At 41.4% G+C, this 144,179-nt stretch overlaps 2 protein-coding genes across 3 annotated transcripts; both read left to right on the top strand.

The window, feature by feature from the left end:
• The first annotated feature begins 60,361 nt into the window (after positions 1–60,361).
• On the top strand, positions 60,362–80,707 carry Exoc1l (exocyst complex component 1 like). The gene is made up of 3 exons (XM_038317999.1): positions 60,362–60,482; positions 70,476–70,606; positions 80,441–80,707. Exons 1-3 carry the CDS (start codon positions 60,362–60,364, stop codon positions 80,705–80,707), a joined length of 519 nt encoding a protein of 172 aa, XP_038173927.1.
• A 10,992-nt stretch (positions 80,708–91,699) lies between these two features.
• Positions 91,700–133,965, top strand: Exoc1 (exocyst complex component 1). Of its 2 annotated transcripts, XM_038328011.1 has the most exons (19): positions 91,700–91,833; positions 92,856–92,989; positions 95,880–96,010; positions 99,799–99,958; positions 104,139–104,326; positions 105,276–105,503; positions 105,669–105,801; positions 107,016–107,125; positions 111,033–111,182; positions 117,354–117,459; positions 121,250–121,294; positions 122,682–122,845; positions 123,385–123,492; positions 125,078–125,154; positions 126,058–126,286; positions 127,620–127,803; positions 129,840–130,039; positions 131,342–131,536; positions 133,298–133,965. In XM_038328011.1, exons 2-19 carry the CDS (start codon positions 92,866–92,868, stop codon positions 133,448–133,450), a joined length of 2,685 nt encoding a protein of 894 aa, XP_038183939.1. In that variant the 5' UTR covers positions 91,700–91,833; positions 92,856–92,865; the 3' UTR covers positions 133,451–133,965. The 2 variants fall into 2 exon arrangements, with proteins under 2 accessions (XP_038183939.1, XP_038183947.1); XM_038328019.2 differs by lacking the exon at positions 121,250–121,294.
• The last annotated feature ends 10,214 nt before the right edge of the window (positions 133,966–144,179 follow it).

Genomic DNA, 144,179 nt, shown 5'->3' with positions numbered 1-144,179 from the left:
ACATCTCAGTGGGATTTATTATGCTAGGTTGGCTGTTCATTGAGTTCCCGAAATGCTGCCAGTCTCTGCTTCTCCAGCCCTGGGAATACATGAATACATGAATACATGCCTAGCTTTCCACATGGGTCACTATAATCAAACTCAGGTCCTATGCAAGCACTTTACCAACTGAGCCATCTCCCCAACCTCAAGGTTCTGGTTTTCAATTAAGATGGAGAAAGTGTGATGATAAATTTCACTTGACAAGTTGATCGAATCTATTATCTCCTAGAAGTCTCTGAGTGGGTCTTTAAGGGCACTCCTAAAGAACTCTGAAGAGGTGATGTGGTTTGGCCATTCAATAGGCTGGGGGCCTGGACTGAATGAAGAAAGGAAAGGAGAATGGTCTGAGTACCCCCATTCTAGGCTCTGAACTTCCTGGTCTTCCCAGATGTAAGGGGTCAAAGCTGTACGCCCTTGACCCTGTGAATTCTGCCATACCTTATCCACCATTATGGAAGCAAGCCACACTAAACCCTTCCTTACTTCCTTAAATTCCTTTGTTGAGTATTTTTGTCTTAGCAGCAAAAAAGTAGCTACTACAGAAGGCTCAAACAAGAACTGGAGGACATGGAGAAGCCTACCCCACCCCACAGCAGATTAAAACACCACAGTGTGGAACTAACAGTGCCAAGAAGCATCCTCAGGGAAGCCAAAAGGCCTGAGTGAGAAGAAGCTCTGAAGAAGCTGAGTGGATGTGTTTCTCAACACAAGTAAGTAGCACCTTGAGGATATCTGGACAAGGAGGGAGAGCCTAGAGAATAAATCAATTGGTCACCAAGAATTACCCACAGTTCAGACACGAATGTGAGTAGAGCTGCTTTGTCACCAAAGTCCTGAGCATGGCCACACGAGCCCCACACAGTGTCAGGAGTTCTTCATCCTTCCTAAGAATATGAATCCACACCCCTTCATGGTTCCTTGAAAAACTATGCTTTACTAAGTCTATAGGACTTGTCTAAATCTATTTGGGGCTGCTATAGCAGAATACCCAGAACTAAGTAATTTGTAACAAAAATAAGTTTATTTTTTTATAGCTCTAGAGCCATGAAGTCCAATATCAAGGTGAGGGCTTTTGTGCTGTATGTCTCATGGCAGAGGGCATCACATGGCAAGAACGAGGAGAGTTCATAGGGTCGTGTGCTCCTTCCTCTTCTTCTACAGCCATTCATCTCATCATCTCATCATGCCCACCCTAGCCATGCTCTGTCTAAACATCACTCAAAAATCCTCATTAATTTAAGGGTTGAATTTCCACATGAAGTTTGGTTCAAACCAAAGCAAGTCCATTTGAATTCAGGTCAGGTCTCCGCTAGCCTCTAGCTAGAGACTGTCAGAATACTTAGCTTGTCTTTCAAACTCAGATTTCTCTGTGATCATGTCATAGAAATTGATGAAATGTTCAATTTACCTTTGAGCTTTTAATCAAATTTCATATGACATATCTTCATTTGACATTGCAAAAAGAAATCTGCCTTCTCTGACTATTTACTCAGGCACTTGGTCACGTGAGGGCTCATTCTCAAGGAACAAACCCCAGAAAACGAGAATTGTTGAATGCGTTCTTGATTTTTAAGGTAAATAGCTAATTATTCCTAAATAAAATGGAGTTTGGCCGCATCTGACACATGTCCCTGTTCAAGCATGAGGCTGTACTCTTAGCAGACTTGGGACTTTGATTTCAGACTATGCCATGGGCTCAGTTGGGAAGCGTATAAATAATCAAAGCGGGAGGCTGGAAAACGGCGAGCTGGCACAATCTCCTTCATCAGATCCAGCTGCGAACACTGGAGCTGATGAAAAATGCATGCAGGGTTTCTTTTTAGGCATTAACACACCACTACTTTAAATGTTGGTTCTGACTGAGAAATTCCTCTGAGCAGGTACTTTTTTTTTACCCCCGTAACCCTTAGCACATTTCCAGGGCCTCTGGAGACTAAACAAATTGCTAACTTAAAAATTCATTGAAGTATCTGCTCCCTTTCCAAGACTTAAAATCCGCTCTATATCATTTGCTCTTCTGAATCCTGAGATTGTAGTCGTCGAAGCTGCATCTTGCCCATTTTAAATCTACTAGATATAGCTTAAAAGAAGTACTTTTTTTTTACCACACTCAGAAGTATTAAATGGGAAGTGAAAACATCCCTAGCCAGCAGATTCATTTCCCCCATATAAGCAACATCCATAGTGATGACAAGGGTGACCCCAAAAGGCCTGTTCTTAGAAAGGAAGTATGGAGTCTTTCTATTCTGCACGTAGGCTAGCAAATAGACAATATGGTCCAGCCCCCGGAGTCACTGTTAGAAGTCCATGAGCAAAAGAAATTCAATTCCGTGTAGCTATGCAAAAACCAACATTTTCCTGAGATGGTTAGAACTGGCCTAAGTCCCATGCAACTCTGGCTCTCTAGAGTGGGTACACCAGAAAAGGGAAAAGGTGGATATTCAGAATCTAGAACATAGACCAAGCCAGAGCTAAAAGCGGCCACTGAAAAAGGCATATAAGAAATAAAAAAAAAAAAATGGGTAAATGATATTCTTTGATTTTAAATAAACCCATGGAGATTTGGTCATAATTAAGAACTAGATTTTCTTTCTTTGTTTGCTTGAGGCTAAATTCCCAGCTGAATTCAGTTCTAAGCTCCTCTCTAAAATATAGTGCATAGAATAATAGAGCAGAGATGGGTTTAGTAGAGGAAGGAATTAGAAATCTAATTAAAGAAAGAAAAAACCCACAGATTACTAATGGATAATATTCTGTAATATTCTGCTCCTAAGAAATGCAATGCTTTTCTTGTTTTATTTTTTTCAGTGCTAGGGATAGAGTACAGGGCTCTACGGTGTCTAAGTAAAAGCTCTACCGCTGAGCCACACCCTTAGCTCCTACCTCTTTTTTAGATGCAGTAAAAGGTAAGTGGAGGCCAAGAGAATGATGTGATCAGACAGTCTATAGCCCTTGAGAGTGGCCCATGGCTATAAATCATTCCAGATTACATGAGAAATGACGCCACTCCAAAGAGGCAGTCTGATTTCACTTTGGCTTAACTTCGATATTATTATAGCTGATGAGAAATGTGTCACTCGGGAGAGTAACAGCCCAACCGGAAATGGAGACTTAGAAAAGTTAGCAGTAAATACCAGCGACATCAGTCACCGCAGAATCACTTCTGTCTAGAGTGTCTTGAGCTGCAGGAGTTAGATGTATCCCACTGTCCTCACAGCCAGGAGGAAAGAGCCCTTGAAACCATTCACAAAAGCAACTCTCTGTGAATTCAGACTCTCAAGCACCCTAGTGCTGGAACGACTCATTAGGTGATAAAAATGAATATTTTAGTGACTTGAAAGAAACATCCCATTAAAATTAATAAACCAAGAAGCAGACTTATCTACCATTCTCTCATAAGTTAATATGAGCCTGTCCTTTTCTCTTCCTGGGGAAGCATTCAGTGGGGTACTGGCACAGAACCTTCTAGAACTGCACATGGAAAACCAGTTCCAGACAATAGGGAGTCCACTACCAAGTGACTCAGCTAAGTTATTAGCTAGCTGACCCCTTTGGATACCCTGTCAATTGCGTTACCAAGGAAGAAGAAGATGATGATGACTATGTGATTTTCTTCTTCGCATCCTGTGGATTTAGCACTAGACAATTATTTGAACTAACTTTGCAAGGTAACTCTGCCAATCAAAACCCAATAGTAAACTCATTAGACATTATAAGAACAGACCACACATCTATCTTGTTTTCTGTGGACACCAATATGCAATATCTTGCATATTTTAGGAAATTAAGAAGTTTAAAAAGAGAAGCAGATAATTAATATTTGTGTTTATTTATTTTATTTAAATACGTGCATGAGTGTTCTGCCTGAATGTGTATATATGTGCATCACATGCATGCCTGGTGCTAATGGAGGTCAGAAGAAGGCATGGGATTCCCTAGAACTGGAGTTATGGTCGGTGGTGAGCCACCATGTGGGTATTGGGAATTGAATCTGGGTCCTCTGGAAGAGCCACAGATGCTCTTAACGACTGGGCGTTTCTCTAACCCTTCAGGAAGTATTTTTAAATGAATAAAGTTTTAAGAAAGGAAAGGAAATGATTTAAAACCATTATCTCTCCAGGAAATTAAACTACTGATGAGAAGTGGCGAGCTTTTATAAGACTATTATGTCAAGTGGTTTCGTTCCTTTTGGAGAAATTCATAAAAGTTTTTGGAGAAGAGAGAACTAAGCGCATAGATCAGGCGGGTAATTGGACTGGTCATCATAGTGCAAAGCTTTCACAAGGCAAGCTGTTCTTGTTTGTATCAGCCAACTTTAACTGCAGCAAAACAGTTGGCATAAACAACTTATAAGACAAAAGGTGTGCTTTAGTTCACAGTCTGGGAGATCTCAGCCCCTAGTCTGAGGCAGCACATCCTAGAGGGAGAATGTGGAGGGCATGGAGGGCAACGTTCTTTTTCTTATGGTCAGGGTGTGAAAAAGAGGAGGAAGAGGGGAAGATCTCACAAGCGCATGCTCTCGGCCATGAGCCAGTCTCCCCGTGGTTCCCACGTCTTAAAGGTTTCACCACCTTCAACAGCATCAAGGTGGAAACTAATCCTTTAACTCGAGTCACTAGAGCACATGGCAGATCCAAGCTACCACACAGCTTTAATGTAAGTATAGGTTGAGATTATCCTAAAATAATTCCCGTGTGTTTATTATCCTACTTGAAGAGACACCTCGAAGACCACAGTATTTCTCTGTTCCAGGACGGGGAGTACATGTCTGCAAACTGATGTTTCTGCAGTTACTGTGCTGGAGAGTGAGAAGAGAGAAACCCACAGCTGGTCCTTCTATGCGCAAACCCAGAGTGTATCATCAAGGACGTGCAGGCCATAGGCACGGTGACTCAGTAAACTGTTCACGTACAGGGTGTATGTTGCTGGGTCGTGTGTGTGTGTGTGTGTGTGGTGTAGTATAGGGTAATATTCATATTCTGTGAACACTTTACACCGCTGGGGAAAGAGATGTAACACAGTTACGTTCTCCACACTTGCTCTTCTTTACAAAGCCACCTCTCTCTCATCTCGCCTACTCCCCCTCACACTCCTCTCTCTGCACATTCAGCTACGTCCTCCTGCCAGCACACACACACATACACACACATACACACACACACATACACATACACACACATACACACACACATACACACACACACCTCTCTTCTCTCCTACTCTTCTCTCACACATCTCTCTCTGCACATTCAGCTATGTCTTCCTACCAGCACACACACACATACACACACACACACATACACACACGCACACACACACACGCACACACATGCACACACACATACACACACGCACGCACACACACACGCACACTTCTCTCCCATTTCTCTCCGAATTCCCCCCTACATCTCTCCTGCTTCTTCTCACAGCCAAAACCTCTGGACAAATATGAAACACACCTGTCAGAGTCTTGAAGTTCTTCTTAAATAAACAATAAGAAGCAAAACCAAATTGATCCCACATTTTCTCTCATGTAAGGGAGGTCATGCTGACTGACCAGTCAGTGAACAAAGCAAGCACATAGCCCTGAGTGGTCACGGCTCCCAGACAGAAAACAACATTGAAATTAAGGACTTAAACAATTAGTTGAAAGTCCATAGCTGATGCCAGGCGGTGGTGGCGCACGCCTTTAATCCCAGCACTCGGGAGGCAGAGGCAGGCGGATCTCTGTGAGTTCGAGACCAGCCTGGTCTACAAGAGCTAGTTCCAGGACAGGCTCCAAAGCCACAGAGAAACCCTGTCTTGAAAAAACCAAAAAAAAAAAAAAAAAAGAAAGTCCATAGCTGAGAAAGTTATGTATGACTACTATAGTTGCTTCATGCTCTGACCTTGAATCAGAAATAAACACCTGGGAAATTGACCTTGTGTGTTTGTCTTTAGAGACAACCAGATATTCATCTCCAGGGGCAACCAGTTTGCTTTGAATTTGTACTGAAGTGTCTCGAAAAACCAAAAAAAAAAAAAAAAAAAAAAACTAACTGTCTTAGTGACTGAGAATACTATCACTTTCCTGCAGTCTGAGTAATGAAAAATATCCTAATATTGTTTCTATTCACCAGAGTTTTACAATTAAGCAAAACAATCATCTTCCTGACCATCCACAGCTATATGTGTGCCCAGTAGATGGAATATTTTTATGAGATAAACACACAAGCAGTGGGGAAAATACCCATAGCTGTTTTCAGTGACACATGAGAAAAGTTACAGACAGAGATAGTCATTCACAGTCAATGGCCCAATGTTCTTTTTCCAGGTGGGGCTCCCCAGCAGAGAATCACTCATTTGGTAGGCTGGCTGAACACTAGTTGTCACCTGCTGTATACTCCCATGGCTTCTGTCATCTACCCTCCATCCTTTCTCACCCAACTTTGAAATTTCTTCTTCTCCTCTCGTTCCTCTCCTCCTCTTCTTTCCTCATTAAGTCCAGGTTGTGTTGCCCACCTCATCTTGGGAGTGGGACTGCCCTGATGTGTGATAAATCTTTTTTTTTTTTATATTTATTTATTATGTATACAATATTCTGTCTGTGTGTATGCCTGCAGATGGTTGTGAGCCACCATGTGGTTGCTGGGAACCGAACTCAGGACCTTTGGAAGAGCAGGCAATGCTCTTAACTGCTGAGCCATCTCTCCAGCCCCGATAAATCTTATCATCATTAAAGAAAACTGACTCTCCTCTCTCCCAGCATCTATCAAATGCTAGTATCTCTTCTGCTAGTGGTGGGATGGGGTGTGTGTGTGTGTGTGTGTGTGTGTGTGTGTGTGTGTGAGAGAGAGAGAGAGAGAGAGAGAGAGAGAGAGAGAGAGATATTTTGTGTCTGCCTCCCTCATGCATGCTGGGTCTTTTGTCTGGCTAGGTCAGTTTATTTAGTGGTGTGCTGAAGTAACATCTAAGCTGTTCACATGTTATAATGTCAGAGTGTAGAACCCCAAACATCTGAGCTATCCCCATGTTGTTATAAGTCGATGTAAAGAGTCCCAGAAAAAAAAATAAACTCTAATGAAGCCGTTATGCTTGTGAAACAGACCAGTTACAGAGGACAAATACCAATGATTTTACTACATGAGATAGCTGGGGAGTCAGATACAAAGAGACAGAAATCAGAGCAGGCCAGCTAGCTGGGAGGAGTGAGGAAGAGTGGTTGTTTAATAGGTACAGACCTCCATGGAAGTAGTAGACATCTTTTCTAGATAGACAGGGATGGGGGCTGTGCAACATGCATGTACTTAATTACACACTTAAAACAAGGTTAGAGTGATCAGTCACATGTGAATTCGCTAAAGTAATGAACCACTCACTCACCCTACTCTATGGAGCTATTCTTTGGGTGAGCCTGGAACCCAGATGTATCATCCTCTGTCTGCCCATGTGGCGCCATATTACAACATTCTAAGAGGCCATCTTCCCTGGTGACCCTTCAGCAGACAGAATGGCCTTCCTTTCAGACCTAACTGGCACTAAGAACCCAAGTGTCTTTTGTTGAAGGCCATTATTGTCATTGTCTGAGGTGTGCTGTGTGCTTCCAGATTCCTTCATGCAAGCCACTGTTTTGGAATAAAATTCAAGACTCTGATCTAGATTTCTTATTCATCTCCTCCTTCTTCAAGTCCATGCCTAACCTCAGTGTTCTCCTTCCACTCTACATACAAAGAAATGGGACGGGACACATAGCTCCCATAGAAACACGCACACACAGAGAGAGAGAGAAAGCAGAAGAGAGAGATGAGAGTAGAGGCAGAGCGAGAGGACGAGAGAGAGATAGAGAAGGAGAGTAGAGAGGAGAGAGAGAAAGGAGAGAGAGAGAGAAAGAGAGAGAAAGGAGAGAGAGAGAAAGGAGAGAGAGAGAAAAAAAGGAGAGAGAAAGGAGAGAGAGAAAGGAGAGAGAGAAAGGAGAGAGAGAAAGGAGAAAGAGAAAGGAGAGAGAGAGAAAGGAGAGAGAGAAAGGAGAGAGAGAGAAAAAAAGGAGAGAGAAAGGAGAGAGAGAAAGGAGAGAGAGAAAGGAGAGAGAAAGGAGAGAAAGAGAGAGAAAGGAGAGAGAGAGGAAAGGACAGGATGAGGAAAAGGAGAGAGAGAAAGGAGAGAGAGAGAGAGAAAGGAGAGAGAGAGAAAGGAGAGAGAGAAAGGAGAGAGAGAAAGGAGAGAGAGAGAGAGAGATATTCTGATTTAACTTATGTGCATAATGTCCAAAACAATTTTGGTTTTTGTTCATTTTTTTAACTCTCCAAGACATTCTACTTGATAGTCAAGGCAGGGAATCTCTGGCAGTGCTAACTTCTTTATTTCATTCTTAAACATCAGAGGCCCCTCACACTTCTTCCTGTCTCAGTCACTGGTTAGTTTGCTCCTCCCTTCTGAAGCTTAAGTTTATACTGTTGTCTGTAAAACACACCACAGCGCCTGGCACAGAGAAATGATCCTATTATATGTAACAAGATGTGTCCTCCCCACTCAGAAATGAGTCTCAGATGCTCATCTGAGACTAGGAGAGGTTAAGACATGACTCCTAAACAGCACATCCAGGGCATAGTGGATGTGGGGATTTGAATCTGACTCTCTGCAGACTTTCACTATAGTATATATACTGCTTCCCAGCTCCCATAAACCGCTTGCATGAAATGAAGTATCACTACCCAACACATTGAAAAGAAAAGCAGACTGTAGACTACACGGAGACTGTGGATCAATGAGCAACACACATCCCAGGTCGTTCCAGTTCTTAGGGGCTTTTAGAGACAAGTTTTCACACATACACACACACACACACACACACACACACACACACACACACACACACACAACTGGTAGGTCAGATTAACAAAAGGCAACGATGCTGCTGAGACTTAATAGCTGCTCTCAGAGGGACATTCACTTTAAGGGACTCAGCATGCTCTTTTCCAGAAATCCAGAATTGAAACAAAACCAAACAAATCTGAAACAGTTTCAGTTATCAAATTTCTAAGCAAACACTAAAACAAGCAGGAAAGAGAACCAGGGAAACTAGAATGCCTCTCCTAACTTTCTCAAGGACAGCTTGTGGCCAGCCACTCAGTTTTAGGTACAACCTGTAAATCAGGTGCTCAACATACAGAAGGAGGATTTCAAGTATTCCTGTGGCTACACTCATGCTCTGTGTGATTTCACACACACACACACACACACACACAGGAAAACATAGCTGAAACCACTCAGTGGCCTGGCTAGCACAGAGCACCTGTCACACGAGACACACCTACATGAAACTACTCTTCAAAACACAGAGAGCTGTTGACGCTTGCTGGTGTCCTCTAATGAACTTCCCTCACTGCTCAAGAGAGGAGCTCGGCTGCCAAGTCCCAGGTGACATGGGAGTGCCAACTGCTTTCTTCTCGGTACCCAGCCCAACCTTTCATTATGGAAAACTTTTAAGTACATACGATAGCAAGTAAACATTTCTGCCTGTTCTTGAACCAGACAGTAAGGACAGAGTATACAAGACTGTCCTGAAAACAGTGAGTCAGGCCACGGAGAGGCGTGTCCCCGTATTCCAGTCCCATACTCTGTGTGGGTTGGGCCACTCCATACTAAGTCTTGGCACAGATGAATAAAGACACCTCTTGTGTTAGCCTGAAAGTCTAGAAATCTCACCGTGGCCTGCTTGTTACCGCAAGCTTGTCATATAACATGTTGGAGCTTTATGGGGAAATGTTCATGGAATTACCCAGTTGGAATCACCTAGCAGGCAAGAAGCATCTGTTAGTGGTGGTTTGGGTCTGTGCCATGGGGTGAGTCCCAGCTGTATTATTCATTGGTCTTAAGACCTTGAACATCTCCTAGTATGCTTTCCATTAATTTCTGTTGGGGAGCTATCAAAAGGGGTATCATAAGAATTGAATGAAAATGGGCTGGAGAGATGGCTCAGCGATTAAGAGCATTGCCTGCTCTTCCAAAGGTCCTGAGTTCAATTCCCGGCAACCACATGGTGGCTCACAACTATCTGTTATGAGGTCTGGTGCCCTCTTCTGGCCTGCAGGAATACACGCAGACAGAATATTGTATACATAATAAATAAATAAATATTTTTTAAAAAAAGAATTGAATGAAAAAATACAGGTAAAACCCGCAATTTCAGCATGACCGGGTTTTTGTATTTTGGGGGGTTTTTTAAAATTTTTATTCATTTTACATAACAACCTCCCTCCCCTCCTCCTACTCCCCTTCCCCACTTCCTCCCAACCTATACCCCATCCACTCCTCAGAAAGGGTAAGGCCTTCCATGGGAAGACAGCAAAGCCTGGCAGATTAAGATTGAGGCAGGATCAAGGGCTCCCTCTCCCCACATCCCGTCCCCACGCATCAAGGCTGAGCAAGGCATCCTACCATAGAAAGTGTGCTCTGAAAAGACCATGGCCAGTTTTTATTTTAAAGTGTTCAATAAATCACAGTGTGTCACACTGTGAGTCACGCCCATTAGTTCCCGTAACCTTCTCCCACTCCCAGCTCTACTGATGGCCTCCTACTCAGAAGCTTGTCCCTTAGGGCCCCTCTGTGGCTCGTGACCACCTCACTGAGACACTCTGTCCTAACATTCTGAGACTGTGGGTGGCAATGTGAGTCGTACAATCAAATCTGCTGTGACATAGAGAACCATGACATTTCACAGGTTTGATCTTCCAAACCCAATATGTAAGGGCTTGTTGGGGCAGGATATAAAACTTTCAAAAAATTAATTGTTTAGTTTATGTCTTACCTAACTCATAGATATCTATGGGATTTTTTTTTCTAAAAATGTATGTGACTTTTTCTTTAAGACATGCAATAGGCCGGGCGGGCGGTGGTGGTGCACGCCTTTAATCCCAGCACTCGGGAGGCAGAGGCAGGCAGATCTCTGTGAGTTCGAGACCAGCCTGGTCTACAAGAGCTAGTTCCAGGACAGGCTCCAAAGCCACAGAGAAACCCTGTCTCGAAAAACCAAAAAAAAAAAAAAAAAAAAAAAAAAAAAAAAAAAAAAAAAAAGACATGCAATAAAATACAGAGAGGGAAACAGAAAGCTTAGCACCGTCATTTTGCCAAATTGTGTCCCAGGCAACCTTGGGATGGATACATAGATCCAGGTAAATCAGGTTATAAATTTCCTGCTGCTGATGGGGAAAAGGAGTGAATGACCAGTTATAGCATCCAGATGTGCCAGCCTGTGTCTTGTATGGCAGGCACTTTTACAAGCATTTTATCTGTATCAGCTCACTTGCTGGTCACTGTTAACTCTCTCCCCTCACTAATTAGTCCTGCTGTTGGTGGTGCTTAGATGAATAAGAAAGTAGGGTGACAAAGGGCTAAACAAGTAGCCCAGCCTAGTCAGTTGGAAGCACCAAAATTTGGGCCCTGATCACCTGAGCATGGGTTCACAGCCCATGCTCTTAAGGACCAAGCAGCACTGTTTTGATAAACAAGTTTGCACAGAAGAACTGCAGGCCAGAGCCATGAATGTGGCCCATTTCCTAACACTTGAGTTTTTACAAAGACAAGCTATTTTGACAGAACACACACCATCCAGATATTGAAGTGTTCAGATCGGTTCCTTTTGTCTTTAAGTGGTAGATGTGTGTGTGTGTGTGTGTGTGTGTGTGTGTGTGTGTGTGTGTGTGTGTATGGCATATGGATGGCAGCGTCTTTTTGTTTGCGTGCATTGAGTGAGAATATTAAAACAATAATAATCACCAGAGAATTCCAACATCATTTCATAAAACAAATGAATAGAAAGGACATAATCCCCCAAAGTAAAGGATGCTATTTCTGAATGAGAATAAATGTAGCCTTGTGGAAAATGGATACTGTTCATAGCGATCTCATTTGGCCCCTGCTAGGTGATGATCATCTAGACACACCAGTGACAGAAGGGCTACCGCATGGAGGTCACCAACCACCTCCCCTTCTGTTTGCTCTGTGACCTCAGAACAGCCAAACTCTAGCAGTCACCTGACACTCCAGTCTTCTCCTGCTGGATCCCAGGAAGTTCTAAAAATTAATCTTCCAAGAACCAGATGATGTAATCTGACCACGGGACTTGGAAAATTATAAAGGGGATGTGAGTAGGAACCTGTAAGCTGCACAGTGGTGTTTACAGAGCTAACAAATGTGAATGCCTCACTGCAGTGCCCGAGACACCCACAGCGATGCTCTCAGCCCACGTTTAAGCAGACTGGCTGGTGACTGCCTTTAAAAGAATGTGGTATGGCCATGTGATGGTGGCTCATGCCATTAATCCCAATACTTGGGAGGCAGAGGCAGGCAGATCTCTGTGAGTTAGAGGCCAGCCTGGTCTACAAAGCAAATTCCAGGACAGGCTCCAAAGCTACACAGAGAAACTCTGTCTCGAAAAACCAAACCAAACCAAACCAAACAAACAAAACCAATGTGGTATGGGACTGGACTTGGTGGCACACACCTTCCATTTGAGCACTTGGGAGGCAGAAACAGATGGATATCTGTGAGTTCAATGCCACCCAGGGCTACAGGGTGAGAACATATTCCTGATGCTGAACCACGAATGACATTTTTCTCTTCTCATTTGTAAAGAATGCCATACTGATTGTAAATATGTGCTAAATACATTTTAGATGCTTTCAGAGTCTGAATCAAACCACCTCATGTGTTGTCTTAATACCTACGAGTCCTCCATTTCCATTAGAACACAATTATCTTGTTGAGAAAAAAAGGTCACTGGGTTAATGGGTGTCACCTTTCATTTTTGTCCATAAATAATAAATCAAATATAATATTTAAAATGAAAACCCCATCCTATATATGACCTTGTTCCTGGTGCCTTTTTCATAGGACCTTAGAAGAGTGGCCCCCACAATGATCCTAGCGGTTGTAGGTTTATCCGGTTCCTGGCTCGGTGAGAGCACACGGCTATTAGGTTGACGTTCATTGACACTACAGCCGTCCAGAACTATCTTCTGACATTTTCAAATCAGATTAGTGTACACCCGGCTCTAAGTTCGAGGAGCCTGCCACAGGATGATTCATACACAGAAAACCTCGCATGCTTTATCCAATAAGTATTGACAAACATATCCACTTCAAATCTTCTAAATCAAATCTAGATTCCAGAGCACCCCTTTGCTTCCAGGGCAGCTGCTCCTCAACAGCCCTTGTGAGCAGACGGAAGATGGGACCCCTGACCTCACCACTACTAACCATCTCCAGGTAACGTTCTGCTTGGCCCTGGTTTCCCTAATGATGGAACAGAATTTCCTGGCAGCTAAATAGCTCAACAGGGCTCTCAGCCCAAAAGCATCTAATCAATGCTTTCACTTCAGTCTTCCCAGGGGATCAACTAAGCCATCACTCCAGAGCTGGCACATCAAGATTTATAAGACAGAATAAGAACGCATGGCCTGAATGACGACAGAAAGCCATTTGTCATGAGTAATAAGCAACAACAAAATCCCCGGCTCACAGGAGCATCCATTAGATCAGTGTGAACCTCCAGACTAAGACGGAGGGCCCCGTGGGACTTACAAGATATATTTTTAAATAAAAAGAGGAATCTAATGTACCACTGAGCCGGCTATAAAAAAAAATTGCTAAACGCTTCTCTAATCACTTTCGCAAATGATGCGAACGAGCCCTGCTTTCTGCTTGATGCACTGCCATTGTCACATGCTCGCCTGGCACACAGCCCCTGCCCAGTCACTGAGCCGCAGCAGCCTCTCAGCCCAGCCAGGGAACAGGAATTCTTAACCTGGTATCATAGACAGCAACAAACCAGTCACTGGTTTCCTAAGTAACACAGCTTTTATATTCCCTTGACTTTTAAAAAAAATGATTGTTACTAAATTAATAGATAGCAAACACATGGCAATTGTTTTTTAAGGGACATATGTTTGCCGCCAATGCCAAGCAATTATTTTTGTATAATCAACAACAGTAACAATTATGCTGTTGATTCCATTTTTTTTCTTAGTTGCCAGTCTGACTAGCAGTTTTCCTTTAGTCCCTGAGAACATCTGTGGGTTGTGACAGAGTGTTAACTAATGAAGGCTGTCCTATCTGTCAGCCCACAGCAGGGAAGCTAACATCATTTATCCTCTAGGCAGGATTTACACAGTACTCATTCCTAACGCCAGCATCTTCGGCTATGAAATGTATCTAAGTTTCACCAGAAGGTTTTCATAAGATATGAAAGTTTTATGTGCCACTGGGAACGTCCTTCTTTACTTGTGACCAGGTGTTTTACATCCGTTTCATGAGGACTGAAGTAGATTAACTGGCATGTAGCAAGAGGCAGATTTTTTTTGACAGAAGTGCGTGCATTTCTCCGAGACTGATTTCAGTTCTGACATTATTCATGTAATAAAATTCTGGGAAACTGTAGAATTATAATCATATATCACTTCAAACAGATGGCTAGAAGTTTTTAAATCGTTGGAATAACTATACATATTCGGGAGTACAGCATATTTTGATATAAGTACACCATGTACAAACCCAGGTATCTGGCATATCCATCCCTTGTTTCTATTCTTTATGTTGGGAACATTCCAAATCCTTTGTTCTAGACACTTTGAAGTATGTAATGAATTATTGTTAAGTATAGTCACCATACCATACTGTAGAGCATTAGATCTTATTTCTCCTAAGCAAATAACTTTTAAAAAACAAAGACAAAACCAAAAAACAACTTTGATTTTTACAAGAGTTAACAAATAATGATTAGTGTTTTGGACTTTTCACGTAGCCCATGAGCCTCAGTAATTCGTGCAAAGTACTATATAAAACCAGACCCACGAGTTGAGGGGTCCTTTAGAATACAGCACGAGTCAAAACCAAAGCATGGTCTGTGAACACAGGTACAGCTGCACCCTCCACAACCCTTTATCACTAAGGGAGCTTGGTCCGATGTCAGTCTGAAGGGACACGCTGACACGGACCCACAGCACTCAGCTGGTGTTCGGGTTTCTTTCTCACACGTGCAAATGCAGCGACTCCCTGGATAACCAACAACGCGAACCATCACTACTACCAGTTCCGTTCTCTCCGGCTAGTTAGACCCGTCCGTGGTCTAACTAGCAGCTTCCTTCAGTCCTTGAGAAGATCTTGTGGGCTATGACCGCTTGCCACCTGATTAAGGTTGTGCTGTCAGCACAGAGCAGCTCCCATATCATTTATTCTGTAGACACCTGTGCACTGTGCTGGCCCAGGCAATTCAGAACTTACTTCAGCACTGAGCTTTTCTATCGGCCTGGAAGCTCTTGTGTAAACAGAACTAACTCCCTGGGCTACCCTGGAGCCCCTTTGCTCTTGCTAGAAAGGCTTTGCTCGGCTGTCCTCAGAGACTCAGTCAGCCTGACCCTGCAGCAGAAGCTGGAACTCACAGAGGACCGCAATATGGCTCTACGGAAACCTTGGGAAAAGCCTCAGCTCACAATTCCCCGTGAGTCACGGGCTAGCCAACGCTTATCCAATGCCTGCTCAAACTTTTTAGTTTGATCCATCACAAAATTTTGACCTATTCATAATGTCTTATGATTAAACAATGAGAATGTTGATTCTTTTAATTGCTAGAAATATATGATTTTCCCCTTTTCCCATTCTCAATGAATATCAATTCATTGTCAATGAAGTGTATGTCCTCTTTGGCATTCCTCATGACCAATGACTTAGTCCAGGGTCTGACCATCAGTCACTCAAATGTTTTCCAAGTCCATTTTGTCTCTCTTCTACCATTATGGTCACCATACCACCTCCAGTCATTGATCCAAACGGTCCACCAGTCAGTGGGTTCCTGCTGTGAAATCCTCAGTGAGTTCCACTACCTACAGAATTAAGTCCAGATTTTATTGTGGTATCGAATACCAAATCTCACCTCAATTGACATTTCATTTGTTGTTTATTTTTGATGTTACAATTTATTTATTTTCATTAAAAATAGATACTTTCATACGGTTTATTCTGATTATGGTTTTCTCACCCCTAGCTCTTCCTAGATCCTCCTCACCTCCCCAACCATCTAAATCCACACATTTTTTTTCTCACTCTTAATAGAATACAAGCAGACATCTAAAATAATAATGATGATAATTTTAAAATAAAAATAAACAAGTCAGAACAGGATGAAACAACAACAACAAAATAAATAATAATAATAATAATAATAATAATAATAATAATAATAATAGAGCCAAAGGAAAAGCACAAAAACACAGACTCAAAGACACAAGGATTCACACACAGAGAAAAACCATAAAAACAAAATTGGGAACAGTAATATATAAGCACAGAGAAAAACCATAAAAACAAAATTGGGAACAGTAATATATAAGCAAAAGATCTATAAGGTAAAACGAAAAAATGCCCAGATGAAGGCAAAAAAAAAACCCACAAAACCTTTCTGAATACCACTGAGTTCATTTTATGTTGGCCGTCTACTGCTGGATGCAGGGCCTGCCCTAAAGTGTGGTTTCAATACCCAATGAGACTCAGCTGAAGACTACTTAATTTTCCTCTGTGACCAGTTACCAATTAGAGATAGTTTCTGGGTTAGGGACTGGGGCTTGTGTCCCCTTTCTCTCTCAACACTTGGTCCCCATCTGTCCCAGACTTATTCATGCCCTGTGCATGCTGCCACCGTCTCTGGGCCCATATGTGCATGAGTCCTGTGGTGTTGAGCAAGGTGTCCTCTATCCTCAGTGGCTCTTAACCATCTTTTCTCCTCCCACTTCTGCAGAGCTCCCAGTGCCCTGAGGAGAGGGATTTGATGACGACTCCCATTTGGGACTGAGAGTTCCAAGGCCTCTCACTCTCAGCACATTGCCCAATTATGGTTTGTCAACTCTCACTTTTGTGCCACCTCTGCACCCACTCCTCTTGTAGGCGTCCACCCTTGTAGACGGCAGGGTTTGTAGCCGGGTTGGTGTTTCCCTTTCTACTCCGGTACTGTGCAGAGTGTCTTCCACGAACCCTCGTCAGTCGGGCTCTAGGTAGGCACCACTCAACTTCTCCATATTCAGTGGTTGCATAGGTGTCATCTTCAGTAATAGGGCTTTACTGTAGCACACCACGCCCATCTGTGCTCTATGCACTACCATACAACGTGTGAACCGGGCAAGGGGCTGGAGATCGAAACACACAAAGACACACAGACAGAGACATGGGTCATCCTTGAAACAGGAGTGCCCTCTTTATTGTGTACCAGAGCTGCTTATATAGAGATCTTTAACTGATAGCCACGCCCCAGCCAAACCCACCAGAAACCACTCCCCTGCCATCAGGAACTCCTGAGGGTCTCCTGCTCAGAGCAGCTGCAGGCTGTCTCAGAGCAGAGGAAAACAAGTTGTTTACAAGAAATTCAGGATCTGGGGGTTCACAGCTCCCAACCCTTTACTAGCAGTTTTTGGAGAACAACCAATAGCCTTTGCACTAGCCTTAGTTGTTTGGGGGTTTCTATGGGGCCCCTTGGGTCAACAACTTGTTTAAATGTAATCCATTCTTGGCGTTAGGGATTTCATTTGGTGGCAAGAGATGTCCAGCTGGGGCTTTATCTCACCCATTATTTGATTGCCCCATTCTTTATATTTATTTCGTATGTGTATACATTTTAAGAAGCTTCTACTGCATTTCAAGACCAACCTTGGCAAATACTTTCTCCCACATTCCAAGGCCTCAATAATAAGGACTTCTGGATTCAAGGACCTCCAAATTCAGTCTGGCCTTGGCTCAATATAGAAATGAGTTAAGTTTGATTACAAGCTACTCTCTTAGCCTAAAACTTATTCTTTTGACATAAAATCTTTTGCAAGTATAGACCTCCTTTAAAGAATTAAAAAGAGATTTTTGGAGCAGTAACTATTTTGGTACATTTCTTCAAAAGGTGGGGAGTGGCTGGGGATTGGATCCAAGGCCTTACACACACTAGGCCAGCGTTCTAACATTAAGCAATAACCCTAGTCCAGCTTTCTCTGCATATTCATATGACCTTATCTCCAAAGCTACTGGTTCATATATAATTTATTTAACTAGTTGATCATGCAAACAACAATTATTTGTAAAGCTTACTGTGTGTCCTGTATGTTGGCTCTGCACTAGTAAAGAAAAGCATGTTTTTTCTAAGAAGTCCAGTTACTGAAAAACTTAATACTTGAGGGAGGGATAAAAAGCACACACTCTACCATTGAGTTACACTTCCATATCGACGGCATAATGTCTAAAATTTTAAAATAAAAATTATAAGGAAGGTGACTTTAGCAATGAAAAATGCTTACTGTCCTCCCAGAGGACCTAAATTCAGTTCCCAGTACCCACATCAGGCAGCTCACAACATCTGTGACTTCAGCTCCAGAAGAACAGACATCAGCATTTGACCTCTCAGGGTACCCACAAACAGGTGCACATGAACATACATACACACACATGCTCATACACACACAGATACACACATGCACACACACATAGACAAGCACATAAATTAAAAATAAACCTTTAAAAATGAAAAAAGAGACTGAGAAGTTGAGACAGTATTTGTCCCTATAAAGTCACCTTCAAACTCATATAAGATGTCAGAGTTGAAATTTTTGTTCATGCTTGTTACCAGATATGACCTTTGAATGTCCCTCAAGGATCAGGTAGCATTCAAGTGGAGTATGTTCTTATCTTAGAACCATGCTTTCAGCTTCAAACCGGGAGCTGAGAAATTAAAAACATTTCTCTTGAAGGAAGGAGACTAGTAAAAGTCATTGGTGATGACAAAAGCTCATACCTGTCAATTTCTTACATAAAGAAAATCACTTCTGCTAAGAAGCAGTTACTGCTGTGCTCTGTGCAGATCCTGTGGGAGCATCAGGGTATGGAATGGCACAGGCCCCCAGTCCCACTCAGCGTGAACAAAAGGAGGTATCACAAAAGGAGAGAAATGATCTCCTAGGTGAGTCCTGATATTTCACAAATGCAGGCCAAACTTTAAACCATCAGTGGTCCATTCATGGTATAAGACAAGGTCTTTAGTTTTTCCAGGAAATAAATATGATGCTGGTGTGTGTGTGTGTGTGTGTGTGTGTGTGTGTGTGTGTGTCTGTTTGTCTGTCTGTCTGTGTGTTTGTCTCTGTGTGTGTGTGTCTGTCTGTCTGCCTACCCGTGGTGTGATTATATATCTTTTGGGACAGTTTTCTAAGTGTCACTTCCTCTGTTTGGAGGTATTTAGTCAGAGGATGCTGGTTGGTTCATTCCTGGGTTATGAGATGGAACCAGGAATCAATTCCTTAAAGACTCTCCAAATTATTTTGATGAGACCATTCTTGACAAACACCATATTTGATGGTTGGAAAGGATTATCATTGATTTTATTTTTCTTATTTAACTTTTATTTTGGGGGAAGGCTGGAAGAAAACAAATGTTCTACTGGAATACAAGGTGGCCTGTGCATTTAGGTAATCAGTTTTAAGCATATCAGATTATCAGTTAGTAATTATATTACCTAGGACAGTTTTGTCTTAGTTAGGGTTTCTGTTCCTGTGAAGAAACTCCATGACCACAGCAACTCTTATAAAAAAAAAACATTTAATTGAGGTGGCTGCTTACAGTTCAGAGATTCAGTCCATTATCATCATGGCAGGGAGCATGGCAGCATGCAGACAGATATGATGCTGGAGAGAGCTGAAAGTCCTACATCTTGCAGGCAATAGAAAGTGGACTGTGATCCTGGATTGTATCTTGAGCATAGATGAACCCAAAGTCTGCCCTCCCGGTGGTACATTTCCTCCAACAAGGCCACACCTACTCCAACAAGGCCACACCTACTCCAACAAGGCCACACCCACTCCGACAAGGCCACACCTACTCCGACAAGGCCACTCCTACTCCAACAAGGCCACACCTACTCCAACAAGGCCACACCTACTCCAACATCGTATGGAGTAGTGTAATTCTCATCGCCACAGCCCCAAATAAACAGGCAGAGTTCAGAGAATGGGCGAGAATGGTGGAGTCTGTGTTACACAGCAAGGATACCTCCATTCCTGTGCCATCAGCTATGCTAGCACTTGATCTGGGTAAACTAATAAACAAAGCTGGGAAATCAGCCTCCATGTTGAAGTCTTCATCTATAACGTGGGAATAACGCTGCACTTGCAGACTTTCCTGGGATAGTGGGAGGTGATACAAACCATCTAACAATGCTTGGTGGTCTCTAAAACAAATAGATTTTCTGGGAGCTAGGAATCTCCTGCAGTTTTGTTTTGTTTTTTGTTTTTATCCAAATTCAACACATCTGATACTGGTAAGGAAAGTCAGAAGCTGACAAACTCCACCAAAATAACTATCGAAGCCTGGAAGTCAGTCTGCCATTGTTCCATGGGTAAAGGTAGAAAGCACCAGACTTCTGAGCCAGAAACAAAGGACTGGACCAGCCATGGGGCTGGGAGTGGAATAGCGTGGCTGCAGTGGTTCCATATCCCACAGGGCCAAGTGGAAGGCCGGGGGATCACATGCTAGGGCAGTCTCAAGACACCTGAGCTCAGGGAGTCTGTTGCTTCTACAGCAAGCAGTGAGGAAGGGCAAGGATGCTTGCTGAAAGGAGCCCAGCCACGGTGGAAAGAATCGCAATGCGCTGTCACTGCTGCCTTATCAAGGGCCAATGGCCCGTGTAAAAGAATGGTCAGTGCCCCCAGGAGTGCGGCACATGTAGCCGGAGGTATAGGGGCAGAAGGGGCCCATAGAAGACGCAGGAGTATAATTCAAAGGCGTCATAATTCAAATAAGCAGGATTTTAAGATGTTATACACCTCCTTTCAAAGAAGAAAACGTAAGATGGAAATCTTACCGTGTTATCTCAAAGCCTTTGCAAAGAAAGTCACAGGGTAGTAATGTGAAGATCTAGCTTCTCGTGGTCAACTTTTTAAAAAAGTTAATGGGCACACTGAGTATCAGGGCCCATTATAGCATTTTTAGCCAAAATGTGTTTAAGTTTATTCTCCTCCCACCCCACCCCGTCATCTCCCCATCCCCGTATCCTCTTCCATCAATCTCCTTTCCAATTTCACATCAATATGACCCTTTGCCCCAACCCGACGACACTTTTTAACTCCTTCACCCTCTAGTTTTGTTCTAATTTTTAAGCTTTGCCCACATTTACACAGATGTATGAAGTCAGCATCTGCGAACGAGAGAACATGCAGCCTTTGTCTTTCAGTTCGAGTCACCCCACGTAATACAGTATTTCCAGATCCACCCATTTTCCTGCAAATTTCATAAATCATTTTTCTTTACAACTGAGTAAGACTCTATTTGGGGTCTGTTCCATGTTTTTCCTGATCCATTCATCTGTGGATGAGCATCTGCACTGATTGCATTGCCTTGTTATTGGGAATACAGAAGCAATAAGCAAGGGTATTGCAAGTGCTTTGTGGTAAGATATGGAGCCCTTTGGGTATCTATAGACATCAATTTAAAATCATTATTTAAACTTCATAGGACTGAAGAATTATTTTTAAATTGCAGAGGTAACTGCTGCCTTAGAGAAATACCCTCAAGATTATGGTTGGTTTTTATGAACTATGAATAAAAAAATACTCAAAGGGACCAACCACTATGGAGTCAAGTGAACGGGGCCAAGAGTAAGGGATGGTGGAAAAGGAGAGAGAGACAGAGAGAGAGAGAGAGAGAGAGAGAGAGAGAGAGAGAGAGACAGAGACAGAGACAGAGAGAGAGATACAGAGAGAGAGACAGAGTCAGAGAGAGAGAGAGAGAGAGAGAGAGTAGGAGGCTGACCCTCCTAATACATGGGTGATAAGATTCCAGTGGGAGAATCCGGTTTTTGGGACTCAGTTGGCCTAAAAGCATCACGCAGGAGGATTATTCGCCATCCTGCCATCCTTCACATTGTGAAAGTGTGGAAGAGGGCCAGTCCCTCTCAGCCAGGTTTTGAAGTGCACCGTATGGGAGCCAGATGTCCATTAACGCTAATTGGCTCACCGGCCTCCTCTACATCTCCCTGACACAAGGATGGCAGAGCTGCCCCTTCCTTCTGCAGCATTAAGATTTAAGAATACCATCATCTATACAATAAGCCATAAAATATTCACGTGAACCTGTGCTCTACTTTATATTGCAACTCCTGAATGATTCTTCAATGGCCGACTTAGCAATCTGAATAAACACCAAATACCCAATGTATTTATCATATTTAAACATTTAATATATGATTCTGGAACATTTGAAGCACTTCTGAATGGAACTTCCTTAAATGATTTTCTTACTGAACCTCTAGATAAAGTTATACCAACATATCTCAGAAAGAAGTTGGAGTATTTTTCAAGATATAAAAATTTAATACCTTCATTTCAGAAATTAAATACCTACAAAATTATACATATGTCTATATAGAAAAGTTTATAATATACTCTAAGAGCCTATGAACATCATTAATTATTTATAAACATATTGATTTATTTTCAGCTTTTAGTCTCAACTTAAGAGGGTAAATTTGATTGAACATTAATGTCAATCTTCATTGGGTAAAATGTTGCTTAAAGAAAACAATTCCCCACTGAAATTTATAAGTAGCCATAGTTATAAGTGAGACAATACTATTGAACTTTTTCAAAGAATGAATCACACACAAAAGGAATCTTAGACAATTCTGGGTTGTACAGAGCATAACCCACTCTGGCCAGTGTAAGAAAGAAAAGTTTTATTACAGGTAGAAGGTAGATTCCAGAATCTTTGAAAAGGTTTAGAATCCTTTTCCATTAAGCTTCTAGCAACAACTCTGGAGAAGACACTGGACAAACATTAGAAATATATGGTCCATTTAAGAAGCAGGGTCCCCACATCTGAGCAAAAAGTCACGTGGTTGTTGCCCAAATCAGGAACACTGATGTCCATTCCCCCTTTCCCCCCCAAAAAAAAACCCATCATGAAAAGGACCAACCTTTAGGATCTAAATTCCTGTCTACAGTCTAAAAGAAAGAATGGCCAGAAAATTTGCTCCTTAGTTCTATTCTTTATGAAAATGGAAGGCTTATACTTAGGAAGAAAAATAAAATGTTAGTGTCTGTTCAAGCCAAATTACAAGTAACAATGCAGCCTCTTACCATGAAGTTTGAAGTGCTTTGCCTGGTGTATTTTGTGTGTTTTCCTTGCTGTAGACAATGCATAGGCTGTTCCAGCACTCATCCAATGTTCAAGAGCTGATTTGCTACTTTGCTCATATGATCTTCTTGCTATTTTCAGTTCTACTCTCCTTCAGGTGGATCTGAAAAACTCATCATTAAATTACTGATTTTACAACACAAATTCCAAACTGACATAGGTAAACGGAAGTTTCTGTCCTACCTGGTCCCACAGCCATTCAGCCCCAGAGAAACACACAGAGGCTTATATTAATTATAAACTGTTTGGCCTGTTAGCTCAGGCTTATTACTGACTAGTTCTTACAATTTAAATTATCCCACAATTCTTGTCTCTGTTTAGCCATGTGGCTTGGTACCTTTTCTCAGTAAAGCATTTTCATCTTGCTTCCTTTGCATCTGGATGGGGAGTGCATCTCTGCCTTTCCTTTTCTCAGAATTCTCTTAGTCTGGTTGCCCCACCTATATTTCCTGCCTGACTACTGGGCAATCAGTGCTTTATTAAACCTATACAAGTGACAAATCTTTACAGTGTACAAAAGCATTTTCCCACAGTAGACATATTTTGTTTGGTCAATATTAAATTTGTGTCGTGTGTGTGTGTGTATTTTGTTTGTTTGTTTGGTTTGGTTTGGTTTTGATATGGGATTCCCATCTGTATGCTGTGAATATGTTTTATTACCATTGTTTAATAAATAATCTGCTTTGGCCTATGGCAGAGCAGAATATAGGTAGGTGGGAAAATTAAACTGAATGCAGGGTAAAAGAAAGCAGAGTCAGGCAGACCACCATGTAGCTGCTAAAGGAAGAAGATGTCAAAACTTTAAGCCACAGTCTCATGGCTACACAGAGATTAATAGAAATGTGATAATTTAAGATTTAAGAGCTAGGTAGGAATACATTTGAGCCATTGGTTAAACAGTATTGTAATTAAGATAGTTTCTGTGTAATTATTTGGGTCTGGGTGGCCAGGAAATGAAAAAGCGGTCTCTGTTTACACGGTTTGCTCCTTTGAGGTGGAATCTCACAGGAAAGGTAGCCAAGGCTTGCCTTAAGCATACTGTGTGGTACAGGCTGGAACTCATGGTTATCTTTCTGCCTCAGCCTCCTGTGAGCTGAGGTCATATGTTTACAACACAATTGCCAGTTACTAACATGGCTTTGTCTCTGAAGTACCAGTTAACTCTATTCTCCGTCTGTTGCTTCTCCTCTTAGAGAACTGCCATGAACAGGGAATGTTTTTGTCCCATGTACTCTTGATACACCACAGTCTGGCAAAGTTGGAGCTGTGTTTTATCTGACAAACTGCAAAATGACACATTCTTCTCTACAAATATTTGAATCTTTTGTTTTGTTTTTGTTTGTTTTTGAAACAGGGTTTCTCTGCGTAGCCATGGCTGATCTGGAACTCACTCTGTAGACCAGGCTGACCTGGAACTCACAGAGATACACCTGCCTCTGCCTCCTGAGTGCCAGAATTAAAGGCATGTGTCATTACCACCTGGCACTGAAATAGCTGAATCTTGGAAGAAAGAAAGAAAGAAGAAAGAAAGAAAGAAAGAAAGAAAGAAAGAAAGAAAGAAAGAAAGAAAGAAAGAAAAAAGAAAGAAAAGAAAGAAAAATGTAGAAAGTGGCAGAAAGACGTTATGTTGCTTGGGTCTTCCACTAATTCTGATAACCAAAATAAGAATGGCTCTTATGTGTTCTCCAAATGTTTTCTCTCTGTCTCTCTCTGCCCCCCCCCCGCCCCCACCTCAGACACACATGGTGAATGCCAGGAGTACAGTCTTCTGTATACAGAACCATGAGAATTTGTCATGATACTAATAAAGCAAACCCCACACACCTGGAAAAGGAAGGAGACATCACATACAGCAAGGAGACAGTGCTTTCAGCATCCATGAGCTTTCACAGGGCTAGGCTGCCAACCTTAGTAAAGATGCTGGTAAACAATCCTTCCAAATCTAGCTTTCCCAGTGTATATTTGTTTATACATTTGATGGGACAAAATACCCAACAAAAGCAATTTAAGGAAGGAAGGCTTTCTTAGCTCACAGTTTAAGGACACAATCAACATGGTGGGGAAGTAAAGCTGGCCGGAGCTTAAAGCAGCTGGTCACCCTGCATTTACAGCAGTCAGGAAACAGAGAGATGCATACTAATGCTCTCTTTCCCTCTTTCTTTGTATTTAGCCCTAACTACAGCTATGTAGAGCAGTGCCACCCACAGTGAAGGTGGGGCCCTCGCTTCAGTGAACCTATCTGGATAATCCCTCGCAGATGAGCCCAGAGACTTGTCTTCAACGTGGTTCTAGACCTTGTCGAGTTGACAATCAGTGTTAACTCTCGTGTCCGGCAAACAGGACCAACCAGAAGCCAGGGAAATGCAAACTCCGGGGTCCCAGGAGTCATTCCACCGAGGCCTAGGAATGTGACGCTCAAATATGGCTTTTTTTGCTTTCTTTTTTAAAGTACTGTGTTGCAATAGGCATTAATATTGCATCTGACTGCTATTTTTGAGAATGAACTGTGATATGGCTACTAAATCTTTAAAATGTTTGCATTTTTAAAAGTCTTAAAAGAACAGCTCAGAACCTCTAACTTTTATCATATACAAAGATAACTCTACCTTCAGGCTTCAGCAAGATGACCAGTTAGAAAATACTGGCAACCTCACCAAAATAAATAGAGAACACCTAAAATAGGCAAAAATGAAGCAGAAATCCTGGTAAACATGGGAGCTCGGAGTGGCCACACACGGAATAGAAAAAAAGTCTTACTCTGGTACCACATCCCTCCAGGTGGGATGAGCCCAGGATCAGGATGAACTTCTTGTAGGGAGGGGTAAGCAAGAGGGCCCTGGAAGACTTCATCACTACTAGACTTCTGTAGCCTTAGATATGGAAAGGTCTAGAAGGCTTCATGAGCTCTCAGTCCAACTGAGGGATCTCCCCAGAATCTACATGTTGACCTCAAGCTGGAAAAGAAGTGCATGCTATGCCCTGCTTATGCTATGCTGCTACTGCCGCGGGGACCCGTGTCATAGCTGAGTGCAGATTGCTCCAGGGGCAGGTACCCTTGGCATGACTCCATCTCTGAGGCTCAGCTACCATGGAGCCATGTCCACCCAAGTAGCACATCATCTCTGGGTGAGTTGCTTCTATTACCTATGCTTTAGGATCAAGTTGATGCAAAGCCACTTCACCCCTGACCCATTCCAGCCCCTAGTGTAGCCTTTTGTGAGGGCCAAGCCGATGTGGTGCCCTGTGTCCAAGGGAGTAGCCATACCCTGAAACCACAGCTAAGACAGAACTTTGTCTGTTGGAGACCTGAGGCCTTGTGTCATCTCCTACCCTCCTTCCGCCCAGACGCAGGTGCATGAACACCTCTCTCTGGAAGTGTCAAGCCTCTAGAGTAATTCTACCTCCTAGCACAACTGCCATAGTATTACCTTTTCCAAGGAATCCCAAGGCTTTAGGGAGCCAAATAGATGCTCTTTCTGGGGCTAAACAGACAAGCTGCCTTCAACCCCATGAATCAGAACCTGGCGGAACTTTGCTACCTCCTTCTCCCTGGTAGCCACAGTCTTGTCCGCCTGGGAAAAGACTACAGTCCAAACTGTCAACGCACCCAGCCTCTCCGGAGCCTTTGCTGAGCCGCTCTGGGGCCCCTGGAGTCCCAGCTATAACATTCCCCAGCCAGCCTGAGAGGCCTGCCATTTCCGCAGTTGGTCCGACAGGACATGGGCTTCCACATGACAGTATCCAGAATCTCAGCTCTGTGGAACCTTGTTCTCTGAGCCCAAAGTGCCCTTGTGTCCCGTTGTTTCTGGGTTCTGCAGCTGCCTTCTGTCCGCTGGGAGCTAGGCATCCTTTGTTTCCCAGAACCACGCCCATAGTTTGCCTCTCCTGTTAGGATCAGAACCACAGCTATGTGCCAGGCTCCTGGGATTCGGTTATGGGGTGGTGCCTCAAAAAAGACTTGGCTCACTGGGAGAACTACATTCATGCCTGCCTTGGAGAGCGAAACTATGCTTTGATTCTCTGGTAGTCCAGTAGTTTTTCAGTACTCCTGCATCCTGGCTCCGAGGATACTCTGATCGCCTTTTTTCCTGGTTACCATACCATTGCAGCTTCCTCTGGGCTTTGAAAGACACCATAGCAAGATGAACATGCGTTCATCTGTGACTTCCCACTGTGAGGAAGAGAGGAAGAAGATCCTTAGAGCCCTGCTCCTAAGAATCTATGGTGCCACTATCACTGTCATAGATCCCTGCAACCCAGACCAAAGCAGCTGCTAACTTTGAAGACACAGAGACTGTCACTGTACTCCCTGAATCCTAGCCACTATGCTCTGCCCTGTTAGCACCCTCAAGTCCATCTGCAGGTAAGAGACTGCCTCGGTGCAAGGCACTCTGGGACTGGCAAGATGGATCAACAGGTAAAAAAATGTACTTGCCACACTGACCTGAGTCTGACCTGATGACCTGAGTCCAATCTCCAAAACCCACAGTAGAAAGACAAAGCTGATCTACACACACACACACACACACACACGAGAGAGAGAGAGAGAGAGAGAGAGAGAGAGAGAGAGAGAAAATAATTTTAAAAGAAATAATTAAAAATTCAAAAACCTGAAAGCCACCCTGCAAACTCTGTAAGAGAAGCCTGCATACCACGTTCACAGAGGTCAGCACAGGGACACATGGAAAATACACATAAAAGGGAAGGAAACGCCGAAGGAACACAGAAGTTCTCCAGTTTCTAACCCCAAAACAAAACTCTATAAATTTCCTAAAAAGAAATTCAAAACAACGATTTTTAAAGAAATTTTAAAGAAACGAGAAGCTAGAGAGTATAAACAAGTAATTCAATAAAATTAGGAAGAAAATTCATGGCCTGAGTAAGGCTTAAAGAAGCCAGGCATGGTGGCCCACGTTTGTCAGTCTCAGCATTTGGGAAGCTGAGGCGGAAAGTGACCACAAGTTTAAGGCCAGCTCAAGCGACATAGTGAGTATCAAGTCAGCTGGGACTACACAGCATGGTGACACCATTTAAAAAAATTAAAATTAAGAAAAAAATTTAAAGGGCTGAGGCTATGGCTTCGTGATGGACGGATTTGCTAGACATGAAGGGTTTTGAACTCTAAGACCCATGTGAAACTCTAGGCAGGGATGCGCATGCGCCCGTGGCTCCAGAGATGGAATGGAGGGGCTCAGATGAGGATCGCAGGGCTTGCTAGTTGCCGGCCTTTGTCCAGTTTCAGTGAGAGATACCAAAAAGGAATAAGGCAGGAAGTAGTAGAACAGGTCTCCAAATGTCCTCTTCTGATCTCTGCACACATGTATGAGTGTACACACACACACACACGCCCATGCACCACACACGTATATGCATACACATGCATGCACTCACACATGTCTGTATGTTCATGTACATACACAAACATATGCACGTTTGCAAGCATGCACATATGCACAATCACAAAACAAGGAAAGTGATATTTTGAAAAGATAAGGTAGCATAACAAATACCCAAATGGGAACCTTAAAAGTGGAGAATTCAATCTGTTAAATAAAAGTACTACTCGGAGCCCCAACCGCTAACTAGACCATGTATAAATAGAAAATCTGTGGATTTTACAGAGAGAACCTTTGAACTAACTCAGAGGGAAGACAATGAAGAAAGAATGCAAAGAGCCTACAGACTGTGGGACACGATTAAGCAAATAAATATTTATACTATGAATTATAAGGAAAGGGAGTTTGAGAAAGAAAAAGCGACAAACGAGCATTTAAGGAAATAATTGCTGAGATCACAGATATCTCAGGCGAGATGAGCATCCAGATCCGTGAAGTTCAAAGGTTTACAGAGAGATTAACAGAAAGGGCCATTGTACTTAAGATGGCGAAAGGCAAAGGCAAAAGGAGAATTTAAAACAACAAAGGAATCAATTCACCTAACCAGGAATACTCAAAGAATCCATGAATTTCTTAGCAGAATCATTACAGACCAGGAGTGAATGGGAGATTATGTTCAAAATAGAGGGAAGGAAGGAGGGAGGGAGGGAGGGAGGGAGGGAGGGAGGGAGGGAGGGAGGGAGGGAGGGAGGGAGGGAGGGAGGGAAAGAAATAGTCTTTCACAGACAGCATAAGCTGCCCCACCAACAGGAGAATCCCTTGGGCAGAAATAAAAGTAATTACTACTGAAAATACATAGGAAAGTACAAAACTCATTAGCAGAAGAAAATACATGGTCAAATATTGAATGCCCCAGGATTGTAATGATGGCTCATAAATCACACACACACACACACACACACACACACACACACACATACATCTTATAAAAATTACAACTCAAAAGAGTTGGAGGTAACGGTTATAACAAACTCTTATAGAATTTGAAACAAATATATATATATATAGTTTTGTATATAACTATATATGTAGTTTTTATATGACAGAAGTTATTAGATGAAGAGAGTAGCTTATAGATTTGTTCATGTAAGTCCCACATAACCATAAAATGAAAAAAAAATGACAGGTGATACATCAATGACAAAGAGGACGAAATTGAAACCTGTCACTATGGAAAATCCCCAGACCCCAAAGACAAGTAAGGAGGAAATGAAAAGAACGGCAACAGAGCTCCCAAAGGCGAGGATCCAGGCAAGTCCTTCCTTAACCACAGTAAGTCCTTGCCTGCCGATGGTGACTCTGGACTGAAATGGGCTAAACCCACTAATCCAGAAAACATGGACCAGTGAAAGACACTGGGCAAAAAGAACCAATTGTGTGCTGCTTGTAAGGGACCTGGCTGATCTTAAGGATGTACACAGGCTGTTTGTGAGAGGAAGATGGCAGCCACAGGGTAGCAGGGTGGTTCTACGGTATCTGATCCTATGGACATAAAGTAAAAACTGCTGCAGAAACAAAGATAATACATGTAGGGCCCGGGTCTACCCTTGTTCCTGGGGTTCATCTTGAGGACAGTTTCTGGTCAGCCAGCTAAAACATTGTTTGTTCCTGTGCTCACTCTACCCCGCCTGGTGATTAGCTGTAGGGCATTGTTGACTCCATCTTTGGTGTGGTAATTTCCCACCTGCCTGGGCAGAAATTCTGGTGCGGCAGCGAGGTATATAAGGATTTCCCCAAGGTTAAATCAATAGCATTTGGCTGATCTCCTTTCGAATGACCCAGGTCTCTTTGTGTGTTCTTTCAATCTCCAGGCTCTTGCCCGACTCGCGTATGGTACAGTGGTGCGCGAACTGTACCGAGGGGGTAACACAGAATCAGGTGTTACAAATAGACAACATCAAAGATGTCAATTCATCAATAGAACACAGTAATAAAAAGCAACGACTCTCACATCATAGCCAAACTCTACCAAATACGTAAAGGAGAGTTAACCAAAACTTCTTAAATCCTAGAAATGGTTCTTCCAAGTATATTTGGAAGAATTGAGCCAGTCATCACTTTGATACCCAAGTCAGGTAAAGACACCAAATAGGAAAGAGAGGTAGGTAGAGAGATTTCATGTTCAGTACAATATTAGCAAACTGGATTCAACACAACATCAGGACAGTCGTACATCGAGAGTGGCATCTATCCTTAACTGCAAACATTCACTAGTTCTTTTCAGTAAGAGGGGCTAAAAGTGAACCCCCTGTTCACAACAGGGGCTGACAGAGGCCAGATTTGGGGTTCTAAATACCGTTCTCTAATGATAAGAATCATATTTATTATAGTATTGGTGGTTCTTGAGCTCTGGGCATGGAAAATATAAGGTGAGACTAGACTATGAGAGAAAGGCAGTGTTAGGGGACAGTTTCTAAAACCAGAGAAATGGGAACATTTCAGTGGCCGGGGCTGAAATAATTTGAGCTATACAATAAACAGTAACAGATGTGAATTGTGACTTAAACAATATAGTATCTCTCTACACAAATAGTCCTGAGTTTGTGTGTATAGTGAAAGGAAAGAAAGAGACAAGAGTGGGGGGTGCCTCCTCCTCACAAACGACTTGAATAGTAAGTAGAGAAAGAATGCAGAAAAGAAACCACCACAGATGACCACACCCAAGAGTCACCAGCAAGCAGTAAAATCGGTGCGGAAGGCTTTCCCCTGGCCTCAGAGAATCTCACTAACTCTGATCAATACTGTGGCGGTTCCAACAGGAGTCTGCAAATTCTTAAACACACTCCCCTCAGGAGTGGAGCTTGCTGTCTCTGAATGGGACCTAAGCACTCCAGGCAGCTGGACTTAATGAACTTAAAGGTATAGACAGATACATGTTATGTAATGGTTGTAAGAGTATTTAACTGAGACCATGGTTACTTCTGTTACTCTGTTCAAGTTGTAAGCTCATTGGTAAGGTCAGGACTGCTTGTACTCAGAGAAGAATTTCCGCTCATAGCAAGAAATTAACTGAGGGTTGACCACCACCAAAGGTAAAACGATGTCGGTAGACTCAACGTAATTGTGTGAGCAGAGAAAAAAAAACTTCTTTTGAGATATGCCTGGTGCTAAAAGAATGATGGATACTTGTAATATAACACTTTATTCCTCAGAATACTCTGAAATGTTTTTTATCTTAAAATGTTAAAAAAAAATCAATACCGCTTCTTACTCTATTGCCAGCTTATAAAACATATAACCCCTCTTTTAACGGCTAAAAACAACAAATAAAAATTCAGTTTCCCTAAGCACATTAAATTTTTAACAGAAACAGAAAAGGTTCAAATGATCACTTAGGAACAGAAATCCATGTCTACAGAATGGCTCAGCGGGGCTCACTCAACGATTCGTAGGTAGGTTAAAAATTACAGAAAACATCTTAACAGCCTAATCACAACCATTTAGTTCCTTAGTCAATTTTTTTCTCTCAAACACATACCTCAAACAACTAGGAACTGGAATAGGAAATAAGAATTCAAGGATTAATCTCTCATGTTTTCTTTCCCTTTAAAAAAATTTAAGTAGACCAGGCTAGCCTAGAACTCACAGAGATCTGCCTGCCTCTGAATGTTGGGATTAAAAGTGTGCACCACCATGCCTGGCAAGGATTAGTATTTCTTTAATCAATGTTTGAAATTAATGAAAGAAATGAATTGTTTCACCAGATCAAAAGAAAATGTATAGTTTCCTCATTTTGTTTATAAATCTTAAAAAAAATGAAGCAAGGATCAAATAGAATCCATGAACACAGAAGGAAAATAATATGGTATAATGCTGTATTTTGTGATAGATTGTTCTTGCTCACACTAGCAGAGAAGCAAAGTAGGGCATAACTGGACTTCCTGTATCCAAGAAAATAAGCATTTTTTTTTCTTTCCCTCTCTGAGGTTCCCCTGACGCCTTTGCTTGGGTTGAGTGCATGGCAACCTCTCCAGCATTTCAACATCTCTGCTCTGTGAAGCAAAGAATGTTTACCTTGACTGCTCCTCTCTTGTCCCCATAGCCACAGTTTCTGTAACGAGCTGGGAAGGATTTCTAGCTGGGGACCACGATGTGTTGTGTGTGTGTGATATTGACTTTCAACTCTGTACATAAGCTTTGTTGAAATAACTGGAGGAAATAGATGGTGCTCTAAACACTAAACACTGGCAGCACCCAGTATGGGATTGGCCAGTCATAGTGGAGTTTGACTATCACCTAGACAACGGAACCGTTACAGTGTGCCGAGAGGGGTGTCACTGGCGTTAATGGGTGTGAGGCACTGAGTACAGCTTGACCTCGGGTCAACTAAGCTTACCAAACACTCTTCAGAAACCTCCAAGAATGAGCCAGGATGTTCAGAAAACTCCCCGTTTCCCTGCAACTGTAGACAATGCATTTTAAACACACGCTCCTCTTTCTAGGCAAACATACTGAGGATAAAAGTTTAATTTATAAAGGGGCACAGAGATCTATTTAAAATGGTGGAACAGAACAAATTGGTGCCCTCTGCAGCATGAAAGTTACATGAACACAGTCTCTTCTGTTGAGCCAGTCAGGGCAAATATTAGTATCTGGGGATCTCAGTTGGCCATGGCTAAGTTGAAAGTCGCAGAAATGAAGCTGTGGGTAAAGGCACAGTGACTACTGAGTTTCTTATAATTTAGGGAATTCAGTATGAAGAGTGGTGTACTGACTGAGGGTCACACCGCGACAGAAAATACAGCTGTAGCTCATGATAGTGGGCTTTCACGAACTGTCATTTTATTTCAGGCCTTAGTCATAAATGAGAAAGAAAATGACCTCTAAACTGCATCATGAAATCAGTTTACTCCACCCATCAGACACGCGATGATAAGAATTCTACATCCAATGCTGGGCAGATGGCTCAATGGCTAAAGAGTCTGTTGTGTAAGGGTCAGGATCTGAGTTCACATCCTCAAACCACCTGTATAAAGTTGAATTTGGAGGCAAGCTCCCTGCAGTCCCAGGGCTGTGTGGGGAGATGGGGGTGGGGAGAGGTGCATCCTCAGGAAGCTCCTGGTCCAGATAGCCTGGTATGTGACCCCGTCTCAAACAAGGTGGAAGGTGAAGACCAACCAAGTTCGTCCTCTGATCACATGTGTCTCACGGTGGTGGTGGGGGAGGTGAGAGAATTTTAAAAAATCTGAGTAAGATCAAGACACTCCTAGACCTAATCTAGTGAACTGTTTGCTCTGATTAACTGCAACACTCACCATAATCATACATCATACATATGCTTGCAAAAGCCATTTCTAGTTTGGGGCTTCCTGACACAGGAAGCAATCTGATTAATTGTGTGTGTGTGTGTGTGTGTGTTTATATGAAATGGTTGAGATCAGTCATGTACTGAGAAAATGCCTGAGTTGAGAGAGCATATGATCCTAAAGCCAGGTACTTCACTCCACTGTGTTGTGTCTACACAGAAATGAATGTTTCCTGTCATGGCTAGAGCTGTCCCCCTGGGGTCTAATGATTCTGCTCACAGGAATCCCAGGAAAGAGCTTAACTTACCGTGTTTAACGTACTCCACCAAGCAGAAGAAAATCATTTAATTGTGTCAAATAATTGAGAAGGGTGAACAGTTCTATTTGGTGTCAAGACAGTCTATATGTAATAGGAAATTAACTCTATTAGACGTAATAGTTTACAGAATTAACTTTTTATCTATGCTAGAAGTCATATATAAATTATAATAATCTAATTATTTTCAATATGGAGTATATAAAAATTTTAAGCTACTAGACAAAACATACACCAACACAAAGTGTCCAGAAGATTCTTCTTCACAGGACAGAGGATCTATTCTAAAATGTTGAGGTTTACCATTCCCCATCTTGGGAATGAAATCTTTTAATCTCTTAAATTTTCTTCTTTATAACTTCCCAATAATATCAAAGTTTTATACATTAAACCAATATTGCTTTTATATTTCAAATTTAAAATAAAGCAATATATTTTATTATTAAAATAATGTTTCATATTTTAAAAATGAAAATCTGAAATTCTGCCAAACACAATTCTTGTTTTATTTTGATGCATTTTAGACCTCAATCTCTCTATTTTTCTCTCTGTCCTTCTCTTCTCTTTCAATAACTTACTCCTACTCTGTATTTCTTTCGAAAAAATGCTTGCTAGCATGTGTAAACACATAGTTATAGACACAGATATACATACATAGGTGTACACACGCGACCATTGTAAAATATTAGTTTAAGATGTATTACAATCATTTATGCTGTGAATATTGATTCATGAAAGAGTCTTCAAGACATTCTGCAGGACACAGCAGATACTGAATGAACTACCTTTGAAATTTCCTGCATATTTGTTTAATTATGCAAAGATGTGTTGCATTCTTTCATGTTGCATTTTTTAATTATGTGAAGCTGTGTTACTTACCTGTCTAAAACACCTGATTGGTCTAATAAAGAGCTGAAGAGCCAATAGCAAGGCAGGAGAGAGATAGGCAGGGCTGCTAGACAGAGATAATAAATAGGAGGAGAAATCTAGGCTTGAAAAAGGAGGAGGAGGGGGCTGGAGAGATGGCTCAGTGGTTAAGAGCATTGCCTGCTCTTCCAAAGGTCCTGAGTTCAATTCCCAGCAACCACATGGTGGCTCACAACCATCTGTAATGAGGTCTGGCGCCCTCTTCTGGCCCTCAGGCACACATGCAGTCAAATATTGTATACATAATAAATAAATAAATATTTTTTTAAAAAAAGAAGAAGAAAAGAAAAAGGAGGAGGAGCGAGAAAAGAAAAAGGAGAGGAGGAGACCAAGGGCCAGGCACCCAGTCACACAGCCAGCCACGGAGTAAGAAAGAAAAAAAAGACATATAGAATCAAGAAAGAAAAAAAGCCAAGAGACAAAATGCAATTACAGAGACATGGGATAATTTAAGATAGAAAAGCTGGCTAGGAACAAGCCAAGCTAAGTACAGGCATTTGTAAGTAAGACTAAGACTCCTAGCATTTATTTGGGAGCTGGGTGACAGGCCCCCAAAGAGTTATTAAAAAAAAAAGCAACTCCATATAACAGAATGTAATTGACAACTCTGAAATGGCAGAGTCTATTTGGTAGGCTTATTTGGTCCCTCCATGACATAGGACGCATGACAATCCATCAATCCAGCCAGTCCCTTCTCAGCACCCATCTTTCATGTCACCTCCCGTAAGACGCTGATGCTTCCCCCATGTTTTGGTTCAACACCCCACTATGAACCCCAGTCACAGTCCATTCCACGGCCCCCCAGCACAGCACTCAGTGAGTGTTGAACGGACGACTCTCCTTGCTGAAGTGCAAGCTGTGTGAAGACGGGTACCAAATTTACAATTCGACACCTGTGGGGTTCCTACCTCTACTGGGACATCATCTACAGTACCCAACAGAGGTAGGAACCCAACAGATATCAAAATCTAAATTTTCCCCTTTCCAAAATTGTAAGAACTAGATGCACTTGCCTGAATGTACAAATTTGAACAATCACCCAATGGTACTCATGGGGAAAATTTTAAAAGTGGAGGAGGGGAGGAGATGGAAATTAAAATTAAGTAAAATAAAAAAAAAACTAAAAAAAAAGTGGAATTTCAAAGAAAATATAATAGTGATCCCACAGCTTTTGATCCTTAGGTCAAGGAATGCTGTATGCACACTTTAACTTTTGATACGTCCTGCCAAATCACCCCAAAAACCTCAATGGGAGTTAGTACTCCCATATTGCTGGGTAGAAGGGTCTATTCCCTTACTTAAAAAACTGACATCATTTTTCTTCTGTTTACCATGCCCCAAGGTGATATAATTACTCACTTGCTTACCACTTTAAAAATTAAAGAGTTTATTTTTCTAAAAATCAGGTCACTATTAATTAGGATGCAAATCAAAATATTTACCATTCCATATTTCAAAAAATTGCTCATGTTAGATAACTTACTAGTTGATTGGCTAGTGGTACTCAAATCAAACAGTGCCCATTGCCATGCCCGATTCCTTTCAATGTACCCAAAGGAAAAAGAATATAAATATAAATATAAAATCAATAGTGAATACGTAGAAATATATACACAATAAAGGGTTATACAGACAAAACATACCAGATCACAAACAACCATAAAGATAAGCCTACTTCTTGTGGAATACTATTTTAACTGTGGAAAGGTATGTTTCATTTGTTTCTCCTGCTTTTGTTAGTGATGCAAAGACAGGTTACATTTGCTTGATTAAATAAAATTAGCCTGTTATCAGGAGGCTGAGTCAGCAACTAGCTGACAGGAAGTGGTAGGGTGGAACTAAATGTAGCTAGGGTTCTTAAGAAGGGCTGAGCAGAAGGATGCCCTGTTTAGGGGGAGATGCGAGCTAGGAGCGGATGTTAGCAACTTGGTACTCAGTATCTCTGAGGAAGCAGAATTTCACCTCCACCTTTGAATCCCGAGTTCTATAAAGGGATAGAGAACTCTAAAGGAAGATGAAGCTTCCTTTAGAGGTGGTGATAAAGCCGGTGCCTGAGAATTCCTGCCTGCCTGAGGGCTGTGGAGCTGACCCACTGCTGGTAGCTGCCGAGTTACAATTCCTGACTGGGAATGAAGCAGTTGCTTATGGTGAAGTCTCTGTATTGACTGTAAAACAACACCTACCTGAGTCAAACACACACACACTAGTGTACAGACTAGGAGCCTGGGGGAAACTCTATGGCAAGGACTTAAAACTCGCCATAAATGAAACCAACTGCCAAGTGTCTCTCCCAGCCATTTTCTGTTACTGTTTTTTTTTTAATATTTATTTATTTATTTATTATGTATACAATATTCTGTCTGTATGTCTGCAGGCCAGAAGAGGGCACCAGACCTCATTACAGATGGTTGTGAGCCACCGTGTGGTTGCCGGGAATTGAACTCAGGACCTTTGGAAGAGCAGGCAATGCTCTTAACCACTGAGCCATCTCTCCAGCTCCCCCTGTTACTGTTTTTAAAGCATCATATGCTGGATCTTTTACAGAGGAAAGAGGTTGCTTTATCTCTCAGGACTTGGGGCTTAAGAATGCACTGCTGGCATCCTTTCAGCTTTGTTTGACAGTGATGGGAAGGCATAAGGGGCTCAGGGAGCTGAAGTCAGGCTCTCTTGTAACAGCCCATTCTCAAAGGGACTGACGGAGACGCACTCGGCACACGAGGCAGCAACACCGAGGGCTGGTGCCTCCAAGTTCCTCTCACCCCATTTCTCATGGGATATATAATGGGTCATGGTCCCCTCACTGCCCCATAGAACACCAGGGCTTACTATTTCTACCTAGCTGTGGTGGACACCCGTTATTTAGATAACCATCCCCCTCCCTCCCCACTTCCCTTCCCAGCTTCTGCTAATCACTATTATACCTTCCACCAGACTTGAAAAACCTACATGCAAGAGAGAACATGACCATTTTGTCTATGCCTAACTTCTTCCACTTAATATTTTATAGCTCCATTTATTTCATTTTTCAAATGGTATGTGTCGCTTTTTAATGTCTTTACATCTTCTCTACCCACTCATCTCATAACTGGCTCTCATTTGCTCCACAAATGTGGAGGTGTTTCTTTGAGGTGCTGATATCATTTCCTTTGAATACAGACATTCAGAAGTAGATTGTGGAGAGCTTGAGGGGCCGCCATACTGTTCTCTGAGGTGGCCACTCTGGCCTTCCCTCCCATCAGTGAGGAACCACATTCTCCCAGGTGTGTGAGTTTTGACCTTTGGCTCATTACTATTCTGACTGGAAGTGTGGTATCTCAAAGCTTTGACTCCCACTTCTCTGGTGGCTAATGAAGGAGACCCTTCTTTCTCCAGGTTGCTGGTCATCTGAATTTCCTCTTTCAAAAAGAATCTGTTTATACTCCCTGCCCACTTTTTAATTGGGTTGCTTGGTTTCCAGTATTGAGTCAAAAGTTTCTTCCATATTTGAGATATTAATTCTGTCAGATGAGTAGTTCAAAACATCTCCCTTTCTGTAAAACGTTTGAGGTAGAAACGTCAATTGTCATAATTTGACCACCACATATGGTATAGATGTAGGGAATTATCACATGGGATTCTATGCATTTCTGTAACTAAAATAGTAATTTTCAGGGGCTGGAGAGATGTCTCCGAGGTTAGGAGCACTTGCTGTTCTTGCAGACAATCTGAGTTGGGTTCCTAGAACCCATAGCTCTTCACAAGCATCCGTGACTCCATCTCTACGAGATCCAGTGCCCTCTTCTGGCCTCCATGAGCACTAGGCATGCACATATTGCATGTGCATACAAGCAGGCCAAGCATTCGTACAGATAAATATTTTAAAATAATATTTAAAAGATATATTCATATTATTGAAATTATCATAACTTTTAAAGCACCGGTTGAAATGTGTTAAAAGTACTTTGGGGGATGGGAAGGTTGTCAAGGAGGTGGCTCAGTCAGTACTCTGTCCGTTGTCCAAGCATGAGGACCTGACTTCGGGTCCCAGAAGCCACAGAAGAAGCCAGGTGTGGCAGTTGCCATCTACAATTCTAGACCTGGAGGTAATGGATTTAGATGGGATCCCTAAAGCTCAGCCAGCTTAGCTCAGCCAATGAGTTTCAGGTTTCATGAGAGAGCAATCTAGGAAAGACACCTGACATAGACCCTTAGCCTCCATACATGTACAGATATGAATGGATACTTGCGTGCACATGCACACACATCCATCCTAGTAGACGCACATGCCACTCAACCTCTCTCTCTCTCTCTCTCCTTCCTTCTCTCTCGCTTTCTCTCTCTCCTCCTTCTCCTCCTCCTCCCCCTCTTTCTCCTCCCTCTCCTTCTATCCCTCCCTCCTTCCCTCTCCCCACCTCTCTCTGACACACACACACACACACACACACACACACACACACACAGTATTTTCACTTGGTTTCTCCTCCTATTTTTTTTCAGACAAAGCCTTACTATATAACCCAGGTTGGCCTCAGACTCACTATGTAGCCCTGGCTGGTCACAATTCTTCATCCTTCTGCCTCTACCTCCTGACTGCTGGGATGACAAGCATTGCCATCGTGACCTACTTCTTCTTCCCCCCTTTTTGCCCGTAGCTACTCAAAAAGTTAAGATTCTATGTACAGCTCACGTTTGTGGCTTCCATCATGTCTGTATGAGTCAGTTATGGTCCAGACCAATGAGATCAGTCTTAGATCATGAATAAACTATCAGGATGTCCTAAGCATCCTTCAGAAAGGAACAATAAAGTGAACATTCACAGGTACCAGAAAAAAAAACTAAGTGGGCTTGACTTGGACCAGAGTTGGTGAGGGGAATTTCCTATGGGTAGATGTGAGGAGAGCCACAGACCAAAGGGATTAAATCAGGTTACCTAGGTCTGCCACTCCCTGTCATTAATCTGGCATAATGACAATAACCCTAGCATAATGTCCCCAACCACTCTGACTCTATGCACTGCAGCAAGATAAAATCCTGAGTTAAAGGGAAAGTGAGAGGAGCATCTCCTCATCCAGGCACGAGCAGTAGAATGAAGGTACTGCCCCAGTTGGGTTTCTGCTGCAAACACCATGACTGAAAGCAACCTGGGGAGGAGAAGGATTATTACATTTTATGTGTCATCACTTTGGGAAGCCATGGTGGGAACTGAAGCAGAGGTCACTGAGGAACACAACTGTAGGGTGGAGCTGTGGGCAGGCCTGCTTTTCATCCCACCCGGCTCCTGCATGGTTAGCTTTACACCCGAAATAACAACACACAAATTGTATTCTTTTAAACACTGCCTGGCCCATTATTTCTAGCCTCTTATTGTCTAATTCTCACATCTCTTGCTTTAACCCATATCTAATAATCTGTGTAGCACCACGAAGTGGTGCCTTACCGGGAAGTTTCTAGCATACGTCCATCTTGGGCTGGAGCTTCATCGCCTCTCTGGCTCTCTGAGGAGAGGCATGGCAGTCTGACTAACTTAGGAGAGGCGTGGCATCTGTCTGAGCCATCTACCTCACTTCCTTCTTCCTGTTCTGTCTACTCCACCCACCTAAGGGCTGGCCAAGGCAGTTTCTTTATTAACAAATGAAATCAAGAGATAGATAGAAGACACACCTACATCACACAATTTCCTGGACTGCTTTCAAACCTACATCCAACTACTATTCTCATAGAGCCAAGGCCTACCCTGCCTAGGGATGGTACAACCTACAGTGGACTGGAGCCTCGTACATCAATCAGCAAACAAGAAATTGTGCCACAGACATGTCCACAGGCCAAGCCAAAGGAGGCAATTCTTCAATTGAGGTTCCCTCTCCCAGGTGTGTCAATTTCACAATCAAGATCAACCATGGACCTGAAGGACAGACCTCCTTCAAGATCCCTTTTGCAATGGCAATTCTAGAGCTGCAGTTTGGAGTGATAGGTTTTGATTGAATGCTTTTGTTTTGACTATACAGTTAAAATGCAGTGATTTAAATAATCACTTTTCCTGGGTTGCCACACAGCTAATACACTGAAGGCTTCACTGTCGTTATGCATGGCTTTGTATCCATCCCTTCCCTGAGGAGCAGAGAGCAGCTACCATTTCCTTTACTTCAGCTTCATCACAAGTCTTACTCTGTGAAAATGCCTTCAAGTCTTGCACTTAGGCAAGCTGAATGGACACAGACTAAAGCTCATGTTCTTTTTCCAACAACAAACATACAACAGGCCAATAGCTGTCTGGTGCCAGAATGAGAGATAAGACAAAGAGGAAAAGAAACTTTTGGGAGTGGTGGATATTTTCATTATGATTTTGGCAATGATTTTGGAAACTTCTGAAAACGTACATTGTAAATATCCATTTTAGTTTTATAAAGTTGTAATAGCATAGCCCCCGTTCGTCAATCAAAAAGTCAGTGATGGATTTTCATCGCCTGTGCAGACTTGTCTACATCCTTGGTGTCTGCCTGAAGAATGACTTAGAAAGACGATCTATCATTTTCTTACACATAGAAAGCATATTTTTAAAAAATTCTTATTTTGTTGTGTGTGTCTGTATGTGTGTATGTGCACGCACAGGCATGCACAGGTGTCCAAGGAGGCCAGATGAGGTCCTCTGGGACGGGAATCACTGGCAAGTGTGAGCTACCCAACACAGGTGGTGAGAGTCAAGCTGTTGTACTCCAGAAGAGCAGCCTGTACTCTCCACACTGAGCCATCTCTCGAGCCCCATAAAGCAGTTTTGATCGATGATAGACAACATATATGACAATGAATTCATAAAATTATATAGTTTGTTGATGCTGTAGCAACCTGCCTAATGACATTTCCCAGAAAACATTCATTCCCGTTATTAATAAACTCATGACTATTTTAGGAGCCTTCCTTGCATAAAATAATCCCAGTGTGTTAATCAAAAGAGAGTCTTCTACCATACACTTGATACCAGTGAGTGGCTGCATCGCTAGTGGCTAGTGAATAAATAAATCTTTGAAAACTCCAGTATAGCAGAAGGGTCCTCTTCAGTCAGATTTCGCAGAAGCAGAGCCCGAGGCAAGCATTCTGATGCAATTGTGTTGAGATTTTGGGGAAGCAGGGTGAGCAGGACCTGGGAGAGGCAAGAAGCAAAGATATGGGTTCGGTAACATTCCAGTCCCAGTCTGACTTCTCGGGGACCCATGGAGCATGACACTAAAGAGTGCTCCCTGGTTAAGTGTAAGACTGGCTGCGTAGACTCCCTTCCTGTTGTCGTCTAGCTGAGCACCACACTGGAGAGTTGGGGCATAACCTCCTAGATATTCCACAGCCAGGGCCATTCACTTCCAAAGGTAGGACTGTGCCCTGTTGAAAGCCTGGCCTCAGAGAAGCTGAAGGATTGACACTCCCCACACTCCACTGCTGAGGAAGAGCCCTGAGGACAGGGAAAACGCTTGCTTTGAATTTGGCTCCAGCATTTGGTAGCCTGTGTCTCCATTTCCTTATCTGTAAAGGGAGCTGATGAGAGCAGCTGCTCGCACACTCACGGGTCTAAGTGCAAATACATGCAAGCATTCTGGATAGCACTTTATATAAAGTCGTGCATGTAATTTACTTAGAATCAATGGCAGCACGAATGCTCGCCAAACATAAATCTGATCTGCTGCCACTGCGGTGTTCTGAGAGATGCCCACACCAGCTGGGTTATTAAGCAAACACTATCCAGTTGTTCCACACAGCTGAACACTGAGGAGTCAGGTTATCACCCTAACGTTAAACTTAACCATAACCTAAAGAGTCCTCATCTAGGAAACTGCCCAGACGCATACCCTTGTTTTATCTGGCCATTTCTCCAGGTTTAAAGTCAAGCAAATTAATCTTCCATATATCTCTCTCTTAAGACTGGGGCAGAGGCTGTTAGGTTTCCACCACCACAGCGAACATCTGAGATAAATCAACTCCCTCTTTCTACTTCTTCTTTCTATTTTTATTGACTTTATTGAGCTTTACATTTTTCTCTGCTCCCCTCACTTCCTTTCCTCTCCCTTCCTTCCCTCTCCCAGTCCCATGCTCCCAATTTACTCAGGAGATCTTGTCTTTTTCTGTAACGCAATGCCTGCTCTACACATTACCATACGGTTCTTGAGTCGGGCAAGGAAGACTGAAACACAAACTCTCTCTCTCTCTCTCTCTCTCTCTCTCTCTCTCTCTCACACACACACACACACACACACACACACAGAGAGAGAGAGAGAGAGAGAGAGAGAGAGAGAGAGAGACGGGTAATGCCAAGAATGCCCTTATGTTGTGTTCCAGAGCATCTTATATAGGGTCTCCTTGACTAATGGCCATGCCCTAACTCTCAGCTGCAAGCCTCCCAGAAACCACTCCCGGGACATCAGGAACTCCTAAGGGTCTGGTGCTCAGAGCAGCTGCAAGACAAGTTGTTTTCTCAGAGCAGCTGCAAGCATAGAAAAACAAGTTGTTTACTCTGGCAGGCAGGGGGTCACAGGAAACTCAGGGCCTGGAGGTCTACCGTCCCCAACATTTTTCCACTTCCCATGTAGATTAGATCCATGTATTTCTCTCTTAGGGTCCTCATTGTTGTCTAGGTTCTCTGGGATTGTGAATTGTAGGCTGGTTTTCTTTGCATTATGTCTAAAAGCCACTTATGAGTGAGTACATGTGATAATTGTCTTTGGGGGTCTGGGTTACCTCACTCAATATAATGTTTTCTAGTTCCATCTATTTGCCTGCAAATTTCAAGATGTTATTTTTTTCTGCTGTCTAGTACTCCATTGTGTAAATGTACCACAATTTCCTCACCCATTCTTCAGTTGAGGAGCATTTAGGTTGTTTCCAGGTTCTGGCTATGACAAACAATGCTGCTATGAACATAGTTGAGCACATGTCCTTGTGGTACAATTGTGCATCCTTTGGGTATATATCCCAAAGTGGTATTGTTGGGTCTTAAGAAAGGTTGTTTCCTAATTTTCTGAGAAATCGCCACACTGATATCCAAAGCAGCTGTACCAGCTTGCACTCCCACCAGCAATGCAGGAATGCTCCCTTTACACCACAACCTTTCCAGCATAAACTGTCATCAGTGTTTTTGATCTTGGCCATTCTTATGGGTGTAAAATGGAATCTCAGACTTGTTTTGATTTGCTTTTCTCTGATGGCTAAGGATATTGAGCATTTCCTTAAGTATCTTTCATCCATTTTAGATTTCTCAGTTGAGAGTTTAGGTCTGTACACCATTTTTTACTGGATTATTTGCTCTTTTAAGGACCAATTTCTTGAGTTCTTTGTATATTTTGGAGATCAGTCCACAACCCCTGACTTCAAACTCTACTACAGAGCTTCAGTACTGAAAACAGCCTGATACTGGCATAAAAACAGACAAGAGAACCAATGGAACCGAATTGAAGTCCTAGATATTAATTCACACACCTATGAAGCAAATATATAAATATATAAAATGAAAAAAATAAAGCATATTTAACAAATGGTACTGGCATAACTGGATATTAACATGTAGAAGAATGAAAATAGATCCATATCTATCACCATGCACAAAACTCAAGTCCAAATGGATCAAAGACCTTAACATAAAGCCAACAGCACTGAACCTCATAGGAGAGAAAGTGGGAAGTAGCCTTGAACACATTAGCACAGGAGACCACTTCCTAAATATAATCCCAGTAGCACAGACACTGAGAGAAACAATTAATAAATGGGACCTCCTGAAACTAAAAAGCTTCTGTAAAGCAAAGGACACAGTCAACAAGACAAAACAGCAGCCTATAGAATGGGAAAAGATCTTCACCAACCCATATCAGATAAATCAACTCTTAAAGGAGGAAGAGATTGTTATAGCTCAGAACTTCATCTATGGTCACTGGACCCTGTTTCTCTGGGTCTAGGTTGGTCCAGTACTGCACAGTGGATGCTCTGATGGAGAAGGCCTGTTCACCTAGTACAGGCAAGTGAGCAACCAGGGGCACCACTGTCTCCTTCAAGGATATACCCCAATGACCTAACTTCTTCCCACTAGGTCCTGCCTCTTAAAACAATGGTTCTTAACCTTCCTTATACCTTGATGCTTTAATACAGTTCCTCATGCCATGATGACCCCAATCATAAAATTATTTTGTTGCTACTTCACAACTGTAATAATTTTGCTGCTGTTATGAATGATAATGTAAATATTTAATATAGAGAATACCCTACGGAGGTCGCAACCCTTAGGTTGAGAACCAATGCCCAGTAGCATTTGCATATAGTAGCTATTTCTCTTTATTTTACAATTACACCAACTAAACTGCTGACCTACGAGCAAAAGGAAGCTGAATGTGGGAAGAGTTGGAGTTTTCATGTCAGAGAGACCTGGGTCCCCTACCTCACCCAGGCATTTACCAGCTGTGCCTGTCAGCAAGTTCCTTCGCCTCTCCGCCCCTCAGTTCCTGTTCGGTAAAGGAGGAGGATCCTAACGAAGACCAAACAGGCACCATGGGCTAAGCATTTTGCACACGACAAGGCACTTAGGAGCTAGTCATCACAAATGGCTGCAAGTCTGCCTCATACCTCTTGATGGGGCATTTTCTAAACATCACCACAGAGCTTTTTCTTTCGAGTGAAAATCTAGAAAATACTTCCCAAGGGATAAAGATCATTGGTACGTGTGGTGATGTCCACAAAACACCCCCTAGAAATCACGCTCCAGTGAGTCACACAAGTCCACAGCTTCCAGATAGCTCAGAGTTCTTAAATATGAGCCAATGGCTAAGCAACACCAGATACCTTGGGGGGAAGGGGGGACACAGCCTAGAAGAGGGAAGACCACATGGGGCAAAAGCAGAGATCACTTAAGCAGGATAATGTCTTAAGTAAAACAATTAACATGCTTGGGCAGAAAATAGCAATTTATTCATTAAAAAAGAGTCTCTGACCCTCTCCCTCTCCCCTCCCTCCCCCCTCCCCCCCTCTGTGTGTGTGTGTGTGTGTGTGTGCGCGCGCGCGCGCGCGCGCGCGCACACACGTGCACATGAGTGTGGTCACCCCGCTCACACCTTGGTGTACCTGTGGAGGTGAGAAGATGACTTTCAGGAATTGGTTCTCTCCTTCCTCTAGTGAGTCCGGGGGCTGGAATTCAGGCAGCCAAGCTTGGCAGCAAGTGCTTCTACTCCCCGAGCCGTCTTTCCGACCAAAGATGCCTTTAAAATAAATTTTCAGGAAACCAAAAACTCTTGGCAAGTATGTATGTAATCGCAGAAATAAAAACTCTACAGAAAGGAAAGGAGACAAAGTGAGGCAAATCTTCTGGAAGGGAGAGGGCAAATATACCCAGAGGGCAGGCTTTGGCAGCTGATGCCTTAAACTGGAACAACAGGGGCTTGACATGACCCCTTGTCCGAATGAGGTCATGGTTTTAATATGAAATGTCCCGACGACATCACATACTGATGGCTTCATCCCCAGCTCGTGGCACTGTTCTGAGGGGATTAGACCACAAGGGTGCTAACCTCATCAATGGATCAGTCCATCGATGAGCACATAGTTTAGTGGGCTATTAGACCTAGGGGGTCCTAGTTGGAAGAAGTGGGTCCCAGGGGGTGTGCCCTTTGAAGGGTCTATTTTGCCCTCGGGGTCCTTCCTCCTCCTGTTCCCCTGCTGCCATGAGATGAACACCCCCCTCTGTCCACCCTCCTGTCACTGTCATGCCCCACCTCACCTGTGTCTAAAATGATGGAGCCAGCTGACCACAGGCTAAAACCTCTGGAAACCGGCGCCAAAGATAAAGCCTTCCTCTTTTAAGCTGACTTTCCCAGGTATTTCATCACAGAGAAGAAGAGGAGAGGAGCGCAGGTGAAAAACCTCTTAACACACATTAAAAAAATCCACATAATTACCCGAGACCCTTTGTTCCAACAATTCCAGTTCTGATTGAACAGCTCCACTTCTGAGTGCATACACTACAAAGTCATGACTTCTACACTTTAAAAAAAAAAATGGAAAATACCAAGTGCTGGCAAGGAGGCATGAAAAGTAAAATTCTGCTGCCCTGTGGCTAGCAGTGTAAGACCGTGAGCCAGAACGGAAAGTGATAAGGCAGTTTCTCCAAATAATAATAATAAGCTCAGTACCATACGATGCAATAATTTCTTTCCTGAGCATCTATTCAAAAGAATGAAATCAAAGGCTTCCATGGGTCTTTGTACAAACATGTTCAAAGCAGCTTTTCACAGCAGTCAAAAGCTAGAACTAACCCCCTTCCCTACTGACAGGTAAATGATAAAGAAAATGTGGACTCTAATGGAATGGTATTCGGCCTTTGAAGGAAAGAGGGTTTTATCCATGCTGCAGTGTGGACGAGCCTTTTGTGCATTGTGCTACATGAAACATCTTGGTGAAAAAGAGCAAATGGTGCACACTTCCATTCATGTGAGGTATCCAGTGTCATGCAGTGCACAGCGCCAAAAAGAATGCCAACAACTGGGGTCCGGGGAGGGCAACTGTTCAGCGGATGTGGAATCTCCCTTGGGGAGGATGAGAAGTTGAGCTGGATAGGGGTGGCCGTGACACACCAAATGGAGCTTCTAAAATGATAAGTCTTGTATGTGTTTTCCCATAATAGCAACAGTGAAATACGCAATCTATAAGAAACGGAAGCAAAGTTAAATGAAATAGCTTAATGACTGGGAGTGTTTTACCCCAAGGTAAACTGCTACTTTCCTTCCCTTCTTTCCTTTTTTAAATATTTATTTGTTTACTTTTTAGCATGGTCTCACTATGTAGCCCTGGCTGGCCTGGAATTTATTGTGCAAGCCAGGCTGGCCTTGAACTCATAGAGATCACGTGTCTCTGCCTACATACAGGGATTACAGGTCTCCATCACTCCACCTGGCAAGGACTGCTGCTTTTAAAAAAAAAGTTTTGTAAATAATCATTTAAAATTATATGCACAGAAAATTTGATATCACCATAAACAAGCAACAGGAACGATAAGTTAGGTATCGTTTTAGGTAACCAAATCCCTGAGAAGACAAAGATAATCTAAAACAGTAAGTCAGAGTTCAGCATCTTTCCCATTGGCACCCATAATAGCCTCTTCTTGTGTATCTTAAAATAAACATGGCTGTAGTTCTGCCTTAAGCCTTCTTAAATTACCTTTCTTCATGTTTTATTAAATGCTAATAACACTGCGGATTTTCCCACGTTGCCTAGCATTACTGGCTAATGACATTCCTAGTCAACCATACTTTTAAAATAATGTAGCTTTCCTGGTATGGCCTGCTATCTTCGTAATCCAGTCTAACTGCAGTTTCACGTCCTGCCTCCAGTGTTGCTGCCCTAGTGCTTAGAGAGAGTTTGTGTTTCAAAGATTAGACATACTTTTTTAAATGGAGTCAATTGAATTACTGAGTCCAGAAACCCACCCATGGCCACCTTTCTGGCTACAGAAAGCCTCTCCATTTCAACTCAACTCAAGTCGCCAGTCAAATATTAATTTTAATGTTAATATTTTCCAGGAGAAATATGATATCATTCTAAAGAGCAGTTAGACTGAGCAATAATATATAATTTACTACACTTCAGACTTTAGACTCAAACCTCCCTAAGCACAGGGCCTCCAACAATGCCCCATCAGTTAGCAGTTGAATGTATGCTAATAGGAAGCTATAAAAATAATGCGTAAAAGAACTATCAGGACCTATTATCAGCGTATCCTCCAACACTGACAAAGTGCTTTTTCCCAGAATAGTGCTCAGTAAGTCATCAATCATGGAACACTAAACAAAATTCCCTATGCTTTTACGCCGTCGCCCATTATCACAGTAGTGTTGATTACTGTGCAGGGTGTCTCATCTGATGTCATTGCCTCAGCCAGACTGTGTTTCCCGAGGAGCACTTCCATAAAAAGCACTCTCCAAGCGTTTGTAAAAAGTAATGAATTGGAGGGTAGTCTTGGAACCTTACAGCTGAAACTGGTCTTTTTTTTTTCCCCAAAGGAAAAAGTGAAAATTTTATTTTCTGTTGTTGTCACCTAGCTTGGTTGATTTCAGGTCTGGTATGAGGGGTTGATAGGTTAATCCTTCGTATTCTCGGTGTTGATTGTGAATTGAAGGAATCGGAGTGATTCCAATTCAGTGGAAGACAAGAGCATATGAAAATGGAGCCCATAACTAGTATGTGGACTGCACTGCCCAAACAAACGATGCCCGGCAGTGTTGAGGATGATGCAGGTGAGCCAGAGTCGTGGGCATGCACCAGGCTAAGCAAGCCTTGGCTGGGCCTGAAAGTTGGGAATGGCATGGGCAGGCAAGGTTCCATGAATTCTCCAAGCTGGGCAAGCACAAAGGATGTGAGGTCTGGGCTAGACCTGGTGGTCAGACAGTTGGACTCTTTTAACTCATAAGTAAGGAAACATAGACTCAGAGAGATGACGAGATGGACCCAAGACCATCCTCAGCGAAGAGAGAAGACTTGGAACCGAGACAGGGACAGGGCTGTCTCCTTCGTATTTGGCTTCATACCTACAAAGAGACCTCTATCTATTGTACACTCTAAATCCATAGTCTGCACGGGTCTTTCTAGAACTTTCCATTTCTCCCCATCACTTTTTTTTTTACTGTTGATTATGCTTTCATTATGGAAAAATTTTAAATACACCAAAGTAGTAAAGAACAGTATAACACACTCCAAGTTTGTAGTTATCAATATTGATCAATGGTTGTTGGCTTTATTTCAGCCCCTCACAACTGTTTTAAGGCAAGTAATTTCACATCAGATATACAAATAAGTCCAGTAACATTGACTCCAGGTTGTGCTTGCTAACATCAAGACTTGATAATATTGTCAGGAATTCTGGACCAAAGAAAAACTAGAATCGAATCTTCACCTGCGCTCGTTATTAAACTACTGCCTCTCTGCTTCTAACCCGTCCTTTGATACCTGGCATGGTCAGCTGGGTCTAGGACTGTTCAAACCTTTTTTTTTTTTTTTTTTTTTTTTTTTTGCACTGGCACTATGATCTTTATTCCCCTTGTCGATAGGGGTCTTCCTAGAGCCTTGGTGAACCATGAGAGGAAGAAGGGACCTCAGTGAATTTGGCGGGCTTCTTCCTTAGCAGCCCCCTTTCCCAATGAGTCACTCCCCGGTGATGCTTCACCCCCACCCCCACCCCCGCAAGGGCCATGTCTTCCCATAGCAACACTAACTCCCCTTTGTAGCTTTCCCAGTACTTCCAGAGCTACCTTCCACCACATCCTCACTAGGGACAGTCACATGGGCCTGAGGGACACTCATCCCAACTCCTGTCTCCAGCCCCAGGCTCCTTTTGGGAAATCAGAAACATCCACCCCAGCAGCTGATCTCCTCACCATTTATTTCTATCACTTCAGCCTCTTGCTCTGTCTCCAGGCAGATGGATGGTCCTTACTTACTTCAGGGACTTCATTCATGATGCAAGAGTACTTTTGTCTTTTCAACGAAAGGTCTTTGTGCCCAATCAAATCCTTTTCAAGGTTACCATTGTGTGTTTCCGCCTCTTGACAGATCTCTCTGAACACCACATTTTAGGTTCAATCCCAGAGTTTCAGTTTGCGTCCGAGTTTAACAATGAATTGGTGGCTCATGAGATATTGCCAAGGTTGAGGGCAGATGTGTTGTGATAAAAATAAAATAGCACTGGCCCAAGTGTCCATGGGCCACACGGAGCAACAAGTCCCAGGCAGGGAGCCACACGGTGGGTGAGAGACCAAGACGGATAGACACACCATGCAAAGTGAAGTTGCCAGGTGGTACATCTCCCAACACCTTTACCTTCCTCCTGGGCTCAATCATGCTTGGTCAGTGACCTCGTTTCATTTCTCATTGCTTTGACCGAATAGCCTGACAAAAGCCACTTAAGGGAGAAGAGGTTTATTTGACCCACAATGCCAGGTTATAATCCATCAGTGTGTGGGAGCAACTTACTGGTCACACCACATTCACCGACAAGCCCAGCGGGCAATAGATTGATGTACGTATCTCACTCTCATATTATCATTAGTCCAGGGCACAGCCCATAAACTAGGGCTGCCCACATGCAGGCCCCATCTTTCCACCTCAGTTAACTCAACCAAGAAAATCATCAACTGTAGTGTGAGCTGCGGGCAGGCGGGCTGCATTCCTGCCCGGCTCCCGGCCACCTGGCTAGTTTATGCCCCGAAATAACAACACACAAACTGTTTTCATTTAAACACTGCCTGGCCCATTAGTTCCAGCCTCTTATTGTCTAATTCTCACATCTTGATTAACCCATTTCTTATAATCTGTGTAACACCACGAAGTGGTGTCTTACTGGGAAAGATTCAGCATGTCTGACCTGGTGGCTGGCTTCATGGCAACTGTCGCAGAGAGGAGAGGCAGGGCAATTGCCCAGAGAGGAGAGAGATGACGATTGCCTGAGGCATCTGCCTCACTTCCCTCTTCCCAGCATTCTGTTCTGTCTACTCCACCCACCTATGTTCTAACCTATCAGGCCAAGCAGTTTATTAATTAACCAATGAAATCATCAGATAGATAGAAGACACACCTACAACCAACAGGCCAACCAAATCTAGACAATTCCTCATCATTGAGACTCCCTGTCCAGGTAACTCCACATGTGACAAAGTGGACACCAAAGTGAACCATCACAGTCCCCTTCAAAAAGACATTAACTTCCCTGAACCTCTATTTCTCTGTCACCTGGCATTATAAATTCTGCATATTGTGCCATCCTACAGGCTTACTCTATGCACTCAGTATTGATCATCCTTAAGCAAGGTCTTGCAGTAAGTATCCCAAAGATACAACAAGTCTAACATAGTTTCTGCCCAAAGGGAGTTTACAATCCAGTAGGTTTTTTTTGCATATGATACGCAGTTAATGGGGCACCATCTAGCAGACACTGCTAGTTGAGAATGGCCTAAGTATGGTTTCCTTCCACAAGGGTGTAACAATCTAGGAGAGAGACAGACAGACAGAGACAGACAGACAGGGACATGGATAACCAGGCAGAGTGTGGGGGGAAAAAAAACAGGATGAAGCCAGGCTTGTAATCTCAGCTACTCTGGAGGCAGGAAGATCCCAACTTCAAAGCCAGCCTAGGCAATTTTAAGAGACTTTGTCTCAAAACAAACAAAAACAAAGAATATGTTGGGGGTTGTAACTCAATGGTAGAGCATTTGCTTAGCTTTCATACAGGTTACTAGTGAGGATGAGCCTCAGGCAGGTACACGGGGTCTATTGTCAAATTAAATTGTAGTGAGTAGGGAATACACTTGGCTTTGCATAGGGTTGTCTTCTTCAGATATATTTAAGGCTCGGTAAGGCTCCTGGGTCAGGAGGCATTTTCCATGTAGAAGGTAGCTTTTTGCTCTTAAGGACCCCAAAGCAGATGATCTTTACAGCACACGGGGACTATCTCGGGCACACAGCAGGCACCAGACTTGGTCAGAAGGTACGGTGAGGTGGGAGAAATTATGGACAGATGCTTGTATTGTGGTTTCTGTGGGCAGCCATGGATGAGACCGAGTACGTGTGTTGAGGATTGGCTAGTCTGAATGATTTCTGGGAAATTGGGGCTGTCCCTACTTGACTAGTCTCTCCTGTAAGGAGTTAGTCCTCCAGGGACACTGAGGTTCCAGATGTCAACGCATGAGATTATAGAAAATTAAATAAATGGTCAATAATATTTCTTTACAGCAGGGCAAACATTCTAATTTAAAAACTTAATATCTGTCTCAAGTAATATGCACCTAATAAATAGCAGGAATCCCCAGTGTCTGCGGGATGAGCAAATTGCTGTAGCCCCTCACTGAGCACACAGCCCCCACTGAGCACACAGCCTTACTGAGCACACAGCCTCACTGAGGAGCACACACCCTCACTGAGCACACACCCTCACTGAGCACACACCCTCCCTGAGCACACACAGCCTCACTGAGCACACAGCCCTCACTGAGCACACAGCCCTCCCTGAGCATAAACCTGGGAGAGCAGGACAAGTCTTAATTTTCTTCAGTAATCTGCAGGAGGTCACCTTCTTAGGGAGGTCTAACCTAATTGACAAGCATTTGTGGACACGTCAGTACACTGCCTGAACCCCTTGAATGAAGGCAGGTGGACAGCAGACAGCCAACGATGATGGCTTTCCCACTAGACTGTAAGAGAAAATGTGATCTTTCAAAAGAAAACTAAAAGTACTGAATGGAAAAATTAAACTAAAAGAGGACAAGACTGGTCCTAAGGGGTTGAGGTTTTTATTATAGGTAGAAGGGAGAAACCAAGGAAATTTGGATATGACCATCAGACAGGACCAAGCCTTGTGAAGAGATGGAGAGAGGGGAATCAGGAGCAGTGGCCAAGAGGGCAAGGGACATAGGGCCAAAAGGACCAAAATGCCTGGCATGTATAAAAATCAGAGAAGCTGGGGGAAGGAAAAGCCCTGCCCAGTCCTTGGCCTGGAGAAGTTTAGGGTAAGGGGCAGGATATGACAGCCAAGCATGACTGAGGGATGCTTAGAGGGAGAACCTGGTGGCCAGCATCAGCTTTGCTGTGTTATAATAGGCACCTCAGTTAGTCAGTTTTTCTGGAGGGGGGCGGTGAGACCTAATAGGTAGAGGAAGATTGTGAGACCCAGAGGACTAAAATGTGTGCTGTGGATAAACCCATATATGACACAGGCTGTGACTAACTTTCTTTAAGACAGAAGAAAGAAGGAGTAAAGTTTGTTAGACACACTGAGGCGCAACCACAGTGAGCCAAACAGTAAAGAGAAGCTGCCTGCAGAGTCAGGCTCAGGAGTCACTATTAAGGGAGACTCTATAGCACAATGGGGCAGCACCCCCCCTCTCTCCTTCCCTCCCTCCTTCTATATACCCACCCATATAATTTTATCACTATAGCTGCCTGAACAATGACAACACCAGTCGACAGCCCAAAATAGATGGAGGAAAACCCACGATGAAGAGCTACAGACAATGAAGGTCTACTGAGAGGGATATAATCTTCCCCAGAACCATAGAGATGGAGCCCCTAATTTGCTATCGATACCAGTGATCAGTCATGAGTGTGTGTGTGTGTGTGTGTGTGTGTGTGTGCGTGTGTGTGTGTGTGCAACACTAAATGAATGCAATAGGTGGTAGCTATAGGTTAATTCATTTATTCATATACAGATACACATATATAATATATATAATTTTTAAAAGACCATGAATTTGAGAGGGAGTTTGGGAGGAATCAGAGGATTCAGGGAGCGATGTAAATACAGTGCATAAATATAAAATTTAAAGACAAATTCACTAAGTAAAAAAAATGAAAAGCGAGTGGGTACTCATTCTTTTAAGCAAAGCTGCTTTCTCTTCTAATTGCATTCTTCAGTCTTCAAGAGAAACAGTTAATTCACACTTAAAGTGGAAAGACAGCACAGTTCGTGGGATGGGTGCTGATGGTGCCAACAGGAGCCTCTCCATCTTTCTCACATCTATTTTTCTCTCTGCGCATGACCTCATCTTCTCTCTCTTTTATACTGAAAATAGCCTTTCTGCTGTCAGGGAGAGTGGCCTTGGACAGCTCCTGCTTGCTTTACCCTTTCAACTCCAGATCCAGTGGGAAGAAAGATGGCAAAAGCTGCCTTTCTCCCGCTCCCCTCGAATCTTTAAGCAAAAACGGGAGAGGATAACAATTGTTGATTCATCACTCAGGATCAGCTGGGGCACAGAAACCCAGCTGCTTGCCCGAACAGGCATAGTTTAATGTATCCTATTTCTAACTAGAAGTGTGTAGAAGGTGGTTTACCTGAAACGTTAGTCCTGTCCCTTTATCTTTGTGGAGGAAAAGTCACTAAAACCCAAGAAAAGACTCAGAACCAGGGAGTTGGCGGGTGGTGACTAGCAGCTCCTAGCTGCAGGCTTCAGGGGCTAGAACAACGGAAGACAAAAGCTGTATGTTATCCCTGACGTTTGGATCCTCGTCTCGACTGTTAACCATGTGTGTCTAGGTGGGAGTGAATATGAGTGAAGTCCAGGAAACTACACAAGGACAGTGAGCCCCGGGGGCATAAAGAGGAGTCGGGTGCGAAGGCACAGGAACAAAGCGCAGGTGATACTGAAAGGGTACAATCAGGAAGGGAAGCAGGGGGATGACAAGCGGGATGGGCGTGGGAGACAGAAAGTCAACCAGAATGAAAGATGAAACCCCTAAGTAAAAAAACTATTTCTTGACAAGCTAATCAAATAATAATAGTAGTAATTTAAAGATCCTAAGGAATTAAAAAAAAAAAAAAAGGCCATCGTTACATAATGATACGCTGAAGAGCCCTCCAAGGGGCGTGGCTACATAGGAAGCCAAAGCTGCTGCTGCTGCTGCTGCTGCTGCGGAAATTCGCCACGAAGCACAGAGAGGTCTTCCTACAGAAGCAGCTTGCCCACCTGGGAGGGAGTGGACTGGATGGCATACGCCTGCCCTGGAGAAGCAGCCACCCTTGCCAGAGAGCCTGGCTGAGGGAAGTCTATGGATAAGGCGACGGGTGAGTACCAGTCATACGATGTGATAGCCACCAGTCAACTCACGGTGATAGCTGTCATCACACAGAGCTATTTGGCCGGCACAGTTCTTAAAGCCTTACAGATGTTAGCTTATTTCATCTCCCTGACCGGAGAGCCAGGCAGAGGATGCAGAGAGAGCTCCTGCTGTATAGTCACAAGGCTCTCACTACCATGGTAACAGAGGCCCAGAACCAGAAGGGCAGTATCTTTTGATGCTGTTGTCTTGCAGGGGTACTCAGTCCAACTCCTCCCAAGCTCCTCAAATTCATGGCCTCTGTCAACAGATCTTTAATACATAATTTTAAAGAATTATGTAGACTATATGTGTAGCTATATATGGCTTTACCATTCTGCTGGTGGGCAAACCCAAAATATTTTTAGGGCTCAGCCTCAAGATTGTAAAACAAAGAGAAAAAGAGCAGGTTTTGGACAAGGAGCCAATAAATTAGGTGCAGTCCTACTTGAGACAATGCATAACCCTGAACCATTCGTGCTAAGTAAGGGACAGACAATGCCCATGAGCCAAATCCAGGCCAGGTTCACAAGTTTGTTTGTTGCTGTGCCCAGAGTCAACACAAGGCAAACAGCTTCTCCTCTATAAGCAAAGGGCTTCTCACAGGCAAGGGGGGCCCTCCCACCGGAAAGGAACGAATGCTAGAGAAACACCACATAGCTGGTTCCAGCCCTTCTTTAGGATCAACAGCGCTGCATGCGGTCACTCAGTGCTTATGAAGCTGATTGTTGCCAGCACTAAACCATTGCCTGCTCATGGACTCAAGCAAAATTGTGAAGTCTAAACAAGAAAGGACCGCCCCACCTCCAAAAAAAAAGAAGGCCACAGTGAGAATGGGCACAGTGGGGAAGCTCCAAATAATCACAGCTCCTGGTCTGGGTTCCTGAGGGTGCTGGTCTGGGTTCCTGAGGGTGCTGGTCTGGGTTCCTGAGGGTGTTGGTCTGGGTTCCTGAGGGTGCTGGTCTGGGTTCCTGGGGGTGCTGGTCTGGGTTCCTGAGGGTGCTGGTCTGGGTTCCTGAGGGTGCTGGTCTGAGTTCCTGAGGGTGCTGTTTTAAACATCTTGCACACTTTCATTTCCATCCAGGTGGTGTTGGGCAGAGGACAACTCCCCTGCTGGCCTGGCGGGACAGTTGTGACTGCTCCAAAGGGGATAAAGTCATAATTGGTGGACATTCGAACCTTCATCTGAACAAAGATTGCTGTGTTGGTTTCAACAAGCCCTTTCTGGTTTTATAAACAGACTGGCTTACTTGAGGAGCTGGATGGAAAACACCTTTCCTATGCTGCTCCCCCTAGTGTTATATATACTCCTCCCCACAACAGAAGACCTCTCCCAGGCCTAGAGAGATGGCTCGGTGGTTAAGAACACTGGTTGCTCTTCCAGAGGTCCTGAGTTCTGTTCCCCGGCATGCATATGGCAACTCACAGCTACCTGTAACTCCAGCTCAAGGGAATTCTGCCCCTTTTTCTGCCTTCTCTGGTCATCTTCACTTATGTACACACACACACACACAGAGAGAGAGAGAGAGAGAGAGAGAGAGAGAGAGAGAGAGAGAGAGAGAGAGAGAGAGAGAGAGAGAGAGAGAGAGAGAGAGAGAGAGAGAGAGAGAGTGAAGAAAGAGCAGCAGCCACATATGAAGGAAGCACAAAGAGCAGCTGGCACTGGGGACAGCAGAATGCCCACACCTGGGCCTGGAAGTGCCAGCGCCAGCTGAGGAATCCCAGCTTTGTAAGTCTACACAAAAGCTCAACCACTTATAGGGCCACAGCCCCAACACTCTAGGCCTCTACAAGAGCTGGGCTCCTTCTCACCTAGGGCCCTTGGATCCATAACCCAGCTGCCGCCATTTTCCTGAATTCTGAAGGAATGAAGTAATGATAATTAGAGTAGAATGCACTCATTTGGGGTTTGGCCAAATCAAGAGGAGAAGGAATTCATATCACTCCCCACCCTACCTGGTACCAGTAGCCATCCTGCAGCTGAAAGAAAGCCCTATGAGACAGAGGCAGGTAAAGTCAGCTCCGAGACAGACATACTAGCCCTTTCCTGGGGCTAGAGGACCCAGAGCCTGGTTGACGTCACGTTTCTGTTCTCTGCTACAGAGACACTTTGCTGTTTGTTGTTGTTGATTCAAGTCCAGACCAAGGACACGGGGACAGACATTAAGCCTTAGAGGTTTCCCATTTTTAAAAGAGAAAAGAGTCTTGGGAGTTTGTGGGGTGGTACGTGTAAGAGCCTGACCTGAGCTAGGTCAGGTTGCTGTGTGTGCTCCACATTTTTTTTTTTGACAGGTACAGGGTGGAAGCCTGTAACATCTTTTCATTGGAAGCCATCTTTTCTTCTGATTTCTTTTTGTTTTACATCCCAACGACAGACACAAGGTAAGCGGTTGGTTGGTAAGGCTGTCCGCTCCACCTGTGGGAGTGTCCCTGCGAAGCCCCTGTGCAAAGGAATCCTTAAATGTCATCACAGAGCTTTGTGATGCGGTCACCTCTTCTTTAGTAGACACAGATAAATTACTGTGTGTAGAGGCATGTGCCCTCCCATGTGGGGCACTGCAAACCACAGAGCGTATTAGAACACATGGTTCCTGCCCACAAGGAACTTGCAGTCTAATGGAGAGCAAACATGGAAATCATGCAAACAAGTAAACCCTGGCTTAAGGTTTTGATGGCAACACTGATGGCTTTATACACTGATGGCTTATACACTGATGATGGTTTATACACTGATGGCTTATACACTGATGGCTTATACACTGATGATGGCTTATACACTGATGGTTTATACACTGATGATGGCTTATACACTGATGATGGTTTATACACTGATAATGGCTTATACACTGATGATGGTTTATACACTGATGGCTTATACACTGATGGCTTATACTGAAAGCTGTACGGTTTTCCCCCCTTAAAACGGTACAAGGTCTAGGAGACGACTCTGAAGTATAAAAGCTGGAGATGACCCCTTTCCTCCAAAACTCACTTGTGGGGTGAACCCTTTACCCATTTCCCAGCTGAAGGGGAGAGTCGTTGTGTCATAATGCCCCCTTCATCCGACCGGGTTCCACAGGCTGAAAGAGTTAGCTGCCCAGATGTAGCTTATATTTATCCCCCGCCTCTCTATTCCCTCTACTCCTCTTACCCAAATAGTTTAGAGCTCACAGGCAGACCAGGAGGCTGTTACAGTAGGAAAAGACTTGAGAAGTTGTTCTATGGATGAGGACCCTGGGGCTCACCCAGGATCCCCCTACTCCAAGTCAATTGCACACCCATCAATCTTCCTTTACAGCAGCCGTGAGAGATGCTATTGGTTACCTGCCTGCAGCCTCTCCCAGCTCATTTTCCTCATTAGAAAGCCCTTCTATGACAGCAGCCAAAATGACAAGTGCTTGCTTTGCTAGGTGTCCTGATTACTTCCCTCACGGCTGCTACAAAATGCCCGAGAAAAGCAGCTGAAGAAAAGAAGGACTCACTTTGGCTTAGGACTTGAGGGTTCCATCAACCCTACCAGTGAAGACACAGCAGCAGGGGCTTGCGGAAACTGCTCTCGCTGCAGCAACACGCTGATGCTCAGACCTCCCTCTCTCTCTCTCTCTCTCTCTCTCTCTCTCTCTCTCTCTCTCTCTCTCTCTCTCTCTCTCTCTCTCTCTCTCTCTCTCTCTCTCTGCCTCCTGCCTGGGGATCAGGATGTAAGTTCTCAGCTACTGATCCAGCTCTGTGCCCACGTGCCTGCTGCCACACTCCCTGCCAGGATGGTTATGGGCTCACCTCCTGAAACAGCAAGCAAGTCCCCAATTAAATGTCTTCTTTTATTAATTCCTTTGCCATGGCATCTCTTCACAGCAATAGGACCGTGATCAAGACACCTCATACACTCTTCCTCCCAAGTTTTCCCTTCTCTTGTGTGCCGTGTTCTTACTTGCGTGGGTCAAATGCTTATTTGGTGTCCCTCTCCTCTATTTGACCATATGCCCCTTGAGAAGAGAAAGTTATTCTCCTGAGAAACAATGAGTACTTCCTTCTAGCAGGTGCTAACAGATTTTCATTTGAGTGGAGGCACACATAGAATTAAAGTGGGCCCATAAAAATGGCCATCTTAACAATACTTTAGGCCAAGGAATTGGTGCAAACTCTTGGAAGCAAAGGCTTGTGTGCATCGCAGGGGCGAGGAGAGAGACCTGTTGGAAGTGTTAGCAGTAAACACGGGTGCCTTTTTTTTTTTCTGCGCAGTGAAAGCGAAGTTCTTAATGGAAGATGATCCGAATCAATAGCGCCAGACAGCTGATTTATATAATGGCTTCAAGCTGAAGCCGTGGTCTTTCTCTGCATAGTGCTGCCGTGAAAGGGGAAAGGCTGCCGACCCGGAGGCTCCACAAGTAGACCTGTGGCCATCTGTCAGAGTTCATCAAGATGCTCCCCCATCAGCGAGCCAGCCCAGAGCTCCCCGAGAGCAGCTTGCAGCAGGCCCGATGCTGAAGATGCGGAGGGAGTTAGTAAATACTGGATTGGGACTGCTGAGGTGGGGCTGCCACTGTTGGGAGCTGGGCCTTTTGCTCTGAATAAGAAAGGTTAGAGTGAGAACCCCGGGGCTTGCACACCCAAAGTAGACTTAAGCTGCAACAAGCAGCAGCATCCGCAAGGAAAGCGTGAGCCAGGTGGAACCCGAGATGTCATCGCTGGTGAAGGAAGACTTGGAGAAAAAACTGTTCAAGCCGCTGGCGCAGAATCTCTGCGAGTTTATTGAGATCGAGTTCTCGGTCCAGGACAGGTATTACCTCTGTGTGTCAGGTAAGCAGCGCTTTCTAGTATCGTTTCAAAATGCAAAGAACTCAAAGGTGAATACAGGGTATAGGGGGAGCGTTGTCTGTCTTCCTACCCAGCTTAGGCATGCATGGAGCTTCTTGAGAGTTTAATTAGCCAGGTTAAGGAATGTATATTCTATGGACTTTTAGAGCGCTGAGGAACACCCCTCCCCCCCCAAAAAAAATGTATTAGACAACATTAATGGTTCAGAAGTGAAATTGGATCTGTACTTCTCTTGATTTGATTTTTTTCTTCAATCTCTCACCCAATTTGCTTCACAGCATACAATTATGTTGTGTAAAGGCTCACTTAAAAAAAAATCCAGCAGCATTCTGAATATGGTTAAATGCATCACAGAACCCAGTTATATAGCCATTCCCAATGCCTTTCTGTATAGAACAAAAACAGAACCTTAGACTTCTCCTTCGGGGACCTAATGATACTTCCTGGTGGTTAATTTGAAGAAAGAAACCCACTTTAAAAACATTCTCTTACAGAAAAACAAAACCAATACTTTAGTAGTAGATATGAGTTCAAGAAGACAGAACTTTAGGGAGGAGGGCACAGCCCCTAATGCAGAGATCTGAAGTGTGAAGAACTTAGTGAAATAAGTATTTCCTTCCTGTTACCAAAATATAAGAAAATTGTCCGTGCACTGGCTTGTTCGTTCATTATGATGTTCCAAACCTTTCATGAATTTATGTAGAAATGTTTGTGTCATTATCTCATTATTGGATTTGGCATGCAGCCCTCTCTTTTCCTGGCCCAAGCCTCTCTCCGTCCCCTTCGCGGGCTTAGGAGGAAAGAGCTCAGCGACCCTAGGGCTATTGCAGATGTTCCTCTTTCAGGCAAACGCCCATTTTCACACAGCTCATTACCTCTGTCCTCCTGACAACTGGTCTATAAGAACGTTCTAAACACGCTGAGAGGAAGCCAAGCATCTTTGAAGAAAGTTCTAAGAATTCTTTAGAAGGCTACAATTTCTAATAAATATAGAAGTAATTATCCAGCAACAAAAATAGTAATACTTATCTAATGCCTAAGCTTATTTTACTTCACATCTGAAATATGGGGAAGTGGCATGTTAACAAATGTAAGAGACTTAAACAGTTCATAAAATCAATTAAGTTATGTAAAAAGAGGAATTAAAATTACATAATAGATCACATTGTGTTCTCATCCACCCAGTCACTGAATCAAAAGGTATTTTTACTCACTATGCTAAAAGAGGATGTCTATTCTAATATAAAATATAATAATTTTACTTGTTATAATTCTTGCTTTATAAAAGTAGCTTCTCATTAGGTAGCATTGGCAGTATTTTAAAATAAAAGTTTTAAAATTAGAATAGTCATAGTAAGTTATGAAATCTAATTTGCCAAATATATCTTAGGGGCTCCCTTTAATAATTATATAATTAACTAAGCTTGATATATATATATATATATATCCTACAATTAAGCATTTGGAAAGTATTTCTTCAGGGATTCTGAAATTAAGCTCCCTCGAGATGAGGAAAAAATGATTTTGGGATATTCCACCTAAAGTTAACACACACAAAATAAAAGCCTTATTAGTTCCTCACTTTCATAGCTATATTTCATGCCCATCAGCCTGGGAGAACTTTCCCAAAATGTAACACTTTTTTAAAACAACCATTACAAAAACATTTCAACCAAACAGCAGTTTAAGTGCTTCTCGACAGTGCCAAGAGTGTGACAGTACTTCACCTGGAAAACATCTATTGACAGGAATCAAGCGAGTCTTGATACTTGTTGAAGCAGGTGGCTCCATGCTTCAAGCACTGTCTACCTTCAGGGAGTAGGGTCATATGACTGCCTCTTCATCCTCTTTAACCCTTCCATTGCCTTTCATCCAGTGGTTCCTGCTTATGAGACCCATTGGTCCAGAGTAGTCATATTCCATTGTATTTTCGGATTAAAGATAATACATTTAACCATGGTTGAACTCCCTTCTTATCTGAGTAGAGTCCAACCTTTGTAGTGGTCTCAAAACCACCCAAAACAAGGATTGCTTTCTAGTCCATCTTGATGAGTCCATGGCTGACATCTAAATAAGGCACCATACACTCAATGTCCCTCTCAGAAGTTCGCTACACAGTACATCTGGCCTTCCCCGGAACCTCCATCCTTTGCATCTCAGGCTTTGCATGGTGTCTTCTCCCTGGGGATCAGTTTATCCCACCATACAGCACCATTCTTCCTGGCAGTTCTAAGCCATGTCTTCCAGTGTAGGGAGGAGCTCTGTTTCCTGCAGGTCGAGGAAAAAATAAGTCACACGTGTAAACTGAAGAGTTTGAAAACCTGTGTTGTAGCATTAGCCAAAACTGAATAGGAAGGAAAAGGACATGGTGGAGCAGACCTGGAAATTCTTGACATCAGATCATATTGGGAAATCTGACCCTGTTTTGTTGCCTGTCAGCTGTGATGTTGGGCATAAGATAGTGATCCTTAGTGGCCTTGTTGCTTGCATCTCTGAAATAGAAATAAAACAGGGTAGCTGCTCTGTGAACTCATAGTGGTTGTGACAGTATGTCTGCGTAAAGCTCAAGCTAGATAAAATCCCACCATGGAGTGGGGAGGTGGCTAGGAATCCCTTCCCTAGCCGAGGAGCCATTGGCATCCAACAGCTGCAGGGAGAAGGGGAGTCAGTTCCTTTTTAGGGTGTGGCTCTTGGTGGGTTGACCATGCTCCTGTTGACGGCCACAGGCCCAAGATCATATGACAAATTAAACCTAATCATTTAAAAAGGAATAGAGCGACTCAAAGTTGAGTGGGCAGGTAAGGTGGGAGAGAACCTGGGAAATTTGGGTGGGGGTAAATATGATCAAAATATGTTATATAACATTCTCAAAGTACTCATAAAAAATTTAAACACCTCTAAAGTGCTCCCTTACACTTCTCCCTTCTGAATTTTTATTAATGATAGTTTATATTACAAGCAAGTAAAAGTAGAGCCTTGAAAGAGGTAGCTTAAAGTTTTAAAATATATAGAAAAAAATTAATGTTACAACATTTAAAATATGTTGTAAATACATATGTATAGTAAAAAATAAAATATATAATAAGAACTTGATATACTCTGTTGCTTTTTAAATTATACATATACTCATTTATAGATTATTTTAAGTGTTCTTATACTTTTAGGAAAACATTTTTCAATCATGGTATTTTTTTTAATAAAAATTACTTTATTGTATTGAACTCACAAATAAAAAGAGCATGCAACTAGTTTAAGGTGCCCACTCAAATACTTGACTAGTCCTGATCTATGCATTTTCATATAAAATTAAATTTAATTAAATTTTTAATTAAAATTAAAAATTTTTTAATTAAAAATTGTTTTTCAGTACAATATCTTTTGATCATGTTTTCCTCTACCCCAGCTCCTCCCAGGTCCTCTCCAGGTCCCTCTTCACTCACCCACTCAAAACTTAATGTTCTCTCTCCTCACACTCTCTCTCCTTCCCTTTCTCCTCCCCTCTCCCTCCTTAAAAAAAAAAAATAAGAATCAAAAAAAAAGAAAGAAAATCAAAACAAATAAGCAAAAGACCAACAAGACAAAAATGCCAAAACAAACCAAAAGGTCCACAAAAATACCATTGAGTTCATTTTGGGTTGGCCTTACTCCTCCTGGGCCTGCCCTGGAGCATGGTTGTACACCCGTGAGACTCCACTGGATAAAACTGATTTTTCCTTTTACCATCTGGATCGATTGCAAATAGCTTCTCGGTTAGGAGTGGGACCCTTGTCTGCATCCCCTCCAACTGCTCGAGCCTGTGTAGGTCCTGCGCCTGCCGCCACACTCTCTGTGAAACTATGCATCTCGGTGAACTTCAGTTCAGCAGGAGCTGCCACTCTGAAGCCGCGGACTTCACAGAGGGTTTTACATTTTTGCCATCAGCCACATTTTTATGCCGCACCACGTGTGGCCTGCACAGAAACTATAAAGTTTTGAAGAAGGAAAACTGCTTAATCACTTTCTTTATTAGGGTGAAGCCTCGTAGCTGAGATGACAGGGAGAGCCATGAGGTCTGCCTGCTCAGAGTCAGGCACGAGTTCACTTAATGCCATTTCCGTGAATTCTCCCTTCTCGTCTTCATGCAGAGGAGATGCTTTACAGACGGAACGACGCTCACAAGAAGTTAGTGATTAACCTAAGGTCACAGATTCTCATTCTAAACCCAAACTTCCTTCCACATCGCCACCCTCGAACTGATCCTAGCTGCACCTCTTAGCACGCGTGTGCAGATACTCCATGGACTTTGTGTATGTTGCCTCATTTGTCACTTCTTACAGACAATGAAGTCAGGGTGCAGTTGCCCAAGATCACCAACCAGAAGATGACGAAGGGAAGCCAGGTCCGTGTGCGCTTAGCCTTTCTACCACGTTGCTTTTGGTGGTAGACTAAGAATATTCTAGCATGGAGCTGATCAAACAAACCTGGAATAAACCCTACTGGCTGGCAGTTTTGCTCCTTTGATTCTTATGTTTCTATAAAAACCAGCTTCTTTCTTTTCCATGTCTTGTATTTCTATAAGTTCACCAATAACACAACCCCTAGCTTGTTTAAAGCCAATCATTTTGCTATTTTAAAGACTCATGATGTAGCCTGAAATGGGTTTTATAAAGACGTTTCTAGAAAATTTTTATTTGAAAATATGATTTTGGTGAAATCAGCCTTAGCCTTCTCAACAACCACAGGGCATTAGCAATCGAGGGTGGCATTTCACTGAGGCTTTTAAAAGTATTTCATGATGGCTTCTTCTGTGATTTAATTTAAATGATGAAAACCATTACATAACACCAGATTACAAAACAAAAGAGGCATCTATTTATTTAATGCATTTCTGGGAGACTTAATTGTGAGTTTCACATTTCCTCGATCTTGACTAATTTTTTCAAACCAGTTGGCCAGTGGCCAGTTCTCTTTCCATTAGCTTCCTAAATGCTGGTGTTTTTTTTTTTTAAAGGTGATGGGATTTCTTAAAAACAAAGCTTCCTTTAAAATTGAAATAGTGATGGTTATAAAAATTGGAATTCTGAAAATATCCACTGAAATGTTAAACCTGGGAAAATAGAATAAAATCTTAAATCCAGGACAGGCTTCTTCTGCAGCTCCCCAGAACTGTAGATATCACCCCTTAACCATCGCTATCTCCCCTAAACTATAGCTACAAACCACATCCTTAGATATCATCCCTAAACTGTAGTTACAAACCAGATCTGTAGATATCACCCCTAAATCACAGTAACAAACCGGGTCCTCTGAGTAAGAGAAAACAACTCGCTAACATTCACACTTTATAAAACACATTCAGGCTCTTAAGACAATGTGACAAGTTTCCATTTTCCAACTGCATTAATGTGGAGGCAGCCACTTAATTCCAGCTGGCAGCCAGGCCCAAGCGTGGAAATTAGGGATTGGGTCAACTCCAGCCTCGGCAGACTCCTTTGGCTCGTGGCTGAAGAGAACTCTTGGAAAGTCCTTAGCACTAAAGTAGGTTGTCGTTTTGTCAAATGAAGGAGGCTGCTCTCCATCTGCACCACGCCATCTTGCACAAGCTTAGCTTCCGGGCACGTCCTTATGTTGTCTGAGTCTCGTACGAAGGGGGAAATGACCATTATCGTAAGAAAATTTGGTCACTGGTAGGGATTATCTTCTTAACATCTTTTCTCCTCTCCCTACTGCCAGCCCATCCTTTATGCAAATCATGGCCTCTCCATTTATCTAATCCCTTCCAGTGGCACCCCGTGTGTACACAGTTTTCAGAATAATGTCCGAACATATTCCAGTCCTTGCAGGAGCTAACGCCTCCCTACCCTTCTTCCTGTCTACCTTCTTGCTTCATGCCAACAATACCAAATACTTGCCATGACTCAAAAAATGCCGGGTGTTTTGTGCCTTTGCACCCATGCATTGCTAAAATTGCCTTTATCCCTTTCTTCCTTCTAGTAAGTTCTGTTGCCTTTGACAATTTGGGTTCATCCCTCTCTGAGCCTTATTTCCTGCAGTCAGATAGATGGCCATGCCCCTTCTCTATTGTCCTGGCCACACTCCTCTTCCTTGGCCCTCATCCAACAGGGCCTCATTCACACACTGCTGACAACACCCTTTGCAGATTTTCTTCTGAAGCCTCCACTCTCTGCAGCCACAGTGCGAGCAGGAATGGGGCCTTATGGGAATTCATTATTTTTTTCAATTCCTAGCACTGTGCTTGATTCACAGGGGACATTTAAATATTTATGGGCTTAATGAAGAGGGTGAGTGGCTCCACAGTCAATCAGCAGGCTTTCATAACTTATAGACGATGCCACGAGATTTGCTCCCTGAAAATCATACTTCCATACGATGTCCAGTTATCTCTCCAAATCTCTTTACCCCTGTCGCCTCTCGGCCCCTCTACTGCTACTGAGACAGCAAGCTGGGGCCATAACAGTCCTGATTATGAGGCGGATCTTCTAACTAGACAGACACACTGCCTCTTCATGGAAGCTACAAAACCTTCCCCTTCAGCCCACCATCCTGGTCTTGTGTGTGCATCTTCCTAAGGCTAACAGGTAGGTCCATGCGCTTGGATCTTCTTTGGAGCCAGAGAAATATAGAAGTGTAGAAATATACCAACTTCTCACAATGTCAGGAAGATCCCAGCGTTTCTGCCTTCACTGACCCCAAGTTAAGACCTATAATTGATGTCTTCTCCAGACATGCCCCTCAGTTACTTCCTCTGTCCCCAAATATGTCATCCCTTCTCCTCGAGTGTGTGGTGTACACCATACCCTTTAACCTCTCCTCCTATCAGCTTTGAAAATCTTACCTGGCCCAGTGTAGTGATATTTTATTTGTATTTTAATAAAGCTTGCCTGAAGATCAGAGAGTAAAATAGCCCCACTGGTCAGCCTTACCGACCAGGCAGTAGTAACACACACCTTTATTCCCAGTAGCCACACTAGTTGACATAGAAACCTGGTGGTGCATGCTTTTGATTCCAGTGGTGTATATCTTTAATCCTAGCCCTAGAGAGGAATATCAGATGGGAGGAGACAGCTCTCACACACAGTGTCATTCTGAGATTCCTGGAGGCAGGCTCGTCATTTTGGACTGAGGTAGAGGTAAGAGCCAGTGGCTGGATATTTGCTTTTCTGACCTTCAGGTCGAACCCCAATTTCTGTCTCTGAGTTGTTATTATTTGTGCTACTGTCCAGGGCCCAGCACACAGCATACGTGGACTGTGTTAGTGCATGGAGTTCTTGCACATTAGTGCAAGCCTGCTTCTCCAGTCACCACATAGAAATAACCTTCAGGGCAGGAGTCAGTGATCTTCAGGCCCTTGCCTCTCTGTCTCAGCTCAGTGACTCCACAGAAGTGTCCTCAAGCTCTGGGCTATTCTCATTGGCTGATTTCCATGGCATGATGCTGTTGGGCCTGCCTCTTCCTTTCTCCTCTAGCCTCTTAGCTATCATCTTTTCTCTCTCACTTCTTTCCCCTGAAAATGTCCCCTTGAGTCTGACCTTGAAAATCATCCCACAGACACAAGCCTCAAACCATTCCAAGACTATGAAACTTCCATCTCAGTCCCTGCTGAGGTAAGTTGCAGATACTCCAGCTGTAAATGACATTTATCCCACCGTCTGGCCCACACCCATCCCCTTTCTGTTTGGATTAATGAACGTTGTTTCGTTCCCACCATGTAGCATCCTAATCCAGTATCATCAAAAACTCATCTGAAACTTTACTTCAATTTGTCGATTTTTTTTTTTTTACCACCCATACACCATCCTGAGGCTACCAACAACCATGGATGTCTACTGGGCACTCTCCTGAGTCATTTTTGTGCTTTCGTTCTTCCATATGAGTCTGTTTTACTCTTGTGACCCCTTCCTAACACCAGTAAGTAACATTTATTCTCTAGAGGTTAACGATCTCTTGTAAACCACACTGCAGCGGTGTCAGGATACGACTCCAGGACATGGCACAGCAGAGCCCGCTAAGAACATTGTCTCCTCCCCCAAGGTCCTTCAGCTCCATGACCTTCTCTGATGAGTCCTGTGCATTGTGCTTCCAGAGAAATTCTGGCACAGGACCCCGTGTCATTAAATCTTGGCTCATTATTGACTAGGTGTCGCTGTAGGAACTTACACGGAACACCTGACACAATGCCCTTAAGCTGGACTTGTCAACTGGCCCAGACTCCCTTCTCTAGGAAGCTGGACTCACTCTGTCAACCCTGGGATCAGCTGGTCACTTCTAGATTCCCCCACAACTCCAGAGTGGCTTCTGCCTCTTTTGAAGTCCAAAGCCACTTAAAACATTTTAACAACTTTCCAAACCTAACTAATCATATTGTCCACCACATCTTAATTCCAACCAATCTACGCAGTTCCCTCTCTCCCTTTCACCTGGTAAGACTGTCCTTCCATTGTCAGGTTCCTCAGACTGTTCCTCTCCCGGAAGTGCCCACATAGCAATCCTCTACTTCAACTCTGGATAGTCTGTTCGTGTCGCTCATCTATGACTATGATTATATTCTAATGTATTGTTTTATATCTATATAGCTAGAAGGTCATGAGTCTGTCTCAGTGTGATTTGTGCTACTATGACAAATGACTCATGACTCAGGAATTTATAAAGAGCAGATTTATTTCTTAGACATCGGTGGGAGATGAAGATTCCAAGACTGAGGAGCTCACATCTGGTGAGAGCCTTCTTGTTACATCATCTGTAGAAAAAGGCAGAGAGAAAGAGTGTGAGAGGGAAAACAAGAGAGGAAAAAAGATGAGCAAAGGTCAGGCCGAGCATCCTTTCACTTGGAGCATCCTCCGGCAAAAGCTACCCCACCCCTGCCATGGCATCATTGATCCATTCATGAGGGCTCTGACCTCCTGACCTAATCTCTGAAAGACCTCACCTCTCAACATCACTGCAGTGCAGATGAAGTTTCCAGCAACAGAACGTGGAGGACCCATTCAAATCACAGCTGCATGCCAAAGTCTCCCAGAAGCCAAAACAAATCCCAGTCTCACTCTGAGAAGACACAATCAGCTCACAACTCTCCAGGTGACATTAACCATCTGAAGAGTTTAGGCATCCTGCCTTCCTGCCTGCCACCTCCTTCCAATAACCTAGTACATGTGACCCCCGCATAGTCTCCCTTCTTACTGAAATCCTGGGTCAGGGCAGAAGCCAGGTTTCTTATCTGTCTCCCTATGGCATTTACTCAGCAAATAGCGAATACCCAGTAAATACTGAGTAGTTTTTGACTCATTGATTATTTCACTAGAGCAACTTGATATTGTTGAGAAGTGATTTCAGGACCAGGAAATTATTATCTTCAGTTTTGTTCATTTCAAGTACAGAAAGATTTCTCCCATGCCTTTCAAAGTAGAATATTAAAGCTGTCTGTGCTGGAGACACATTTGGAACACTAGAGTTGGAGCCACATTACCAAAACCTCAAGCATTACCAAACAAGTCAGTGGAAGCTGTGTCACGGGGACACCTGCATTCAAAGTCACGCAGCAACCTTAGAAGGAAGCGTCACCATGTTTGCGTGGTCACTCTGCAGTACTGAGTCGCTGCTGTGTGAGCAGAGCCGTTTGCTATTCATCCCTTAATTTTTCGTAAGGTCACCAACCAAGATTCTGACTTGCTCTGGCGAGCATTTTGTCCTCCACTGTCTGCTTCTGCCCAGTCTTCCATTTTCTGCCTCACCACAAAGCCCAGAGTTCAAAGCACATTGCTCAGTGTTCTGACGGACAATTGTCACAAAATAAAGTTAAAGTCTTGGGCAAATCTGGGGGCATGTTGACAAAAGTCCAGTTACACCAACACTTGCATTAGGAGTGTACTTATAATTTGGGTATAAGGCCATTAAATAAAAGGGAGAGAAATAAACGCTGAAATGGGACTTGGAGAATGAAGGTATGAAGTAAGAGTCTGTGTTTTTTCTGTCCTACAGTGACCAAAACTGATGAAGTGAAGATTATCATGGTGAAGCATTACAGAGTAGGTCTAGATGAAAAGTACGAAGTAACAAAGAAGTGGTCTTTGGATGATCTTCAGATGATTGACGGAAAAGAAGCTGATACCGTAAGTGTTAGCGTTTTATAAAGGTAGCGCAGGGTCGGTACACAGCCGATCGTTATGTTCTATGACCTGCTTTATATTCTTGGCATGTACGAAGTGTTAAGATGACATTATATTGTTCTTAAGTGGTATGGATTAATTTCCTGGGATGATCTATACTGGCTTTTATGATTTGCTTTTATGAGTTGGAATCTGAATTTTTGTCTATGAAATCTAAAAGCATCTTTCCCAAGCTCTTCTTGACAGTTTAAATGCAATCTACCATTCAGTCCTGCAACTTTAAAAGCAACTTTTTCCAACAGATATTTCCACGGCCACCCTCTCTAACCCAGATTAAGTTTGGTGGATTCCTTTGTTCTCTCAGTCATAGCATTTGATGGTGCCATCACCTCAGTGACTGTGCCAGTCAAAAATGGTTGAACTTCATCACTTTCTGAACCATTTTGTACTCCATTGTTACCTTTTGGGTCACATGGAAATAGCACTTTAAAAACTGAGTGTATTTGACAGGACTCTTGGTCAAAGAATTGAGAAATGTTATTGTTTTGTGTACTAAGTACTCACATTTTCTGAAAATATATTTTACCTGAATATTGAGTACTTAGAAACTGAATAAACATATTATGGCATGTCCACAAAGTTAGATTAGTTTGCACCCAATACAAAATGTTAAACCTTAGCTTTTATATGTAATTATACATATGTGTGTGTAAATTTATATATGAAACAAACTAAAAATTGTAGGCAGAGACTGTTCATTTGTTTCCCAACTGTGCAGACCTGAATAATCACACCAAAAACTATATTAATTCATTAAGTCATTCAGCCAATGACTCAGGCATATTTCTAGCTAGCTCTCATATCTTAAATTAGCTCATTTTTATTAATCTGTGTATCTGCCACAAGGCTGTGGCTTACCAGTAAAGGTTCTGAGCATCTGTCTCCTTCAGCAGCTACTTCAACTTGGCATCTCTTCAACTTCACCTATTTTCTCTATATATCTCTGTTCAGATTTCCTTCCTGGCTTTACTCTACTAAGTCATTGGCCAAAACAGCATCATTAATAGCCAATGGTAATAAAAGATATTCATAATATACAGAGGGGAATTTTACATCAAATAATAATTCCCTGAGTGACAGTGGTACAAATTTTGAGTTATTTTCTTCATTCTACTTTTTGGCACTTACCAAATTTTTATATTGCATTGATTCTTATGAGAAATCTATAGCACGTTTACCAATCAGTGGTTTAGGAATTAGCTATCCTCATTCATTTTATTCCATTTGTCTTTTTCTCCCACCTTATCCTCAAATATTACTTATGTCATAATTATTTCTGCTGAGTTTGGCCAGCACCTGGTGATATAAACGAAGCCTGTCAACTTCGATCCATTTGAAGCAGTTAGCTGTGTTCTATTTCTTCCCGACTTTTCTTGGCCTCTAATTCCATCACACGGTTATTGGTTCTCCCCTTTCCAACCTGAAGATTGTAGTCCTTGAGAGTGAACCAGATAAAAATGGAAAGCTCTTTGTTTTTGTTTCTCTCACTACTTAAGGACCTGCAATACTAAATTGCTAGGAGAAAAACTATATTGCCCAAATAGTCGCTTTCTTAGAAACTTCCCTCCTGGCTCCTCTGGGAGTTTCTTTTGGAGTTTCCACCTTTCTTTTGGTGCTAAATTCTCAGGAGCAAATACTTAAACTGCGATTTCTATCAATAGCAATGATACAGTGGCAATTTTTATCAATGGCAAGACACACTGGTAAATAGAGCAATATAGGCCAGTTGTCAACTTTAAAATGGAAAGGACTGCAATTAAATTTAATTTGTAAAACACAAGCGAAATAATTTTGGATTTGGAGATTGACTGCTGTGTAACAAGAGACAGACTGCTGTACCATAGGTGGGCTGGGCTGACTGGGGTCTCGGTTCTTGTCCTGGCTCTGCCAGTAAATACATGGGTCACCCAAATGTCACCTCTTTAAAAACTATTATCCCAATGATACATTAAGGGGGTACTACTAATCCACGAGTTCCCTTCTCAGCTCTAGAATCTTAGCAGAGAAAAAGAGGAGTGAGAAAGAAGGGGAGAGGGATGAAGGGACTGTGTTCTGTGTGTGCACTCACTGTGCCTTCAGTTATTAGGCTAAAAGAAAATATTGACTTTTTCTAAGTATTTCAAAGACATGGAAGATTTTCCCCCCATGGTGAGGAGCAAGTGTTGGGAGAGAAAACCATCTGGAAGAACAATGAGTGTGTGTATGGTTTTTCTTTTTCTTTTCTTTTCTTTTTTTCTTTTGGATGAGGTTCTCTGCAATTGTTCTTCAACTGCCATAATGGCAGCTAGAAAAGCACTGTGAGGTGTGCCTTGCAAAGTGCAGCCTTGGATATCATCGCGCCACTGTACATCATTTATTTTTGTTTTGCAGAGTCTTACTATGTAGCTCAGGCTATCCTGGAACTCATTATGCTTCTCATACTGGCCTCAAAATCATGGATATCTTCGCGCATCAGCCTCCCAAGTCCTAGGAGTCTAGACATGTACTGCTATGGTCAATCTGTATATCACTTTTTTAAAGCATTGGTGTGTGTTTTTGTGTAGAAAGGTACATGTATGCAGGTGTGTGTGTGAGAGCGAGTATGCCTGCCCATGGGTATATTCAAATATCTTCCTCAATTGCTCCTCAATTTTTTCATGTGTCTGTTTTTATTTTTTGAGACAGGGTTTCTCTATGTCCTGGAACACTTTCTATAGACCAGGCTGGCCTTGAACTCAGAGATCTATCTACTTTTGCCTCCCACGTGCTGGGATTAAAGATATGTGCCACCACTGCCTGGCTGTTCTTTATTTTTCTTTGAGGCAAAGTCTCTCAGCAAACCTAGAACTTCCTATTTTTAGTCTAATTAACTAGTATAGTACCAACAATCTGTGACTCTTGAGTCTCTGGAATCCACCTGTCTCTGCCTGCTTGTTCCTCCCTATTACTAGGGTTATGGATATATGCTGCCATGCCTAGCTTCTTACATGATTGTTGGGGATTTGAACTCAGATACTCAAGCTTATACAGCAAGCGCTTAGCCAATGAGCCATCTCTCCAGCCACTAGTCTAGAACTAGTTTTTTCTTTTTGTTTTTTTTAACATTGATTATATAAACTAAGGAAGTATTTTAACATAAGTATCAAAGGCTGAGAAAGAAACCTTGTATTTATTAAGTTTTATACTAGCCGCTTATATATAACTGATCTCCTGAACATGTCACTTATGTAAGATCACAACTGATCTAAAATGATAGTCTAAAGCAATGGTTCTCAACATGTAGGTTGTGACCCCTTTAGGGGTTGAACAACCTTTTCACAAGAGTTACCTAAGACCATCAGAAAATCTAGATATTTACATTATGGTTCATAACAGTAGTAAAATTACAGTTATGAAGTAGCAATGAAAATAATGTTATAGTTGGAGCTCTCTACAACATGAAGAACTGTATTAAACGGTCATAGCATTAGGAAGGGTGAGAACCACTGGTCTAACAAAGGAGGGTCAAATCAGATAAATAATTTGCCTATAGTTATAACAGGAACTTAAATGATTGTTAATATTTTCATGTGGTTTGGACCCTACCAGTTTGTTTGTTATTTAGGGCAATGATTAATTCCATAATCATTGCTTTTGATGCACTTACATCAGCCCAGCACACATTTTTTTGAGAACTTAGAACTTAGAGTTACAGTAGATAAATACTAGGAAAGCAAAACAAATCATTTAAACTCTTTGCCCTCCAGGCTAGTTAGGAGCTGGGCAGACGATGTACCTTGTGAATGGAGATGTATTTTGAGAACTACTACAAAACATTGCCTTTCCTATTAACAACAGCAGAGATTGTCATGATTCTAACACATAACAAAAAAGATCACGAGAAACAATAAGAGCTTTGCCAGTATCACATTATTTGCCCATATCAGTCAAAAGACTACATGGCTCTCACTATTCTGCCAAAACTTATTCTATAATATTCACTTCAAAGTTATCAAGTTGACACACTGTATAATATCAAAAGGTGATTAGCCATCCAGGCTGTCCCCGTTTGTCTCCAAAGGAGTATGAGGGACCAATTTCTTCATCCATGTAGGGAGAAACCTATGACTTCCTCCAGAAGTCTGCAAGAGAATTTGTTTCCTTCTATCCTTACCCATCCTCTTAAACTTACTGGAAAGACTTGGTTACTAAACATTATATGACATTTTATTTATACAGCTGAAAAGACACAGATGTTCCAAACAAGCTTTGCTACTGTTTGCTTTTTTTCTTTTCCTTTTATTGAAAATAGATTTTTTTCTCATATAATATATCCTAATTTATGGTTCCCTTTCCCTCTAGTCCTCCTAGATCCTTCTCCCTTTCCCTCCCATCTGGACTCAGCCCTTTTTTTCTTTACAAGCTTCTATGGGATAACAATAAGACAAGATAAAACAAAAACTAATACATCAGAATTGACAAAGCAAACAAACGGAATGAAAAGAGCCCAAGACAAGATACAAGAAACAGAGATCCATTTGTTTGCACACTCAGGAAACCCATAAAAACACTAAACTGAAAGCTGTAATATATAATCAAAGGACTTGTTGGTAAAAAGAGATAAAATATATATTAAAATAAGATAATTTTTAAAGGGAGAGTTCTGACACAATACAAGAAACCTCCAAAGATGCCGTTGAGTTCATCTTCTCTTGGCCATCTACTGCTGGGCATGTAGCCTACCCTTAAGAGTAGTTTGATTCCCCAGTGAGACTCCCTTGGGGGAAGCCAGTTTCATTTACAAGTGATTATCAATTGGAGATTCTCCTAGGACCCAAACTGGTGCTGACCCATACAGTATCTGTGCCTGCTGCCTCAGTCTCTGTGACTTCATATGTAGTTCTCTCATGTTGGCTTAGAGGGCCTTGTTTTCTTGATGTCCTCCATCCTCTCTGTCTCTTCCACTTCTTCCACCTAATCCTCTTCAGAGTTTCCTGATCCCTGAGAGGAGGATTTAATGAAGACATTCCATTTAGAGCTGAACAAGGCTCTGTTGTATGAGTACAGCAGAATGTCATTAGGAGTCATTTTATTGCTAGGTTTGAATTTTTTGTTTATTAACAGTAGATTTTGGTTTTACCCTATGCTATCTATTCTCAGGTTCTTGGTCACAAAAGCAGTGTCAGGTATGGCTTCCATCTTGTGGAGTGGTACTTAAGTCAAATTGGGTCCCATTTATTAATTGTTGATCCTAGTGCCTATGCTAATCATGTTGTGTTTTCTGGATAAATATCACTTACCAAAACTAATTCAAGACCTGATAATCAAATTAAATAGAACTATAACCACTGAAGATATAGAAACAGTCATCAAAAGTCTCCCAACCAAAAAATGCCCAAGACCTGATGATTTCAGCTGATACTTCTACAAGGTTTTCAAAGAAGAACTAATACCAATACTCCTCAAATTATTCCACACAACAGAAACAGAAAGAACATTGCCAAACTCTTTTTATGAGGCCACAAATATAGTGATACCCAAACCACATAAAAACATTACTAGTAAGGAGAATTGCAGATCAATCTGACTCATGAATATTGATGCAAAAATACTAAATAAAATACTGGCAAATTGAATCCAAGAACACATCAGTAAAATCATCCACCACAATCAAGTTGGTTTCATTCCAGAGATGCAGGGATGATTCAACATACGAAAATCTGTCAGTGTAATCCACCATATAAACAAACTGAAAAATAAAAACCACATAATCATCTCATTAGATGCTGAAAAAGCCTTCAACAAAATATAACATCCCCTCATAAATAAGATCTTGGAGAGGGCAGAGATACAAGGAATATACCTAAACATAATAAAGGCAGTATGCAGCAAGTCAACAGCCAACATCAAACTAAATGGAGAGAAACTCACAGCCATGCCACTGAAATCAGGAACAAGATAAGGTTGTCTGCTCTCTCCATATCTATTCAATATAGTACTTGATGTTTTAGCTAGAGCAATAAGACAACCAAAGGAGATCAAGGGGATACAAATTGGAAAAGAAGTCAAACTCTCACTATTTTCTGATAGTATTATTGTTTGCATAAGCACTCCCAAAAATTCTACAAAGGAACTTCTACAATTTACAAAGACTTTCAGTAATGTAGCAGGATACAAGATTAACTAAAAAAAAAAAAAATCAGTAGCCCTCCTTTACACAGATGATAAATGGGCTGAGAAAGAAACATCACCCTTCACAATAACTACAAATAGCATAAAATATCTCAGAGTAACTCTAACCAAACAAGTGGAAGACTTGTATGGCAAGGACTTTAAATCTTTGAAGAAAGAAATTGAAGAAGATACCAGAAAGTAGAAAGATCTCCCATGCTCTTGGGTAGGTAGAATTAACATAGTAACAATGGCAATCTTTGTCAAAAATCAGGTATTCAGAGGTGTGTGGATTAATATGCAGGTCTTCGATTTGGTTCCATTGGTCCTCCTGTCTGTATTTATGTGAAATACCAAGCTGTTTTCAGTACTGTAGCTCTGTGGTCTATTTACGTATGATGAACCATCCCTGCATCTCAGGAAAGAAGTCTATTTGGTCATGGTGTATGATCTTTTTGATGTGTGTTTGCATTTGGCTTGCAAGTATTTTATTGAGAAGTTTTACATCTATGTTCATAGGGAAATTGGTTTATAATTCTCTCTTCATCTAGTATGTGATTTGGGTATTTGGGTAATATGTCCTTGTAAAACTAATTGTCAATGTTCCTTCTCTTTCCATTTTGTGAAAAAAAAATTGAGGAATATTAGCATTAACTCTTCTTTGAAAGTCTGGTAAGTTGTGACACTAAAGATATTAAAATTATGTACCCCTGAGCTTTTTTTCTTTCTCTCTCTCTTTTTTTTTTTTTTTTTTTGAGCGGGATGGGGGTATGACTTTTAATGACTGCTTCCCTTTCGCTAGGGGTTATTGGTCTCTTAAAATTGCTTATCTGACCTTAATTCAACTTTGGTAAGTGGCTTGTATCAAGAAAAATTATCCACTCCTTTTAGATGTTCCAATTTGATGGAGTTTGAGGTTTTAAAGTATGTTCTTAGGATCCTCCGGAGTTCCTAAGACCATGCTATTGTGTCGTCCTTTTCATTCTAATGTTAATTTACATCTTCTCTCTGTGTCTTTTAGTTTGAATAATGACTCATCAAGCTTTTTTTATTTTTCTCAAAGAACCAATTCTTTGTTTCACTGATTGTGTTGGTTTGCTTATTTTGTTTCTGTTTTATTGATTTCAGCCCCTGAGTTGGATTACTTCTTGCTGTCTACTCCTCTTGGGTGTGATTTCTTCATTTTGTTCTAGAGTTTTCAGGTGTGCTGTTAAGATGCTCATATGAGGTCGCTCCAGTTTTCATGTAGACCCTCAGTGCCATGAGCTTTCCTCTTAGCACCACTTTCATTGTGCCCCAAAAGTTTGGGCAATGTTGTGTATTTTCACTGGATTCTAGAAAGCTAACTTTTCTTTAAAAAAAAATCTTCCTGGACCCATTTTTCATTCAGTAGTGAGTTGTTTAGTGTCCATGAGTTTGTAAAGCTTTCTGTGGTTGTTTATGTCCAGATCTTTTCTGTAGTGGTCAGATAGGATGCAAGATATTTGAGACTTGCTTGTGTCCAAGTGTGTGCATGACTTTAGAGTAAGTTCCATGTAGTACTTAGAAAGTGTATTCTTTTGTGATTGTGTGAATGTTTTGTAAATATTCGTTAGGTTCATTAGGTCTACAATATCAGCTCCGGCATTTCCGTTTAGTTTTTGTCTAAATGATCTGTCTATTGTCAAGAGTGGGGTACTGAAGTCTCCCACTATAAGTATGTGATTTAAGCTGCCATTGTGTTTCCTTTATGAACTTGGGTGTCCTTGTATTTGGGACATAGATGTTAAGAATTCCAGTGCCCTTGTGATGGATTTTTTCTTTTGATGAGTATGTAGTGTCCTTCCCTATCTCATTTGATTAGTTTTGGTTTTAAGTCTATTTTGTCAGGTATTAAAATGGCAATACCAGCTTGCTTCTTAGGTTCATTAGATTGGAATATCTTTTTCCGTTCTTTTACCCTGAGGTGATGGCTATCCTTTTTAAAATGTGTTTCTTGAGGACTGGAGAGATGGCTCAGAGTTAAAGAGCACTGGCTGCTCTTCCAGAGGTCCTGAGTTCAATTCCCAAGAACCACATGGTGGCTCACAATCATCTGTAATTTGATCATGTTCCCTCTTCTGGCGTGCAGACAGAATACTGTATACGTAATAAATAATTAAAAAAACAATAAAATTTAAAAAAAATTTAGAAATGTGTTTCTTGGATGCAGAAGGACAGATTCTGGTATTTTTTGCATCTATTCTGTTAATTCACATCTTTTTATTTGGAGAACTAAGGCCATTAATATTGAGAGTTTTTTTTTCAAGGAGCAGTGTTTATTTCTGTTATTTAAGTTTGTGTGTGTGTGTGTGTGTGTGTGTGTGTGTGTGTGTGTTTCCCCCTCTTTTAATTTGCCTGGCTGGGATTATTTATTCATTATGTTTTCTTGGATATAGTTAACCCCTTTAGTTTGGTTTTCCTTCTAGCACCTTTTAGATTTGTAGATAGATATTGCTTGAACTTAGTTTTATCCTGGAATGTCTTATTTTCTCCATCTATTGTGATTGACAGATCACAATATCTGGGCTGTCATCTGTGGTATAGAGAGCCTGTAGAACATCTGTCCAGTCCCTTCTGACTTTTATAGTCTCCATTGAGGAGTCAGTTATAATTCTAATAGGTCTGCATTTATATGTTATTTGGTCTTTTTTTCCCTTGCAGCTTTTAACAGTCTTTGTTTCGTTCATTTAGTGTTTTGATTATTATGTGCTGAGGATAACAGATGAGGGCAGACGGTTGGGGAGACGGTCTGCAGGATCTACTGGAGATGAGTGAAGAAGGTTGGGGAGACGGTCTGCAGGATCTACTGGAGATGAGGGCAGAGAAGTGGGGGAGACGGTCTGCAGGATCTACTGGAGATGAGGGCAGAGAAGTGGGGGAGACGGTCTGCAGGATCTACTGGAGATGAGGGCAGAGAAGTGGGGGAGACGGTCTGCAGGATCTACTGGAGATGAGGGCAGAAGGTTGGGGAGACGGTCTGCAGGATCTACTGGAGATGAGGGCAGAGAAGTGGGGGAGGCCAAAAGCAGGTCGTCTTCACCAGAGATGGTGTGGGACTGGAGGACTGGATCAGGAGGAGTGTAGGGAGTGGTGGAGATATTAGTTAGGCTACCTGCTCTCCTGGCCAGAGTGGCCTACAAGTTCAGGGAATGCCTGCTGGAGTTGGGGGCTGGGATAAATTAATGAATTAGCAGTGGCATTAGAATGGAAGATCTGTGTGATCCATTATGGGGGGGGGACTGCAACAGATGGTCTACTGGAGAGCTGGGGATGAGTCTGCTAGATCAGATTTAGAGGATTGGAAAGAAAGGTGAAGTTCTGCTGTTAGCCTAACTGCTTCTCAGAGTGGCCTGCAGGTTCCCAGGGAATGCCTGCAGGAGTTGGGGACTGAGATAAAGCAAAGATTGTACTGTTGACTTTCAGGAGTGATTCTATTTTGCTCTCCTAGCTTTGGAAAGCTGATCTGTAGATTTTAGAAACATGCCTGATACAGAAACTTTACAATCAATAGGCACAGCCAGCAAACCGTGTGAATCCAGGAAATGACTCTGAATGAAAAGTAAACCCGGTCTCTCTCTCTCTCTCTCTCTCTCTCTCTCTCTCTCTCTCTCTCTCTCTCTCTTCTAGGACAATCCGTTTTTTGATCTGCACTTCAAGAAAGTGTACAGCCTGGAGGCCTACAGCTGCGCCTCTAAGTACTCCTTTGCTCGAACAGTGAACAGGCTGAACCATGTGTATCTTAAGAAGGACTTGCACATCGTGAACTTCGATTCGACTTACATCAACGATGACTCCATTTGGTCCTCCAACAACAAGGACTGTCTGGTCCTCATGAGAATATGCTTTTATGCTTTCAATCTTGTGTGCTTGTCCCTGTGTCCCCTGCCACTTTGAAGATGTAGCCCAAAGTCCTACATCAGTGTCCGAAGAAATGGTTCTCCAACTGAATACTGATAGTCGAAAGTTTGTTTTGCCTCTTCCTCGATGGCTATTATTGAAACTAAAATAAAACGAGGCTTTGTGAACCACAGTGAAATGGGTTTCAGCGCAATTGTTAACAGTCGGGACTCTTTGGGTCCATTGTGTTCCCTGGTAATTTTTAAAGGTGTTGCATGGCTTGGGCTAAGTTAGAGTCAAGAAAAAACTTTAAAAGAGATCCTGGGTTCATAAATAAGATTTTATCTTTTGAAGATATCAGTACTGTTCAAAATATTCTTCAGATCCTCTAAAAATTCAAATGGCCTGTATTGTAGAAAAGCAAAAGCCAATCTTCAAAATTCATACAGAACTGCAAAGGGCTCCCAGTAACAAAAAAAAACCCTTGAAAAATAAGTACAAAGTTGGAGAACTCTTGCTTTCTGTTTTTGAAACTCACTACAAAGCTATTATAATTAAAACAGCATGGTACTAGCATAAAAATAGTTCTAGAACACAAAGCTACTAGGTTCATCTAAAGAAGAAGGAATAATCTCTTCAACTGATAAGGCTGAGATAACTGGATATCCATACAAAAGAAGTGAGTCAGACACATAGCTCACACCAGCTATAAAAATTTAAATGAGTCATTAACCTAAGCATAGTAACTAACCCCATAAATTATTAGAATGAAATATAAGGGTAAATCTTAGGAACTTTGGGATTGACACTGGATTCTTATAATGTAAAAATATAAATAAATAAGCCAGACTTCATGTAAAGATCTCTTTGAACCAAAGGACATTATCAACTGAAAATAAGCCTTGAAGGAAAAAAAATCTTCAAATTATCAGTTTGAAAAAGACTTAAAATTCAGACACACAGGGAACTCAGTGACACAAAGCAACCCATTTTTAAAATGGGCAAAGGACGTTGGCAGGTATTTCTGCAAATGCACATATAACCAACAAGCATGAGAAAGATGTCCAGAATCACTAGTCATTAGGCAAATGCAAATCAAAACCCAAGTGTCAAGTCAGATCTGCTTTCATCCCCCTAGAATGACTATGTCTTTATGAAATAAAAAGGATAAGAGTTATTGAGGGTGTGGAGCATCTGGAGCCTTCTTCCATTGTCAGTGGGGATGAGATGCTACAGATATGTAAGAAATGGGTTTGATGGCATGCCGGAGCAGCTTACTCCCACTGCACACCAACTGGCCTCAGGGATTCATGGGACCACAGAAAAAAATGTTGACAGATCCAGGACTGCACAGAATACAACCTTCTGGGGACTTACTAACAGAAATGTAGGTCTGGTGGGTAGTATCTGCATCCTTGCAATTTGGGTGAGGACAAACGCTATAATGTACTTTGTTTAATCACACTAGTACTAAAGTGTCCCTTAAAGAACTGGTATTGCTGGCCTTATCATTCTGGGTTCAGTTGTAAAACACATAACTCTAATGATTTATTTTAACTTTCTGGGAAGCAAGGAGAGAAACTGAGCGGTGCTATTCAAGAGTAGTCATAAAATGTGCAAATCCAGATGGCTCATTCTGTACAGGCAGTTCCTAAGAAGAAGCAAAGTTGCCAGATGACTCAGCATTTCCTCCCAAGGGCAGACCCAAGCGATTCCAGTGACTTTAATAAAGTGTTGTATACCGATGTACATACTATTGTGTTGGCTTATAAGAGTGTTTACAGCATTCTACATAATACCAAAAGACTAAAACATCATGTGTCCTTCAAAAGATTAGTGAATTGACAAAATTTGGTATAGTCAAATAATAGAATATTATTCAACCTTTAAAGAGATAAAAGTTTTAATGTGTGCTATGACATGGGTGAACTTTGAAAATGTTATGCTAAGTTAAATAATATATAAAAGAAAGAACAGTTATTGCATGATTTGACTATGAATTATTTGAAGTAGATACATTCAGAGGCAGAACAGGGGAAGAGATAAGAGACTGGAGGAGAGAAGAAGGAAGGCATTCTCAATTGTTACACAGTTTCTGTGATGGAAACGTTTTAGAAATGGAAATCATTGTGTAACATGTGAATATGGCTAATACTACTTTCTTGTACATTTAAAATGGTTAAAATAGCTGATATAATGTTTATAGTGAACATAAGTAAAAATGATGTGATAAACAGCATATACTACCTACTTTAAATGAATATGTGATAAATGAACTACACGATAATTGACATATAAAGGAAAGACGACTATCCTGAGTCTCCTAGAAGGAAAATGTTACAAGCTAAGAGTGGGGGGAAACTTTCCTTGCTGTTACTCAAAATCCAGAAACCGGGTAAATAATATTAACTATATTAAATACATCTGAAAGAAAACTACAGACAAAGCTAAAAGGAAATTGCAAACTGGAAAAAAAACACAACTTGTGTAAACGTCTGCATATCTGTACTGCTACAGTTGAGGGGTTTAAAAAAAGCCAGCAGCCCATTGGAAACTATATAAGCAGACAGTTGACAGGAGAGGAATTGCCAATGACCCCAGAAAGCCTGGAAGGATGCTCGACCTTGTCCGGAAGAGAAACTGGAACTGTATCTGTGGATGAGCTCATTCCTTGTCTTATAGGGAAACCCGAAATATTGATAGTATTTCAGTGACATAAAAAATAAAAAGTTCTTGGGTTTATTACTGCCTGAGAGAAAGTTGATATTTTTTTCAAATTGTGTGTGTATGTGTGTGTGTGTGTGTGTGTGTGTACGTACATATGTACTTTTAAATGTGGTGATCGCAGAGATGTATCCATGTTGGAGCAGCTACAAAATGACATATGGACAGGCATGTGTTGTTTGCAAAATTTTTAGATGAGTTCAAGTATCTAATATTGGACGATTAATAAAATAAATTACTGTGTAAAAATGAAACAGTGAACAGGAGAAAATAGGGAAGGCTTCAGCACACCCTGATTGGGGGTGGGGGTAAATACCCAGATTGGGGGTAGGGGTAGATAATTAGAAGCAGAGAATCTTATATTTTTGTTTAGGAATACATATTTGGGTTCTTCGGATTGGCCCTAAATTTTAAGGAAGAATAAATAAACAGGGAAGCCATCAATTTTTAAACCCTGTCCATTTGGGGGCTCATTACTCTGGGGTTTTTTGTCTAGGTGTCTGGACTACATGCTATACATGTGGGTAACTTCCTGGACATATTTCCATACGTAGCGTGTTGGTTTCTGGACTGCGCTGCAGGTTGTAAGCCTGAGTTCTGTTTTTGCATATAATCTGCTCATTGTTTAAATACTCAGAAATATCTTATGTATATTTGTCAAAACCCAGCAAACCTAAAACCATACTCAGAGATTGTGCTAGTTTGAACAAGAATGGCCCCTTAGGGCCATTCAAAAATGTGTTTGAATTCCTGATCCCCAGCACATAGAACTGATTGGGAAAAATTAGGGATGTGGCCTTGTTGGAGAAGGTGTGTGGCCTTTATTTGAGGAGGTGTGGCCTTGGTGGAGGTGTGGCCTTGTCAGAGGATGTGTGGACTTCGTGACAGAGGAGTTGCTTTTAGAGGTGTCACCTTCTTGGAGGAGGTGTGTCACTGTGGTAGGCTTTGAGGTTTCCAAAGCACACGCCAGGCCCAATCTTTCTCTCTCTCTCTCTGCTTCCATCTTTCAAATCAGCTGTAAGCTCTCAGCTGTTGATCTGATGCCATACCTGTCGAGGACTAACTCTTTGATATTAAACCTCAAATTAAGTGTTTTCTTTTAAATTGCCTTGGACATGGTATCTCTTCACAGCAGAGAACAATAACTAAGAGACACAATAAAAGTACAAAAAAAATCCTCTTTAAAATAAGCACACATTCCCTAGAGCTGTTCGCTGATACCTTGAAGTAAGCAGGTCGATTGATAACACTGATCGGGCATCCCACCATGCTGGGTGGGCTGAAGATACTACTTCCTGCATGTGGTCCTCTGGAAGAAATCCATGACCAGCTAGCAGGTGAGGATGTTTATCTCACACACTTTGCTTCAAGATAACAACAGATCTAGGAAATGCATGCTGTTTTTGAAAACAGTAGCTCATGTTAGTACATTTATATTAATATTTACAAGTAAAATTTGGAAGTATGATTTCCACTTCTTTGATTTTATGGGATTATATTCTCCCTTATCCTCAGTTCTGAACGACAATAATATTTGGCATATGGTTTGTCTACCACACTCCTTGGAAAAGCCAAACTCACACTACAATGTTAATTCCTACTAATCTTTAAACATCTGGGAACGGGTTTTGGAACACTTCCTCATCATCCAGCGCTACAGTTATTCCTTCTAGATCTCTTTATACGAGAGAGATATTTTAAGAAATCCTCAACTTTATTTTGTTTTCTGGCTCTTTCACACCTCCTTCACTTAATATTTGGGATTTTTTTCCTGAAGATGTCCCCTTCTGTACTGTCATTTGCAGGACAGCTCCTATTAGAAAGAGAAATAGAACACATACTTACACCTTTTCTCTATTCATCAATATCTAAATATCATAATGATGACAAATTGATTTTTAGTATTGTAAGTTCCAAGGACTTCCATGTGGCCAAAGACACAAAGGACAAGCCTAGTTTTTGAGGAAATTTCAAACTTTGGTTCGTATCAGGTCCATTAGCAATCCCATTGGTTAAAACAAGCAAGCCAAACCCAAAGTATGAAATGGGGAAGTACACTCCACTTACCAGGGGATCAAACCAAGACTGTGAAAAACATCTTTGCTTTCTTGGGAAAATTTGGGTCAATATATTATTAGTTAACACAATTGCTTTCCAGATATTATAGGGTTGAATAAATAATATTTAGCTAACAACAATATTTATAAAATTCTGTACCCCAAAAAATCCTCTTGAAATATCATATATGCAGCTAGATTAGAGTGAGAAGGAAGGGAACATGACTGTAAACTGTCGCTGTCAGCTTGGGGTAAGAAGGAGAAGTGAAATTATTGTTTGTTGAACACAGAGTTTCAGTTTGGCAAAAATAAGGACAGTTCTGAAGTGAGTGATGGTAACATCACACAATATTATAAAGTCTATCATTGTGCTTTTTTTTTCTTGAGATAGGGTCTCACTCTATATATCGGCCTAGCCGTGAACTCACAGAGGTCTGGCTGCCTCAACCTACAGAGTCCTGGGATTACAGGTATGTGACTCTGTGCAGAATAGATGTGCTTAAAAGCACCACCAAACTCTACCCATAAAGGTGACTAAAATGAGGTCAGGTATAGTTATGTATGTCTTTAATCCCAGCACTCTGGAGGCAGAGGAAGAGGATCTCTTTGAGTTCAAGGTCAGCCTCATCTACATAGTGAGTTCCAGGACAGTCAGAGCTTCACAGTGATGATATGACAACAGCTGGCCTCTCTCACACCCTGGTGTGTCATATTGCCAACAATGCCACCATGGCTTGGAATACCTGCACGATTCAGCTCTCCAGTCGCATGCGGCAGTAAGTGGTAAAATAGTGACCAGTAGCAGGGAAAGCCAACAGATAACACTTCTCTTTTTTTAACTTGTTCAGAATTGTAAGACAAATCTCTAAGATTCTCATAAATTGCCACAAAATCGGAGCTCAGTACGAAAGCCAGAGGGCCTCTAGAGCAGAGGGAGCACTCTGCAGACTCTGCTGAAACACAGGCCTCATATTTAAACATAAAAGAAACAGAAGCTCAAGAAAATCTAAGTGAATCGCCTGGGAATATCTTCTACATCAAAGCCAATGCCCTAATAGAAAAGGAATGGGTCTCTGAAATCTAGAATGGGAACACTGTATAGACATCACACTCTCAAACCTCAAATTTTTTTCACCCTCAAAGACAACAGCCTCTTTCCTGAGAATGAAGAGCAATCTCCCTGAGTCTGGAAATGTTGCAAGGAAAATTGCTTCATAATATAACTTTATTTCCTTCACATCCCTTCCCCACTGCCTTCAAGCTACCACAGTGTAGTACAAGACATTGCAATAGCTGTTCTAGAGAGAACTAGGGCAGACGTTTCTCACTTTGGACAACTGGGGCAATTGGGGATAGATAGGTCTTTGTTGAGAAGAGCTAGTCTTAGTGTTATACATGGGTTAGCACCTACTCTGCCATCTGCCCGCTAGATGTCAGCAGATCTCTTTCAGTAATAACAACCAAAAAAGTCTCAACATTGTCAAATGTCCCTCGAGGAGAAAAAATAGTCATCTGGCGTCGAAAACTACTGAACTATGCTAAATCAAAAGATACTTCATAACATGGGCTAGTGTGCACCAATAGGGTCAAGTGGAATGTATGTGAGAATAAATATTGAGAGCTTTATATCAGAAGAATAAATACAGTTATAAGGCTGTACAGAAGAAAGCAGAAGCCATCAGCTAATTTGCCATTCAAAGTTTCGGCAAGGACCGGTGGAGTAAGTTCTAACACAGCCTTTGTGCGTCTTGACCTGGTGATGACCTGTGCCAACGAGGTTAAGATGCTTGGATGGGGCTGAATAGGTGCTGAGAGTTAGAAGGAGGGGAAGCATGGATGTCAGAATGAATTCACTCTGTGAAGAATGAAGGAATGGCTAGACTGTTTCCCAGAAGGAAGGATGTTGGATTGAACTTCATACAAAGTTATAATACTCACCCCATGCCCATGTTGCCCAGAAGGGATGTCATAGAAGCTGCCCTAATACCAGACCATTTGCCTCAATAGATCCGAAGACTTGGATCTGCGATGGATAAAAGCACAGTGGGAAATCTCCAGAAAGCTACAGGAAGACCAGCTATGCAGGTTCCTACTCTTCTGTGAGACATGCTTTCTGAAGCGGAGAATCATTCTGTACTGGGAAAGTAAAAGTCAACTATCATGAGCTGGATGTACTATTAGTTCCTCAGACTCACAGGTGCACAGGTTCAGAGCCAACCTGCTGAGGTATGGAAATGCCATAGAATCAAGTTGAGCGGGTCCAGAAAACACAAGCAATTTCAATGTGTAGTTCAGATTCCTTCGTGGTTTACTTTCACAACCCTGACATCTCTTCTGCTCTCACATCTATGGTCACATAGGAGTCCTTTAAAGAATCAAATACAGAATAAAGGATTGGAATCTGGCTCACAGATGGGCTGTCACATGACATTATCTGGTTGGTTGTTATTCTCACTCAGGGATAGCTCTTAGGTATATTAGTGTTAGTGACCCCTGGGGCATCTTTCCATTCAGTAGAGCTTGTAAAAACACACATTACTATTCATTTTTATTATACAGGAAGAAATGACCTGAAGTAATCCTTTCTCTCCCTAATTCAGCCAGTGTTCACAATCTAAAACTAAAACATCCCTGAACATTATTACTGCAACCTACAAATCCCTTTCAAATCACCCTGAGGGTGCAGGCAGAACTACAAAATCCATGGACACTAACTGTCTTAGTCAGTGTTCTATTGCTGGGAAGAGACACCACAAACAGCAACTCCTATCAAGGAAAACATCTAATATGTGCTTGCTTACAGGTTCAGAGGTTTAGTCCATTGTCATCATGGAGGGGTGCACGACAGCATGCAAGCAGACATGGTGCTGAAGAAGGAGCTGAGAGTCCTACACCTGGACTGGCAGGCAGCAGGAAGAGTCTCACTGGGCCCGGCTTGAACATTTGAAACCCTAAAGTCCACCCCCAGTGACAGACTTCCTGCAACACGGCCACACCTCCTAATCCCTGTCAAGCAGTGCCACTCCCCAATTACCAAGCATATGAGCCTAAGAGAGTCATTCCTATTCAAACCACCACACTGTCATAACTTTATCCTAATAGAGCTGGCCTTGTGGAGCGTTAGAATGGCCTCTTCCAGACTTGGACACTGTGCTATCTGGGGACTGGAGGACTGTCCTGCAATATGTGATCAATACACTGAACAAACTAAAGAGTCTCTTAACTTGAGTATAAGGCCTGGCACCAGAAACTCAGGAATAAGAGAAGAATTGGCCCACATTATAGATCCCAGTGATTCACTGGTTTCTTACCTATCAAATTTACTCTTTTCTAGATTGCAACATTGGTTAGTCAGTAGGTTGGCAGTGAGTCCAGCAGGATACAGTGAGGAATTGACTGAAGTCGAGACTTTGTCATTTTATTACTTTGTATTTCTTATAGAAATGAACCAGTGAGCAAAGAAAGGAGTTAAACTGGTGGGGGTAATCAACTGTGATTAGCAAAAGAACCTGGGATTGATGTTGGGGGCTATTATTCTACGGTGTGTAACTTTTGTTTATGTTGTGTTTGTTTAACTCTGTGAAGCTGTGATTCTTTGCCTGTCTAAAACACATGATAGTCCTAATAAAGAGCTGAAAGGCCAATAGCAAGGCAGTGCCAAGGACGGGGAGGTGGGGGGCTGGCAGGCAGAGAGAATAAACGGGAGAGGGAAGGAGCCAGGAAGGAGCAAACAAGAGAACAAGGAGAGGAGGACAACATTGGTCAGCCACCCAGCTACCCAGCCAGCTATGGAGTAAGAAGCAAAGTAATATATGCAGAAGTAAAAAGCCCAGAGGGAAAAGATAGGATGTTTTAAGTTAAGAAAAGCGGGCAAGGATCAAGCCAAGAATAAGCCTCCGTGTGTGGTTTATTTGGAAACTGGGTTGTGGGCCCCTCAAAAGTCAAAAGAGCAAAAACATTACACAACATATTGTTATTACACAGCATCAGAATGGAGGAATTAGGAATTGAAAGGATTCATCAGGGACTATCTTGGAGGCTCTATACACAGGAAAAAGCTCACGAATTAATTATAATAGCTGTGGCCCAACTAGGACAAAGGAAATAAAGTCTGAGGCTGCGTGTTACCTTACTATATAAACGACCTAGACCAGCTGATGTGCTTGTCAAAATGAGCAGTGTGGGAGGGAGCTGATGAACACCAATAGTCTAAACACAAGTGCACCAACGAGAATGGAAACTTACTCCATTAACGCTCTTTTTACTAACTTCTTGTGGATCTGTGGCTGTTCATCACTTTGAAGAGACTTGTGTGAAAACTTAACGTAGCAGGAGGCTTGAGCAGATGAGAATGGTGCAGTGTGCCTGAGAGCACACTTTCTATAGCCACTTCAAAGTCCTCCCCCATCTTAACTACTGTTCCCAGCAACCTGTCTTGAGCAGGGTTTGAGGAGCAGGGGAAGAGCAACGGAACTGCACCTTTTCTCTCACTTCCTGCATCAGAACATCCTGGATGTGAGTGCAAGCCGAGATTGACAGCTGTGTGACTTCAGAGTGCAGAGTAGGTAATGCCAAAGAGTATTAGCCTTTGATCAAAGGGAGGGGCTGACATCCAAATGCTTCCTTCATTCTTGCCTGTAGTAGACAGTTCTGGGATTCATAAAGTTTCTTAAAACACCTAAGAGAATCAGAAAATATCCCGATACGGTGCTGATCAACCAAAGCTACTCCTCTGACTGCATCTTTCTGTAATATGTTTCATTTCTTCTCCCATGTCACTCATTTCTGCCCTCTGGGGTCAAATCCCCAAACAGACTATAACACATGAGGAAAAATCCAAAGGAAACAAGAGGAATGAGAATTAATAAAATAATAGCAATGGATATTATTTTACTAAATATAATTATTTGATATAAAATATTATTGCCTTTCAGTTATACAAATATCAGAGATGGAGAAGTGATACACAAATCTGGAGTTTAGAGTGAGTCTAGACTTCTGGAATACCATTCACTTCCCTACTCTGAGGAGAACTGTAACAAACGTAAAAAAATAAAAGACAAATTAAAAAGACAAAACGATGACAAAAGCACCCACATGGAATTATGATGTAAGATGTCTAAGGCAATATTCTTGTGCTCAGAAGAAAAGGCCCAAGAAGTCTTCCCAAATATAGTACTAGATCCTGTGAAAAATCACCCTATGTAGCCTTGACTAGGAGAAATTAACCCCAGCAACAAACGGGTCCCTGTTTATTATTTCTCCTAATTTTTAAAAATTCCATCTTCGAATAAACATCAAAAGATACTGTGCATAGCTCATCTGTCATTTTCTTAATAAATTCTGGCAGAGTATGTTATCCCGCTTTCACAACTGAGTCCTTCCTCACTGTGAACTAGAGCGGGAATAGGATTCATGTTTGAACAGCCTTTTACTTGGAATCAAAGAGCCAGGCACTCAACCCTTGCCAGGGACGTAGCCTAAAAGAATCACTCACAGACCGAAATCCTGGCATAGTTCATGCCTCTCACACATCTTAAAGTGAAGATTCTGGTTCAATATCGTATGTGAGCTGGGGAGGATACAATTTCCAAAAAGCGCCCAAGAAGTAGGTCTGCATAATTCTCTTAGGACATCAAGTTCATAAGTGCCATGGTCCTACACCAGAAGAAATGAAGGGTATTAATGATGTTTAGGTTCCACTTTCATAGATTCCGACTTTAGTCACAGAAGTGCTCACTCCCAAACTCTGATCCCAAGATTCGAGAGTTAACAGGGTTTAACAAACGCCAAGGAGAAAATATTTAATGAGCTCTCGAATGAATTGACACAAGTACCAAGGAAAAGGAAATACCACCATATCAGCTTCTCCAATTGCTCTGTTCCAGCGGCTCTGAACCTTCCTAGTGCTGCGACCCTTTAATACAGTTCCTTACGTTGTGGAGAACCTCCCTCCCCCGCCTCAGCCATAACATTATTTTTGTTGTTCCTTCATAACTATAATTTTGCTTCTGTTACGAATCATAATGTAAATATCTGATGTGCAGAATAGCTGACATGGGACCCTCCGAACCGATCGTTTGGACAGTCACAAATCGAGAACTACTGTCCCAGGCGACTACAGTCGCCACCCCTGCCCTTCAACGCCCAAAGCACGGCCCCGCCCCCGCCTTGTCCCGCCTCTTCCACGTCCATTGGCTGGTACCTTTTCCTCCACAACTCCACTTCCGTCACTACGGGCCAACTTCCTGTGCGGCGCAGTCACGTGACCGGATACGGGAAGTGGCGGGTTCTGGTCGCTCCTCATCCCTGCTCAATTAGAAGCGCTTCACAGCGGCTACGGCTGCCGGTGCCCGTCCGGTGTCGGTCTCCGAGCATCCGCTTCCGCGGGGCGGCCTGGCGGTAAGCTTCTCGCCGGAGACCCGCGGTCCTGGAGGTGGTGGCCTCATTGGAGGCGCCGTTCGGTCCTCGCTCCCTGGTGACCCGGCCCACCCAGCTCCGCTCCGGGGCTGCGTCCTCCCCGCTTGCCCAAGAGGAAACTGCACAGAGACCGGGCAGTGCATTTAAGAGATTTATAAGGACATGTTGATTTGGGCCTATGGAAGCCATGTCACGTCCTTCTCTCCCAGACCACGCTAGTTTGGCAAAAAATAAAATCTGTCCCGAATGGGCGGAACAGTGGAGAGAGAGACCGGGCTCTCTTCAGGGTGACAGCACTCCCTGTTGAGATGTCTCTGCAGTAGATGGCCCGACCCACGAATGCATTGCAGACACATAGTGTAATGATGACCCAGCTGAGCCCCACGATGAACAGTGATAGCCGCCTCTGTACCATGCAGGCTTGGGATTTTAGAAAACAAAGGTCTAAAGAGAACCTGCGGTCTGGGCATGTGTTTTAGACTTGGGGAAATAGCTGTATAGGCCACTGTTAATTTACTTGCTGGCAAGCTGAAACGTTCTGTAAACACTGCAAAGTTCATTACTAGCTCCTAAGACGGCTGTCACGTAGTTACTTCATCCCATTTATGTCTGTCGTGACATGTCAGATTCTCCACTATACCCCAGAGTGCTGCCTGGCACTTAACAAATAACAATATTTGTTGAATTATGTCTAATTCTAGTATGAGTTACGACCAACCTTCTCCTGTTTTACCGGTTACCATGCCCTGAGTCTTTAGTATGGTGAGCATTGGCCATTATTAATTGTCTTGGAAAGATTTTTTGACTTTGACAATACTGGTACTGGTTTTCCTGATTTCATTTCCAAACTTGTAGCCTCAAGCTTTTATGATGTACATATATTAACTTACTACATATTTATAGTATTTATTAATGAATCATTTATTATTTGAGTCATAGACGGAGCCATTTGTGAGGGTATTTTGATGATGAGCTCAGTGCTCGTGATCCTACATGTTTTTCAGCTGAGGAAATATGACAGCCATCAAGCACGCGTTACAGAGAGACATCTTCACACCGAGCGACGAGCGCCTGCTGAGCATCGTGAATGTCTGCAAAGCGGGCAAGAAGAAAAAGAACTGTTTTCTGTGTGCCACAGGTGGGCAGCTAGTGAGCACAGTTGTGTGCTTGGTACTCCTTCAGTCCTGAGGGCCATTCCTTCCTTTAAAAAATGTTTTCATTGTTTCTATGGCTGGTGAAAATGATTGGAATGACCAATTAATTTTTCATTGTTTTTATTGAATAGTGAGTGGATGTAAGGAAAATTGTATAGCTTGTATCTAAGGTAGATGACTAGTAGGGAGAATGAGATGACAGCTCCGTTATCCCTGACATGCCTTCTTCACCCCGTTCTGCGTTCCAGTGACAGGTGTCTGCTCTCCTGACTCTCATCACGTTCCCCGTGTATAATTTCAAACTGTAGAGTATTTAGTTTTGCTTGTCTTTAAACTTTTAATGAATTGAATTATAATTCTTTGTGACCCCTCCCATTCAATAGTTTGTTCATGGGAATCTTGTTTTGGAGTTTTTTATTGCTTTACTTTCTGAGGTGGGCTTGTTACGCTGGCTAGCCTAGAACTTGCTGCATAGACCGGACTGGCCTGGAGCTCCAGAGATCCACCTGTCTCAGCAGCCGGCTACCACAGCTGGCCGGCCATAAGTTTGGTTTTTGTTCTTTCACAAGGCTCTGATCCCTTCATAGTCACTGCAGTGGCATATCCCACTGGATGCGTCCTATTGTTGCCATACCAGTTCTATCGGGTGCACAGTAGGTTTCTTTCTAGGCTTTGTGTTTCGACAGCTCATCTGTGAATGTGTTCGTGCTTGTCTTCTGCTGTACACGCCAAAATTATTTTAAAGCAGATACTTAGATGTGGAATCTGCTCTACTATGAATTATTTTAAGAAGGGATTCTACTTTTCACTACCGTAGCAGTGTGGTTCTCTTGTGTTCTCTACGCCTTAAGCCTTAATCAACAGTTGTTTCTAATTGTTAGACAGACTAATTGTTGCCAGGATGGCAGGAGGGACATAGTATCTCTTTGTGGTTTCAAAATGCACTCTCCTAATTAATGATGCGGTTGAATATCTTCTCATGAATTTATAGCCATTTACTTTACCTGTGAAATTTACCACATATGTCCTTTGCTCGTTTTCCTATTGGATTGGTTGTCCTTATATGGTTTTGAACAGTTTTTTAATTATTATTATTATCTGGATAGATGTTGTACAATCTATTACTTGCATAGGAATTTCGGTTATATGGTTGTACACTTTCTGGTTGTGGCTTCTCTTTGCATTTTTATGCTTCCTCTTAATGAGATTTATAATTGTTATTAAATAAAATTAGTCTGATGCTTTATGGATCCTGCTGCATTATTTTGTAAAGGTTTTGATTCACTCATGTCTAGAGAGTGTGTTGTATTTGTATGTGTCTGTCTGTCTATGTTCATGAGAGTACATGTTGGTATTTCAGGATTTTCTCATATCTTATTTTTGTTTTATTTTGTTCTTTACTCTTTCACTTTAATTTTAGAATCAGCTTCCGTGTGTGTGTGTGTGTGTGTGTGTGTGTGTGTGTGTGTGTGTGAATTATTCTAGTTTATTTCAGTCTGCAGGAGATGTTGTCCCACCCATACATGCACCTAGAATCAAGTTCTTAAGCTCCAAATCTTGTTGGGTTTTTGATTGGAATTGGTTTTGACCTATTGTTTAAACTGTAGGAAACTTGCGGTTTTTTTAGCAATATGTTTATGTTCATGAACATGGTAAGCTTTACTGTTTTCTCTAAAAGTCTTCACGTGGTCATATTTGTCATGAGGAATTCTTCCTTAGCTCTGTGTACTGTCACCAGTGATAGTGTGAGGTCTGATGAAAGAAAACGATGGTGTCCTTTGTCACACCGTTTGGCAGCGTACTGTTTGTTTTTAAGATTTTGCATCCATGTTCATTATCTATATGCAATTTTCCTCTTGCTTCCTTTGACGTTTTTACCACAGTTATTAAATAAATCAGGGCACATGCCTTGTTTTCTCACTAGAATAGTTGTATTTGAAGTTATTTTTTTTCCTTAAAACTTGGCAGGAGAAGCAGGTAGAACTGCTGGATTTGTTTGGGGGAGTGTGGGTAATGGCAGATTTTTTGTTTAGCAAGTGTAGTTTAGTAGGTATGTTTGTGGTTCCCAACCTTCCCGATGCTGCAACCCTTTAATTTATATTACCCATAAAATTATTTCATAGCTACTTCCTAACTGTACTTTTGCTACTGTTATGAATCATAATGTAAATATCTTATTGCTTAAAATAAAATAACTATTTTTGCTACTGTTATGAATCATAATGTAAATATCTGATATGCAGCCCCTGTGAAAGGGTCATTCAACCCCCAGGTGAGAACCATTGCTTTAGTCCATTTTGGTATATAAGCTTTTTAAGAGTATTTGGGGTTTTCTTTGTTCATTGTTGTTGTTTGGAAAACCATTTACTTTTCAAATGTATCAGAGTTCATTCCAAATCCAAACTCTATTCTGTTGTCAGAATCATTTTTGAAACTAGAAATTAGAGCATGCTTTTTCTCTCGTTGCAGCCCTCACTGCCCCAGATGGACCCGTTGAGGAGCTGAGCACCCGTCTTTGTGGTGACTTCAGTTCCGTCCACCTTGCACTCTGTGCTGCCTGTATTGATTACTTACTGCTGCTCTTTGTGATGGCGTTAGTCTCTTTCTGGCCTCTGCATTCATACATGTCAATCACTAGATTTCCCTCCTACACCCTTTAAAACAGGTCTGGAGCCTCAAGGCCTCTGTCTGCCTTCTACCTTATAGTCTGATGTAGATGCTTCCTTTAGGATTCTACAAATTCCTCAGTTGACTTATTACAGACTATTGCACTTATTTTATGCAGTTATTTGAGGCAACTGAAAGTCACATTCACAGTGAGTGAAGAAAGAGAGATGACTGAAGTTGCTAACTCGTGCGTGTTTTGTTCAACAGTGACAACTGAGCGCCCTGTGCAGGTGAAGGTGGTCAAAGTCAAGAAGTCTGACAAGGGCGATTTCTACAAAAGGCAGATTGCTTGGGCCCTTCGCGACTTGGCTGTGGTAGACGCCAAAGATGCCATCAAAGTACGTTTTCTGTCGTCCCTGGACTGGTGTTCGGAAGAGATACTCTAAGCTTGTTCTGTGGCTATAGGGCCTGCCATCTTTTGGTCTAAAATACACTAATCTCCCCTCTTCACCCCAGTGTCGGACTACTTAAAATAGCTACATGTGTACATATGTGTGGTTCGCTTTTACTTTGCTAAAACTCTAATTAGAGTTGTGTTCAAGCTACATAAGCTAGGACAAAATAGCCTTAATACTGTGTGTTTCTTTATTTAAATTAAATATGCTTAGTAGAAATTCTGTAAAGTATATGTTGTGTAAGTTAACTTTCTAAAAACTATTCATTGTTTTGGTAAGATTTGGTTCAGAGCATGTATGATATACATAAAGGGAACCTGCCTTCTTTAGTTCTCCTGAGTGGAATGAAAACTCCCCACCTGAGGCAGCCGATCTGGACATTTGACATTTGTGGTTCAATTAAAGGAAGTCATAAGGGGTTGCATACACTATTTTGAGGTGATTAAATAAAATTTTAAGGATATAAATTTTATACCATTTTTGAGTGTGCTCAAACTTCATGCACATAGAATACTTCAGTAGTCACATAAAAGGGCCATCTGTATTCTTGGCAGGTCAAGACTGTTCTCAGTCGTACCCTGTGAAATTTAGTGGAGCTCCCTTCCTCTTGGTTCTTAGATGCAGATACTTCCTGCACCTCCCCTCCTGGCCAGACCCTGTCTGTCTGCAGCCCAGAGGTGCCTCCAGAGCACAGCGGAACACGGCAGCACACCCACCGTGCTGCTGATGCCACTTAGACCAAGGCTTGCCCTGATGTAACTGTCAGCCCCCTGCTGTAACCCCAAAACTCACATCTATTTATTAAAAAGGTACAAAGGGACGGGTAGTAGTAGTGCACAGTTTTAATACCAGCACTTGGAAGGCAGAGGCAGACAGATCTCTGTGAATTCAAGGCCATGTGATCTACAAGAGCTAGTTCCACGACAGACTAAAGCTACAGAGAAACCCTTCTCTTGAAAAAAGAGAAAGAAAAAGAAAAAAGTTACAAAGGAGAAAATGGTGTAGACATTTGTAAATTGACCTGGTAAGATAAAACTTCAGGATTTTGTTTATTACTTCGAGACAGGGTCTCTGCAACCCATGCTGGCCCTTTGGCCAGCTACTTTGGTACCTCAGGCCATCCAAACTCCTGCTCCTTGTGCCTTTGTCTCCCAAATACTGGGATGACAGACATGCACCACTGTGCCTGGCTGAAACTCTGGCTTTATTCTTACTGTAGCATAAATCTAGGTACTAAAGAGCTGAATAAACTGAGCAGTAATTTAACTATATGCAAAGAAATGCAAAGCAAAAGTAATTTCAGGAGATCCTTGCCAATGTGTGTCAGATTCCTCCTAAATGACACCCATACACACAGAGGGGAGGGGAAGAAGAGAGTAAGACCTCTTCTTTAGTATTTTAGCAAACTAGACTTTTGCTTTATTTCTAAGAAGTATCTGGGTTTTAGGAAAATGTGGAAAGTGGTTTGAGAAGTGTTGGGGAGGAGAGGGAAGAATATTTAGAAAGAAACGTAGTTTTGTTCTGTAAGTTTCAGTAGATACTTTCTGATCTGGGGGTGGGGTGGGGCAAGAAGAGGAACCCTTTTGGAAAGGTAAGAAGAAATGCCTTGGCAGCATTTCAGAAGGACACCTCCTACTTGGCCTTCCTCTCCGGCTGCTCTCCCCTTCGTGACTGTTCCTGTGCAGTTTTTCACACTGCCCAGTTCTTGCCCAGACAGACTCCTCTATGCCGACTTGCTTGATGGGTTTATTGTTGCTTCACTTCACTTTATGTAGACATCTTGGTGTGTGTTTACTATATATGGAAATAAATATGAAACTTTTATACTTAGCATGGCAGTAGCCATTTAAGATCATACATTGGTTTGTGCAGATGCTGCCACTAGAGCACTCAGCATCCTTATTGGCGCTATGGGAAGTATTCCCAGGGAAGTGATCATTCCCCATCAAGTTCATGTTAGTTGTCAACACTCTTAGATATAAGTAGTAATTACTTTTAATCATAAGTACAAGTTTTCAAATAATATTAGCTTATTTGTGTGTGTGTGTTGGGGGTGCACATGTGTCATAGCATGCACGTGGAGGTCAGAGGACAATCTATGAGAGTCTGTTCTCTCCTCCCATCGTGTGGAGTCCGAGGATAGAATGCAGGTTGTTAGGCTCGGCAGCCTTTACCGGCTGAGCTGTCTCACCAGACTAGGTTTTCAGTTTTTTGGATGCTTAAGCTCTGTATGCAAGTTGACTGATTACTAACTTTATCCTAATGTTACATGGTTATCATGCTAAAAGTTATGACCTGTTCCTTAAAATACCCCCTCTTCAAAATATCTGTTATACCTAACTTCTCTTGTCTTGAAGGTCTATTGACATTTTGTTACCCCTAAATAATGCTGTGATGAGTCAAATTATCTATATGCCCTTTGGAATATTAATATGTTGGAGCATGTTACTGTCCTATACTGTAGTGCATTTGAGTCTATGTTTTAATTCTTTTGGAAGTGAGCAATAGCATACATTCATATGTTTTCATTTCCACATAAGGGTCGAGGAGTCCTATAGACAAGAAAGAAATATTGCTATATAATGGTTGTACTGGTAGTTATTCTCAACCTGACACAAACTCAAGTCACCTGGAAGGGAGGAACTTCAGCTGAGGAAATGCCTCCAACAGATTGGCCTGTAGGCATATCTGTGGCATTTTCTTGAGTGTTGATTGATGTGGTAGGGCCCATCCCACTGGGTGAATCTATCCCTGGGCAGGTTCCTTGGAGGTATAATAAAGGTAGCTAAATGTGACCCTGGGAGCAGACTGGTAAGTAGCTTTTCCTCATGGTGCCTGCCCTGACTGTTCTTCATGATGGACAGTTACCTGGAAGTGTAAGTAAATAAACCCTTTCCTCCCCAAGCTGCTCATTGTCTTATCACAGTGACCGAGAAGCAGATGAAGCTCTGACCTAACAGACTTATAGGGGTCATAATTTGATTCACATTGCCTCAGTTTCTTAAGACAACTTTAGGGTTCACCGGCATTTCTGCCTTTTAAGATGCTTATGATAATTCTGCATTTTCAAAACAGAAAACAGCAAGTGCAGCTCTTGTTTCTCCTCTTGTTCTTAGAAAGTACATGAGGGCTTAGATTAATTTTTTCCTTATGTCTTAATTAGTTATGTTCTTTAATAGGGAGTTAGTATCAAACCACAACTATAAATAATAATGTCGAAGAAATTATGTAACTAAAACTTTATAAGCAGCTTAAAAAGAAGAAATGAGAGCCAGCTTTAGCTATACACGATTGTCATGTTACTACAGGGACGCTGAGCACAATGTCACTAAGTGTGTATCCTCTCCTTTCACCCCTAGACTCTATGGGCACAGGGAGAAAGTCCACTGTGAGATGTTGTTGCTTGTCCAGTTCTTGCTATATATTATATTGCCTAAGCACTTCAGATCATTCAGTTGGGGGGGGTGTGTGTAGTAGTAGTAGTAGTAGTAGTAGTAGTAGTAGTGTGGTAGTAGAAGTAGTAGTAGTAGTAATTGAAGCCAGGCTATTGGATCTGTGAGACAAGAGTTCTGCCACTCAGCTACATCCCCAGCCATGTAAACAATATTTTTAGTTGGTCTTTTTTCCCCCCAAGAACAGCTTCCATTCTTAATTTTTAAGTAGATTTTATATTAACAATGAAAATTACTAATTGATCAAAATCAATATATTTCTACATTTTTTTGTTCTAGGAAAATCCTGAATTTGATTTACATTTTGAAAAAATCTATAAGTGGGTTGCCAGCAGCACTGCTGAAAAGAACGCATTCATCTCGTGCATTTGGAAACTGAATCAGCGCTATCTCCGCAAAAAAATTGATTTTGTCAATGTTAGCTCACAGCTTTTGGAAGGTAAAATATTTATGCATGGTCAAGTATATTCTTAAATGAATGTATAATTTGGTATTATTCAAGGAATTAGGATACTGAATTTACTTCATAATATGTCATTAAAAATGTCTTATTGAAGACGTGTGTGCAATTATAGGATATTGATATATTAAATTTAAAAAGCAAAATCACTCATAAGCCTGGGCTTGGTGACACAGCCCAGTAATCCCAGCTTCTTGGGAGGTTAAGGCAGCAGGATTACAGATTCAAGACCTGCCTCAACTCCAGAGTGAGGCTATTGGGCAGCTTAGTGAGACCCTAATTTATAATTTTTATTTATGAAAATAAATACTGATGGCTAGAAATACAGCTCATTGGTAGCATGTGCCAGGACACTGGATTCAGTCTCAATACTTAAAAAGTATTCACTTATAAATATATTCCTTGGAGATAACTACCGTTAAAATTTTGGTATATATTCTTTTAGACTTTTTTCACTAAATACTTAATTTTCTTTAAATAGCAAAACTTACATGTATGTTTCATAACATTTTTTTCATACAATGAATTCAGTCCAAACATTTACTATATTACTAAATACTTACTCCAGACTTTTGTTTATTAAGGTTCCTGCCCTTTCTTATTTTAAACAGCTGTGGGGTAAATGCCCCCACAGCAGTACGTTCATGGCTAGCAGTAGATGTAATAACTAACACAGTTCTGGCATTACACTGCCCCAGTTTAAATTCTCTATTAAAATAGAGATGATGATAGTATCTACCTATGGTTATTATAAATATTACAGGTGTGTAACAAATGTTCAACAAACTTCCTTTCATCTTAACAACACAGAATCCTTAGACAAGAGGTCGATGAGGGTATTTGTCATTCCTCTGCCTTTGCAAATGTTCCTGTGGACTGTTCTGTGTCTCAGGACAACCTCTGCTCTGAAGTATTAAAATGTGCAGTGAGATTTCATTCTTTGCAAGTTTCTTTCCTAAAGGTGTAAGCCTTGTATGGAAATGGTTCTTAATTCCCCTTAGATGCAGTTTGTACAGTATTCTTTATCTCAATGAAAACTGCTGTTTTATTGTTTTGAGACAGAATCCTGTTGTGAAGCCCAGGCTAGCTTGGAATTCACTGTGTAGTGGATTCCAGGTTGTCTTTGAACTCATGGCAGTCCTCTTGTCTCACCTTCCTAGTGAGCCATCATATCCTCATGAAAGCTTTATTCATGTATCTGTTGGAAGGAGAACATGTTATCCCGTGACACCTGTGTGGAGGGCAGAGGACGGTGTTGTAGAGTTCTCCCTTCCATCTGTATATGGCTTCCAGGGTTTGAATTCGGGTCACCAGGCAAGCATCCAAAACTGCCAAGCCACTCTCTGGCCCAGTACTCAGTAATTTAAGAAATAGTTTGAAGCAAGCCATTTATCTAGCCACTTGCTTCTTTTGTTTTATTTAGATCTGTTTTTATTTGCCTGTGGACCTTTCTCCTTTCAAGTAGATTTTTCTTTCCCATCAACTTTACTCTCAAGCTGTGGTGCTTAGAACTGGCAAATACTCCTGTCTGTCAGATCCTAAGAAGCCACTGAGACACTGGCCTAGGTTAGGAGCGTCAAGGGACTGCCATGTCACCAGGGTCTGACTCCCTAGAATTATATAATATCTATTGCCTTCAATTACAGATTCATTTGCTTTGAATCTTTTAGGAGTTTTGTTTTGTTTGTTTTACCAATTGAGGCAAGAATATTCTGATGATTCAGTCATTCATTGAAAAGCTTGTCATTCTGTTTTCAAATATATGTTTCTAGATGTTATTTATTCCTAATATATATATATTAAACTGATATATTTTATTAGTAAATGTCTCCAGGCTTTGGATAATGTTGCAGGGACGGGGGTGGGTAGGTTCATTACCACCTCACTTGAGGAGCTAAATAACCGTCCAAGTAAGTTGATACTGTTGTAACTGTTCATGCAGCAGCGGCAGCAACTTTTGTAGTTTTTAATAAATGATAATTGAACGTTGGGGTTTTCGAGACAAAGAGGGAAGTTCTTTTTTTTTTGTCTTTTCTTTTTCGTTCTTTGACTTGCATCTAGGTTTTTAAATAATCTCCCACTTGACCTTTGAATGTCTGCTTGCACTGCTGTCTCCTGTGTTTGTTTCTTGCCTCAGTCTTATTCTTCAAAGCAGTATTTTGTGACTAATCCTTGCTGAGGGAGTGTCCTGGCACAGCTTTGGGCCTGGAGTGAAAATAACAACACTAAATGCATGAGTCACAGCTGACCTAAAAACACTGCCCAGGAAATGATTTCGTTTCCCAGTTTTCTTCAAGGACTAGTCAGAACTGTTTGTCAAAGACTGAGAGGAATACAGAGAGACACTTAGTGAGTAAGACAAACAAGCAAGAGGTTAAGCTTCTTAGGATCTGTCCACTGTGGTTGATTTTGATGCTGCCCTGAGAACCCGTTGAGTGTGAAATCACATGAGATATGGGTAGTAGTTAAAAGTTTTAAATCTGTATACTTTTCTACCCAGCTAATATTCTTTGCTTACTTTCCTCTGCTTCTCTCGTACCTTTTACTCTCCAGAACTGCCTAAAGTTACAGAAGGTGCGTAACACCTGTTCTTACTCTATTCCGTGTGTGTATTACTTGCCTCTGTTGTATGCTAATGGTTGCATATTTTGTGGAGTGTGTACAAGGATAAATTTATTACAAAATCCGCAGAGTAATAAAAGTAATAGTACTATTCCTTATTAGCTTCCAAAGAACTGACTCAGGAGGAGGAAATGCTGCTAGAGTAGCTTTGTTTATTTTTCATGTTAGTGTGAGGCACTGTGCTGGGTGATTTAGGGAGTCTCTGCCCTCTAGTGCTTAATATGGAGTCACAGCTGATAGATCTGCGTTTGCACAGTGAAGTAAATGTCCTCATTGAAAAGACAAGGAACATGGCAATGCCTCTCTAGAAACATTTCTGTACTGTAATCTGTAAATTGCATGTACCAGAAATTTTAACACCCCCCCCTTAAATAACTAAATCCGCATAACATACTGTCTTCTTCAGAATCAATACTTATCTCACTTGGAATTAGTGTGTTTTTGTTCTGAGACAAATAAAGATTTCCAGCCATGCTGAATGAAAGTATTCATTTTCATGTAAAATACAAACACTAATAGCATCCAGACGTTGTGATTTAATTCCTGTCTCAATCAGGCTGGAAAATCAGTGGCTTTCTGTAAAGCTATAGTTAGGGCTAACAGTGATTGTTTATTTTACCTCTATCAAACTTTGTACAAGATGCTCACACATTCAGTGTGTTCCTTTCTCCAAAGTGAATCTAGGTATTGATCTAGAAAGCACTTCAGATTTGACCTCTCGGTACTTGTTTGGAAGCATGGAAACTGTGCAGTGTTCTAACTTCAGGTCCACCACTTTGTGTTCCCTCACTAGAATTAGTAAGGAAATTTCTGTGGTCTGTCTCTATCTAGGCATGCGAAGTTTTTAAACAATAACAAGAAATAGAAAATGCAGTCAGTATTTTCAATATTTGCCATTTCTTGTGGATAACACACATGCCTCTCACTTCAATGAAAAGTTATTTGAAAGGTGTGTGTGAGAGAGAGAGACAGAGACACACACACACACACACACACACAGAGAGAGAGAGAGAGAGAGAGAGAGAGAGAGAGAGAGAGAGAGAGAGAGAGAGAGAGAGAGAGAGAGAGAGAGAGATGAAAATAGCAAAAACAAGGGGAAATGCTACCCAGAAAGAAAGGAAGGAACTGTTCTTTCACGATTCATCATGATCACAGTTCATCGCCACTGTTTTGTTAGAGCAGAGCCGTCTCTGGTGGGGAGCAGGAACCGGGTTCCTTCTTCATGCTGTCCATCTTAGTGGAATTACGTTTTGAGAGATTGTGACTAAAGCCCATTTTAACACTTGTAGGTCAGAGCATACTAGACCACATGCTTTCTGATGCTCTTAGGACCTCCCTCAGTAACATTGTGATTCCGTATGAAAATAAGGTTGGAGACTTTTTTCATATATTCTGAATCATTCTTTTCTATCCTTCAACCACTAAGTGTGGCCTGTGCTTATAATCAGTCTTAACTAGCTATCCCTTTTAAGTGCCATGTTATAGTTCTTCCTGTTTTCTGAAGACTTGCTTTCGTTACGTTTTTACCTTCTTTAAGAATCTGTCCCAAGCGGGGAGAATCAGAGTGTAACAGGAGGGGATGAAGAAGCCGTGGACGAGTACCAGGAGTTAAATGCAAGAGAAGAGCAGGACATTGAAATAATGATGGACGGCTGCGAGTGTGCGATCTCCAATGCTGAAGCCTTTGCGGAGAAGTTGTCCCGAGAGCTGCAAGTGCTCGACGGGGTAAGAATTCCTCGTGCTGGGAGTCAGTGGTGCACGGTGGGTTGCAAAGGCTGGTGGTGCTGTGTTTTCTGCCTTACCACTTCAGCTGTTACATGGGGAATGCTGTTGTATTTGTAAGCTTATTGCCAGCTGTCACCAAGCTCTATTCTTTTTGTTCAGAAATTAGAGCCAGGTAGTGAGGAGATAGCTCAGTAGCTAAAGCACTTGGCACTCAAGCTTGAGGAGCAGAGTTCAGATCCCCAGAGCCCAAGTAAATACTTGGTGGGCATAGTAGCTCTTCTGTAGTCCCAACTATTGTGAGTCAGAGATAGGGGGTCCCTGGGGAAAGCTGAATAGACATTCAGGGAGCTTTGGGTTCAGGTGAGAGACCCTGTCTCAATAATAAGGGGAAGAGCAATTAAGGAAGACATCCTCCATTTGGGGTTCACGCTCACACATATACCTGCAGATGTTTATATGCACGCACACACATGATAAAAACCATTTCCAGTGAAGACATTTGGCTAAGGTTTTAGATTTTGGAATGTCCTTAATATACAATGGGAGATGAAGAAAAATAGACAACCAGGTGCCATCTTAGGGATTAATTTCCCTAGCCTCTGAATAACATTGTCAAAGAAGAACATTTTCATTGTTTGTAAAACAAAAAATACCAATAAGTATAAATTAGAATAAGTGAATTATTTAGCAAGCGAGCTGAGTCAGTGTGGTAAGAAGGATCTGGTGCTTGCCACTAAAGGGCTTTAGAGCAGAGCCCTCTGATTTCCCTGCACAGTTTCTGAGACACAGCCTCAAACCTTAGTACAGAGACAAGTAAGCCTCACAAAGCACTGTGGGAAGGGGAAGCGGGAGCTGACTGACTAATGCAGGGGCCTGGCAGTGTTTCACCTTGTGCTTCTTTTGCACGTTTAAACAAAATGCACCTTTGTATTCTCTTTTCACTTTGTAGGCTAACATTCAGTCAATCATGGCCTCTGAAAAGCAGGTGAATACTCTGATGCAGTTGCTGGATGAGGCCCTAAAGGAGGTGGATCAGATTGAGCTGAAACTGAGCAGTTACGAGGAGATGCTCCAAAGTGTGAAAGAGCAAATGGACCAGATCTCTGAAAGCAACCACCTGATTCATCTCAGCAACACGAATAACGTGAAGCTCCTGTCCGAGATAGAGTTCCTCGTGGTGAGCATCTCACAGATTGCCCACAGAGCACACCCAGAAAGTCATGATCATGTGTAAAACTCACCATTTAAAGACAGTCCAGACTGGGTGGTAGAGCTCAATAGCACCCTGCCTGTATTTTCCCCACAATTACATGTGCAAGTGGTGTGTTTGAATGTATTCCAGAACCACATGGACTTGGCCAAAGGTCACATAAAGGCCCTTCAGGAAGGGGATCTTGCTTCTTCCCGAGGCATTGAGGCCTGCACCAACGCTGCTGATGCCCTTCTGCAGTGCATGAATGTCGCTCTTCGACCAGGTGTGTTCAGTAGCTGTGATAAGATCTGATCAAGAGCTGAGACCAGCATTGGAACTTGAAGGAAATGCTTTGACTTGGTAGAAATAACTTGGGCTAAGTGATTGAGGGTTAATTTACTAGCTGTGCAAATTAGTTTTACAGATTCCCCAACAAATTTATTTCTATTAATACTAAAAACATTTTCATTTCAGTTCCTTCTAATTGAACATCATTGACTCTAATATTTTTACCTTCACAAATTTAGTATGTGACTGTCTAGTTTTTATTTTGTTCAGTTTTGGGTTAATATCTCACAAAATAGCCAAGGCTGGTCTCAAGCCCATAATCACCCTGCTTCCCAAGTGCCGAGAGTACAGGCAGGCTCTACCGTGCAGCGCTCTCACCATAATCCTGTTTAAAAATGTACTTGTATGTATTGCTGGGTGTGTGCAGGGTGTGTGCATGTGCAGCATGTTGAGGCCAGAGGACGTCTTTGAGGATTCACTTCTCTTCTTCCACCTTTACGTGTGTTCTGGGGATTGACCTCAGGTCGCCTGGTTTGTGTGGCAAGCACCTTTACCTGCGGATTCGTCTCGCTGCCCTACCTTGATCTTTAGATCTTTCTTATTAAAAGCAAGCACAGGTACCGTTAAGATATGCCAGAGAGGATACGGTTTTTCTAGGCGATGTTTCTAAAACATGAATGTGCATTCAGATCAGCTAGAGGACTTAATAAACCCACATTTGTTGGTCAAGCTGAAGTCCTGAAATTCATATTTCTAGTGGTTGCCAGATGATACCAAAGAAGAAACAGTATGTTGTATTATTTTTTCCTCAAATTTTATAAAGCAAATAAAAAAGTCATTAAAGATTTAGATTCTTCAAGACTTAAGTGTGGGTATCATTAGAATAATATAGATTTGAGCTGCAGCTCAGTGGGAGACTATTTGCCTAACATGCACAGGGCTCTCGGTGCCTCAGGGAGTTGGGGGAAGAAAATTCACTAAGCATGGAGGGAAGGCCAGCACGTGCTAGGTAGTCCACGAAGAAGAGATGTTTGCTGCACAGTCTGGTGACCCGAGATGGATCACTGGAACTCACGTAAAGGTAAGGCTGGGGATGGGCTCCACAAACTTGTCCTCTGACCCCCATGCACACTGGCATGGCATTTCTCGGTAAACACGGAGGGACTCTTGGCCCTGCTGAGTCAGTGAGGGACTGTTGTTCTGATGCAGGCCACGACATGCTCCTGGCCGTCAAGCAGCAGCAGCAGCGCTTCAGTGACTTGAGGGAGCATTTTGCCCGAAGACTGGCCAGTCATCTCAACAATGTTTTTGTTCAACAGGTAATTTTAATTTACTATGAACTAACATGTTTCCATAGGTCATTTATATGTTGCCCTAAACCTAAATTTTCATAAATTTTAATGTGTTCATTTGGGGCTATAATATACTCCTTTATACATTTCAATGATTGTAATATTCTGAAATCTGTGCCTAGTTCCTCATAGAAGTACTTTGGACTACAGGTAACCCTTTATACAGATATCAAGTTCCTTTCAGCTGAAACTGGCTCTAGGAATCAGATAGATAACGGCATTCATTAGTTACATATGTAGTGGCAGGTCTGTGTTGCTGTTGAGCCTCTTGTATTTTTCAGTGTTTAGAGGTGAGAATCAGATCTGACATAGTATTTTCAATGTGTCATAGGTTCTGTGTGGTTGAACACATTGTGTACATGTAGGAAACTAGAGCAACAGTGAATTTTGGTTGATTCAGTCTCCATGTTACAAACCTGCATCTTTTTTTTAATAGAAAGAGGTTTTATAATTAATGACATGGCAGCAATATTTTAATAATGCCAAGGGTACCTTATATGGGGATTTGAGCAGAAGGTATTTTAATAGTTAATATACTTAGGTTCTTGTGGGGTTCTTTTGTCTTTTACTTTATTAGACATACTGAACAGAAAAAATAAGGAGAAATCTTAATAATCGGTGCGTGCTCTCTGGAAACACTGGCTGCTCTTTGCAGTATTCTAAAACAGTTGTCTTACTGTATTTTATTCCCGACTAGTTTACTCAGGCCCTCCTTCAGCTCTATAGCAGGCCCTACTCTCTTTCGGTTCCTGTGAGTACACCAAACTGGCTCGGCACCTCTGACTTTTTTTCATAAATATATATAAAGTTTGCTAAAGTTAGCAGCAGAATTTTATGCTTACAGCTTAACTTACTGATTTAAGCTACCCATTAACTATATTTGTAATAGTTTTAAAATATCCCATTTTGCCAAAAAGGCATTTAACCTTATTCTGCTTGCCTTTCTCCATTTCTCTCTTCTCCTTGATTTTTTAGTAATTGCTTGGTGGTTGAGGTGCATATTAGACTTTGCATTGGGATCTTTGGAATAAATGCTTCTCATTCTATGAGAAGCTCAAAGTCTAGGGAGAGACAGACAGACACTTGGGAATGGCAGCTGTGATGGTGGTGCTGTGAGGAAGACCACCTCACTAAGCCTGGGAGGGGAAATCAGGGCAGACTCATTTCACTGGGCCTGCAAAGTATCAATAAGGAAGTCAACTGAAACTCACATAGGAAACTCCTGTTTTTCTTAGTTTATGATTTTAATGCTCTTGACAGTGATGTTATCCACATGTGTAGATGGCATCAAAAAAAGACAGCAAACAGTGGTCTTTCTGCATCCTTAACTATTGACTGTAACACGCAGTTACTCATTCTGTGTGCTTCTTTGCCTTGTAAACTAATGGCTTTGTTTAAAGTGACTGATTCCCATTTCTGAAAATCTAATATGAACTGTTAACATGTGAGTGATGCATGATATATATATATATAAAAAACAACAACATTGCAACGGCCTGTGATGTGTTGCCAAAGGTGGGAAAGGATGTCTCAAGTAAAGAAAGAGATTGTCTCTGTTGAGCTTAGTCATCAGGACGCTGGCGAAGGGGCTAAAGAACATGGAGATTTCTGTTCCGGACAAGGCGACAGGAGAGCTGGGAGGTTTTGACTAGCGTGTGATGGTGCTCCTCTGCCACTTCCCATTTAGTTGCCTCATTTAATAGCAGGGATAATAAAAGTGTCTGCTTCACTTAGACCAGTGTTTGGCTCTAGTAAGGTGCACCATGTTACCTTTTATTAAAAATTCTAGTATCTAGCTGGATGTGGTGGTGCACACCTTTAATCCCAGCACTTGGGAAGTAGAGGCAGGCAAGTATCTATGAGTTTGAGGCCAGTCTGATCTACATAGATAGTTCCAGGCTAGTCAAGACTGCATAGTGAGACCATGTTTCATATATATATATATATATATATATATATATATATATATATATATATAAATTTTACCAGCATATATTGTTGATGATTAATTCTTCCACTCTCCAGAAGAGATTTTTAATGATTTAAAAGCTTTCTCAGGGCTGGAGAGATGGCTCAGCGGTTAAGAGCACTGGCTGCTCTTCCAGAAGTCCTGAGTTCACTTCCCAGCAACCACATGGTGGCTCACAGCCATCTATAGTGAGATCTGGTGCCCTCTTTTGGCCTGCAGGGATACATGGAAGGAATGTTGTATACATAATAAATAAATATAAAAAAAAGCTTTCTCAACCTGAAATAATATAACTTAATGTGTAATAGACTGAGTAAATATAAATTTGTAGAAAACATCATTTTGTGTCTTGAATCATTGAGAAAAGTTAATGAAGAAGAATGTTTTGTGCAATGAAAGCAAATGTGACGTTGCTCAGTAACACAGTGTTTGGAACATTTGTCAAGCAGGACACCCTCTTCTCCATCAGCACAATAGGTAAGAGATCCTGGGAGACACTGCTGAACCTGTGTAGCATCTGTGGATACCTTTGTTTTCTATGTGCCGTTCTGTAGAGCTGTTCTGTAATGTAATGGTATATTAACTTTGAAAACCATAGAGGTGGAGACAGACCAATGACATACATAATAAAGCATGTAAATTAGAAGTGACAAATCTTTCAAATTAAAACAATTTTAATTCTTTTAGCTCAGGGTGCTTATCAAACCATTGTATTTCAACTAGTAGTATATACATTTTGGTGATTTTACGAAGTTAATCATCCAACTCCTTTACTTGATTCAGCAGCTTTTGTAAATTTAATGATTTCTATAAAATACTGATAGTCTATGAATAGGCAACTAAAATGAATGGAGATGACTTCAAGTAAATGTGGCTTGTGTTGGTCTTTGCTTGCTTGTTGGAAAATTTTATTTCAAGGACAATCTAGTCTTGCAACTTCCTCATCTTTTTGGCATTGGCTTTCCTCTCCATCACAGATGTTGACTGAATAGCAAGAAAGAGCTAGATTGTCCAACAAAAGGCTGAGGTGTTTCATTTATAGAGAGATGCTCACACATCTCTACACACTTACAGCCACGCAGCAGTTGCAGCTTTTGATTCTGGCTAAATGCTTTTGTTTGAATGTTTTTAAAGGAAGACAGAAGTTAGACATGGTTACAAAGATTCCAGTTATGGCTTTCATCCTATGTGACCTGAGCAAGTTACTTAATACCCTGAACCTTGGGTTCTTCTAGAAAATAGGGTTAGTAAGCCAATAATCTAGCAGTCTGTATTTTTCTAAAGCAAAAGTCAAGACACATGATCTGTTTATTACTAATTTATTCACATAAATTGCCAAGGCTTATAATAGTCATATGTGGTCATTTGACTAGCACATCACTTTAATGGAAAAATTGGAATTAACATTGTTATTAGGGATTATCATGGAAAGACCAAGATATAACCATCTATAGTCCTTACTAACTTTAAAATTTCATATCTTACACATTTTTATCTGTTGAAAAAAATAGAGCTTCTGGTAGGAATCTCATTAAGAAAAGTGGACAGTTTGTTTTAGATGACTCCCTTTGGTGTGTTTCTTAATACAGTCTGTATCAAGAAGTTTATTTCTTAGTACACTGTAAAGTGATGGAGAGAGGCAAGCTTTACTCAACTCTCTCAACTCTTTAGAAAGATGGAGTGAGTGACGCTTTATCATAGTGCCACCCAGGCATGCTCGTATTAATGGTGGTAGTATTCCGTGAATATACACGATGGTAAAAGTCGACAAGTAAGTGCTTGGTTTTTATTTTTCTGATTTGCTTGGTATTACTTGACTACATTTGGTTATTATCTCAAATTTTCTATTGTAATGGTGTTCTCTTGAACTTTCCTTCATATTAATTACTTGTTTACTCCCTCTAGGGTCATGACCAGAGTTCAACTCTTGCTCAGCATTCTGCTGAACTGACTCTACCCAATCATCATCCATTTCATAGAGACTTGCTCCGATATGCCAAGCTGATGGAGTGGCTAAAGAGTACAGATTATGGAAAATATGAAGGACTAACAAAGGTATGGATTTGATGTCAGTTACTCACTGGTCTACAGTATAGTCTTAGATTGTATTTTAAGCTCCTTAACATCGAACTGAAGTATGTTTTTAACAGAGCAAAAGATAGTTGAACTTCTGAGTGCTCAGTTATTTACTTGGATAAAAGGAACCAGGCATGTACATGATGCACAGACATGAATACAGGAAAAAATACACTTAAATAAATACATCTATTTTTAATTTTAAAAAAAAGTATCTGTTTATTATAGTAAGGAGGTTGCTTGTTTGTTTCCCAGCTGCCCAGACTCCCAAAATAACCACACAGAAACTATATTAATTAAATCACTGCTTGGCCATTAGCTCTAGCTTCTTATTGGCTAGCTCTTACATATTAATTTAACCCATTTCTATTAATCTGTGTATTACCACGTGGCTGTGGCTTACCAGGTAAAGTTCTGCCTGGTGTCTCTCTCTGGCAGGGCTACATGACTTCTCTCTGACTCCACCTCCTTTCTCCCAGCATTCAGTTTACTTTTTCCCCCGCCTAGCTCTACTCTACCCTATCAGTCCAAACCAGTTTTCTTTATTAATTAACTAATCATATTCACAGCATACAGAGGGGAATCCTACATTACCTCCCCTTTTCTGTTTAAATAAAAAAGGAAGGTTTTAACTTTAACATAGTAAAATAACATATAACAAAATAGATATCAAGCAAAAATTACAGTTACAATATTTATATCTACTTTATCTTTTATCGTAACTAAGGAAAACTATAATTATAACTATAAATTCTTCAACTCCATCAAAGACTCCGGAAGGATATAATATTGCCTAAGTAAATAGGAAGTGCATTGTAAGAAACTTCCAAAACTTTAGAAATGACAGAGACATCTTACTGCCTGGACAGTCACCAAAAGTTATTCTGTACCGTTGGGGCATCCATCTTTAGCCTACTGGCCCATAGTATCTGGCAGACTTTTCCATGAAGCAGGAAATTTCAAAGACAGTTCCACCTATATTGGCAATTTGTCAGTCACTTTCTTCTGTGTCCTGCAGAATGTCTGGCAGACTTTTTCATGAAGCAGGAAACCTGAAGGACGGTCTCACCTTTAGGCAAGCTCAGCAGTCATTTCTCTGTGAGTCCTGCATGTCCAGTCCATACAGTAGACCATCAAGCAGTCCAGGCAAGAGAAGTATTTTGCCCAAATGACTAAACAGCTCCATAAGGAGCCTCTTCAATGCCCTTCTTCCTCTTGAAGTAGATTGGTGCTGCCAGGAAGAGATGTGTCTCATTGTCATGAAAAGTCTTGAGTTAATAATTTAAACATTTTAGCCGGGCGGTGGCGCACGCCTTTAATCCCAGCACTCGGGAGGCAGAGGCAGGCGGATCTCTAAGTTCGAGGCCAGCCTGGTCTACAAGAGCTAGCTCCAGGACAGGCTCTAGAAACTACAGGGAAACCCTGTCTCGAAAAACCAAAATAATAATAATAATAATAATAATAATAATAATAATAATAATAATAATTTAAACATTTTAAATGCCATATTCTGAAGGTCTCTGAAAGATTAGGAGAATACCTATCTAACTGAACTATATCTTTATATATCTAGAAAACCTAACATGACTAGAAGCTTGGCTATTATAGATGACTCTTTATTACCTGTATTTCTTAATTATACATTACATTTTTAAATGAGCTGCACAGACACAATACCATGATCAAGAGCAGAAATGTAATAAAACAAAACTGATCTTAAATTGTATCGATAGATCAAGATCCATACTAATGCACAGTATTTATATCATATCCAGCTTTAAATGTAAACAAACATTTATAAGTTCTCTCCAGACTGCTTCCTGCTTTTTGTTGAATGAAGTAATTTTGGGGGGTGTTTATGGCAACCTTTCAGGGGATCTTGGTTCATCAAACCACATTAGTCTGGAAGGATTTCCCAGGTCCTCATCCTGTGTAGAAACGAAAGAACCACTTTTCCAAAGTAACAAATCCTTAGACACATATTTTGAAGACAAGATACCTTTAAAGTATATATGTTGGTTACTTAGCTCCTTACAGTCAAAAAAATTCAAAGAAAACACAATAATATACATAATCCAGACTCTGTTCATATTTTCTCTTTACATGGCATATTTGTTTTTACTCTATTACTTTTCTGTACTCTGTCTCTTTAAAACCATTTATTTCTTTTTATAACTCTCTAATTTTTTTTCTCTCTCCCAAGCTTATGTACATTTATCCAACACTGTGACCCATTTAGAGGTCCTTTTTTATCTGGATTTGTCTTTATTGCATATCTGTAATTCTTTTTCTGACCAGAAGTGCTTCTTAAAATGCTAAGCCCTTCTTATGAACTTAAGTGGTGGCATTGCTAGGGGAAATATGGTACTGTCTGCTTGCTCCACCCAGTCCAGCATAACGGAGCTGTTTGCTGCCTCTGAGAGCCATGTACATTGCCCCATTTTTAGGCACACAGCCGGTCTGTGTTGCTGTTAAGCAAGTTGTAGCACTCTGCTCAAAGACCCCATTTAAATGCTCCATAGCCGAACCTTGTCAGAGTTCGTGCACGGCCCAGGAAGCTGCAGTTTCAAAACAGCACAACTTTTTTTCTGCTACTGCTGAATTAGGAAAACCTCTCTTAAAGGAGCCATGCCTCTGCTTCCTTCTAGCAAACAGAACCCACCCAAGAAAATGCAACTTCCAAACCATGCTTAACTCTGGTCTTTTGTGTCTAGGATTCCTTTTTAAGCTTTCCTTTTTTAAACTTTTAAAAAAAGCAACTCCTAGCAGCTGCCATAAATTTGTGCTTCAGGGGAGGCAGAGAGATAGGTAGGGAGGCCAACAAAAGACTGGTTGTGTTCCTAGCCATGTGTTGAGGTTAATATTTGATGGCAGCACATTTTTTAATATCAGTCCACATATGTCTTCTCTTTGGAGTACCTTTGCCTATTTAAAGTAAACTCTGGCTCCCTGTTTCTAAGCTGGGGTGAGTCTTTTTGTTGTTTTGTTGTTTGTTTGGCTCACTTTTTCCCCTCCCAATTCACTTGTCACATCTTCCTAGTAGTTTTCTTTCTGGTTTTGAATTAGTTCAGTTTCTTCTGTTTCACTCCTCAGGAACTAGCAAACCCTGGGTTTGAACCCCACCCTAACCCACCCTGTTGTGCTCTCTTCAGATCCTTTCTCTTCTTTGGTTTTCTATTACAGTTTTTAGGGTTTGGTTTTTGTTTTCTGTTGATTTTTGTATAGGGTTTGTAGCTGGGCTGGTGTTTACCTTTCTCCTCTGGTAGTATGCAGAGTGCCTTCCGGTACCATGAACACTCGTCAGTAGGTGGGAGGCTCTAGTTAGGCGCCAGCTATTAACTGTGTCCAGTGCTAAGTGTTGTCTTCAGCAATAGGACCTTACCATTCATAAACTGAGATTTTTAAAAAGGGAAGATAAATCTGGCAAAAATATATTCAAACCATAATTTAAAAAGCCTTTTAAGGACTGGAGAGACAGCTCAGCTAGTAAAGGGGCCTGCTGCCAATCCCAACAGCCTGAGTTCAGTTCCCAGGACCCTCGCGGTAGGAGAGAACCAACTCTCATAACTTACCTTCTGACTTCCACCAGCTCTTCCACTCTCAGCCTCTGCCCCACCCCCATACAAACACAAGCATTGTGGATGCACAAAAATACTTTTCAAAACTAATGTCTATCCCCTGAAGTGTCCATGTGCATCTGATCTGGCTTGCTAGTGTTGATATGGTTCTTTTTGCTCCTCAGATGGGCTTTTTGAGTGTTACGCAATTCTTCTGTTACATTATTCTGTTTTGTTTTATCAACAGAATTCTGATTTGGAGGTGCATTAAATAAAAATATTTATAGTACTCAAATTCTTTCCCTTTTGAAGTTTTAGGAGATTAATATTTTAAATAATTAAATACATCTTCTTAAGAGTTTCATGCAAACAAGTGCTTTGTTCCCTAGTGACTATTCAAATAAGTAATCAATAAGCTTTTTGCCTAATTGTGTTCTCAGAGGATTGTCTTAATCTTTACATACTATGCATTATTCATGAATGTACTTTAAAGTGAAGAAATAAGATGAGTGCCAACCTAGTGGTGACTTATGGATCATTCTCTGCTCAGAGGGTAGTTTTTTCCTACAAGAGGGTAATTTTGAATGATACTACTAATGAACTTTTTAAAATGAACTTATTCCCCAGCAATGTTACTTGATCCTTTGGTTTGAGCTTTTGGTGCACATATGTGTACACACACACACACACACACACACACACACCTTATATGGCCAGTTTAGTTGTTGAAATATTGTAAAAAAAAAAAATCAGGAATTGCGTTTAAAAAGGAATAAGAAATGATGTAAGAACAACAAAAAGAACCAAAGTAAAACAATGAGCAAGCCCATATTCTTTTAGCACTCGGTTGGGTGTACACAGCTCACATTTGGTGGAATGAATAGGAAAAGCCCACCCCAAGTTCTTGAGGGATGAGGATTTATCTTCGCCATCACTCCCAGCTGCACTCAGGCTCACTTAGACCTTATTTTTGTTTCCATAACTGGAGCTTGTGGAAGGCATAGGGACTATGGCCATGTCTCCATCTGCTCAGGCACCTTCTCCCCCAGGACTCCAACGTCTGTCAGTCTGAGCATATAAGGTGCTTCCCTTGTGATTACGGACATCTGAGCTTTCCTCTGTAGTAGTAATACCTGGGACTGACTGTTATATCTCCGTCTTAGTTCTAGTGCCCTCCTCAGCAGCACATATACTGTAAAATTAGAACAACACAGATTAGCAAGACCCCATGTGTACATGGGTACATGAAGCATTCCATATTTTTATGATAGAAAATCCTCATACTCGTGGATAGGCCAATCCACACTGTGATTATCACTCTTAGTTCACAGTTGAGGCATGTGCCTGGCTGTGTTAAAAAGAAGAAAAAGGTCTCTGGAAGACAAATTAGCCAGCACAAAGCAAAATTGAAAAGGCTGCTTGGGACAACAGTATTTAAATTTCAAATCAGATATTACAAGGAAATTTTGTGGTGCATTTTAATTTGTATGTGCTTCTGAATTAATACACGATCATAGGAAATAGCTGCTTAGTTGAGCGACTCTTCTTACAGATATGATCTGTATATTGCAAAGGGGCAGACGCTAAAGTATGTTAGAGAGCCTGCTCTATAGAAAACGATAGATTGATTTGTGATAAAGAATCTTGAAGCTAAAATTCTGTCCTGAGCTTAAAAGAATAGCTGCGAATAATTATTCTACTGTAGATTTCTTAAAATTTAGCTAAATTATTTAATCATTTAACTTAGGACCTGGAAAGACACGTGATCTCTACTATTGAAGAATCCTTATAGGGCTACATAGAGTATTTCATGTAAGGATAGACAACTGTGATAAAAAACAAATTAGTCTTTATTCTGAATAATATATGTTTTCATTTAAGGCTCAATTAACCACATCTGTTTCAGAAAAATTATTTTGAAAATTGTGTTGTATGTATACTAATGAAATTCTGACCTTTGGGTTTACACCCAAAGCTGACAAGGGTCAGGGAAATCAGAAGATCTCCTCCATTGCCATTGGCACTGCTGGGCAACATGGTAGCGTGGAGGGAGAAGGGCGAAGATTCCTGGAGTCCTTCAAAGTGAAGTGGCATCAGCCTTATGAAGATTCCTGCACCCTTCATCTCTGTAATCTGCCCCTAGGAAATTCCCAGGGAACCAGAAAACCCACCGTGACATTGTCGTAACAACATTGAAATGGCTCCAGTGTCCTTTGTTAGAGAATTGGATTACTGGATTGCAGTGCACCACACACTAGAACACTGTGCCTCCATTACAGTGCAGCAGGAGAAGCTCAGCTGCTCTACTTCACATACCCTAGCCTGAGTGGTTGCAACCCCATTTAAAATGTACCAAGGCAATGCGTAACCATGGAAATAGAAGTGTGATTGCTTGACTTGGCATTTCTGTAAATTTTAATGATATGCTTCCTTACCTATTCAATCTGCTTTGTTTCTTTCTCAAGACAGAAAATAGCCTAACTTTTTTATATTCTCTGAAATACACTAAGGTTTAAAAGCATGAAGGATTTAAATAACGATTAAGGAAAAAATTGTTAGTTTACTAATAATTACATATTTCATTTATTTTAAGAATTACATGGATTATTTATCCCGACTCTATGAAAGAGAAATCAAAGATTTCTTTGAAGTTGCAAAGATCAAGATGACTGGCACCACTAAAGAAAGCAAGAAGTTTGGTAAGCCTAGCAATGGGCTCAGTGTCTGCTTTTGAAGTAGTCTTACTTACTGAATGGTAACTCCAAGTCTTTAAACAAGGCGGGAAAAAACACAATAGAGTTAAAGAAAGAGGAGGGCTAGCTAATATATTTGATTTACAGATGTTTCAAAGAAAGTGTTTTTGAAAAGAAATGTGTATCTGTCAGTATTTTTTTCACAAGCTAAAACTATGTAGTGTATCAGTCCAGCAGCAGTTGGGCATTCACGCTGTTATTAGAGGTCACTGTTGCTAGGGAAAGCAGAGGTGAGAAAGTTAAGTGCAGCCTGGCAGAGAAGGGATTAGGCAAGAGACTGCCTGAGTGTGGTTTCTGATCCCCAAGACCTTTGCAGGTGGGGGCCAGTCATTGTTCTCCACAGAGAAAGAACTAAAAGTCATTCCTGGCTTCTTACTTCTCACTGGCTGCTTTGAATTTAGAAAAAGTGTTTATTTTCTCTCTTGCCTGTGGTGTATAGAAATGTCACCGAAATCTCCCTTGTGATTGTTCCTTATTTTCTAAAGCAAAATATTTGGGGTGTATTGCTTTTTATTTTCTAATATTTAAAGGGACAAAAACATGGTTTGAAAGAAAAGCCGGTGAAAGTATCAAGCTAAGAAAAGATGTGCTGAGGCCACGTTCTGCTCTTGCATGTACCCATCTCTGGAGTTCTCTTTGGATGGAGTTCTGTGCCTATTCAGATCCAAACCTGGCCTTAAAGGGCTACATCGTGTACTCCTCGGTGTCTCTGGAGTCCCTTTAGAATGCTGAGTTTAGCATTGACTGTTGAAATGAGCCTGTGCCCTAAGCAATGGCAGGAAACAGGCAGCAATGTTGAATATTGCTGGGTCCTGCTCCCATCTGTTCTTCGGGGCAGAGAAGACTGCCCTTAGATGTCACCAATTTTAGCCACTGTATTAATTACTGTGGTCCCGATTTTGAAGTGCTTTGGATTTGTTAATATGCTACACTTTATAAAATACTATCTTGGGACAGTAGGCTTTTGAAAACAGAAATGCTAACTCATCCTAAAGGCTAATTGTTCTAAAACAGCAGTGTGTTTATATTTTGTTGATGTTTCACTGTGGATATGTTATGCCTTTTTGGCAAAGAGCATATTATTAATGCAGTTACGTGTTTAATGTTTCATTAAGTATATTCGTCATCACTTGTTAATGTGCCATTTTATGCTGAGAAATCTCTTTTCAGTATATCAAAACAAGTTGCATATACTTTAAGATAAATGATATAAAAATACAACTTAAATAAAATGTAATAGTATCTTTATATTATCATCACATCTTAAAGCTTAAGCCTTTTCTTACTCTAAGTTCTTAAATTATTTTGTTAAAATATTTTAATTTACATAATATAGATTTAAAATACATTTTTATAATTTTAAAGCAATGTCATAGCAAAAGGATAAATCTGTATTTATTAAATGCTGATGGATAGGAGGCTAATTTGTGATAATTCATCACATTAGAGTATTGGTTATTTTGTTATCAAGTACAAGAGAAAAACTAAATTCAGGGGATAGCAGCAGTTTGTTGGTCTCTCAGCATTTGACTTGTTAACATTTTAAAAGTAAAATTCAAGTTAAACACACATGTCTTCAGAAATTCCGAGTTAAATAGGTTGAAATTTTTCCTAAGAGATTTTTTTTCAATAATCCAGATTATGTGTAAATGAATTCTAATAGTAACTATAATTAAAATTGGAACCCCTGGGTTTGGAAAGTTAACTTTTCAGTGACTTCAAGTTATCACTTTAAATAGAAACTTCTTATTGTCCTTGCTCTGGCGATGCTGGAAACAGTTTACCTTGTAAAAGGAAGAACATGACATAGTGGGCATCATCAGAATGGGGACGCCTCTTCCTTTCTGGAAACTTAATTTTATCTTTAGCATCACTTATTTCAAGAATTCAAAATAGGTTAATGATGTCAAGAGAATATGCTCTTTGTGATAAAAATCTCTATATAAATTATTCCCTCTTTTGATGAATAATTTACCTCGATATCCTCAGAGATGTAGGGTTTTCCTCCTGGCATTAAAACTTTGATGGATTCTTCCGTTCCTCTTCTCCAAATGTACTTAATGAGATAGAGGCAAAGGAGACTGCTATTTTTACTGGGTTTCCTTCCTCACTTAAGATGCATACTTTAAAGACAGGTGTCGCTGGGGACAAGGTAGTGCTTACATGTGGACTTCAGCTGTTGGGCTTGGCATATAACTGTATATAAAATACATATCTTAACTATAAGAAACAAATAAGTTATTTGTAAAATATACATAAGATTTTAGTTCCTTTGTATATATAGTTACATGATTATAGTGCCCCTGTTTAAATATTACAAAATCTTTACAATGATGTTTGAAACCATCTTATTGTTTCTCAATGAAACTAAGATTTTTGATTCCAAAGGTAGTTGAATACAAGGCTGGATTCAAGGCTTGGTGGAAAATTAATTCAGTAAATGTTTATAAATGTCCATTGTAAGCACTGGAAGTGTAGCAGTAAACAGAGGCCCTGATCCACTACTCTTGTATTTATCATCTACTGGAGATTACTTAAAGATATTTAAGACTTTATCTGAGACTTTGCTGCTGAGAAAGAATTTAGACTGTTTTGAGTTCCAAATTATTAATAGGCAGTACTGGTGACTAGTCATGATTGTCTGCTTAAAAAAGACTTTGAAATAGACTTTGCTCTCGGAAGGTGAGCCCACAGAATGATACCTCAGGGCCCCCGGAATAGTGTTCACATTAGCGGACAGTTAGCTGCATTGTGGGTTTGCCACTTTAATATCTGCCCTTCTTGTTCCACGTCCCCTTGAACTTCTGGTGGCCGAAGCTGGCATCCCAGTGCTAGCATGGGAATGACCAGGTCAGAACTCTACCTGGGCCTTTTCCTCGAGTGTGGCCTGGCACTGTGCTGGTTGACACATTGCTCTCTGTTTTTAAGCAGCTTTTAGGTTACTGTTTATTCTTTAGTCCCATTTTATGATTCGGTTTTTATCTTTCATCTGAACTTCTGAGTGTGAGTTCAGAATGGTTCATGGCATAGGCTCTAACATTGATACATACGGCATAGAGCAGAGTTTGAGAATAAAAGAAATGTCCGATGTCTGTGATAGATTCAGACTTCCCTAGCTAGTCTGCCCCTCGCATTACTCTTCCACACACAGCTCCTGACTGCTGCCTTGTATTCACAGGCTAGTTACCAAGGAATTCCGTGCATATTTGATTTTCATTTTAAAGCTATCTTCAAAGGCCCACTTGCATTATCTTTGACAGATAAAGTAAAAGATTAATGTGGTGGGGATTCCCTTCAGGGGCTTTCAGGAGATATAAGATTGTTAATGTCTAAAGCGACCCCTTCATTCTTCACTGTATTAAATTACTTGAGCTTCATTTTCTCAAGAAACAAAGTCTTGTGAATTCATTCTTTTAAACGTAAGTGTACCAACTTCCCAAGCTAAAACAACAATCCCACTCATTTAAAGGGTTGGGGAGAGGGTTTAAACACTGATACTTTTCCTGAATATCTAAGTAGAAGCCCCACATTAAAGGAGTAGTAAGACGTCTCCGTAGTTTCTCAACAGTCGCAGAGCAACTCTCCATGTGTTTGCACCTCTCATTAGTCAGTGCTCACAGTTCTTTGCATGTGTCTTTTAAACTAGAGCTCTAACTGCCTCTTGTGCATGGTTTGTGCAAATTGCAGTTTATTAACTTGTCTTTGTCTTTGATGCTTGCAACCTAATCCATCACAGCTACACTGCCTCGAAAAGAAAGTGCTGTCAAACAGGACCCAGAGAGTGAGTATGCTTCTGTGCTAGTAGGCGCCCTCAGTGCATGGTTGTTAATGTCTAGATGTTAGTTACCTGTCTTGAAAACATTAATAGCAGGTATGTTGATTGCACCAAATCGCCAGGTATTGGAAAAAGAAACCCAGCATGGTGGTTGTGTGTACATCCAAGAAATAAGTGACGTGGTTACAGTTACACAGCGAGGGCTGAAAGCTTTGTTGTCAGGGTTTATAGGAGACCTTAACATTGCACTTCTGTTACAGGCTGTGTTTAGAAGAGCTAACTATTACTAGAGGGGCACTGGAGGGATGGCTCAGCAGATAGGAGCACAGACTGCTTTTTGAGAGTACCTGAGTGCAGTTCCCAGCACCCACCTCAGTACCTCACAGCCACCTGTAACCCCAGCTCTAGTGGGATCCGATGCCTCTGGCTTTGCTGACACCCTCCCTCACATGCACATGCACACATATGCACAATTAAAATAGTAATAAAAATAAATCCTTGAAAAAAGTCTTAGAGGTCTGGTAATGGTTTGTATAATGAGGTCAAAGCTTGAATTGTCCTTATTAGAACATCATTTTCCCTTTCTGCCCATTAGTAAATAGTGCAAGTTAACAGAGCAGTATTCAGGAATAGTGGTTTCTTAAGTGTTGTACTGTTTATATTCTGAATAAACTTTATATGTTCTTCTAAGCATAACCATTAATTCCTTAATGTGTGGAGGCTGTTACTCATTTTCTCCATGGCCGTGATGAATTCCTAAATTCTACCTAAGCACAAATGTCTCCTACTTATATGGCTAGTGATGTCACATTTCAATTATATTTTAAAAATATAAGATGCACATGTATCTGCCATTAGCTAAGTCACCTGCTGAGAAAAGCAAGGTTTTTAGATACAGGAACATACTAAATTTAATCATAAATGATTGGCTTTCATGGGAAAATTTGTCAGGAACTGATAGTTTCTTGTGGTCCAACTTCACAGATTGGTATTTAAAGTAGAGATGATTGATATTTGGCTGTAGGTTTTCTTTAAAAATATTACAGAGTTCTGTCAACTGTAGTGTTAGCACAGCTAACATGACCCTCATCTATGTTCCTGCCCATCTACTTGAGCTTAGAGATAGCACCAGATGCTTTACTTTTAGGATGGGATGGGGCAGGGCATAGACTATCTCATCAGCAAGGCCCTTTCCATGCTAGTCCATAGACACATGTAGCTCTCCTTCAACATTCTCTGCAGTAGGACCCAGCGTTAGTGAGTGTCATGGATTCTACAAAACATGCAGTAGAATCTAAGTCCCAGAAGACCGAGACTCTAAAAGGTAGCCCTTAGGCGGGTTGTAGGTCTTTTGTTCCTAAGACACAGCTTTCAAAGTTCTGTCATTTCTTAGGTCTCCATGGGAGCTCTGGGAAACTCACTGGATCAACTTCTAGTTTGAATAAACTGAGCGTCCAGAGCTCGGGCAATCGCAGGTCCCAGTCATCCTCCCTGCTGGACATGGGGAACATGTCTGCCTCTGACCTTGATGTCGCCGATAGAACCAAATTTGATAAGGTAAAATAACAGACGATTCTTAGCACTAGCATGTGATTACCTTAAGTGTTTTCAGAGATGGAGGCTCCTGAGACAACTTTTAAGTCATTACCATGCCCTCCAATTCTTATTTGAATCTGAAAAAAAAATCCCCATCAAAAATGGCAACTAAAATATGATTTATCTATTAAGTAACATAGCTTCAATAACATTTACTTGTTACAAATATGACATCAAATCACACCTTAGTTGTTTGAGGAATGACAGAATCAAGAAGGAGTAACAGCTTCACTGTCGGCTGCCATGCCTCGAGTAAGTTTCAAGGTTTGTCTTCCTTTTGTGTTCGAAGTGACTGTGAGTCTTCTCTTCAGTCTGTTTCAACAACCTTGGTATTATGTTACTCTGTCAGTCGTGGGAAAGTTTGTCTTTGGCATATTGGAGGAGTCTAACTTAGGAAATTATTCATACTTTGACCTGTGTCCTTGCTGAAGAGTGAACTATGGAGTTTGTTTAAGCATCCATGCAGTTCTTTAATCCTTGGGTCATTTGATTTCCTTCAGATCTTTGAACAGGTACTGAGTGAACTGGAACCGCTGTGTCTGGCAGAACAGGACTTCATAAGTAAATTTTTCAAACTACAGCAACATCAAAACATGTCTGCATCAATGGTATGCTTACGTTTATTTGAACAGTATTCATAGTCTGTAACATAATTAACCTAGTTACTATTATTATGTGTTCACAATTTCAGTATCCAAACTGAAAAGGAAAGATTTGCAATAAACCAATCTTTAAGTATTCTTGTTATTCACAGAATACTGAAAACAGAAAAGTAGTTGGGAGTTTGGATTTCTAGTATCCAGAATGTCTTAAACCAGCAACCTCTGTCCTAACAAAGGAGGAAATGGCTGCCTTTGTTCTGTAGAGAACATCATTCAAAAAGCAATTTTAAGCAGGATGTGGAGGCTCATGTCTATAATTCAAGCTTGGGAAACTTGAGAGGATTATATGAGTTCCAAGCTAGCCTGGGATGCAGAATATAAGATCTAAAAGACCACATCCCGCCAATTTTATTTTAGTGTCCCCAAAGAAAAACACAACCTAAAAGATAATGCTGTACAGAGGGGGATGGGGGCATCAGCTTGAGTCCGATTTTGTCTTGTGGCCTTGCAGGTGTACATGTGCGCTGTAGCTGGTGCCCTGATCCCCAGACTCTGCTCCCGTAATGGGAATATAGCAGTCCCTCCTCAGCCCCTTCAGGGTGTAAGTGTAAGAGGATGAAATGAGAGAATTTCTGGAAAATCACAGATCAAATGAGAGTCATCTCAAAAAAAGTTATGCCTCAGGCAGCCAGCGTATGCAAAGCCATGACAAGATGAGTTAGAAATTCGTTACTATTGGGAGTCTGTTCCTCGTAGTAGGAGTGTTGCTTGCTATGCTTCAGAAAGAATTTATGATAGCATTTATATATTTTTTTATTATTTTTATTTTATCTCTGTGCATGTTTTGTCTGCATGTTTGTCTGTGCCCCACATGTGTACATTGCCCAGGCAAGCCAGAAGAGGGTGTAGGATGCCCTGGACCTGGAATTATAGGTTGTGAGCTGTCATCGGGGGAGTGGGGTGCTGGGAATGCAACCTGAGTCCTTTTGGAAGAGCAGACAGTGCTCCCAACTGCTGAGCCATCTTCCAGCCCCACAACATTTTTTAATGCTGAAGTTTTCATTCTAAAGTTGTTCGATGTTTTCCTTTTTTTGTTTGTTTGTTTTGTTTTGTGGCAAACTCCCTTTACTTCTGAGTACATTCCTGGTCTCATGTCCTCTTCTCTTCACAACCATACCACATGTACACATAAATAAAGATAACTAATTTTTTACCCTATATTAGTCCTTGGGGGTTGGGGTAAAAACAGGCTGGTAAGATGGGTCGGTGGGTAAAGGTGTTTGCTGAGCAAACCTCATGATCTGAACTCAATTCCTGGAGCCACACACGAGTAAACTGAAAGAACAGCCTCCACCACACTGTCCTCTGCCTCCATTCTTGCTCTGTGACACTTCACATGTGTGCGCATACACACCCACGCAACAGTTTAATTCTTTTAAATATAAGAACACATTTCATGAAACTTTCTTAAATAATGTATATGTTACCTTAATAGCAGTGAAAATATTACTGTTTTCCATAAAGTTTTTTCTTGTAGGTGTTTTAACATGTAGCAGGCTTTTGGTATATAAATATGTCACTGTTTTTGCAGACTGAAGCAGAAGACATGGATGGTGGTTCATTATCACGACAGCATAGTTCTGGCACACTGCCGCCTGTTTCATCTGAGTATGTCTTTATTATTATCTCTTGTTTGTAATGGAAAAGATAAACTTGGATTGAGGCATAAGAAAGCGTTGCTAATGGAAATAGCCACATGATTCTCAGTAACCTGCTGGTACCCATATAGAATAGACCTGTGTGTGCTGTTCTAGCTGTGTTGCTCTTGCTATGATGATGAAAAGCCCTGTAAAAGCGAAGGGTTTATTTTGTCCCATAGTTAAGGTGGGGAAGTGAAGGCAGCAGGAACTTGAAGCATGTGGTCATGTTCTATCAGTGTCAGAAGAGGAGAGCAATGAGTGCCTGTGTTTAACTCACGTTCCCCTTGTTATACAATCCAGAAGCCAGCCCAGGGAATGGTGCCACTCACAGTAGGCAGATCTCCCCACCTCAACTAACCTTATCAAGGTCATCCCCCATGGACATGTCCAGAAGTGGCCTAGCATAGATAATTTCTCACGGATACACATGGAGGCATGTTTCCTGGGAGATTCTAGATCCTGTCAAGGTGGCAGTCAACGCTAGTCATTACATGTGCTCACTCTCCTATTGTTGGTCCTATTATTGGCCCCATGAGAGTTATAACTCTCCTGTTACTAGTCCTGTTATAGGCCTCATCTTGAACTGTTCTGTCTAGAAATCACAGATGTATGACTCCGTGCTAGTGTTTGCTGGTAGATAGTGGACTTCTTAGAGATAGAAAAGCACAGTTCAGTGCCTGGCTTTACAAATGAAGCAAACAATTGGCTTGTTTTATATTCAAAACTGCTATAGAATAGTTTATCATAGTTTGACATTTTCAGCTGCAGTACCAATCTTTAGCTATATTTTTATATACTAAACTACAGTTACATTTAAAGGTGGATTTACCTGAGGTTTATATTAATTAACTATTTCTTGCTTTCTGAACAGGAAAGATATGATTCGCCAAATGATGATTAAAATATTTCGCTGCATTGAACCAGAACTGAACAACTTAATTGCATTAGGAGACAAAGTTGATAGCTTTAACTCCCTTTACATGTTAGTCAAAATGAGTCACCACGTGTGGACTGCACAGAATGTGGACCCTGCGTCTTTCCTAAGTACTACATTGGGAAACGTTTTGGTGACTGTGAAGAGGAACTTCGACAGATGCATTGTAAGCTGTAACTCAAGAACAAGTCACCATGTGAAACGGCCAATTTGTTTAATCCAGGGTCTCGTACTCATAACCCCCAAAGCTGTGAGGCAGGGAATTGGCAGCAGTCCATTTGAACAGAATAAGTTGGAGCGTTTGGCGAAACAGGCACATGCATAGGGACAGCACAGGGACAGCTTCTGCCCGAGTGACTCAGTGGGTCCCTGATGACTCAGTTTACTGATCTGCGACATTTGGTTTAATGAAACAATTGAAAGGCATTTGGATTTGTTGTTATTTTCAAATATTCTAGTAAAATTGATTTATTTTAATTGATAGTTTAAATAATTAGAATTTATTTTAATTAATAGTATGCAAAGTCATCCTACTATCTCTTTTTAAGAATCAGTTGCTGCTGGGTGGGCGTGATGGCACACGCCTTTAGTCCCAGCACTCAAAGACAGAGGCAGGTGGATCTCTGAGTTTTAGACCAGCCTGGTCTACAGAGCTGTACAGAGAAACCTGTTGCTAATAACATCTAGCAATCATCATGTTCATCATAAAATAAAACAACAATACAAGTTGCTTTATTGTTACCTGTTAGACGTTTACAGTTTGCAGGAATGAATAAGCCTGGTTCTTTAAAACATTTCATTTTGTTAATGTACTTTTGGAGTTTTATCATTTGAATATGTCTACTATATAGCCTGCAAGTTATATCTAGTTCTTAAATATCCATAGAATATGGCAGGTGAAAATATTAAGGACAATTAAAACTCACTCCATGCTTTATGCTTAAGCACTGTCTAGATTGGGAGTGTATTTCAGTGGTACATGGTGTGCTTGGCATGTGTAAGGCTGGAGCTTCATTCCCCATCATCACACAGACAGCACATCCCTCTCCAGAAGTGTTGGTAACTAGGAAGACTTTGGGGAGGAAAAGGAAGAGCTAACAAAGGCTGAGTGACAAAGGCGGAGTGAGTGACCCTGGAAGTCAGAGAGGCACTGTCCATTTCCAGAACGTGAGGTCCTGGTGCTTTTATCAGCACATGGCCTGGCAGAGGAAAAGTGCGTCAAACCTGATAGCCTGAGTAATTCTAGTTGGAATACAGACTTGAAGCTCAAAATCCTTGACTGAATCATCTTTTAAATAAGTTTAATTCTTTTCCTTGCTTTTATTTTCTGAATGCAGTGCAGTATAGAATGTTTCTATCTAGAGAATCGCTTTCCTTTGTTAACTTGTTGCGGTTCTAAGCAAGCTTCTCCAGTGCTCTGTGCACTGTGTGTGCATTTGGTCATCTGTGGTCTCTAAGTTGCTTGTCTTTTTCTCCCCTTGCTCTCTGCCTTACTTTAGAGTAACCAAATAAGGCAAATGGAAGAAGTAAAAATCTCGAAGAAAAGTAAAGTAGGAATTCTTCCATTTGTTGCTGAATTTGAAGAATTTGCTGGACTTGCAGAATCAATCTTCAAAAATGCTGAACGTCGTGGCGATCTGGACAAAGCATACACCAAACTAATCAGAGGAGTGTTTGTTAATGGTGAATTTTTATAGTTTGTTTTAAAGACCATTGTGGCTCTTTCTGTTGTTTCTGGGTAACTCTGAAGCTGGGTCCAGATGTGCTCACTGTTTTTAGTAGACTGTAGTCCCTTTAGGCTTCCTGAAACTGAGCATCTGTTAAATATGAAAGCTAAGCATCAAATAAGCTGACTAATCCCCATCAAGAGCCACTCTTGGACCAGGCTCCTAGGCCTTATCACTATACGAACTTGAAGGGGTTTTTTTTTTTTTTAATGTAAAAAATGACCTTTGCATTTTATTTATTTATTTATTTTGTTTGTTTGTTTTTGTTTTTGTTTTTGTTTTTTTTTTCGAGACAGGGTTTCTCTGTGGCTTTGGAGCCTGTCCTGGAACTAGCTCTTGTAGACCAGGCTGGTCTCGAACTCACAGAGATCCGCCTGCCTCTGCCTCCCGAGTGCTGGGATTAAAGGCGTGCGCCACCACCGCCCGGCAACCTTTGCATTTTAATAAGGGTCTTCTGGGTGCTAGACAAGGATGTCTGTGTAGTGCTTATGAGTCAGTTCACTTAGGCTGCAGGGTTTTTTTTATCTGTTACCCAGGGAGTTTCGCTGTGAGCAGGTATGTGTGAAAGCCCACTAAGTTGGGACCATTTTTGGACATGTTTTTTGAAATTGTCTGATTACTTACACTCAGTGATTTCAAAAGCAAAAATTGAACAGGAAGTGAAAGAGGAGAGGGGAATGGAAAAGTTTGTAAGTAGAAACATTAAATGTTACAAATAATCTTTCCCATGAAAGATTCCCATGAAAAAGTCTATTTTCTAGTTTTTGTGAGTGCATATGAGCATATTTTATTTTAGAATCAGATGAAATGAATAAAATATGTATGGCTTATGTAATCAACATTTTTTTTTACTATACTTTAGTATACTATTTCATACCCTGGAAACTGCTTAACTCCATAAACCTGTTATCTTTCCTTATCCATTAATATAGATTTCTGTCTTGTTTTTATTTTTTGTGTTGCTTTGATAAAATACTTTGATAAAAAAGCAACTTAAGAAAGATTTCATTCACATCACAGTCCAAGGTACAGTGCATCATGGCAGAGAAGTTATTAGGTCAGCAAAGCTGGAAGCAGCTGGGCATATACATCCACAGTCATAAGAAGGTAGCAGTGAATGCTGCATGTTAGTGTTTGCAGTCCAAGATCCTCTGGCTAGGAAACTGTCCCACCCACAGTGGGCAGATCTCCCACCTCAGTTACTGTAAACAAGATCATCCCCCACAGCCATGCCCCAAGGCCCATCTCTCACATTCTAGATTCTGTCAAGCTGACTGTACTAACCATTATAGTAACTATAATTATTTTAATGGCCATGTGGTCTTCTATATACCACTATTTACTTACTGAATATGCCTTTGGTATGTTTTAGTTTCTTTCTAGCTAGAAATGAAATTGGTGATTCAAAGGTTTATGTATATATCAACATTTTACCAAATTATGGTGCAGAGAGTTTATATCAGTTTGATGCTCTGAGTATTTGGTGGAATGTATACTCTACAAGTGCTAGATATTACTCCCTATTGTCAACTTTATCCCTTGCCATAGCAGTAGGCGTTAAATGCTCTCACCCATTTTATTGTACGTCATGGTTTTGCTCATGGTGTTCAGGTAGGAGTTTTCTGCTCTTATTTTTGGGTCGTTCTCAGAAGGCCATGCTATCACAAAATTTGATTTTTAACTCAATATATTTTTCTTGATCCTCATAATCCTGTTACTGCTTTTTATATTTAAGTAATTGAACATTTTAGAATCTAGCCATGATATTAATCATCTGGCTGCCCTAACATAGCAGCTATAATTCATAATTCCTCTACTGATTTGAAAAGTTACCTTTATTCCATACTGAATTTCCACATGTGCGTGATATTGTTTGAAGATGGTTGTTTCAGGAGGCTGTGAAGACTTTGCAATGCAGAATATTGTGTTTAGTCCTGAACTATTTGACTCATATCAGAGAAGTTTTCGTTTCTTTTTCTGCTTTGATTTTAGTGGAGAAAGTAGCAAATGAAAGCCAGAAGACCCCCAGGGATGTAGTAATGATGGAAAACTTCCACCATATTTTTGCAACTCTTTCTCGATTGAAAATCTCATGTCTAGAAGCTGAGAAAAAGGAAGCCAAGCAGAAGTACACTGATCACCTCCAGTCTTACGTCATTTACTCCTTAGGACAGCCTCTTGAAAAACTAAACGTGAGCAGATTTTCATTTGGTCTTTCCTGCTTTTGATCTGATAGCATACAGATGCTCAGTGTACTGACACAGGACAATGAGGATGGAGGCTTGGTTGTTGAAGCTGCCAGTGTGCCAGACGTTAATAGATGTCCTTTAATTCGTATAAATGGTGATACACCCAGGTGTGGAAGACACTGCTATAGTCCTCACTGCCTTGAAGGCTGAGACAAGAATTATATTCAATCCTGCATGGACAGAACTCGGTCTCAAAGTAAATAATACATACATAGAACAATGATCTGAGCTAAGGTACTGTTATCCCATTTTACAAATACGGAAACAAAGTGAACTTGAGGGGGAACCTTGACCAAACTCTCCCCATCTTTTTCTTCATAAATGGCCAAGTTTTACCTAGTTCAGGGGAAGTTTTCAAAAACTTAGTCAAGATAAAAGAACAAGGTCAGGCATGGTGGCACACGCCTTTTATTCCAGCCCTTGGGAGGCAGAGGCAGGTGAATCTCTGTGAATTCAAAGCCAGCTCAGTCTACATAGCAGGTTCTAAAATCACCAGGGCAACACGGAGAAACCCTTTCTGGGGGAGGGAGGGAGAAAAGGGGGTGGGGAGAGAGAGGAAGACAGAAAAGGAAAAGAAAAGGAGAATAGGTTTGAGGTAAAACACTTGATGAGTTTCTAATGTCCTCGTAAAAGTATGCTGTAACCCCAGCTCGGGGACACGGAGTCAGGCAAGTCCTGCGTCCTCACTGACCTATAAATATAGCCTAAACAGTGAGTTCCAGGCTTGAGGCTTGGTGAGAGATCTTGCTTCAAAAAATAAAGTAGAGAAGCAATTGAGGAAGACAACCAGATGTCAACCTCTGGCCTTCACCCCCCACCCACACACATACATATATAACACATAAGATAAAAAAATTATTTTGTACATTGTCATTCTTTTTTGACTTGAGTCATTTCCCTGAGCAAATGATGAATAATAAAATTAAGAAATGATTGTTTTGTTGGGTATAATGGTTTGTGTTTATAATCCCATCCCAACTTGCAGAAGGCTGAAAGAGAGAGAAAAACCCTGAGTCTATAAACATATTAAATGGAAAATGAAGCAAATGATATTATTTTCTGTATACTCACATTACAGAAACAGAAAAGAATCTAAGCGGTAGAAAGTAACTACTGAGTACCATGGTAATAGATGATAGTTATTTTAGCTTCTCTGCACTTACATACTTTTAAGCCTGGTTTTTACGAAGTTCAGGTGATAATGTAAGGCGTTCTTAGCCATTATTCGTTTTCATTTCCTTGAAGCATTTCTTTGAAGGCGTTGAAGCCCGAGTAGCGCAGGGCATACGGGAGGAGGAAGTGAGCTACCAGCTTGCATTCAACAAGCAAGAGCTTCGCAAAGTCATTAAAGAATATCCTGGCAAGGAGGTGAAGAAGGGGCTGGATAACCTTTACAAGAAAGTTGATAAGCACTTATGTGAAGAGGAGAACTTACTGCAGGTATGTTCTGCTTCACAGACGCGGGCTTCTCACCACAGACGCTACACATGCTCTGTTTTAGTGCCTCGGCACCCGTAGCTGAGTGTGGTGCCACAGGCCTGCACTCCCAGCACTTGGGGGTTAACGCGCAAGGACACAAGATCTTCTAGGCTTCATAGTGAGCTCAAGGCCAACCTGAGCTACACTCTGCCTCCAGAAAGCAAGACAAAAAGTAAAAGGCAAATGAAAGTTCTGTTAAGCACAGGTCAGGGTGATGATTGTAAGGAAGAAAGGTCCGTATGTAATTATTTCTGCTTTATTGTATTTTTGTATATTGTATTGTTTGTATTTTCTAAGGTGAGACATCGCTTCTCTGTTTAACTGGGGTTTTGTCTTAAAGGCTATGCTTAATGAATGTGGTATTGCTTAGTATGGTGCAGGGGCACGGAGTGAGGTTGGAGCTAGAAATGGATCTGTAATCTGGATCCAGATGAAGCTGCAATTTGGGGAAAGTTACTTGCCTCCTGAGCTTCAAATTTCCTTATTTCAGACCTGAAGCCTCTCTCATGGGCACTGGCATTTTATAGACAGGAGATGGAGTAGCACAGCAGCAAGCCTCATTCCTGAGCAGTGGGGCCGGAGTTGAACCAAATTTAAGCTATATCCTTTATAAACTATGCCAGAAGACTTGGGGCTGGGGATAATAGCTAGTTTCAGCATCATAGACTTCATAGACATGCTGATCATGATGCTGCATTTGTGTTTGCTTCCCAGAGTAGAACAGCATGCTAATGAGTGGCAAGTGTGGTACTCAGTGGAAGGCAGCACGAACCAAATGATTAAAAGCAAATGGTGTAACAAATACCATGGGAGATAGTGACTGGTCTTAAATTAAGACTGGTCTTAAGACAGGAATGGAGGATTTAAAAGGCTCACCGGAAAACCCTAGAAGAGTATATCCCCTCAGTTGACATGCTGGGATATGATCATAGTTCCCACCCTCTCCTGGTCCTCAGGAGACTTAAATTGCATAGTGCTGATGCAGATAAATTTAATTCAATTTAAGCCTTGAATCATTGTGTGTATGGAATTCTGTCTTGAAATTACCTGCATGCCCACCTCCGTGGTAAGGCTGTGAATCAGGTAGTTGCCTGGATCATCCTTGCTTTCCTTCCCCAGTATCAAGCAATGTTTATGCCATCAATTTTTGTTAAAGAAAAAATTTAACTTTGTCTGAAATGGACCTTAAGTGTTAAGTATTGCACTTCCTGAATATGGTCTTCGTTCCACACATAATTGTGCAGAGCCGCATCTGTTGTGGATGTAGAGTCTGTGAAATAACAGCTAAAGCATGCCAGGTGCGTGCATATGGCAGAGCTGTCCTAAGAACTCTGCTTTATTCCCGTTTCAGCTAGGAAGAAGAAGTGTTGTTAGCCACGCCTTGTTTACAGATAGGAACTCGAGGTCACAAGTCTTAAAAGTAGAAGGACTAGCCAGGTGGTGGTGTTGGTGGTGGTGGTGCACGCCTTTAGTCCCAGCACTCGGGAGGCAGAGGCAAGCCTGGTCTACAAGAGCTAGTTCCAGGACAGGCTCTAGAAACTACAGGGAAACCCTGTCTCGAAAAACAAAACAAAAAAAAAAAAAAAAAAGAAGGACTAAGGATGGCTTCAGAATGCATTTTCTTAACTATCATGCTGTACCAAATTCTAGATTCCCTTTTGCAGTCTGTTCTCTGTGTTTTCCCCTCACAGTTCTTGGCTTTCACTTTCTGTTTTGTGATAGGTGGTGTGGCACTCCATGCAAGACGAATTTATACGCCAGTACAAGCACTTCGAGGGCTTGATAGCTCGCTGCTATCCTGGGTCTGGAGTCACAATGGAGTTCACTATTCAGGACATTCTGGATTATTGCTCCAGCATTGCACAATCTCACTAAACAAGCCTGATGAAAGAACAAGAAGAAACAAGCACACGCTCAGTACGCCAACACTACATTAAAAAATAGAGCAAGTGCTTTAAGAAGGCAGACTCAAGCGTTTGTGTGTGACTAAATGTCAGATAACTGTGGTGCTCTGCCCCAGGTCCTGAGTGCAGAGCGCAGCCTGGGGGTCAGTTCTACTTGACCTCCCAGTGATGTACTTATGTAAGCCTTGATCTCATCGTGAAATGCCTTCAGCACTCACTTCTCAGTGCTGGGCAGGACATTTCCCTTCATTGTCAGCTTCCTGTGTATGCCAGTGGCTCTCCTGGGAGGAACAGTGGGAGTTCGGCACTCAATCCTCACCGGCTGCTAACAAATCATGGAACTCCGGGAGCATTATACAGTATTGTTTGTCCCTTGTTTAACACGTGTGCACATGGGCAAGGGAGCTGAAGAGGTAGTCAGTTACCAGCCTGGATTTTGAGGATTATGTGGCTCTGTATATTAAATAAAAAGTTTTTTAAAGTTGATATTTGGTAATATCCTTAGGTTTTATACTTGTTGCACAGAAAAGCAAGAAGCTGTGTATCAGAACTTAGAATTTTAGCAGTATATTGTGCTAATAGTGCTCACTTGCCCTCATGATGCTTGTCAGTTTGAGACATGCTGACTTGGTTCATCACCAGCTTGGCAGCGAGGGTCAACTGCTTCATGGAATCATTATCTATTGCACTTAATTGCTTATTAAGTCTGAGTTAAAAAGTAAAACATAAACAGACACTAGTTCATGGAAAGGAAAAAGCAAGGATGTCCTTAGTCGTGCCTGCAGTGTTGGATACAGCCACAGTCTGTTTTCAGTGAGGTTCCAGGTGACTGGAGCCCAGCCTGCCCTCCTGCCCTGCATTAATTTGCTGCCTTGCTCTAAGTGTGCACACTGAGCACAGTGGACAGTGGCATACTCACGCTGGGAATTCTTGTGAGGAAATTGGCCCTGGAAGAAAAAAAAGAAAATATGTCCTGCACATAGTTCTTACCCTGTACAGCAACCAATGCAGTATATGTTTAAGAAAAGCCTGTGGGGCCGGGCGGTGGTGGCGCATGCCTTTAATCCCAGCACTCGGGAGGCAGAGGCAGGCAGATCTCTGAGTTCGAGGCCAGCCTGGTCTACAAGAGCTAGTTCCAGGACAGACTCTAGAAACCCTGTCTCGAAAAAATCAAAAAAAAAAAAAAAAAAAAAAAAAAGCCTGTGGGATGATTCAAATTTATGGAGAATCCCAAGTAAAAGATGTCCATAGTGACAGTAATTTTGTATTTTAACAAATGAAGCTTGCCTGAGGATCAGAGTGCAAAGTTAGCCACACTGGTCAGCCATAAAGTCCAGGCAGTGGTGGCACATGCCTGTAACCAGCAGCCACACTGATTGGCCATAGAAGCTGGGCAGTGGTGGTGCACACCTTTAGTCCCAGCACTAGAGAGGAGAATAAGACAGGAGAAGACGAGCTCAGGATCTCCATGGGCAGTCTGAGGTTTGGTGGAGAGCATTGCAGTCTGCAGTCACACTGAGCGTAGGATGGCCTCTTTGTTTGTCTGAGCCTTAGTAGAGGTAAGAACTCTCTAGTGGCTTGGCTGCTTTGCTTTTCTGATCTTCAGCTTGAACCCCAATATCTGTCTCTGGGTTTTTATTATTTGTATTACATCTGGCACCCAACTTTTTGGGGTACAAATTCACAGAAAAAGCCATTTCCTGTGGCTTTACAGCCACTGGCATAGGCCAGAGCTACACGTGGCCAGAGTCACCACTCTACTGGCTAGGTTTTCTTCTCTCCTGGTGGGCTTTCCCTGAACCCCCTTCTCAGGCTACTGCCAAACTAGGTAGCTGCCTTGAAATCCAGTCAGGCTTTTACTGTTCTATCAGCAACAATAAACTTCACACCTTCATCATCATTGGCAGGTTTGGTGGGAAAATTGGAAATTCTTTATGGGAGAAATTAGTTAAAAGAGCTTTTTTCCCACATTGAAAAATGGGAAACACTATTACAATAGATAAAGTTAGGTCTCTGCATGATCATGTAATGCATGATTTAAAAGTGACACATTAAATGAAGTGATAGTCAACTGGGATTGACATACTATTATCATTTTGATAATAGTAAATAATATTACTGTTTTGATAATGCTTGGTTTATCTCTTAAAAAGCTATTTGGTATGACTGCCAAGGTACAGGCCTTAGAAAAACTTAAAACAGATCATAAAGATATTCAGATTCAAACAGAGGAATTTAATGGAGAACCAATTTCAGTATTACATTACAGAGAGGAATAGCCTAAGGTTTTCAAACAACCATCCTTAGTATATCCAGTAACCTTACAGGAATTGCCAAATGATACTCTGTAAGAGCTGAGTGGACTCTTGTGCCAATGTTAGACTTAAGGAGATTCAAGGAAATGATGGTCTCATATGGCATGCATTCACCTTTTGTGAAGCAAATGTTAAACTCATGGTCAGTTTGTAATAGAATTATCTGTAAAGACTAGAAGACTTGGTTAAAGTGGTTTTAGAGGCTAGTTCACAATTACAATGGAGTATGTGGTTCAGAGAAGGGGTTAATGATGTGGGATTCCCTTCTATGTGCTGAGAATACCATTGGTTAATAAAGAAAGCCGGCTTGAGCCTATAGCAGGGCAGAACACAGTTAGGTGGGGAAAGCTAAACTGAATCCTGGGAGAAAGGAGGAATAAAGAGAGAAGCCATGGAGCCACCTCTGGAGACAGACGTGCTGAAACCTTGCTGGTACGCCACGACTTTGTGGTGATGCACAGATTAATGGAGATGGGTTAAATTAATATGTAAGAGTTAGACAATAACAAGCTAGAGCTAATGGGCCAAGCAGTGACTTAATTAATTCAGTTTCTGTGTGATTATTTTGGTTCTGGGCAGCCAGGACAAACAAATAGCCTCCTTTCAACAAGCTAAGACTATTGATCAATAAAGTAAAGGTAGAGGTATGAAAATCTCCCAAGATCATCTTAGAGAAGATTATACTACTAGAGAAAGGTTATCTTTATATGATGACCATGCCCTGGCTTTATGCCACACAGCAGCTTTGAAAGTTTGGGACAGAATTGGAGAAGAGTCATTTACTAAAGTTATACAGGGTCCAAGGGAAGCCTTCACAGGTTTCTTACAAAGATTGATTTAAGCAGTAAATAGAATGATACCAAATTCAGAAGCTAGACAAATAGTAATTGAATTTCTGACTTTTGAAAAATGTTAATTCTCAATACAAAAGGATAACTAGGCCTTTAAAGGCAAGGTCACCACCCTTGGAGGAATGGATCCAAGATGCAATCAGTATTGAATGATGCTTGGATAGGAGAGATTTGAGAAAAAAATCAAAATGTTAAGTATTATAATTAAAGAAAAATTTAAAGATAAACAAAGTCACCTTAAAAGGCATTGTAAACAGGGTCTTCCTAGAAATAATGTTTATTCTAAGAATAATCCAAACAGAATGCCTCTCCCTTCTGGATTATGCAGAAGGTGTGGCAAAGACAGGCATTGGACTAATGAATGTAGTCCAATAACAGACATTCGAGGTAAAACTTCACTTTCAGGCAATACCTTGAGGAGGGGCCCTTGCAGGCCTCAATGCCAAATCTGGTTCAGTCATTTTCTGCCATCGTAGAGGAAACTCCTTCCCAGAGCAATTAAAGAACCTAATGCCTATTGTAAGAAACCATACTCTTCTAGATAATAGAACAGCTCTAGAAGAGAGAACAAAAAATTCAGGACAAACCATAAAGCGAGTATTTTGGCAAACATCTATAAATGAATAAAGATCAAAATTAAAAATATGAATAAATGGAAGATAGGTGTGGATGTAACAATAATTTGCCAGAATGTGGGCATCCAAATTGACCTCTTTAGGACATAAATGTTCATCTTTTAGGGCTTGGAACATTATCTCAAGTGAAACAGAGTGTGAGATGGGTCAAATGTATAGGGACAGAAGGACAGAGAGGAAGATTAAAATCATATGTTGCTCACATAGCAATGAATTTGTGGGAACATGATTTGTTATACCAATGGAATACTCAGATTAACATTCCCCCAATCTTAGAAACAACCCATAAATTAATGTATGTTTCTGGGAAAAATATTAGAAGAGTTTATAAAGTACAGTTACCAGCCATTCAGGACACAACAGCTGCTGATATCTCAAAGGCACCAACAGCCCTACCTTTAAAGTGGTGGACAGACAAACCTGTATGGGTTGTGCATAGCCTTTAACAACAGAGAAACGGCAGGCTTTAGAACAGTTGGTACAGGAGCAACTAAATGTTCTGCATATTGAAGAATCAACTAGCCCTTGGAATTCTCCCGTATTTCTTATTAAAAAGAAATCTGGAAGATGGAGAATGATAACAGGATATTCTAGGCCTGTAAGCAAAGATGGACGCCCCAACATTTCAGAGGAACCTCTGGTGACTGTCCAGGCAGCCCATGTTTTGTCATTTCTCATATTTTTGGGGAGTTCCTTGCTCTCACTTCCTGCTTACTCAGTTGCTATTGTTTCCTTCTCTGAGGTAGTTGAAAACTAGAGAGTCATAGCTTTCCTTGTTTACATGAAAAGAAATTCAGTAAAGAATTGTAAAGTATGTAAGTTTGAGAGCTATCAATAGTTTTTGCATAGTAATGCAAATTATGATAGAAAATAAATTAGGTATAAGACTTTGGACTCAGCAAGATAGGATGGAGTATTTTCTCTGAATTTGTCAAATGCAATGGATTAGGCATTGTTGATGCACTTATTGCCTGTATTTATTGTATATAGTCATTGTAGATATTGTATATAGACATTGTACTTATTGTATATAGTTTTTCATATATATATATATATATATATTAGTTGTAGTCTTTTTATTTTAGACCCAAAAGGGGGAAATATAGTGATTTTATTTGTGTTTTAATAAATAAAGCTGGCCTGAAGATCAGAGTGGAAAGCTAGTCACACTAGTCAGTCATACATGCCAGGCAGTGGTGGCACACACCTTTAATCCTAGCAGCCACACTAGTTAGCCATAGAGTCTGGGCAGTGGTGGTGCACGCCTTTAATACTATCACTAGAGCAGAATATAGGGTGGAGGAGACAGGAGCTCAGAGTCTCCATTGGCATTCTGAAGTTTGACAGAGAGCAATGCAGTCTGCAGTCATTCTGAGGTTTGTCCAGGGCCAGCAATTCTTAGCTGTTTATTGTGCAGACCCTAACAAGCAGAAACTCAGCCAATATTGGTTCCGCTGCCACTACTTTGATGTCAGTGTTGAACCATCACCCTTACTGCACTTAGGAAAAAAGGCGCTTTCCAGGATTTTCAAATATGGAAGAAAACTGCATTCAATCCCAAACACTGCATGTTTTCATGAGAGAGTTCATAGGCCTTGACATTTAATGTGAATAAAAGTATTCTTGAAGTGGTACTAAAATGTATTTATGATAACCTTCCTTGGGATTTATACATGGACTTTATATTAACTATGACTAGAAATATAGTTCTAATCTGTGCTCATAAAAACACATAACCATAATATTTTTTATTTAAGGGGTATAAATCCCTGAGATTAATCAGACCCTACAGCATCATGATGAACATGTTCTAAAAAGAAAAGAGGAGAGGACATGAGCCCAAGAGTCTAGATACTGGTGAAATCAAAGTGTGTGCTTCTCCCAAGGATATCATCCTGAGAACTACTGTTGCTCTGCTGCTCTTAGGGTCTCGTGTCTTTTAAATGATTCCTTGCCCCTTGCCTTGTATTTGGTTCTTTACCCAATTTCTTCTACTGTGTGAAAAGTTATATTGCCCTTCACTGGGAGTCTAAAACTCGAATCACTTTAGAAAGAGCTGAGCTGTCCTCCCATTTTTACCATAGTGGGTGCTTTCCAGGTCACAGTGACAAGCCCCAGAGTGGCCATGGTTCTTATGCCTCCCAAAGTCAGGCCCATCATTTACCTTTGATTCTGTGTGATACTGGACATGCTCCCTTTCTGAGGTAGAGGTAGTTGGGAACCCTCCAGTTAGTTGAAGAAAATTAAGAAACTGGAGGGTCTCCACTCCAGAGGATAATAACCAGATAAATAACAGCTTTAGGGCCCAGGAGGAAAAACTGAAGATTAGGCTACTATTCTTTTTTTTTTTTTTTTATTTATTATGTATACAATGTCCTGTCTGTGTGTACGCCTGAAGGCCAGAAGAGGGCACCAGACCTCATTACAGATGGTTGTGAGCCACCATGTGGTTGCTGAGAATTGAACTCGGGACCTTTGGAAGAGCAGGCAATGCTCTTAACCACTGAGCCATCTCTCCAGCCCCCTAGGCTACTATTCTGAAGGGCCATCATGTGTATGCTCAGAACAAATTATGCACACTTAAGGGGAAGCTGACTTCAGCTGCACAAAGATGATCAGCAATGCAATGAGTTGCTTTGAAAAGTGGAGTTTGGTAGTCATGGATACGTTCCTATGGCAACTACCACAGACATTTTAGGGGAGAGGAAATCTGTCCCCCATTTAGAAAGTTTATTCAATTGGCCTTTGAGGACCCTGGAAATGATGTCCTCACAAAGTGTAACTGATCATTCTCTGAATAGTATCTGTAAGGTGCCCTTGTACTTCAGGGTTAGCTTTCGTGATTGGAAGGTTAGCTGTCTTTACAGGCATTAAACTTCATTGTCCTGGCATTTTGACTAGCAAACTGACTGGTTAACTTTCCATCACTGCGATAAAATCCTTTAAATTATCAGATTAAAAAGGAGGAAATGTTTATGATGGTTTCTATCTATGGATGGTTGGCTCTGCTGCTTTTGGACTCATAGCTAAGCAGAATATTATAGCTGGAGCACATGATACAATTAAAACTGTCTGCCTCTAATGGCCAAGATGGAAAGAGGCTAAAAGAGGCAGAGGTCTACTGTGGGACAATCCTTTTGTATACAATGAATTACTCTATTGGCTAATAAAATGTGATTGGCCAATAGCCAGGTGAAAATTTAGGCAGGGTGATCAAACTGAGGATACGTGCAGAAAGAAGGGCAGAGTCAGAGAGTCAAAAGACACAGAAAAGCAAGATGAACATGCTATGCTAATCAAGATACTGCCATGTGGCAAAGTGTAAATGAGGAATATAGATTAATTTGAAATGTAGGAGCTAATTAGTAAAAAGCCTGAGCTATTGGCTGAACATTTACAATTAATATAAACCGCTGTGTGATAATTTGGAAGTGGCTCCTGGGTTGGGAAAACTCTGCCTACAGAAGCCACACAATCCCCTTCAATGGTAGACCATCAGTTGTTGGAGGCGATAGAAGTATACAGCATATGGCAACTGATAATTCAGGTGTCGACCCACCAGAATGTGATGGAGTCTGTTTATCTAGGCTTCCAGGACGACTGACTCTGTAATTTCTCTCATGTGCCACTTCATTTCTTCCCTAAGAACAGCTTTGGGTACTTTCCCACTGCTTGTGTGCTTATCTCGTGAAAATATTCCATCTACTGGACACACATATATTTGTGGATGGTCAGAAAGATGACTTTTCATTTAGCTATATAATTTTGATATATAAAAAAAAATACTAGGACATGCTTCATAACTAGAACTACTTGTCCCGTAGGGACTGTAGACACTTAAAAGTCTGCTTTATTCCTTTTGCTCAGACTAACTGCACACAGTTATCTCACTTTCACTTCAGAGCAAGTTCAAACTAGGCTAAAGGCTTTTTGTGAATGGATTGTAAGTTTAAAACTTTACAATTATGCACAAGGTCAGAGTCAAAGTGGTCCAACCAAGGTTGCTACACAAAGCACCCTAAGAAAACCATGCCAATTCTTCACTTACCAGTCTGCTGACAATAAACCTATGTCTCAAAGTTTGTCACTGTCTAGTCAGTCTTACTCCGTAACCTTGGCATCTTGTGTTGCCATGGTGAATGGCTTGGCTCCTTATTATTTACCGGACGGATGTGCTTTTGACAAGGTAACTCTTGTCATTTTTTTTTCATTGCTTCAAGCTTCCTGAAAGAAGAGAGCTTTTAGGCCAGAGGAGAAGCAGCTAGGGGGAATTAGAATTAGGACAGGAGAATTCGAATAGAGGCAGAAGAATAATAAAGAGACTTGTTTGGAACAGCATGGTGTGAGAGCATTTGTTCACCCTCAGATACCCTAAGTACCTTTCACTTGCTGTAGCGTCCAGTCTGAACCCTGAAGAGGACCTTGGGCCTGGACCCCAAAGGCTCTCATTGCTTCCTTTCACTAAATTATTTCTTAAAGATTCTGCCACCTCCCAATAGTGCCATGCTGCAGACCAAGCCATAACACATAGTCTCAGGCCTCTGGAGAACATTTGACTTAGTTACCTTTCTATTGCTATGCTTAAGACATCATCACCAAGACAACTTGCAATTTATTCTTCTGAAAAGTTAGAATCTGTGACCACCATGTCTGGGAGCATGTCAGCAGGCAAACAGGCAGTGACCACCACATCTTCATGCCAGTGGGCAAGCAGGCAGTGACCACCACATCTTCATGCCCGTGGGCAAGCAGGCAGGCATGGTGCTGGACCAGTAGCTGAGAACTCACGTCTTGATTCACAAGCTCTAGGATGTGGGAATAGAATGGGTTTTTGAAAGCCATTTTCAAAGCCTACCCCTGTTATGGGTCTTAGGTAGTTCAGATATTCTCCAGTCTGACCATTAACAAATATTAAAGAAGAGGCTTTTGTTCATATACTGGCCAGGTCTACACCCAGCTCTCAGGATCCCCCAGGGCAGCACAGAACCCAGCCACCTCAGCCAGGGGCTTTTAAAGGCAAAGAACATCAAGTTGCATCCTGTCTACAGGCAAGCAGGTCATTTCCTGCAAAGCAAGCTTTTGTTTATGAAGCAGAAACAGCAGTTTTGTCAAAGTTGTACAAGAGCAGGCAATTACAAAAATAAATCGTCAACAGCACATAACATTTGGAAGTTCACTTTTGTGTTATGGTTCTCCTAAGCACAGAAATTTTAAATGTTTAAACACAGTTAGCGATCAGCATAACCTTAGCCATCACATCCCCAGTGACAAAGCTCTTCCAACAAGGTGACACCGAATCCTTCCCAAACAGTTCCACCAGCTGGGGGCCTAGTATTCAAATATATGAGCCTATGTGTAGGGAGGAGCTGCAGGCAGGCCTGCTTTTCATCCCGCCCGGCTCCCAGCCACCTGGCTAGCTTATGCCCCGAAATAACAACACACAAACTGTATTCATTTAAACACTGCCTGGCCCATTAGTTCCAGCCTCTTACATCTTGATTTACCCGTATCTAATACTCTGTGTAGCACCACGAAGTGGTGCCTTACCAGGAAGATTCTAGTGTACGTCCATCTTGGGCCAGAGCTTCATTGCGTCTGATCTGGTGGCTGGCTTCATGGCATCTGTCCCAGAGAGGAGAGGCAGGGCAGTTGTCTGAGCCATCCACCTCACTTCCTTCGTCCTGTTCTGTCTACTCCACCCATCTAAATCCTGCCCTATCAAAAAGCCAAGGCAGTTTATTAGCCAATGAGAGTCCTCTGTCACCTATGGGGGCTGTTCTCATTCAAACCATAATGGGCAAACATTATGTTCTAGACCAGTTCTAAACCACAGCATCAGTTTGCAGTGGATTTACATCTGGCTTTCTTTCTTTTTTTTTTTTTTAAATAAAGTGAATATTTTTTTAATATTTTTTATTTATTATGTATAGAGTATTCTATCTGTGTGTATGCCTGCAGGCCATAAGAGGGCACCAGACCCCATTACAGATGGTTGTGAGCCACCATGTGGTTGCTGGGAATTGAACTCAGGACCTTTGGAAGAGCAGGCAGTGCTCTTAACCGTTGAGCCATCTCTCCAGCCCCTACATCTGGCTTTCTTAATCCAGCAATCAAGACCCCCACCCCCACTCCACTCTGGGTAAATCTCACTGTATTTTCAGACTCCTGTTTGTGGTAATACTAAAAGTCCACAAAACCCAGACAGCAGGCTCACCTTCTATTGTGGGAGTATTTCCTTTTCTACTGGCCTCCACAACCATACAGTTTGTTTCATGCTCTGGGATTCTGATGGAAGCAACAGCAGTTTGCTTTGCTTGCTCTTCCTTCACTTTTTGTGCACCGAGATCCCTGATCTCAGACCTCAGAGGTCAGCAGTGCAACTGATTCTGGGTTAGCAAAGTCACTAGGAACAAAGCTTAACTACGTCTTTCCATCCCACTTTCCCCTCGGGATTTCTTCATTGATTTTTGTTTTTATATTTTGTAATTGGTATGTGTTTGGGGGAAGGGGAGCCAAGAATTCATCTGCACTAGATGGCTATTGTACAGTCATTTATGGCTGCTTTCTTTTCAGAAAAAGATATTTGCTTTTTTTTTTTTTTTACAAAAAACATGCTAACTTGTATATTTGCAAGATGGTCTAAAAAATCCTCTACAGAATTCATTAGTTCCTTAGAAATTCCATTTAAAAATGGACGAAGCACACAAAACGGAGACGTGAAAACAACGAACGAATGGGCACACAGCAGTCCACTTCCCACCACAAATGTACATACGATGCAACAACAAAGTTCAGAGGAAAGCCGACTTGGTAAGGAATATAAACAGAAAAATAACCCAACTCTTAACCATCTAGAAAGTTTTTAGTGGAGTGATGGACTTTGGGGATTTGACCATGGT

Source organism: Arvicola amphibius, chromosome 1 (genome assembly GCF_903992535.2).
Source record: "Arvicola amphibius chromosome 1, mArvAmp1.2, whole genome shotgun sequence".
NCBI classification, from domain to species: domain Eukaryota; kingdom Metazoa; phylum Chordata; class Mammalia; order Rodentia; family Cricetidae; genus Arvicola; species Arvicola amphibius.
This window is presented reverse-complemented; position numbering and strand designations above follow the sequence as displayed.

Coding starts and splice junctions, on each gene's coding strand:
- Exoc1l (XM_038317999.1), top strand. CDS start 60,362: ATGTCATCGCTGGTGAAGGAAGACTTGGAGAAAAAACTGTTCAAGCCG. Junction 60,483..70,475: donor GTATTACCTCTGTGTGTCAG/GTAAGCAGCGCT, acceptor TCTGTCCTACAG/TGACCAAAACTGATGAAGTG. Junction 70,607..80,440: donor ACGGAAAAGAAGCTGATACC/GTAAGTGTTAGC, acceptor TCTCTCTTCTAG/GACAATCCGTTTTTTGATCT.
- Exoc1 (XM_038328011.1), top strand. CDS start 92,866: ATGACAGCCATCAAGCACGCGTTACAGAGAGACATCTTCACACCGAGC. Junction 96,011..99,798: donor ACGCCAAAGATGCCATCAAA/GTACGTTTTCTG, acceptor TTTTTGTTCTAG/GAAAATCCTGAATTTGATTT. Junction 127,804..129,839: donor CAGAGGAGTGTTTGTTAATG/GTGAATTTTTAT, acceptor CTTTGATTTTAG/TGGAGAAAGTAGCAAATGAA.